The following is a 120,493-nucleotide window of genomic DNA, read 5'->3' as shown; positions in this document are numbered from 1 at the left end:
TCCTTTTTCTAGAAATCCAAGAGATCTCGTAATCGTTTCTATTCATAGTACATCGTGCAGTCAGAAATAAATTTAAATTTTAAAATTTAAATTTAAAATTAAATATAAATAGTACCTAGCAAAAACTGACCGCACGATATATGATGAACAAACACGATTACAGGATCCCCTAAATCCATACGAGGATCCTTTTCCCAATGTATGAATTTAATATTACATGTGTTTTAGCAGTTATATTTAAATTTTATAATTAATAGATTTTTTTATTTATTTTAACTGTTCATTTTTCTTACCTACTATATATTATTGAAAAAAATATATAAAAATGTTCGCGTTTTGATTTTATTAATAAAAAAGTGGGGCTTATGGTACATTATATATTGTCAAAAATGAGAATTGACATTTCCCCATATTTTCGAGCGTTTGATTTCTCAATAGGATGTTAAGTTTTCTCTCATGCGCCTCAAATTTAAAACTCCCATTTCTTAAATTAATGTAATAATTATCAACTTTAATGTAATAAACATGGACATGAGATTCGCATGCTTTGGAGGTAAGCAAACAAATGAACAAGTTTGTGAACTGATAATTGTTTATCGGAAGCATTCCTAAGTTCTCTTAAGTAATAATAATTAAAAAAAATAAAAAAATACCAACCATATTTCTCAATCCCCAACCCCATTTGTTACAAGATAAACATGGACATGAGATTCGCATGCTTTGGAGGTAAGCAAACGAAAACTGATAATTGTTTATGCGCACGCGTTAATTTAATTGTCAATATACACATAAAAGATTATATAATTAACATAAAAATATCACGATTGCAATATATTCGTATTATATAAATTGTCTGTGGATTATTATTGTATTGTATATGCCATATTTAACCACTCCTCAACTACACTAAAGCATCAATTATTTATTGTTTTTGGTTGTTAAACTGTCAACAGAAGGGCAAATCCTTCAGCATTACAATGACATTACGCAATGTGAAAACAAGGCATGGACTTGCGTATGTCTCGTCCAAAAGTGGAGCTGACTGCACACGACCACGTCAATACGGGGGACGGGAAAAGGATTCCTCCAACTATTTTAAGGGAGGGAGGCCCTACTTACTTAACTACCATCAATTGTGACTTCTGACCTTCCGCGAAATAAACATAGTATTTTACTTGTAAAAAATATAATTGAGCGTAATACTTGGTGCGCGGGTAAATTCAGGGTTTTGACAATGAAATTGTGGGAGATGGATTGTCTGCCCTCCTATTTTCATACTCTTCTCATGCTCTCCTATTTATGTGGTCACAATTAAACCACGTCAACAGTTTATATTCCTGTTACTTTTTGTTTTATTATTTCTATAAAAAATTAATATAAAATGTTAACGTGGCTTAACCGTAACCACACATCACAAGAAGGCATGCGGAGAGCATGGAAATGAAAGGGCAAACAATCCACCTCCGACATTGTGGGCGGGAATAAAATAAATACATGGTAAACTATTGTGGAAAAAAAAAAAAAAAAAAAACCACCTCTCAATTAGTTTTATTCTTAATGATATATTATCTGTAACCTCACAATTTAACGTTAATTATCGTACCAATATTATAAAACCAAAAATATAAGATGACAAAAAGTACATAAAAAGTCAGTGAGTCGCCTTAGCTTTTCTCACATTCCACATCCCATTTGACAAATGTGGTCGGAGGAAAAAAACATCGGAAACATGGACCAAGACCCATGAACCGTCACATCTTTAGTCTCCAGATGTTTAGCCAACGATCCGACGGTTATGGATATCGGTCCATGCTATGGGTCAATCCATTCTAGTTGCGAAAGCACATATAGAAAATCAGTGCGTATGATCAAAATCAAGAGCACCCAATAAGGTCAAGTAGGGCATGCATAAAGTGAAGCAAGAATTGCAAACTACCCACTTTCTATTTTTCTTCACTTTCCAGTAAGTCTTCACAACCTATGAATTCAGTTCGCTTACAAGTAATCAATGGCACGCAAGGACCAACGCATAGTTCCATCATATTTGCTTCAAACTAGTTATGGAAAAAATGTGTTTCCTCTCACCGATAAACATCAAGATACCTACTAATCTCGAGGCCAGAAGTACACGAAAATTGCTTGATGATTGCCTAGTGAAGTAATACCTGAAACAAATGAGCAGCCGACTACACCAGACCTCCTCAAATGAATAGTGCATTGTCATTTGGTATTGGAATATCCTGTATATAAACCACACAGCATGTATATAATACCCAACATCTTTCTGAAAAGTCATGCTTCGAACATCTTGAATGGTAAAACTGCATGTCTAGCTCCTCGCTTAAACGATGATCCATGACTAGTCTAAGTTATTAGTATGTCGTGGGGATGGAAATGATAAACGTGATGGAAATGGAAAACATGATAATTAATGGTGTGTTTTCCTAAGTATCCACAACGGAATGGAAGTTATGCCATCAAATAGAACTGAGGACCACCTTCAGATGATTGGTTGAGATAAGTTAACCACTCAAACCTATGTTAAAAAATAATGTAAGCTAGCAAGAAGTCTATATGGGTGGGCATTCCTAATTTCGACATACAACAATTTAATCTGTAGACCAATGCACGACCCACCACCCTACAGATGATAACAATATTTTTGCCCCTAACATTGCATTAACACATATTGCTGAAATATGCATGTCACAAATAGGCTATAAGATGATAACAATTTGAGCCCCTAATATCCAGGCATTAACACATACTGCTGAAAATGCATGTCACAAGTACGTTATAACATGGCCAAATGGTATGTTCATGATGCCACTAAGTGCATTCATTCACATGAGGGGAGATGCTAATGCTGATGACGTGACTATGAAATGGATGCATGCAACAGCTGCAAGATGCATCCTATCATGTGGTTGTGATTGTCTCTAGCATAAGGAACAGAGTACATCCCCTTCAAGCTACTGGTATGTCATAGCCGGTGGAGCTCCATTGGCAGCAGGGACAGCACCAGGGTGGTTTCCATCCTTCCTTTTCCCAAATGGGTTCTTTGAATATGTATTTATAAGTCAAGGAAAAAACATATATTGCCAATCACAAAAGGAACATAGACAAGTCATGAGTAACATATATATCTGTGGTGAGGTGGATCAGAATTCAGAATATATATATATATATATATATATATATAGAAGTTATTTTAAGGAATATTGGAACTAAAATTATTCTGTAAGATAAAAATCTTGCTGCAAATGCCATTTGGTAATCTAAACTTTGGTATCACTATGATATACCAAGCATAAAAGGGTATTCAAACCTTTTATTCATGTAACATTAATCAGTCACACTGACGCACAGAGAAAAGGCACATCAACAGATGACTTTTGCACGTCACTAAATAGGATTTGCTAAACTCCGTATACTAAGTTAAGACAACTTTCGTGATTATGTAGAGCATCGACATACTATACATCTGGAAACCTAGATTAAAAAATAGGGCAAGAACCTGATCGATCTGACTCAGCATTGGATCAAATAACCCACAAAACAAAAATCCATCCTAGAAAACAGAGTTTTGGAAACATGAATGTTACAGGTGACTTGAGAAAGTAGAAACTAGTCACGGTCATACATGTAAAACAGTCCAGCAACCAGGTACATGAGAGCACGAATTTTGACCTATGCTTATTTATACTTGCAGTCCAATTAATATTAAGTTGCATAAACAACAAACAAAATATCAGCCATAAGAAAATTACAAAAGGATATTGTATTCTCATGCCTACAGAACCAGAACTGGGGATAACAGCACCCTGCAAAGCGTGGTGCACATTGGTGGCACTGTTCACATCCTGCATGGGTTATACAGAAAATCTGTTTAGTAAATATAGAAAAGGGCAGGCACTCAGAATATTTATCCTAATATGAAAGCGTCAATGAACAGCGTTTAATTGCTAAATATTACTTACTTCAAACTCAATGAAACAAACAGTATGCCTTTCTTGTCTTAAGATCTTCATTTGCTTAAATCCAGGTTGTCTGCATTACCAAAAATTTATATTTAGCTTGACACCTTTCTTATGAAACAAAGAAATGAAACACATCCTAAGATAAGGGAAGAGACATTCATACGAGCTGAAAAGGCCCCTCAGTTCTTCCTCATTAATTGTCTCTCCCAGATTTCCAATAAATAAGGTATTGCACGGTGGGTTATCTTTAGTGTTCTGCAGGAAACAAGAACCATCATAAAGAAGAACAAATTATATTTATCGGCTTCCTACATCATGGACAGCCAACAGTTATGAAAAAATTGGCCACTACGAAACAACAAAAGCACAGCAAACAGGAAGAAAGAAAGTGGGGAATAACAAACAAAATAAGCTACATAAAGGGAAGAAAATAAATCTTTGAACTGTGAGTTGAACAAGTAAAAATGAATAGCTAATCTGCTTAGTTAGTTTAAATATCATTTTAAGGCTGCACTTCAGTTTTTTTCTTCTTCGATATAATATACATTCATTTATATAAACAAGAGAAGAAGGGGTACAGTGGTTGTTTGACTAAGTGATGGCTAGACAAACTATATCTCTTGATAACTATCAATATCTCAACTCCCCACACACACCCCAATCCAAAGTAAAAAAAAAAAAAAAAGGAAATTTGTGAGGTTCATGCAAACTCATAAATTAGCAAACACAAACTCTTTACCCAACATTTTACACACACAAAGCATAGTGGATTACCAGAACAGGTACATAGCTACTCGGTGCTGGTACAGGAGGAGGAGCATGCATTTGTACTGGAGGAACAGGATAACCACCATATGGATCATACGTAGGAGGTGGTGGAGCCAGATACCTGGGCCACACGAGCAACATTCACATGCGAAAATGTGAAATATCCGGCAAGGAAAACATATGCTCTATTGAGCAGCAGAAACAACTAAATTTTATTTCGAAATTAGATGAGCAATGTTTGATTACCCGTGTGGCCCCCAAACAGGTGGAGGAGGAGGATGAAAAGGAGATGGACTGCTATAGCCAGCCTGTGAGTAGTCACCACCAGTTCGCAAACGTTTACTCTGATCATAAGGGCTTGTATCGCCTACAATTCCTATAGTTTCCAACTCAAATTAGATAGTAACAAAATATTCAACCAAACTCTCTAAGCTAACCAAAAACCATTGTTATTACGATTCGAACCAACATAATGCGGTAATGATAAACATAAGTAATAGAACCGACACTTGCCCATTACCGGAAACAGGAAATTCTCCCCCTATTCCACTAACAAAATTGAACTTTAAACCAAATACATTGATTACTACTCAACGTAGATAAAACTCTATGAACTAGATCCCTAACAAAATACCGAAAACAATAAAACTCTCCAATTCAACTAAAAAAGTAACAAATTAATCACCATCCTCACCTCTTTTAACAAAAAGATTCTTCTTTGCCATCTCCGTGTGCAGCACAGCCTTCGACTCCGAATCGAAAATCATACCCTAAACCCCAAAATCGAACAAAAACTCAAAATTTCAACATAAGCATCAAAATCAAAATTCAACCGTAAGAAATTATTCAAAGCTAACCTGAAGGGCGTCTTTGGCAGCAATGGCTTGATGAGCAGTGGAAAAGAGCGCGAAACTCATAGGCTTCTCGCCCTTGTTGTTGACCTGCGAGGCCTCGTATCCTGGCAACCATCTCAGAAGGTTCTGTATCTCTCTCTCCTTCACATCCTCAGGAAGACCAGTGATGAATATGGTGCGAACCTCATCGGTAAGGGGTCGGTTCGGGTTGTCGACGAGGTGGTGAGGAGGAGGAGGAGCTATAGAGCCGACAGCCGTAGGGGGAGGCGGAGGAGCGGCGGCTGCGGGCTGCCATTGCTGGTGGTACGGGTGGATCCCAGCGCCGGCCATATCCGATTTGTACGCAAAACCCTAGAGAGAGAAAGAGAGAGAGGGAAGGGAGAGAGAGTTGAGATTTTTCGGAGGTAAAAGTTGAGTGTTTGGAATGGGATTTTGCCGCGAGCGATCGGGAATTTGCCGAATAGGGTTACAGAAAACTGCAACTCTACAGGATGCGGACCCTCTGATTCACTTACCCAATAATTCAATCGCGTGATGACACGTGCCAAAGCAAGATCGTGTGGTTTATAACATTTTCGGTATTTTTGAGTTTATTTTATTTCTTCTTCCCTCGGAGAGTTTTTGTGATATTTATCGCACCGATTTATAAATCTATAGATTTTAATAGAATTCGAGAAATTTTAATGAAAATGTTATGGATTTTAATTGATTTTTAAAAATTTAACATAAAATTTTGAGTGAATACCCTCAAAGGAGAGAGGTGAGATTTAAAAATGGTTAAAAATATTATGAAATCTCTCGAATTTCCTCACTTTTTTTTTTTTTGAACCAACGATATTATCTACATTAAGGAGAGGATTAGGCTTAGCTCACAATAGGCTAGCAATAATGTGGTTCAAATTTAAATTCACCTTTGGGGAGAATCGAGCCTAAGACATCTCACTTACAAGTGAAGAATAATACTACTAGAACGTATTATTGAGTGACCTCACTTTTTAAACTCTTTAAATCAGTTTCTAATATAATACCCCTAGAATGCAATAAGCTCATTTAAAATCATGATTTAATATACCAAAACTTTCAGATAATCACTTAAAATCTTAATTGAATATCCTTAAATTTGTAAAAAGATTTAAAATCGCTCAACAAATTGAATACACCTTCTAAATCTACGTATTACAATATAAACAACATTGATTTGTCTTAGACTTTGAGTGTTCCGCACTAAAAAAACTTCTCAACAGCTCATTCGTCATGGTTGGAGTAATAATATAAATATTCAACGCAAGATAATCCTCATGTTAACAACCACATCATTAAGACCGGTCATCATGTTATGCACGATCGACCTCTACCAACTTTTAGGTGGTGAGATTTGAAAGTTGAAACATAATACCAAGAAGGAAATTTAGCAGGGTATAAATATATATTGTAGTAACACCAATTCGTCAAGATTTTGCCTCTACCAAAGCTTGGAAACCCAACCTAATTCAGCATATAGCTTGCTTACCTCCCAAGACATTACCCAATGAATACCAAGCATAAAAGAATTCTGCTGGTGCTTATTACTGAAAAACTTCTAGCATTAATGTCTGCATTTACCAAAAGAAAATTGGAAAACTTCAACAGAATTACCATACAAATAAGTCCACACACTAGCAGAAGAATTACTTCTATTACTACACCAGCACTGACAATAATCGAACAACAACAACAACAACATCGATAAGAATCGCAGAATGCGGATAAAGAACTACCAAAACTAACTAAAACATCAATCCTAATACCACCGGCTTCTGGCTTATCATGTTGGCGCGTAATACATTACCATCTAGACTAAATTCATGGCGCAACCAGGGACACGCAGAGCTGGCCGGCCTCTTTGTTTACTGCTGAAGAAGAAGAAGAACATTACTTAAACCAACTGTGATTTTTTTTTTTTTGCCTGCACCAGAAGCCTTCTCATTAGGTTTTTACTATAGCTTAAGGAACACAAACTCTTCGATATCAGGTACCTTCCCGATCTTATTGAGCAACTCCTCTTTCGGTTCCTCATCCACTCCAATCGCCATTATGGCCTTCTTCTGGACAGTTCTTCCCACACTCATAAAGTTCACATTCACATTCTCGGTCCCAAGTATGTTCCCCACCTGTCCAATCATGCCTGGATGATCCACCTGCCGGCACAGAATGAGATTTCCCTCGAGGCTCACATCCACGCCAAACGTTCCTAACAATGTCAGATGGGGCTTGCCATATTTCACTTTCCCCTCAATGCTTATGTTTCCATTTTCGGAAACACAACTTGCGAATTTGGACTCCACTTTGGAAATGTGTACTTGGATTGAAGCGATAGGGCACTCTGGAGATGCGTCGACAGCTACCCTTTCCTCGCTTATGTGCAGACCTTTATCCTTCGCAATGAAATCTGCATTGACTAGATTGATAAATGAGGCAGATATCGGTTCGATGATGCCTTTGGTGATCATGGCCCTGAGAAGTCTGGTATCCAAGTCATCGGGGTGGCGAGCTGATTGGTAAACCACCCTCACAGATTTAATCCCACTTCCTCCTGCTACTAATTGTACAGCCAACTTTCCCAGCTTCTCGGCTAGCACAACATATGGAGACAACTCAGCCAGAACCTGAGAACATGAAAATTTTGCGAGCTTAGTTAATCTTCCACGAATGTTGCCTATTCCTCTTCTACTAATAAAGCAACATACCTCAGGAGAGACCATGGGAGCGTTGACAGCGGTTGCAGAAAGTTCACCTCTCAATGCTCCAACAACAGCTTCTGCTATTTCAATGGCAACACCTTCCTGAAAATATTATGTTTTGTGCATAATTTGATGAGTTAAAGGATGTAAGATATATCTTTCGAAAAGTTTGATCAGTATCGGAGAAATTAAACGTGCCTGAGCTTCCTTTGTGCTAGCTCCTAGATGAGGTGTGACTGTTACATTCTCATGTTGCACGAGCTTACTATCTTTGGATGGAGGCTCCTCTTCGAACACATCAAGTGCAGCCTGTTACGAAACAATGTAACAAACGTAACTGTATGTTAGCATAGATCAAAACAATACTAAAGTCAGCAGAAAAAAATGGAGAAAATGTGGGTGATGGAATATACAAATGATGTTTCTCCCTCTACAGAAGAGCGAAGAAGAAAAAAATAGGTGTGCGGAAATCACTTTCTTCCTTGAAAACATGCTATTTACAATTGTATCTTCAACACTGTCAACTTTGACATAAATTAGAGAATCATACCTGAACAACAATTCCACTGTCAAGAGCTCTCACTAGTGCATCTTCATCAATGACTCCGCCTCGGGCAACATTAATGATTCGGACTCCCTTCTTCATCATTGCGAATGTTTTATCGTTGAACACCTTTGATGTAGTAGGGGTGAGAGGCATGTGCAGTGATATGAAATCTGCAGTGCCAAGTGCCTGCTCAAAAGAGACCAAATCCACACCAATTGCGCGCGCTCTATCAGCCGGTGCATAAGGATCATGTGAAATAACATGCATTCCCAAGCCTTTCGCACGTCTAGCAACTTCGGATCCAACTTTTCCAAATCCCATAACTGCCAATGTTTTCCCAACTAGAGAGACGCCAATGTACTTGTTTCGTTGCCACTTTCCTGCAAAAGTCCGGCATCAAAGTTAGCATTATGTGCAGGTTAGCAGCAGAACTTCAAAGGAAAATGCAGTCCATCCTTACACATACACAAAGAAATGTGTCAACATGTTCTTCAAGGGATCAAAATTAAAACAATAAGGTGTCAACCAAAATTTTTTACAGTCGATTTAATGAACAAAATTTCGAATTTATTGATCTCGAAAATTATGGAAATTGCAGCCCTTTCATTCACTTAGTAGAACCAACACATGTTTAGTCCAGAAACAATCAAACTCAAAGTTAGGTAGTATTCATTTTTACTTCTGCATTCCTTCCTTTGTTTTTTACTCGTATTTCTCTTTTCAATAGTCAAACATCGGAAAAATTGTGGAGTGTACTGGGAGAAGAGTGGAGTGCAGAAATCATTTCCCGGTTAGAAAACCCTCAGTCAGTCATATTTGTCTTTGATAATCAAAAGGGAAGGACCCTTAATTCCTAGCTATTAGTAGATAAAATATGTCTGACAGAATTCGATTCCTTTTCAACTTGGGAATAAAATTGTTCCTGCATGTCATGCTCACATGCGTGAATGTTCACACGTGCATCCACCTGTGGAATGTGTCGGTTCAACAGCATCCATTCAAATTATATGTACATAAAAGGTTAGGACATGGAGACACAGTTTTTTACACATATTTTGCCACTTATTTGTAGGTCACATTTCGTAATATATTTCAACGATTCAAACTTGTTATATTTTAGCACATCATTTATGATAAAGAAAATGGACAAATACAGTTCTACAAAGAAATACTCAATTTAATCAATAGTCATGTGATTTCGGAATTGAGTATTTTTGGTAGAAATGATTTTTGAAATAAGACATAAAAATAAATAGTTAAATCATTGAAATAAATTATAAAATGAGCTCAGCAAAAAGGTGCATCAAAATATGTGTTTTCGAATTCATAGATCCGTAGACGCTTTCGTTCACTTGTTGCTTGGACAATCATATTTCTACCCAGAAAGCGACAGATCCATATAAATTCAATGCGCACCCACTAAATTCAATGAATTGTAAAGGTACAAAAGCGGAAATCCGACCCCGGCGTACTGTGTACGACTGTCAGTCGCGACATCAAGCTAGACAAAAACTATTTACTTTTGCAATAATTCGATAACAATTGTTTTGCTCGAGAGAGAAAATAAACCCATCAAGTGTATCTTTAGCTTAGGTCTTTGATCCTGCAACGGGATTGCAAGTAAGAGCATTTGCCTTTACATCTAAAATAGCAAATTTGAGTCCTTACCTCTCAATATAGCTTGTATTGCATAGGAAAAAACAGCTTTAATCTTTAATCTCAAGGGCAAATTATTATGACTTTTTAGCTAAAATAGTTCTTAAGATTGACATAACTCCTTACTTTGATCCATAACAATGAACATGTATAGAATTGGTTCCTGAGTTTGTCCACTCTAAATCATTTTGGTCATTTCGTGACAAATCTGTTAATTCCTCGTTAAGTTGTCATGTGAAGACCACGCAACCGTCTTTTGAGAGCATTTTTATCAAACCCCTCCACTTAACGAGGATTTTGAGGGAATAACCAAAACGATTTACAGTGAACAAACTTAGAGACTACTTCTATCAATTTTCATTGCCAGAACCAAAGTGAGGAGTTATGTCACTCTTAGAGACTATTTTGACTAAAAAGTCAATTATTATCAACAACCAAAGTATACTACTAATTTATATTATGTTAATTGAAAGTTAAAACTAGAGATTTTAAAGTTTCATTTTTGCTTAAATTTTTATTTTTTTTAGTACATTGATATTTTTTCTTAAAAAATTTAAACTCAAGTGCTTTTTATACATGTCCATTCTCTCCTTTTAGATCCTTTTCATTTGTCCTTTGATATTAGGTAACGAATGGAGAGAGAGAGAGAGAGATATTGAAGTGCATAAATCACTTCTCAAATTTAATAATAAACCAAAATAGTTGGCCTAACAAATATAAAAAGATGATGTAAACTTAAACATAAGTTTGAAATTTCACATCCGAAAAGGAAAATCTATGCCTACCTAAAACATGTTATTTGCAAATAATTGCACATATTAAAATTTGATTTCATCCGAAACTAGGAAGTGCATGGGTCGTGAGAATTTTCTTAGAAAACTAAAACTACTAATAAAACAACAAATTAAATAAGTGTTAATTACCAGCTTTGATGGAAGCATCAGCTTGCGCAACATTTCGTGACATGGCAGTGAGCAGCGCAATCCCGTGCTCTGCGGCGGCCACGGTGTTTGCCGTGGGCGCATTAACGACCAGACATCCAAATTCTGTGGCCGCCTGCAGATTCACATTGTCTATCCCCACGCCAGCTCTCCCCACCACCTTCAACCTCCCTTTGGCCGCCTCAAACACCTGCCTGGTCACCTTCGTTCCACTCCGAACGATCAAAGCGTCGCATGTCGAGATCTTGGCGCAGAGCTCCACAGGGGAGAGGTCATACGCGCACTCCAAGTTGCCAAAGCCACGTAGGACTTGGAGACCGGCTTCTCCAAGTTTTTCGGAGACCAGGATGGTCGGAGTTGAATCTGAAGACGGTTGCTTGGGAAGCTGGGAGGACTTTGAAACGTAAGTGTCGGATGATGACTCAGCTGTTTTTAGAACGTTGGTTATGAGAAAAGAATGGGAACGCAAATTATGGGAATGGGAGAATTTTAAGGATATGGGGTTGGAGGTGGTGTGGAGGAAGGAAAGGAGGTAGGGTTTGGATGGTGGTAGCGGGACTTGAGACAGTGTCGCTGAGGCGGTGAAGGCGGAGGAGGAGATGACCTTGATGGAGGAGGAAGCCATGGAAGCTAGGAAGCGTTTTGTAATTTTCCTTTTTTCCTGTGTTTTTGGGAATCTGTGTGATTGTGGGCCGGTGTCTTGTTTTTTTAAAGTCGTTGGGATATTAAAGCAGAGTTTGTAATTAAACCAAATTTGGGTTAATTTAAAAAAAAAAAATTTAGCTTTTAATTAGGTATGCATGGTTTGTTGAATAGGAGAGGATGCAACTAAGAATAGACAAAGTTTTGGAGATCGAATTTTTTTTACTTTTGATTACAGCCACTGCAGTGTTTTTCCTCTAAAACCATGGGTTCTAGTTGCACGAGTGAATTTAGAAAGCAACACGTAAAAGTAACCATTTTGGCTTTTTCAACTAAAATGGTCACTGAAATTTGTATAATTTTTTACTTTAGTCTTTGAGATTTAAAATCGATAAACATGGTCCCTCAGTTTGTATTTTTGTCATTTTGATCCTTATTTAACAGAAATTTTTCACGGAATGACCAAAATGATTAACAATGAACGAACTCAGGGACCATTGATTTCAAATCTCAAGAACCCAAATAAAGAGTTATGTCAATCTCAATAACTATTTTAGCTAAAAAGCTTTCTTTTCTTTTATGCTATAGGAATCGTAACATACTCTCATTTATGAGATTCAAAGTGAAAATATCTTCCAACCAAATATAGACATATGTTATTAAACCAAATGGTCATTAGCAAAGAACTTTAAGAACACAAAAAGTCATGGCATACCATATTCATTGATTTTTTGCGAAGAATATGAGATTTTCATGACTTCCACGACTCAATCCCTCGTTGAAAAAGTCCTTGGTTTAAACTTACAAGAGTGTTTTGCGTCCAGGGCATTCAAAAATTAAGATTTGCTCATCTGCTCATCGCATACTTGTTCATTACTAGAGGTTAATTTGCATGGACGCATTTGGCATTCCTTTTAAATCAACGATCCTTCTTCCTAATCACGGTCTCTGTTTCCATATTTTCTGAACTTTTAGGTACAAATTTGACAAATGAATTGCAACCCTAGGCTTTTAGGATCTTTGGTTTTCGTAGAGGCTTCAAGTTTTCCCATATTGTTTAGGCATCGCTTCTCTACTTTAACCAAATCTCTATAACAAATAAGGCTTCATTTCTCTACCTAAAAACGAGTTTGGTCAAATATAGGAGAAAATTTTCAATGTGCCGGAATACGATCCGTTATACCAAGTGTTATAGTATAAGTCATTGAATTATTTTTTTTTTCAAGTATCCAACCACTATTATGACAGTTGTTTGCAGAATCGTGTTTCTGACAAATTGAAAAAAACTATCCAAATATAGATCACATGCATGATTGGTCAGCTAAGATAGACAAGCACCGACTTTTCATTTTTTCCAATCAAGTATAGCCACGAGTCACTACTTCCAAGTTTCACGTAAATAAGAGCTATATGAAAATTAACTTTTGTTTAAGATTGATTGTACATACTACATATTCAAGCAGAATTGATGGTTTGATCAATAACATGGATTTTTCTTCGATGTGAATTCTGATTGCATGCAAACGCAGATTTAGCCGTTAAATTATTGCAAATTATTGCAAACACAGTTGGAATCATTGAATTATTGAGTTCATCATTTCAATAAATTAATCACGAGTCACTATTTATGTTTACCGTCAATGCAATGGAAATTACACTGAGAATATTATAACATGTCAAGTGGGAAATATTATAATTTCAATCCCACTACAAATTTACAATTTATCTCTCAAAAAGGAAGAACACATCATGTCTTGGAACCTCTTTATCTGTGGGGACCCAAGCATTCAACTTTGTCTTTTCATGGGTCCTTCTTATTTCCGAAAGTTTAAGTGCTTCAATTTTTACTTGAAGGTGTGGAATCCCTTTTGCCACAATTTAAAACATGTGGTTAAAGAACAGATAATCATTCATTGATACCATACAATAAGACATTTTAATGAATTTTGAGTCGTAATGAAGTATTTGTTGTAAAAAAAAAGTATTTTTCAGCTTGTTTTCATCATGTAAATGTCACATGAACGAATCATTTTATTGTTTTAGTAGACGGTCAGATGGACAAAAATGTTACAGAATGACTAAATTGAGACACATAATGCATTCGAGGTTTATGTAATTAAAAAAAAAAAGCCAAATTGGATGAATGATCTCTGTGGTCATAAGGTATTCAGAAGCTAGCCCATGTGCTAAAAAAACTCGGATTTAAACCCTTGTGGTGTACTTCGTTAGCAAATTTAATCCAAAAGTGAGTTTTCTGTTAACTATCTATTAATACATGAGTAAAATTGTACTTTGACATGTGCACTCTACCTCGTCTCTCTGCTCTTTCTGTAATTTGAATTTTCACAAAACCAGTTCTGAGAAAGCCGTCATTGAGATCGGCATGAAGCTTCAAGACTCGCCTCTCGTTGCTTTCTACGAACAACAAGAATTGAAAGGCTTGAAAGACTGGCCTCTCGCAGAACATTCTCAATGTTCCAGTCCTCTATAACATTGGAGTTTCATGGCAGACTTTAATGTGTGGTCTGCTTGGAATTCCTCCATCAAATGGAGTCATCCCACAGGCTCCAGGTAATCACACAAAACCTTTTCTTTATCTAACTGTATGGAAATATGCAAAATGCCTATCGACAAATGCAGACGCCTTTGGTTTACCAGGAGGCCTCATCTCGAGTATGACAAGAATATATATTTTGATTTTCAAGTTTTTTGATATATTAAACCTGTGGCCTTGACTTGCAATGGCAAGAAGGTCGTAGTTTAGAACATTTGATGATATTAATTACCAGGTGATCATCGTGCTTTAATTGAAACACTTTTGTATTGCAGGGACTGAATGAATTAAAAGAATCAACCATCCAGGCAGCTTCAAGTATGGGAAATTATATGGATGCACCAATTGATGAGACAATATTTGATATTGAGAAAGAGATTGATGATTTATTGCCGGTCGAGGTGAAGGAGCACCGTCTCGGTAATCTGCTTCAAGCGGTATTGGTGGGGGATGTGTTACAGAGAGAGCAGAGAGACGAGGGAGAGTGCACACGTCAAAGTACAATTTTACCTATGTATTAACAGATAGTTAACGGAAAAATCACTTTTGGACTAAATTTTCTAACGGAATACACCACAGGGGTTTAAATTCGAGTTTTTTTAGCACATGAACTACCTTCCGAATACATTATAACCACAGGGATCATTTATCCGATTTGGCCTAAAAAAAAACTAAGTTAAAATAACCAAAATGAAATACGAGTTTACGTTCAAGAATTCATTCAATATCATTTATGGTGTTCTAAACTTTAGAGAGAGAATGAAGACTCATTGTAATTTCGTTCTTAATTGCATGTAAGCCTTCTTCATATGTTTGAGCGCAGATCGTGCATTTATCTAAGATCCTTAATTAAGGACATGGCTGTAACATTATTCTATTACTTTTGTGTATACTATATTTAAGGAGAATCTGAAATTTTCTTTGCTAGATCAGAGTGCTCCTAGAGAAAATATCGGTCGGGTTTGGGAAACACGATCTATAAATCCTCAGAATTTAACATTAAAAAATGAACATAACACATGCTCGTGGGTTTATTAATTATTACGAGGCTTAAATGTCAAAATGGTCCTTGTGTTATAGCCATATGACCAATTTAGTTCTCGTGTTTTCGATTTGGCTAATTTAGTCCTTGTGTTTATCTATGTTAGCCAATTTAAAGGCATTTCATTCAATCTCTTTTAAAAAATTCATAAGAAAAATTATATGAGATAGAATTACCTTTTTTCTTTACAGAAAAATGAAAATTAATGAGAAATAACACATATAAGATATAAACTTTCAATCTGAAAAATGATCAAGGTTCTGACATAGAAAAGAGAGGGGGTAATGTTAGGGAGGAGGTCGGGGAGTTGGGAGGAGAATAATTTTTCTTTTAATTTTGAATTTTATTTCATTTTTAAATATTTTAAATCAAATAATAATTTTGTAAATTAGTTTATAATAATTTATAAATTTTTTTTATGGAAATTAGATTGAAATGTCCTTAATTGACTAATGGAGAGAAACACAATGACCAAATTGACCAAATTGAAAACACAGAGACTAAATTGACCCAAGGACAAAAACTTAGGGACCATTTTAACATTTAAGCTTTATTACGAAGACTAAAAAGTAGATCCAAATCAAACATTTAACATTCTGCATTTGACAAATGGTCCAAATTTTTTATGCCCCACTACGATAGATCTCAACAATGAGTTTACGAAGGCTTCGAGTAGTGTGGGATAGGTTAATTACTAGACTGCTCTGGAATAGATGAATTGTCAGCAATCATGAGTGAATATGCGTAGAGTTTATAAGTGAAGGGTTACAATCTAAAAAAAACGATTCCACATGAGAACAATTTTCCTCAAGTAATGGGAAATGAAAAGCGGGCTAGTCCTCAGTTATTCAAATAAGTTGTGTTTTTTGTAGTTTTCCCATGTTACAACTATCGTACCAATTTAGGCGTCGATCTTGAATGAAATCAAAATAGGGACGAGCCGAGTACTATGACAACAGGGGGGAAGCAAAGCTTTATAGACATTTTATTATATTATGAATTCAAGCTCAAAGGAACATATATATGAAGGCTATGTCAACTTGTGTACGTCTTGTTGACCATAAGGAAGAAGGTTGTAAAGCAGGCTTCATTATCCATACCTCCGGTCGGATAAATGGAGGACCGATCGACCCGGGTTTTCACGAGCGTTGGCGGGTCCTGGAGTGCCTATCAAGGGCATCCACATACATGAAGAGAAGAAGAAAAGGGGGATTACTTGTTTAGTACCAGCGGAGCTTCCAAATTGAAGATTCTGACCATAGGGTCGATGTGCCGAAGCATGTTCAACAGTAAGAACCCGATCTGGAGCAATTTATCCCATTCAAGATCAAAGAGCATGTTAACCATGTCCTACCGAGGAGTTTAAGCTCTTTTGGCTTACTTTAAGCCATGCTGAGAGGCTAACCACATATGTTCCAAAGTGACGTTCATTTTTTGGTAATTGGTATTTTCAAGAGAAAAGTTTGGAATTCGACCATTCCTTTTCGATGCGCAGTGAGTAAAAAGCTTGACCATCTTTGAGGCAATTCACATTGTGTTCGTATAGGATGCATTTATATTAGGCCTCCAAGAACTAAGGGTAGAACATGGCTTGCTGTTGGAGCAACCGCTCGCCGAGTCGCGGAGATATCGTATTTCTAAATAGTACCTCTTTCCATTCACCACAAGGTAGCGCCCTCAATAGGCGGGTAGCAAATCATCTTGTATAATAAAAAATTATACATTAGGGGAAAAAATGGATCCAATTAGCATCAATTATTTATTTGGGAAAGCTCTAAGAAACTCGGGATTTAATTAAAGATGCAGCAAAACTCTGTCGATTTTTTAGGACAATACATACAATGAGTTTATTGTAAGGATGTTCTGATCTAATAATATAATTTTATGTATAAATTTTTTTTCTGCACGACATTATATTATTAGAATGAGACGTGATATGATAGTAAACATGCTTCATATAAGCTTTTGTCCCACTTTGTGCGATTATAATCTTCATCAATTATTATTGCCCTTATTTTAAAGGGTTTTTCTAAATCTTTGTCCTGAGTAAACACGATGATATATTAATTTAGAAGCTAGATACCTACAGTCTAGTAAAACGATTATGTATCTAAAGTTTTAGAAAGAAGGGAAATGAGAGAGAAGGGAGGTGAGGTTTGGGTCAGGATTAGAATCAAAGGAGGGGTTGGGAGGGCAGAGAGTTTAAGGTCATGGATCTTATGAAGCAGTGATGGGTGATATATGATCAGTTTGTTTGTATTTGATTTGATCTTTGAGACTAGGGTTTTAGAGAAAGAAAAAATGGAAGTAGAAATACTTGTTTACAAGAGATGGGATCTCGTCCCAGAAAGGCACAATAATTGAATTGAAAGAGAGAAGAATTTTTTTTTCTTCAGAGAGACAATGAACGGACAGAAGGAAATGGCATAACAAAATGGGCAATCTGGCACAAAATGACATTTTTGTATTGGTCCTTACATGTCATTTCACAAGAGGGTAAAATTGACATAAAATTTATACTAAAATGTGGGTGGAAAAATAAGACAATAGGATGTGTTTATCAGCACTCTTAAAATAAGATAATAATAATTTTTCTTATTTGGTTTTCCATATTTACCCTTTGATTTAGTCTCACGTGCGTGTAACGTGACTTATTTTTAATTGACGAAAAAGACTATAGCTGCAAGTTTTGCTGAGTTAAAGGACAGATGGTCATGAATTTTTAATTGAGAGACCATTGCTCCAATTAGATTAAAATAAGAGATTATTGCTACAATTTTCTCTATTTTAAAATGGGAAAATTAGAATCCCTTGCACTTTTTTAATACTCTTCGGATCAAACATTGGTTCTATTTTGAAATTTGATTAGGACGCCTAAACAATAGGCATGTCAGCATTTTTATATTTATTTAGATTACATGTCATTATTGTGTTTTTTTAATTTAAAATGTTAATTATTAAATTCCATATATATCCTTTTAGGCTGATATATTTCTGTACGTGGCCTTTTTTGTAGGAAACCGTATGGTTTGCTGGTAGTGTTTCCAGAATTCTTCTCCCACGTTTGAATTCTGTGATGGACTTATCCATTTCAATTAGTGGTTGTTTTCACTATTTTATATTGATATTATGTGAGATAATTAGGCGTATATATTCGGAGGCTTGAGGCTGATACATTCAGAAGGTTTTATCGAGATTCTCAACAACGTCTACCTTGCTATCTGTGGTACATTGTGATAAATACTTATAGCTCATTTATACTGATTGTGATATATTGTTGTTTAGATATAAATGTGCTTAATGGGGTTTCAGATAATTATCATAAAGTTAATGCCTTTTTGTAGTTTTATTGATTTTAGTCTAGGTTTGAAAAGGGATTTGGATTGGTTATTTTGTTGTGGGTTTGCTTAATGCTCATTTATATTGATAAGTTATAACACCAATGCACATTGAAGAAGTTGTGTTGAGTTTTTAAAGATTTGAAAGTTGCCCAACCAATGTTCGATGAAATGCCCCAATGAGCATTGGTGCTGCATGCATTTTGCTTGGGCATGTAAGGCGTATGAAAGTCATGTTTTACACCAATTTTTAACAACATAAACGAGAGAAAAATTAAGCAACTAATAACAATGGAGAGGACACTTCATTTTCTAAATTGTGCAACCAGGTTAGCTCAAGGTTCAATGGTTTGGTAGTTGGTTCATTTAACCTTACATTTGCTATGAATGGATGCGCATGTTATCTTTTGGAATGCGACATGGATGTGAGTGTATTGCACATGTCTGTGACGAAGGAGAACACATATTTTGTTGATATATTGGTGAGCTTAAAAGAATCAAATGAAATTGGCAATGCTAGTCAAGATATTCGTATTGCAGAACCATTTTTGGCTGAAGGTGCAATGCACACCGATGGGAAAGAGTTTTTGGGGAAATTTAAAACACCTAATGCTAAGATGTATTTATCGCATCCTTGGAAAAGCTATATTAGTCATGTTGGTCAGGATTATGAGGGTGGAGCGGATGAGTTCAGGCTTAAACTATGCAAGCATGCTGTTGAGATGGGTTTTGAATTTGAGTATGTCGCAAATGAGCAAAAAGGATGACAGCTTCTTGCATTAAGAAAGATATTGAAGGTTGTTCGTGGCGTGTTCATGCATTTATATGCACTCCTAATGGCCATTTTATTATCCGATTATTAAATAATCAGCACACATACATCGGTCGCATTCGAGAACGTATAAGTGGGATGATGACCTCAAAGATTGTGTGTTCCATACTGGTTGAGCAAATTCGGTCCAATCCACACATTAAACCAATTCAGATGGTTGATGATTTAAAAAAGAATTATGTTTTGGATGTTTCCTATTACAATGCATGGTACGGAAAAGAGATGGCGATGACAATGGTTCACGGTGATGACGTTTTATCTCACCAAAAGTTAGGTTGGTATGTTAAAGAGATCTGCATTGAATAACGTTTTTCTAGATAAATATGAGTCGATGTAACATTAAATAACGTACCAAACGATTAATATTTTGTTTATATTATATCATGAACCAAACAATCAATATGAGTCGGTGTAACATTAAGTAACGTATCAAACTCCTGGTACATTACAAACACACACTATATAATGTTTTTCCTAGACAGATACATTTCAAAAATAAAAAAACTTTACGTACCAAACACCTGGAATGATCTAATTTAATATTATATCATGAACCAAACGATCAATATGAGTCAGTGTAACATTAAGTAACGTACCAAACTCCTGGTACATTACAAACACATTGTATAACGTTTTTCCAGACAGATACGCTTCAAAAAAAAAAAAAAAAAAACTTTACATACCAAACGCATGGAATGATCTAATTTAATAGTATTTCATGAACCAAACAATCAATATGGGTCATTGTAACATTAAGTAACATACCAAACTCCTGGTACATTACAAACACACACTGTATAACATTTTTCCAGACAGATACGTTTCAAAAATAAAAAAACTTTACGTACCAAATGCCTAGAATGATCTAATTTAATATTATTTTATGAACCAAACAATTAATATGAGTAAGTGTAAAATTAAGTAACGTACCAAACTTCTGGTACATCACAAAGACATATTTATAACATTTTTTCAGACGGATGCTTTTCAAAAATAAAAATTTTACGTACCAAACTATCAATATATGTCAACATAACATTAAATGACGTACCAAACTCTTGTTACATTACAAAGTTGCAGTCCAATAATGTACCAAACTAAAAATGTTAACTGGTAGATTTGAGCCAACGCACAAACATAAATAATATGGCACAAAGTCAACTTATATTCTCAGCAGAGCCAAAATTGCATTTTGGCGTGGGAAAATAAAATTATTAATATCCTTAAATTCAAATCCTTCTGATATTCAACAATCAGTATTCTTCTTAAATTAAAATTCACTAGAAAAATAACATTATTAATATTCTTAAATTCAAATCTTTCTAATATTCAACAATCAGTATTCTTCTCGGATTAAAACTCTGAGACATTAGTTAGCAAGAGTCTAGGAACCTTGTGTGCATTTTGGTGTGAAGAAAATGGATACGGGAAACATATATGTTAAAGGCCTTGGCAAATTATGTAATTTAGGTACATTACAATGGGTTAATTAAAATAGACATGGTATCAAAATTGTAGAAAAATATTTAATCAAATTGTTAAAATGAACATATATTTAATTTAAGAAGTCTAAAAATGAGAGATCTATATCAAAACGTTCCTTTTAAAATTCTAACTCATAAAGTCACATCAACCAATTAATAAAGAAGCAGCAGTTTTTCCGTCCATTGAAAAGAACTGTTACACCCACCACAAGTGACATGGACAGATTTATTCACTTCAAAGCATAAGTAATTGTGTTATTCTTATGGAATGAGAATTCTCAAATCATATCCGTTTATCGTATATCGTGCGATCAGTTTTTATCAAGTACTATTCATATTTAATTTTAAATAAAAGTATTTAAAATAATTTATGACCGCATGATGTACAGTGAACAAACATGATTTGAAGATCCGGAGAGGATCCTCATTCATTCTTATGAAAGTTCTGATTTGTATCCTAAATATTTTTTACAAGAAATGTATTCTACCTTCCAACTATAGCCTCTCGTTGGCTTCTTTAAAATATTTATAAACTATATATTAAAGTTCTCAATAATATTACAAAGGAATGAGGGACCAAGCAATAATTAGAAGCTTAATTCCTGCAAAAAAATATTACACTTTAATAACAGCTTTCCTGCAAAAAATAAAACGAATACATCTAATAATTTGGTTTCATCACAAAAATAAAAAGCCCAATGGGACATTCTGGCCCAAATCCTCAAGCCCAACAGACTTCAAGTCTTCAAACACTGAGCTAACAGCAACTAATTAACTTCGTGAAATTTCAAGTACAAGGAAAATCACACACACTGATCATTTTCAAGCAAAAAATTTCGAAACAGAAACTGTACAATTTGCTCTTTCAATTCATAGTTTTATTACGAAAGAATGAACCAACATATCTGCAAAAACAAATTACACCGGAGCTGCTAAACACTGCAAAAACCACTGCAAAAACAAATGCCAACATATCTGCAGGACAGAAGATGAGCAGCACTGAGTATGTCAAAAAGTGATAGATGATCAGTTGATCATCTTGTATTCCTTTCGGTCTTTCATTATTCTCAGCCCGACATATCTGCCAAAATTGGATCAAACAAAGGAGTCAGTTTTCAAGAACATTTCATTGTGCACAATTGCAAATGCAATGACTTTGTTAGCAGTGGTTTGAGGATAAACTTACCTCCCAAGCATCATAAGAGTAGCCTGAGGATTTGTCCCAGGTGATATACCGAATGTTGATCCATCGACAACTCTGAGTGCATCAGTACCAATGACCCGGAAATCACCATCAACCACCTTTCCTATCATGCATCCCCCATGGTAGTGCCATATGGTGCTAACAGTGCGCCGGCAGAAATCTGCCATCAGCTCAAAGTTTGATTGGTCTACAGGCAATGCAGGTCCCACAAACCTAAAGTCTTTGTTCCCAAACCAGCCCTGGAACTTGAAATCCTCCATAGACCTGGTCTTGAGTATATCACCAATCTTGCGCGTCCCATTCACACACCTATGCACATCCACCGGGTTGCTGAAGTAGTTGAATCGAACAATTGGGTTCACGTTGACATCTGTTGAAGCCAACCTCAGAGAACCAGCTGAGGTTGGCCCAATGGTTTTCTCCATGAGGGTTGCCACAGTGAGGTAGAGAGGCGCAGATGGCGTCCGAATGAACACGGACCTTGCAGGAGATGCAAAAGGGATAACATTGGAGGCTGCTTCAATGTAGGTTCCTGATTCAGTAATTCCCACAACCTGTATCAGTGAGTGCTCCAGTGGGATTGGTGGCACAATTGAGATACCATTTCTCGGATTATCGTAGAGATACTGCCCAACATAAGAAAGATGATGAGCCACTGGAATCCCCCATGACGAAAGATACGGCCTCGGGCCAATACCACTCAGCAGAAGCAGCTGTGGACTTCCAATGGCACCAGCTGAGACAATTACCTCACCATGTTCACGTAACACAGCATGGTGATACCTCCCGACGCTGTCACGAAAAACAACCCCCACTGCAGACTGCCTAGACGCTGGAGATGGCCTAGTTGAAGCCAACAGAATCCTCTCCACACTGGCATGAGTCACAACTTTGATGTTCAGTGGTTTTGCATAATTGAGAAGATCTGCAGCACTGTGCCTCCTTCCCAAAGTGTCAAATGTTGAACCACCAATCTTGGTCCCCACCACATGATCCAAATTGAACCCATTGTAGGGATCAACGCCAGCTTCCAATAACCCGTCTCGAACTGCCGATTGCCAAGTCCTCAGCTCTGGCCGAAACACAATTGCCCTTTCAACCCACTCGTACGACTCATTCACCATTCGGAGATCCCAATCGACACTGGTTTTCGCGTAGAAGTCCTGATCTGCACGGCTGTAGAAACCAGCATTTATGGCACTGCTGCCTCCAAGAATGCGGCCTCGGACATTTGCAACTCCTTCTTCAGATGTGAAGGCTTGAGTAGGCGAGTCAAAGGCGTTGACATCCATGAGTGCGGCCAAGAAACCTTCTTTGGTCATCAAGTTTCCATTTCCATAAGCAACCCCACCCCGTTCGAGCAAGAGCACTCGAAATCTAGATGATAATGTCGCAGCCAAGGGGCACCCAGCAGTGCCACCTCCTACAATAATGTAGTCGTAATAATCTTCTGTTGGAAAATCGGTGGCGTTGACAACAAATTTGAGGTAACTTGGCTCTGCAAAAAGAACACAGAAGAATCAGACACTGTCAGGTTCATAGAGGCATCAAAGCAAACGTATACGGTACAGAAATCGCCCTCTGTTTGGTTACCAAGAAAACTCATAGCAAAAACACGAAATTTCAGTAACTTGGCTTTGTGAACAACAGATAAGAAATTATCCTCAGTTTGGTAACCCAGAAAACTCACAGGAAAAAACAGAAAAAAAAAGTCCAAGAAATGAAGGCATGCGACATGGAAATGAAACTTATAGCTATCCACAAAAAAACAGAGGAGAAATTAACCCTTTTTGATTGCCCAGAAAAAATAAAGCAAAAATACGAAATAAAATTAACTTTCTTGAATGAGGTCACTGGATTAGAGGGTTAAGCTTTCTTGCATTTTTATTCAGATACCAAACAGAACCCAATTGAGAACGGGTTTCAGAAACATCAAAAACCCATAAAACCCAGAGAGAAAGAAAAGAAAATCCATATGTGGGCCTAAATCTTTAACCCCAAGAAAGGCTCAGAGTTTCGTTAGATTCACTAAATCAGAATAGAGAAGCTCAATCCACCGTTTGATTTCCAAGAAAAATCAGAAGAAAAATGAAAACTTTGCAGCATTTCAACCACGATTGCATTCCCCATCCCAATTTCTGCATGCATTCAGAAATTTACGCCAAAAAAACGAAGGGATTCTTACGAATCGAAAGAAAAAAAGAGAGAATTTCAGTTACCCTGATGAGAGCGGTGAGAGCTGCGCGTCCGGGCGTCGGCGACAATGGCGTTGAGAAACACGAAGAAGAACGCCAAGTGTCGAAGGTAGAACGAAATGGACCTCGGCATTGTTTGGATTTTCCCAGCGTTTCTTGGAGGAGAGAGAAATTTCCCGGTGTTTCTTGGAGGAGAGAGAGAGGGAGGAAAGGAGCTAGAGAGAGAAGGACTGTTTCTCTGCAGAAGTAGTAGAGAGGAAGAGAGTGCCTTTCTGGTTAAACATTCAGACGGATGATCGTTATTTAGCGGCAAAGAGCGTTAATCCCCTGCGCCCGTGAGCAAGAGACCATCTGAATAACCGGATCACCAGCCGTTCATTATGCGGATCCCACTTCTTAAGAAATCGACGGGTAAAAGTAATTTCGTATCAAGGGTGGGGTCGACGGAATAACTGCCTAATTGGATATCTGCCGTTAAATACGAAAATGCTGTCGTAGTTGCAATTCAACAGATTCTGAGAACCGAAACGACGGCGTATAAAAGCAAAAACAAGTCATCGCACTTTCACTCATTGGCCGATAGACTCATCAGATAAGAGGCCTCTCAGAGCGAGCTAAACACCCAGCGCAGGAATTTCAGGTAATCTTATTATTTTTATTTGGTTAATAAATTCATGCAATTTTCTAAGTTTTGAAGTTTAGCTGATCGATTGCACCTGCAAAAGATTTGAACTTTGAATAACAAATTTAGGGTTTATATGTTTTAGGGGAAAATTTATGAACTTTGAGTAAATTTTGATTTGTTATGGTAATTAGCAGTGTGAAATAAACAATCCAAGGGCGGGAAATAAACAAGGGTATGCGAAAATCACTTCCCTAATTGAAAAATGATGAAGCTTTATCCTTCGTATGATTTCGGTTTCATTTTTTTAAAGAAGATTGTGTGTGAATTCTGATGTGTGTTATTGTGAAGAGAAGATTGTGGTTGTTTTTGTTACTATTTTCTGGTTTTCAGTACAGATGGATCTTAATGATCTCAATAAGGTGTGGGAAATCAAACCACTAAAGAAAATTGGGGAAGAGGATGCAAGGGAAATACTTGAGAAGGTAGCGAAACAAGTGCAGCCGATAATGCGCAAACGTCAATGGAAAGTCAAAGTGCTTTCGGAATTCTGGTAGTGTATGTTTGTTCTTCTCTATTATGTGTGTTGTGTTGTATATTTACCGCTGTCGGTCTGCAACTTTGAAATGCAGTCCTGCCAATCCTGCTCTTCAGGGGCTCAATGTAGGAGGAGGTGTTGAAATTAAGCTCAGACTGCGGAGGCCGAACAGTGATTGGGTTTTCTACCCGTATGAACAGATCCTTGATACAATGCTGCATGAGCTCTGCCACAACGAACATGGTCCTCACAATGCTGACTTTTACAGACTTTTGGATGAGATCAGAAGGGTAATTATCTTAATCCCCCTTTCATGGTGTTTTTCATTGTTTTCTTGTTTTCTTCTAATGTTTTGCTTATGAAAACTAATGGCCCTTGTAAGAGTATCTTCCGTTGAGAACCTTCTGTCGTGTACAGTACTACTTCTATGCCGTTAGATTGTTAAGAACTGCCTTGAATATGGTTTATATATAAATGCAAATCTTACATCTGACTGAAAGTAGCTTCTTATTTTATTTGAAAGCCGTCCTAGCTGATAGATTTCTTTAATTTTCGATTTAAGATACAGATATAGAATTGTCTTATTCAGTTTTCACTTTTATAAGAAAGGTCATCTTAATCTTAAGGATTAGATGCGGTGTTAAGAAATTCTTAATCACTATTGTGACTAACAGCACTTCCTATGAGCACATTTCTGTCTAGAATTCTTTCCTAAATTACTGCAACTCAAAAACAACCACTTTTCGGAATGTCCTATGAAGCCTTGTTGAATGGTCATACTACTTATGCATGTATACAATCACGGGACCTACATACCTGCAGTGCATTTGTATATCAATGCGCGTGCTTCTTGTATAATATAAGGGAAGTCTGGAATATCTTCACTTGAATAAGAATATGCACTTTCATATACTTGACGGTATCTGACTACCTTGTCTTGGACAATTGTGGGTTCTTCTATTGGTCTGATCATATTTGAGGATCTGGGTCTGGAATCGTTTATAGAACTCTGTTTCATCACAGTACATATTTCTGAAATATCATGCATACCCTGTTCCTAGATGGCCTTAATTATTTAAGCTTTAAAAAGCACAAGAAAGCTATTAAATAATATGATCCAATATTGTTTCCCCCTCTAATTTCATTTGTGTTTCATTCTTTAGTTTATTAATTATCATTGTCCTTACCCTCTGTTCTGATCATATGGGGTGACCCACATGAATTCTTGTCTTCCGTCATTTTAAAAAACGTCCAGGTATCTCCTTATAAATATAATATTTAGGTTTAATTATAAGCTCTAAAAGGCTTATGCAAAGCGTTTCAAGATTTTGCGTGATGATTTGTTGCAGATTTATCCCTGGACAAAAAGTTCCCATCAAGTCCTAATACTTTTAAAGGTTTATTTGTTATTGTCTACCTTGTAATTTCTGTTGTTGCTCTGAATTGAAACTTTTTGTAACATGTTGTTCCATAACGTATTGTCTACCTTGTAATTTCTATACTTTATGGACGGTGGTCTATCACTAATTTGGTCCCTGGTTTTCTGCAGGAATGTGAGGAACTGATAGCTAAGGGGATTACGGGCACCGGGCAAGGATTTGATCTTCCTGGAAGACGTTTGGGTGGTTTCTCCCGTCAAGCCCCTCTGTCATCTATTCGCCAGACTGCCTTGGCTGCTGCTGAAACCAGAGCACGCCGTGGAGCGTTGTTACCATCAGGGCCTAAGCGTTTAGGTGGCGATAGCAACATTAAGGCGGCTTTGAGCCCAGTACAAGCTGCTGCTATGGCTGCAGAAAGGAGACTGCATGATGATTTATGGTGTGGGTCCAAGTCTTCGGAGGGTGACATTGAAGTACAGGGGAACGTTGGAACTTCTCAAAGGCCAGAACCGTTCACATTTACTGATGGCGTCTCTACCCAGACTAATTTTAAACCGAAGCCAGGTCAGGAAGAAATGGATGATCAAGCAAAGTGGAAATGCAGTATGTGCACTTTATTAAATAAGGTAATATTATTCTATGCATAGTTTTGTCAGAAATTTGAATACAAAACACCTTCTGTGTGTGTGCGTGCGTGCGTGAGTGCATGCTGTAGAGAATACGCGATCATCAACGTGCATTCTAATGCTTTGAAGTTGTTTCAGCCATTGACATTGAGATGTACAGCCTGCGGGACGCTAAAAGAGGACCTGAAGTATAAGGTTTGGTCTTGCAAATTTTGTACCCTAGACAACAAAGTCGAGCTAGATAGATGCTTAGCTTGCGGAGAATGGAGATACTCGTCCGGCCCTCCTGTCCCTACCCGTGGACCTTACGTTGGTACATGAGAAAGAGTGGATTCTGATCAGCTGGGGACTCTCGACGAGTTATACAGAATGATCTTATGTACACACTTCAACAACTACACATGACAAGAATATGTTTATTATAGTGATCTAATTTGATATGTACAGATTGTGTTTGAGTTATATAATATTAATCCTTTAAGGAGTGTTTGTGAATGTGTTGGACGGAAAAATGGTTGGTTATTCCGCCGGAAAATTGTTTCTCAGTTCGGTGGCCCTGGAATGATAGTTGGTTATGCCGTTTATAACAGTAGTATCTTGTTTTCAGTAAGCATCAGGAAAGGATTTACATTCCTTGCTTTTCACGTAACTGATCAGAAATGGCATTCCGTGCTGTACCTGATTATCGCAGGGGACTTTATCCTTGCCGCGGGCGGGCTGTGGTCGAAGGCGGTCTTAGCTATTGTCCATCTGGGTTGTGAAGAGACGGTTATCGAATTTTCCTTCGACTGCAGTCTGCAGTACCTATACTATATGCTCGCCGGAGATGTTAGAGGAGCATGGACGTGGTTCTGAGTATTTAGTTCATTTGGGGAACTAGGAATTTTATCTGGCCCGGAGTTCCGATGTGATTGTACGCCAATCTCTGTTGATCAAGACGTTCAGAATTTTATCTTCCCTTCCCTTCCCTGTTCATCTATATCTATGAGCTCGTACCAAAATTCTCGAGGCCACACACCCACCACCGCCACCGCCACCGCCACCACTCTTTTCCATGGAAAAACACTTCAGCAAGTCATCTCTCTTAGCTCGAGTTACTCGAATCGAGATGGGCTCAAGCAATGGGAATGAGGCAAAACGAAGGTGGAAATGCATGGATTCAACTTTTGGTTCACCAAGACTTTTTGTCATTTCAAAATCTTCTGAAATGTTTTCTTTTTACGTGTATAGAGACTTACTTGCTAGAGAGACTATCGTTTTAAACCACATGATGTGGTTGTTAATGGTTGGTTTTCTCTTTTAAATGATATTTTTACTTTAAATTACATTAAGACGATGAAGAAAGTTGAGGTATACCATAAAACCAATTAATAATATGAGGAGTAGTCTAACATCTTATGTCCTTACATTCTCACATGCCCTCTCCTATGTAGCGAATTTTTAAGCTTAACACGTGGATTAAACAAACGGAATGATGTGTTAGTCGTTGAGCTTTACACGAATGACAACCTGCTCTAATACCATAAAGAAAATGAGATTCCATCATAACACCAATTAGCAGTAAGCAAATAGCCATATTACAATAGGAACATGCAAGGTCCATCCTCTAATTAATATGAGATTTATTCTCAATAGACGAGTGAAATTTTTTAAACATAACACGCAATGGATTGACAAAGACTACCTTAATCACTAGGACAATCAATTTGATTTTGTTTTTATGAGATTCAAAATCATGAAATCGTATATTGCATTAAACTATTATATTCACTCGTATACATACTTGGTCAACTTAATGTGTAACTGTGGTGATTTTTTTACGCTACTTTACTTTTCATTTTTTTTCAAATTTATTGGTTCTGATTTTATTGTCTTGAGGGTAACGGACATTAGTTTGGAGAGGAACTCAATGTTTTGTTTTTGGTAAAGAAAGGAACTCAACGTTTGATTGGTACAAAAATGTCAAAATTTCATCTTCTACAAATAGACCAACCCAATGTATACGATAGCATGCATTTCATGTCCACATACAGAAACAAATGTACCAATCCAAGCCATGTACTATTCTAATTTCCGTCTTTCGGTTTGAAAATTTTTCTTTCGTGTGACATGAAAACGTCATGTTATCAGTATTATTTTTTAACACATATTTATTAGTATTATCGTTTAGTATGACTGTCTTACTGTTATATTATGTTACTTAACTGCGTTTTATAATATGGTTAAACAACATGAATCGACATTCTTAGTTCGACGACATATCAACTATATCATTCACTCATAATATAACACTTAATTAGAAACATCAGATGACATTACGGTCTTCACATCCAACAATTTTTTCTTTTGTCGACTACATAATATTATTATTATCAAGTGCTACTTAACCTATCCTTATGCATATCTTCTTTTTCCATTAATATAATCTAAATTGGGTTTAGACTTGGTATTACCATTAGGATTTGCCTCTAATTAAAAAGATTAGAATAATAGCCACCAACCATATGAAAAACACACAATTATATACAGCTGTGCTGGAGGCTGGAGGGCTTCTATTTTCTCTTGGCTTGCTTGACGGGTTTGTTTTGTACAAGCAACAGAAACATAAAACAAGAAGATGCTAGGAAATGCAGAAGCTCTGATCTTTCAATGGAACGAAAGCGCCCAGCAAACTACCAAGAAACACCCAAAAATAATGGTAGGCAGGGCACAAGGGCTGACTTGATGGAACTCAAAGGCAAAAGGTGGGGCTTTAAGTTGGAGAAAGCAAAGAAAAATCTGACAAACCCAAAAAAAAAAAAAAAGTCCACTGCTTTTGTCACATACGGACACAAACTTACACGTATAATTGTCAAATGGCTGTCTTGTTCTCTACTTCTCCAAACCATACATACATCTTTTTCTTTACCAACACATTGGTGGGATTTTTCCGTCGTGATTCGAAGTATTCTATGTTCTACAATTTTTGCGTGTTTCAATAAACTTGATGTGAAAGAGAGAAGCAAACCTTGACTTATGTTTTAGATCACAAAGACATCTCAGATAGAAGAGTTAAATTTGAGAACATAAAACGACGTTTGAGCTCTCAATTTGCACTTCATAAAATGGAGAGGTCAAGAGTTGTTTTAGCAACTTGGGTCATATGCTTATTTAGTTGAATCTGATCTACTCAGTAGTCACAAAAAATGTACAAAAAATAATTTATATTATGAATTTATGATGTATGAAATTAGATTCGGATGGACCCGGCCGAGATCATAATTGGGCGGGGCTTTTATACAGGCTTACAAATATACATAACCAATGACGAAATATTGTAAGAAAAAATTATTAAATAATGATTATGCATAATCCTTAATTATTAGCATAAGTAAAGATTCTGATTAGTATCTGTCGACTAGGCATTACTAGTTTCATTCCGACCAATGATGCTGCAGCACCAATAAACTGGGCCCCACGTAATCGCATGTGGGCCCATTTATATCGGTGTGGGCCCCCACCCACTCAAAAGAACGGACCGGTTCCGAACTCGAAACCAAATTAACCTTGCTTTGACCGCTGGCGGGTAACCCAAAGACAATAACAACCTTTTTATTTAATTTTAATTTTTTTCCCTCCTCTACTCTCTGTTCCCGAGTTCATGTGAACTCACGAACCAACTTGCAGAATTGCGCTGTTACGTGTTGTACGCTGCCAGGGCCAAAGGGTAAAATAGGTACAGGGGTACAACAGTGTAAGGCAATAACAAGGGGCCTCAACGCACCCGATTATGCTGTCTAAATCATTTTTCTTAGTATTTTCAGAGAAAATCACCCGTGGACCATTTAAGAGCATCTCTAACAAAAATATGAAAAAATGAATGTCAAATGTTACTGACGTGGTAATATTAGTTTTTCTCCTTCTTCGGCCCATATGTTTTTCTATTGTAAATGTACGACCCATTTTCAAAAAATATTAATTAAAATAATTTTTAAAATTTATAATGGGTGAATTAATAAGACCTACAACATAAAATAATTAAAAGTTGATTGACAGCATTTTTGGACCCTTTTTCTACTTTCACTTTTAATTGCGTTGCATTCCACTTAAAATTAAACATATACTTTAAAGATAAATTTTATTATTATTATTAATTTTTAACAAGCGATTTGTAATGACATAAAATAAAGGCTTAAATGTTACAATGGTTCATGTGTTTTAGTCATTGAGTCAATTTAGTCCCCGTGTTTTCAATTTGGCCAATTTGGTCATTGTGTTTATCTTCGTTAGCCAATTAAGAACATTTCTATCTAATTTATGTAGAAATTTATTATAAACTTATTTATAAAATTATTTAATTCATTTAAAATATTTACAAATGAAATAAAATTAAAAATTAAAAGAAAAATTATTCTTCTCCCAACTCCTCGACCGCCTTCCTAAAATTACCCCCTCTCTTTTCTATGTCACAACCTTAATCATTTTTCGGATTAAATTTTTTATCTCTTATATGTTTTATTTCTCATTGATTTGCATTTGTATGTAAAGAGAAAAAATAATTATATCTCATATAGTTTTTCTTATGAACTTTTTAAAAGAGATTTTTTTTTTTTTGTCAAACGATAAATTTTGTTAGATTATATGTTAGATTAGCCACCAATGTGATTTAAACCTATGGAGTCATGCAATGACTTAACACATTTCTACCACTGTGGTAAATGGCCAATTGCTTTTAAAAGAGATTGAACGAAATGTCATTAATTGGCTAAAAGAGACAAACAAGAGAACTAAATCAGTTAAATCGAAAACACGGAGACTAAATTGATCATATAACTATAACAGGTGGACTATTTTGATATTAAAGCCTAAAATAATAATAAAACTACAAAGCCCAAAAATATTCGACGGTCCCACCACCACAGACACCTGCAATATCTGATTGGTCCTTGTCTCCCACTCTCTCCATCAGCGCGTGGGCCTTAATTCTCGATTCCCTCTTTCTCTGGGCCTCTTTGCTTTTTAATTTACATGTTTTTAATTTATTTTAATTATTGAGAAGAGAAAGCTCCGGTTTGTTCCTTCCTTTTTCATTTTCTCGCTGTTTCCTCCTCTTTTCCTCGCACAAAGAAGTCTCCGATTCTCGGAACAAAAAATCAAATAAAATATTTATAAAATTAAAAAAAAGGAGAAAAACGACATCAATCAATCACTCAACCAATCAACGAAACAAACGATGACTCGTGATCCTCACGACCTCCATCATCGTCGCCCTCCTCATTAACCCAAAAGCCCCTCCCTCCCTCCCTCCAATTCATCGGACCCCCAAAGAAATCGCGATTTCGACTCCGAGCTCGGAAACTGCGTCGTTTCAAACAAGTAGTACAGTCGTTGCTGTCGTCATCCGATCATGAGGCCGATTCAGCCGCCGTCCGGAACGAACCCAGCAGTGGTGGCCCCACCACCGAGGCGGGACAACCAGAGACGACGCCGTCACGACCTAACTCTACCGCTACCTCAGCGGGACACCTCGCTTGCAGTACCGCTCCCTCTCCCTCCGCCCGGTCCGAGCTCGGCCCAGTCGTCCTCGGCCCACAGCGCGGCTCAGCAGCTCATCAACTTCTCCGAGCTCGAGCGCTCTAACCGCATCGGGAGCGGAACCGGAGGCACCGTCTACAAGGCCATACACCGCCCGACGGGCCGGGTCTACGCGCTCAAGGTGATTTACGGCAACCACGATGACGCCGTGCGCCGCCAGATCTGCCGCGAGATCGAAATACTCCGCGACGTCGATAACCCCAACGTCGTCAAGTGCCACGACATGTTCGACCACAACGGCGAGATCCAGGTCCTGCTCGAGTACATGGACGGCGGGTCGCTGGAGGGCCAGCACATCAGGAACGAGAAGGCCCTCTCGGATTTGGCCAGGCAAATCCTCAGCGGCCTCGCCTATCTCCACCGGCGGAAGATCGTCCACCGCGATATCAAACCCTCGAATCTTTTGATCAACGCGAGGAACCAAGTCAAGATCGCCGATTTCGGAGTGAGTCGGATTCTGGCTCAGACCATGGACCCCTGCAATTCTTCCGTCGGGACCATCGCATACATGAGTCCGGAGAGGATCAACACCGATCTCAATCACGGCCAGTACGACGGCTACGCCGGCGATATATGGAGCCTTGGGGTCAGCATATTGGAATTTTACATGGGTCGGTTTCCGTTCTCGGTGGCGCGAGGAGGCGATTGGGCTAGCTTAATGTGGGCTATTTGTATGTCTCATCCGCCTGAAGCTCCGCACAGTGCTTCTAGAGAGTTCAGGAATTTCATTGCTTGTTGCTTGCAGAGAGAGCCGTCTAAGAGATTGTCGGCGGCGCAGTTGTTGCAGCACCCTTTTATCTCCGGCAATGGCGGTGGCCAGCCCCAGCAACCCCATCAGAATCTTCACCATCTGCTGCCTCCACCGAGGCCTCTTTCTTCTTAGCTCAAATAGTGTACTTTCTTCTACCTTTGGTTTCGCTGCCCAATTACTGTCGGCCGTTGGTTTCTTTCTTTCTTTCCTTTTTTATGATAATCATAATGATCATATGATGATTTTGTGTTTTTGCTGTTCGATTTGGAGAAATTGGGGAAATGGGTTGCCTTTGTTTTCTAGTTTTACCTCCTAATTGACTTTAATTTTTGAGTAATTAGACCCCTTTTAGATATTATGTGATTGATTTGTGTGTAATTATGTCTCATTGGGCATTGGATTTTGGCTTCTGCAAATGTTTTTCCATTTTTGGCTAAACTTTTTTGTTGGGTTTTCCTGGGGAAAATCAAATGTTTGTTTTTTTGATAGAGGAAAGCGTTAATCTTTTAGGGTTGGATTAAATTTTGCCCTAGGTAGTTCATATCCGTGCACACAGATCCATATCATCAGTCTCATAGAGGAGAGTTTACATGGAACTGGGAAGCTGCAGCTTTTACCTTTTCTTTTACATCTCCTTCTCTCTTTCTGTCTGGATGGGTTTGTGTGTGTGATCAGGGAGAAGAACTTTTATGCAACAAGGACACCAAGGCGGTGCCCCGAATCAGTCACGCGATGCCATTCGGTAGAAAGTTAAAACTTATGGCATCGCGTGATAGATTTGGGGTATCGTCACCCGGTTGCATGTAAGTTTGAGTGGGTTGCATTTTCCTGAACTGTTAATGAGTATTACACTGGAATTGATAATTAATGAGCCTTTTAGTAGCGTGTTGAGCAGAGAGTAGTTGGTAGGGTTTGAACAAAAAAAGCTTTGGATTTATGAGTTAGATGCTTCTCTTTGTATGGAAGGACATTAATAATGGAGGACACTGGCGTGTGATGAGGATTTATTTGTTCTTTGCCCCCTCCATCATCAAGGCTGTCAATATTTGTTTCTCTTTCTTTATCAGTGAAATCAGTGGTGTAATTCTATTATTTATATATGTATATTTATATATATTTTGAACACAAGTGAATATTCTGCATTAATCTACAGTAAAAGAGAGAGAGTGAGGGAAATATTCGAATCCGGAAATTGTCCGTTTAAGAGAAAGATCATAACTATTAGGGCAATCCACCACTAATGATTTGATTTCTCTTTTTATATTTATTTGCTGCTGTACGATTAGGTACTCGTAACTCATTTGCTTCTGCAGCATTTTGATTAAATTTGCATGCATAAACATTTACTGTTTGGGACAATACTATAGGCCTAATTGGATAAATAGTCTTCGTGATAATACGGTATTCGAAAGATAGTATCTGAGCTAAAAAAAATCAGACGTAAAACTCTTGCAATGAAGTCCATTATGAATTAAGCCACAATCAAAATTTCCGTCAATTTCTCCGTTCAGCTTCCTTTATTTCTAGAGGGGTTAGATTGTGCAACATCTTCAACGAGTTTCTCATCATTGTTGGTTAAGAAACTTACTAGCTGAATCTAAACCAAGAACAAGCTTGAACTCCAACAATCTTATAAGAGCAACAGTGAATCAAAGTCTTGGAGCACTGATCTGATAAATTTGTCTTTTTTTTTTTAGGAAAACTAATGAAAATGGTGTAATTCTATTATTTATATATTTTTATATATATTTTGAACACAAGTGAATATTCTGCACTAATCTACAGTAAAAGAGAGAGAGAGAGAGGGAAATATTCGAATCCGGAAATTGTCGGTTTAAGAGAAAGATCATAACTATTAGGGTAATCCACCATTTTCAATCACGATGATTTGATTTCTTTTTTTATATTTATTTGCTGCTGTTCGATTAGGTACTCGTAACCCATTTGCTTGTGCAGCATTTTGATTAAATTTGCATGTATAAACATTTGCTGTTTGGGACACTATTATAGACCTAATTGGATAAATAGTCTTCGTGATAATAAGGTATTCAAAAGATAGTCTTTGTGCTAAAAAAATCAATCTTAAAACTCTTGCAATGAAGTCCGTTAGAAATTAAGCCAAAATCAAAATTTCCGTCGATTTCTCCATTCAGCTTCCTTTATTTCTAGAGGGGTTAGATAGTGCAACCTCTTCAATGAGTTTGTCATCAATGTTGGTTTAGAAACTTACCAGCTGAATCTAACCAAGAACAAGCTTGAACTCCAACAATCTTATACGAGAGCAACACCGAATCAAAGTCTTTGATAAATTTGTACACAAAACTTGATTTGATAAATAGATGAATTAAATCCATATCTTTTCTTTATCAGATTAGAACCTAAAAAATCTCTTGTTGAAAAATTCACAGGTGCAGCTACAAATATTATATTAAAATAATCTACAATAAATCTGGTTGCTCAGTAAATTCGAAATTTTTTTCTTATATTTTTGATAAATAAAACTTAGAATTTCAGAGCAAAAATACGGTAGAGATGTAGATGACTTTTTCCTTCCCCTCTAGCCATAAGCATCCCAAGTGCAAGACATGGTGATGGAGGCAACAGTTAAGTTGATTCTAAGCTAAGGTTGGCCGCTTCGCAACTGGCAGTGGCCGGGGAGGAAGCTTTGGTTGAGAGTGGAGTCATGGCTTACAGGTTTAACGAAGAATTAACGGAAATTTGTATGTTTGGGCTTAAATCCTGACTGACTTCACTACAAAGGGTTGCGATTCGGTTTTTTTTTTTTTTACCATGAGGCTACCTTCTATCTATCCTATTACCATGAGTACCGTTTATCCAATTAGGTCTAATATTACGCCTGCATTTTAGGGTTCTACTTCAGTGGCTACGAGCTCTGGATTCACAGGACCACATAATCCAAATCGATCCACATCATTTAGCATTCATAACATTTAATGCTACATAGCATGAATTTTTTTGTTTCCACATTTTAATATAGTTTTGGTGCTTTTAATTAAGGAGGCAGATTGTTTGCCCTTCTATTTGGATGCCCTTCTCATCCCTTCCTATTTTGTGCGGTCACGTTTAAGTCACGTTAACATTTTATATTGATTTTTTTTATAGAGATAATATGACAAAAAACAATAGGAATATAAAATGTTGATGTGACTTAATCGTGACTGCACAAATAAAAGATGATGGAAAGGACACCCAAACAGGAGGGCAGACAAAATGCCTCCTTTAATTAAAGTGTAATTTAAACCTTTAATGGTCCATGTGATTATTTTTTAGAAGCCTCCATGAACCAACTTTCCTCAAAAGAGCTTATTTTCCCAATTGGGTTACAATTCCGATTTCTTTTCGTTTGGATGATTGCGATAACGTGTGAATTTGGTGTATGAATGAATCTTAGGCTTTTATGGCAGTGCATAATTTACAATCCAAATGGAAAAAGGCAAAGCCTAAAGTTGCATACCCATGTTTTTATCATATATAGGTTATGATCCAAGACAAACGCTTATAACGTATACTTTGACACACATTTTTATGGGTCTACTTCGTAATATATTTCAACGATCCAATAGTTTATTTTTTATGTCTTATCTCATTGGTTATGTCTACCAAAAATCACCTAAATTCGAAATTATATAACCATTGGATTAAGTTTAGTGTTTTTTGTAGAACCATATTAGTCATTTTCTTCATTACAATTAAATGTCTTAATGATTTTAAATTTGTCTAATTTTTTTGCAAGAATCTATAAATGATGTAATAAAATATAACCGTTGAACAGTTGAATACATTACGAAATGAACTCCATGAAAACCTGTGTCATATACATATGCGTTTCCGTACAGTTTTCTTTGTGTAGCCCCTTTTTTGCAGTCTTGCCTTTGCCGTGTGGAAAGAGAGGAGACCACAGATTCACGTCATGACTAATAGGAGATGATGATCCACACCTATTCTGGGGAATGGATTTAAATGAGCAATGATCGATGAAAGGAATGTACATATATATTTTAATACAAGCGATATTCTGCATTAATTTATGCTAAATGAAGAAGAGAGGGTTTGAACTAGCGACCTAATGAACTAAAAAAAAACTATAATCAACATGACAGTTCACCGTTTGGAGTGTAGAACTACTTCCAAGGCAAAGAGTCAAGTATTATCTTCTAATACCAAATTATTTTCGCCACTCTCCCCCCCAAGACTTGGGTTAATTAACCTCAAGGGTTGAACATTTAGGGTCTTTTCAAACCCTACCAATTACCAAAAGACAGCCATACTAAAACACTGTATTTAACAAAACCTAGCCCAATCACATTATCTTTTATACCTAGACAACAAGGGGTACGTTCCAAACATTGGAAAAACTGCAACCAAATGCAGATATGGCAACATCCCCTCTTCCCACTTGGTTGCTTTTCCAATTGTCATGCCCCTAACCTAACACATATCAGCCTCTAATCTATGTATTCACTTTTGGATTTCCATCCATAGATAGCTCATAGCCCCACCCAAAACCTATCCACTCCAATCCAATCCAATCCAATCCAATCTAATACTGCCTCTCCCACTTTTAGTACCACTTTTGTCCTACAAGGGTTAAAGTAAATAATTTAGTCCCAACTCTTATGGGATGGAACCAAAAGCAGCTCAGCCCTTCATTCTCCTAACAATAAAGAGCCTGGTTAATCAATCCACTTGGATCTCTCAGGGGAGGGCAAAACAAACGCATGAACTTGACTGAAAGGGTAAATGCTTTTAACACTAGAGCTATCTTCCGCTAGCAATGAGTTTAGATCTCTGAGTTGCTTCAAGAGAGAGCAAGATAAAATGTATGTCTATAAGTGACAGCGTATGATCTAATTCAAATGTCTCGTAGCCAAACAAGCTATCAGAGTAATTTGTTCACATGATCTAAAGTCACAGAATTTCATATGGATGATCAATCACATTATGAGTTGTTTGGCTACTAGTTTTATTTTATTCCAACGAAGAAATAGTTTCCATTAATTATAGTATAATGTGTTATGAGAATGCTAAGGAGACTCTAGTAGAGCTCGTTTGGATGTGCTTTTAAAATGACTGAAAGCGCTTTTGGTGAAAATGTTTTTAGAACCAATCCTTAGTAAAAATGCAAGTAAATCCTAAAAAAAAAAAAACACTTAAAATGCTTCCTGTAAGAAGTACATAATTGATGCCTCTTGCAATAAACACTTTAAGTGCTTTTAAAACCCAAAAACATTTTCTCTAAAAGCGTTTTCAGTCATTTCAAAAGTAAATCCAAACGAACCCTTAAAATTTAGGATTCTCCATAAATTTTTGTCATCTCATGTTTTTAACACAATATTTTATAATGTTAACACATAAATTGACGTTAAATTGTGAAGTGACAAAGAAAAGAAACCATAGATAGTCACATTTTGAAAGATTCCCCTTCGCATTTCTCATGTGTTATTTCAAAAGCAAAACGATGAGCATGCTTCATATACGGGAATATATATATATATATATATATATATATATATATATGCATATAATAAAACACGAGAAAACTAAGAAAATGGAAATGAAAATATGAATTATGAGGTCAACGTTCTTTTTATTAGAAAAAGAGCATCACAAACGAAAGACATAAACTGAGAACGAAGCAACATTAAGGTACCGTTTGGTACGTGGGACGGGACGTGACGGAACAGAGTGGGACAAGGCGTTCCGTCCCACGTTTGGTGCGCCTAAAACGGGTGGAACGAACTGTTCCACGGGACGAGTTTTGGGTGAATTTTCGTTCCACCTCACCCCCTGGAACGACTCGTTCCACATCTGTGGAACACAAAATTATAACCTCTCCGTCTTCTTCTTCTTCCTCCTTGTTTCCATCTGAGGGCATCTTTGCTCCCGCTCCGTTCCGTCCCGTCCTGTCCCGTTCCGTCCCGTCCCATTCCGTTTCGTCCCATCCTGTCCCGTTCCGTCCTGTCCCGTTCCGTTTCGTCCCGTCCTGTCTGCATACCAAACGATACCTAAAAGCAAATATAAAATCAATCGACATTTACTCCTCTACAACCAATTAAATTGATCAATTTTCACTTGGGATTCTGCAGGGAAATACGAAATGTTCATTGGATGATATCTATTGGGGTACACCATAAAAAATGTCATTGATATCAATAATCAATTAGATGTTTGGCGAAACGACATCTGACCTTTCACGCCTTAATTCTGAGATACATTAAGAGTTGACGTTGGCGGAAGGACAAAACGATAAAACAAAGACAAAGAGTCCACTGGGAATCATAAGATATATATGATAATCAATGGAATTAGGCATCAAATTAAACTACAATAATAAGAATAACTGAGACCCTACTCCCAAATGCTCCAACCAAATATATATGTAATTCTGCAAAAAGAGACCGCTACACGGCGGAATAATTTCCTGATCGAGTTGTTGCAAACTGGAAGAAACATGTGATGGGCTCAAGGGCGTTTTCAGGAAGTATGGAAATAAAAAGCGCATGAGTTTACGTGATAATCACTATCAGCTGCATATATAGCTGCGAGTGAGGGCGGATTCATGAGAAAGGGCAAGCTCGATAAAAAGGCTATTTCTGACGACGTTAGAGTCAAGACCACAGTGGCTAAACGAAGGGATAAAACACAAAATTCTCTTCACGCCAAAACAAGAAGACACAATCGCACTTGGGATGATTGCACTTGACTAACTATTAACCCTTATTATTTTAGGAACAACGATTTATTTTTTAGGAAAACTAATGAAAAAAACTTGAAAACTTTGAGTTATAATTAAAATGACAAAATAAAGGGTAAAGTGAATAGTATTAGAATTGAAGTTTTAGTGTTAAAATGTGGTTTTTCGTTAAAGTGAACAGTACCGGGAGTTTTTCGTTAAAGTTCCCTTATTTTTTTCAATCGATGGATGGCAGCATGACAAAATGAAGAAAAGTTGGACCATTTACTTCCCCAGGATTACTAGCTAGATGAGATTACAAGATGCATGACAAACTGAAAAAAAGTTGACAAAAATGGGAAAAAGATGAAGTATGATGAAAAAACATGATTATATTTAATGGACCTAAACTGATAAGAATTTGGAACAACCTATGTAGAATATCTAAAACTTCAACTAAGCGGCAAGGTCTAATTGATCTCGCCCTTAGATCACATACGATATACGAGCCTGCTGATTAATTAAAGCTTTTACAGTGGCCCGGCCGGATTATTAAGGTGCAGCTTCCAATTTTTTCTTTACAAATCTTATTCTTGACATAAACACACACACACACACACACACACACATATATATATATATATGTGGTTTCTATATGCATTAAAAATTGTATCAACAATTGTTTCAATTCTGTGTGTTCAAATAGCATCCCATTTTTTCATTTTTCTCCAACGAATAAATTGTTTCTATTGACTTCTTAATATCGAATGCTCTAGTATCCACTTAGGGATGGCAAAATTACCCGTAGGCTTATAAATTAAAAGCGGTTCATTTCCGGTCTATAGTATTACCTATACTACGTAATAGTTTATAGAACATATTGAGGAGGTAGATTAATCAGTGAGGTTAGATGTTGGTTAAAATTACAGTGCCATTGTTCCGAGGGAAGATATATAATTTATGATCCCAAGATTCACGAGACAATCAGTTTGAAATCTCAAATTTTGGTAATGATCATGCACAGTATAGAGCCTCTCAGAGCCAAAGTAAAGCATGCAAATTGTGGATTTGCTTTAGAGTCTTCATATTTAACCCACTAAATTTTGAGTATAATTCCTGTCTCCTCTCCTCGTTGGGGTCGACATGAGAGGGGATCTAAGACTCGTCTCATGACTCCGAGTTCAGGATCGAGGGAAGAATCGACACAGGTTAGTTGAGGTTGTTGATGTCGTTAGTGGTGGATATAGGGTTGAGCCATAGATGGTAGGTAATGAATGTAGAAGAAATTAAGAACATATTATGATTTTATAATGATATGAAATATACAAAATTGATGAGGGGAGTAGTCTGGGGGTCTTGGTGTCGGCGAGGAGCTGGTGATGGTGGAGAGAGTAGTTTTTTCTTAGTTTTTTTTTTAACCTTCAAAAATTAAAATTTTAAAACATTGGCATACTATAATATATTGTTTAATTAGATTTGTATATTTAGCAATGACGTGGCTATTAACGGACTCTAGACTTTCCACATTGTGTGATTTAACAAAACTTTTAACGAATGTGACGAAATGGGAAAATATTAGACACAAAGTTAATTTTTATGAGGTTATTAAAGGAAACATTTTAAGTAACATAGAGTAAAATGAGACTAAATTTAAGTTTCGAAAGGTGTTAATCTATGGTGTAAATCAGCCTTTCTAATATTTACGTTTGTGTCTTATATTATCTTATGATATTATGAATAACATATTGTCCAAATAAAAAACATGGAGAGGTAATGAGCATTACCTGCTTCTTTTTGTCTTTTGCTATTAATTATACAGTAAAACTTTTCTAAAATAATACTCTATAATAGAATAAGAAAGTATAAAAAATTTCGGTCCCAACTTAAGACCGGCTATGCATTGGAATAAGTTTTATATTGTAAGAAGTTATAATTTTTTTTCTCATCTTAAGGAACACTCACATCCACATAGGTATAATTGTCAATGAGTACAAAAATATGTAAGAAATGAAATACTCGACATCCAAGGAATTTTGTTTAGGAAATGCAACATTTGTTAAGGATAATTAAGTCAATGAATAATATTTCATTAGTGTATTAAAATAAACTCCATATTGTAATAGGTTTTCATTTGTCTTGGTCTTATCTTAATGAAATATTTCCAAACGATCTCTTTATTAGACCAACTCCAATGGTGGGCTAAAAGCCAAATAACCACCCAAAATTTCCCCCCAAACCCACTCCAACCCAAGGGGAAATTTTGGGCTAAATGCTAAACCAATGCTAAATTCCCCCCAAAATTTAGCCCAGAAATCGGGGTAGACTCCACCCAATATTTATCGGAATTTAAATTTTTTTAGATTAAAATGTTCATAAAATTAATTTACGATAGTCTACATATTTATTTAAATTTTTTTTTTTAATTTAACAAAAAAATAGCCTAAGTTCATTCTTTAATAATCCCGGGCTAAAATTTTAGGTTAGAACGGTTGGAGCATAAAAGCTGTTTCTGGGCTAAAAACTAAATTTTCCGGGCTAAAAAATTTAGCTTTTAGCCCAACCATTGGAGATGGTCTTAGTTAACAAAATTTACCACTAATGTTATTATGACTGGGTAAAAGCATCAATAGTCACCAAGGAGTATGTAACCAACTATTTAATCGTCAGTGCATTGCGACTAAAGCATATGGTCTTTTATTGGTGACGAAAAGGGCAACAAAACTAAAACAAAAAACTTATGACCAGCTTGATTAACTGGTTGGAAGAAGATTGTCGAAAGAGTTAGAAAGCTTAGGCATGATACGATGGCATGGATTTGGAGAAAGCCACTTGCTTTGCATCTTTTTCATGGATGACTTTGTTAACTGAGTCAAAGAAGATTATCAAAGGAGGTAGATATTAAGGCAGATACTGAAATAGATAAGCAAGCAAAGTAAATATCATTTTACAGAGAGATTTTTCTGATTCTATATGGTATCACGTTGCCAACCGCCTCATGGCTCTCGTTCACCCACCGCCTCGATCCTCTTCCGCTCACTGTCTCGATCGATTTCTTGATTGATTTCTTCTGATTTCTCCCGATTTCTTGATCAATCTCTACCTTTGATCTGTAATTTCTGTCTCGATTCATCATGGCATCCCCCTTTGAACCATCATCTCCGATGGATTCACCATCATTACCAAACCCTAATGTCTCTGGCATTTGTCCCTCTCCAAATTCATATATGTCTCTTACGATTCAGAACATTGGAAGTATGGTACCTATCAAGCTCAAACGCACCAACTATCTCCCATGGCGTGCCTTGTTTGCTCCCATTCTTCGTCGTTACAAGCTCCTCGGTTTTATCGATGGTACTGAGCCCTATCCGGCTTCTCTTCTCCCTGATCAATATGTGAATCCAGTATTTAAGCAGTGGTTTGTGAAAGATCAAAATCTGTTAATCTGGTTGAATTCGACCCTCTCTGAAAATCTCATTCCTTTCATGGTTGGAGTATCTACATCTCGAGAGCTATGGCAGAAGCTTGAACAATGTTTTGGTGGAGTATCTGATGCTCATGTTCATAAACTTCGCTCTCGTCTTCAATCTATTTAGAAAGGTCATCAATCGATCTCAGAATATCTGCAACAAATCAAGGAAATTTCTGATTCTCTCACTGCCGTTGGTGCCCCTATCTCCGATCGAGACCTAATTGCTGCGACACTTCATGGCTTACCAGATGAATTTGAGTCGTTCCTTGACTCAATCATGCTTCGGTTGTCTTCTACTTCTCTTGATGAATTACATGGTCTGCTGCTTACTAAAGAATTATCCATGGCTCATCGTAAGCAAACTGGTTCTTCTTCTGTCACTGAGCCATTTCAGGCATTCTCTGTTCACTCTCAGGCACCATTGTTGCCTACGCCTGCATATTCTTCACCACTTTAATCTTTCTTCCATTACAACTCTAATCGTGGGAGACAGAATTGTACATTCAACAGAGGCAATCGTAATCGCCATACCAATCATGGCTCTTTCAATGGTAATCATCGTGGTTCTCAAAATCATCCTCAAGGCTCCCGATCAAATTATCAAGGCTTTTCATTCTTTTCTGGCACCAAGAATCCATGTCAAATTTGTGGTTCCACTAGCCATGAAGCTATTGACTGTTTTGATAGGATGAATCTTGACATCTTTGGAAGAGTACCACCAGCCAAGCTTGCTGCCTTATGTGCTCATTATTCTTCCAAACCCTCTCCCTTTTGGCTACTGGACTCTGGAGCTACATCACATATTACCAATGATATTGCCAATCTTTCTGTCTCCTCTCCCTACACCGATGAAGACAAAGTCTATATTGGAGATGGTAAAGGTTTGTTTATTAAAAATATTGGTTCCTCATATTTACATACTCCTTATACTGATTTCAAGTTGAGTAATGTACTACATGTTCCACATATGAAGCACAATTTACTATATGCGTATCAATTTCTCAAAAATAATGATTGTTCTGTGACTTTTGACCCTGATGGATCTACTGTAAAGGATCATGTTTCGGGGAAGACGCTTTTGCGGGGCCAAGTTAAAGATGGGTTTTATCCTCTGCAAGGTTTCAATAGCATTGTCATTTCATCCCCATCAGCTTTCATTAGTGTCAAAGCACCTGTGAAGATTTGGCATCGCAGATTGGGTCATCCATCTTCTTCACTGTTTCGAAAGGTTCTATCCAGAAATAATCTTGCTGTACAAGGCAAGACCACTGTTGATTTCTTTTGTTCATATTGTGCTCTTGCTAAAAACCATAAACTTCCATTTGGATGTGCAAGTTCTACTACAAATAACAGTCTTCAACTGCTTCATTGTGATCTTTGGGGTCCTACGTCTGTTCTCTCACCTAGTGGTTTTAAGTACTATATGTTGTTAGTCGATGACTACAGTCACTATAGTTGTTTGTTTCCTTTAAAGGCCAAATCTGATGCCTATTCTACTTTTGTTGTATTCAAAAAGTATGTAGAGACCTTACTTGGCAATAAAATCAAAGTTGTACACTCCGATTCAGGGGGTGAATTCACTAGCACTCTATTTCAGTCTTTTCTTCGTTCTCATGGTATTGTACACCAATTAAGTTGTCCTTATACCCCTGAACAGAATGGTTGCGCAGAAAGGAAGCATCGACATATTGTGGAAACTGCTCGAACTTTACTTGTTGCATCTAATGTACCTCATCTTTATTGGGTAGAGGCCTTCTCCACAGCTGTGTATCTTATCAATAGGTTGCCAATATTTGGACTATCTCAATCTCCTTGGGAACTCCTTTTTTAAAAACCCCCAGATTACTCCAGATTGAAGGTATTTGGCTGCCGTTGTTTCCCATGGCTTAAGCCTTATGTTCATTCCAAGTTGGATCCTAAAAGCAAAGGTTGTATTTTTTTGGGGTATAGTGTACAACAACAAAGGCACCTGACGATTGTGTACACATAATATAATCGTTTTGTTGAATACATGGATAATTTTATTTGGGAGGAGATGTGGGTTAAATCTTCAAGTTTAGCGATTACATCAGTACAAAAGTGGAACTCACTGTTACCATGTCATCACTTAACGGCAAACTCAACAGAAATTTGAGTTTTGTTCAATTCTTTATGTATGACATTGAAATGAAGTAATAGTAAATATATGAGATTGAAATAGTTTAAAGATGTATGAGGTTGCAATTGCACATAAACCTGAATGTGCAAAATGTAATTTACCCTTAATTTTTTTCACATGAGTTATAATTGGAGGGTTACAATCATCTTTTTATGTAATTTTAGTTGACAAAAGGGTTTTCTATTAATTATTATAGACATATGTACAAGATCAAACGTACTAAAATTAAAATAAGCATAGCAATAAACAATGTGTACAAAATTAAATGTAATAAAACTGAAAATAAACATACCATTCAACTATGTGTACAACAACAAAGGCACCCAACGATAGTATACACATAATATGTTTTACTAAATAATACTGTGTCAAAGACTAAGACAAGTTTAAAAATAAAAAAAAATAAAAAAATAAAAAAAAAACTAAAAAAAGAATAATAATTTGACCAAAAAAAAGTTGACCGAAGAAAATTCTATTAAGTGAATAGATTTTATTGTTCTGTTGAATACATGGATAATTTTATGTAGGGTGTAAATCTTCATTCACCAAGTGAAGATACGCACCAGCTTCTTGATGCTCTATAAAAAGAAAGCATTTCTTTCAATAAGAACTCATCTCAACTCAACATTTTCTCCCTTAGCTTGTAACTAATTTCTTTGATCTTAGTTTTTGAGTTTTGAGCTATGGATGCAGTAGCTACTCAAACAACCATGGAGACCACAAAGGTAACAAGCATCAAATCGCTTGCTGAATCCCATGCTTTCAGCTCTCTTCCTTCTGCATATATGTTCAATGGAGACCCCCATAATGAAGCAGATCCTAACGATCCTGAACTCACAATTCCTGTAGTTGATGATATGTCTCTTCTCACATCAGGGTCTCCTGATCAACGGTCCAAAATCATCCATGGCCTCATCAAAATTTGCCAAGAATGGGGATACTTCATTGTAAGCATAAAACCATATATTAATTATTATTTCAGGAGTTACGCTATTAGATACATATAAAACTAACATACTTGCTAATGAAATCACACACTTACTGAGAGAGTGTACCCAACATTTTTGTTTATTTTTGGTACAATGAAATATTAACACTAAGGCGTAGATTGTGGGCTAAGCCACACAACGGTTCGTCCATAATAATTTGAAATCTAACTTGTCATCTACGTGAGTCGAGCGAAAGACTTCTCACTTAAGAGAAATAAAACACCACGAGACCTTAGTGTTAAGTGGCACCCTAAGTTAACCCTAAAGCATTATTGTTACTTCAGTATATGAAGCATTATTGTTATTTACTTGTATGTCCGTAGGTACGTAGTAATTAGTTTTCTATACATAAAACTAATACTTAACTAATCATCATGGTTTGCTGGCCATTAACCACGAAGTGCCACCGAGCTTAATGAAGGCGATGATCGACACATGCCATGGATTTTTCACTCTCCCAGACGAAGAAAGGGAGGAGTTCTAATCTAGTAACGACGTGCTAGAGATGTTCAATTGCGGGACAAGTTATAATCTTGACTTGGATAAATTCCTTATGTGGAGGGATTTTTTAAAGGCCAGAGTACATCCTGAGTTTTATGCCCTAAGCAAACCGGCTGGCTTCAGTGAGGTCTCATTGAAGTTTAGCCTGAAAACAAGACAAGTAGAATTGGAGATAGCAAGAGCAATCGCAGAAAGCTTGGGATTGGATCATACATCATGCCATGAACACGGATCGTGGATTTGAAATCCTCGCCGCAAACTATTATCCGCCTTGCCCGCAGCCAGAAAGCGCAATCGGCCTTCCCCGTCATTCTGATTCTGGCCTGTTCACTCTCCTAATCCAGAACGAGATGAATGGCCTCGAGGTCGAACACAACGGAAAGTGGGTCACTATTGACGTCCCTCCCAACTGTTTGTTTGTTAACCTTGCAGGCCAAATGCACATTCTAACTAACGGCAAGTACAATAGCGTGATCCATCGGGCCACCTAGAACAACAAAGCTACAAGGATCTCTGTTGTCTTTTCGCATGGACCATCTGCGGACACAGTTATAGCACCGGCGCCGGAGTTGCTTGAAAAACACGGCCAAGCTCCCAAATACATTGGAATGAACTATATAGAATACATGACAATTCAACTGAGCTGCAAGAGCTACCAGAAGTCAACCTTAGATCACATACGATACGAGCATGCAGGCTGATTAGTTGAAAAGCTTTTATGGAGAAGAAATAAAAACTAAAAACTTTCGTTTTCGTTTTCGTTTTAGTTTTATGGAGAAGAACTAAAAACTAAAAACCGACACCATGAATTATTAAGATGCAACTTTCGTTTTCGTTTATTACGTAAAATAAAACTAAAAACTAAAAAAACCTAAAATTCTAACAAGTTGTCATGTGTTGAAGAAATAAAATAGGAATCATTTGGTGTTGTGTTTATTTCCTACCTTTAGGAGGAAGTAATATTTAGATTCCCTTGTCCTTGTGGTTTTAGGTTTGCTTGTATAATTATGATTGATTTTATTTCATGTTTTTGAGTTATCCTTGTATCTTAATTTTCTATAATTTTCTTTTTATGGAGAAGAATAAAAATTGCGAGTGTGTGTGAGATTATAAAAAACTTATCAATTTTTTTTTTTTATAAATAATTTACCCACTTTTTAAGATAATTTACCGCTCTTCGATGTTCGCATTTGTGCATCATTGACTTTTTTTTGCGCTTAATCTTATTATTGAAAAAAAAAAAAAATCTTACATATGGATCGGATTTGTGGCAACGTAAGAAAGACGCTAGTTTTAACACGAGTCTTAAACCATTAGATTTATACACTTTGAATTGTTGAGATATAATATGATATTCCACTTTATTTTTAATATTTAAATAAGGGTTAAGTCTAGATAACTACCTAACTTGTTAGGGTTAATTCCGAATTATTCATAACTTTTTAGAACTTTTCAAATAACTACCTAACGCTTTGAAAAGTGGACATTTGTTAAGTTCAGTCGCGTTAAGCGATGATGTGCACAATTATTAAAGCAGGTTTTTACTCTCAAGTCATCTTGGAGTTTTGAATTTCCAAATGAACACATCTTAACTAAGCAAATTTACGGCTTAACTTGACTAAAAAGCTCTAAAGACTACGATTAGTAGGGACCAACTTTAGTATTTGTCCACCTGATCATTTAATGCTAGAAAAATCTTTACTTAATGTTGGTAAAGTCATCACTTAACACTGGTAACCTAACGGATATCTAATTTATAAAACGTTAGGCAGATATTAGAACCTATTAAAAGGTTGAGACTAATTTAAAATCACTCTAAAAAGTTAGGTAGTTATTCGTACTTATCCTTTTGAATAAGTATGCATTAGAAGCAAAACGTTTGAATTAAGATTTGGTATTTTGTTTTTCATTGATTCTCTCTCAATCTCTTTCCTCTCCCCGTAATTTTCGTTTATCTACATATCTTACACTCTAACATTCTTCTTCGTAGCCATGCATGAATTTTTTATTAAGATGGGCTGCGATAAAAGATTATTCATATGTTGCATATCTTCATCCACATTTTGTATGAAGATACGCATGCACCAGCTTCTCACTCAGTGCTCTATAAAAAGGAAGCAATGGATGCAGTGGCCACTCAAACAACGATGGAGACCTCGAAAGTTACAAGCATCAAATCGCTTGCTGAATCCCCCGCTTGCCCAATTCCTTCTGCATATGTGTTCAACAAAGACCCCATTAATGACGAAGCAGATCCTACTACAAAAAAAAAAATCAGGCTTTCAGTCACAACGAAGACTGTGACTACAAGTATAAAATGTTGTGAGTAAAACATTTAGTCACGAAAAACTTTTGTAACTAGGTTGTGATTGAAAACCTCATAACTCATTGAAAACCCCGAATCTTCACTTTTAATCACAATCACTCTTCACGACTAAAAATCTTAGTAACAGCAATCCTTAGTGACTAATAAGCATTTTAGTCACAACCAGTCCACTCTTAGTAACAACCTTCTATAACTGAAGCTCTATTAGTCACGATATCAATTATAACTAAAACGCGGATAATAACAACTAACGATTATGACTGAAAGTTTAAAAGTAACGACTTTATATCATGACTAATATCTCACTCAGACATGTTTTGCATGACCAATATTTAGAAATATCACAGTGAATACCATTAAATAAACAAGGCCAACCTCCCAAATACATTGGAATAACCTATATAGAATATCTGCAACTTCAACTAAGCAGCAAGAGCTACCCGAAGTCACCCATAATTAGATCACTTATATATAAATGAGCCTGATGATTAAATTAATAAAGTAATCCTACCTGAAGTCACCCTTGCAAGAAAATAAAGTAAATAAAATACGAAAGCACAAATTTCGTGTAGGATTGTTGGTTTTGCGTACAAGTTTAATTAAATAGACTTATTACCTTTCTAATATAAAAATCTCCAAATACTAAATTCTTGAAATTAAAAAATTAACCTTATATCATAGCTTAAATGATTATTCACATACTATATATATACAAGCGATATTTTAATTAAACTAAGTAAAATTATGGGAATGCAAATTTAACGTTTTCAGTTGCTTAAAAGTGAGTTCATTCATTTTATTAATGTAGTTTACGTCTACGTTTGCACGATTAATGTCATATTTGTGTGAGTGTGTTATATAAACATTCAGTTCATAAACTTCGTTTTTGGCCACCACCATCTTCACTGTCCATAAAGAAGAACTGAAAGCTTTACCAGCCGAAAATCGGTTAATGAAAAAATCACATGAGCAATAATAAACTCTTTAAAACCCTGTCTAAATTCTTAACCATTTTCTTTGTTAGGAGATTTCTGGATCTTCATTTTTATTTTCCATCTTATTAGTGAATTTGTTTATTTATTTTTATTTTTTCATCTTCTTGTTTTTTTGAATTATTTTTATTATTATTTTAGTGTCCGAGCAATCAAATAAGTGATATCCAATGTTGCCACATGTGCATTTAACGGAAAAATTAACTAAGACTTAACGGATATGACATTTTCAGTAGATTAGGTACTTCTTTGGAAAGTTTAAAAAGGTTGAAACCAATATAAAATTACACTAAAAGGTTATGAGGTTTTAGGTACTTAATCCTAAAATATATGATTAGAGTATAAACTTTTTAAAAAGCTCCTAGCTTTCTACTTTTAGCTAAAAAAGTAGAGAGCGTGATTGAAGATGTTCTTGTATGTCAGTCTGAGCACTCTTGGTAAAAAAGAGTGCAGAATAAAATTTTAGAGTAGATTTCTTGAGATTATTATGTTCTTTGTATGTTTTCAACATTGGATCAACATATTGCACATACTATTTTGGTCCGAACATGTAACGCATAAGAAATAAATATATGAACATAATAATAAACAAGAATATATCTAAATCTAATCAAGCACGAAAATGAGTTTTTGGTGGGAGAGGGACATGAAGAATATTCAAAGATTGGAAAACCATTAAGAAATCAAACCTTGAATCACGAGGACTTCCTATTTCTCAGAACCTTCCTTTTACACAAACGCTTTCTCTCTCTCTCTCTCTCTGAAGGAGGCAAAGACCGAGGAGAAGTTGATCCATTTGCTCAAATCCAATCCATATTTGCTTCTGGGTTTGAGGTAATACAGTTGTTTCTCTCAGAATCTATAAATTTAGTCGTTTTTAATTGATATGTTCTGTTTGTTTTGCTGTATTTGTTAGTAAAAATGATTTCTTTTCAAGTGGTTTGGTGCCATTTGATGATGTGGCTGATCTGTAAGTAGATGGCTTGCACTCCATGCCATCTGTTCTGATTCTTCATTTATTTCAACCTCCAAACACTGCCTAATTAATTTTGCTGAGCTTTATTTGGTATGTGATTGAAGTGAAGAAAACTGGGTTGTTTAAATGTAGTCATTTAGTTACTTTCAGATTGCATCCCATAGCTCTTAAAAGATGAAAAGGTGGAAAATATGAAAATATAATCAGCAGTTTTGGGGAAAACCAATGAAGTTTCTTCGTTTTTGGGATTGTTCTCTAATGGGGTCACCATACATTTACTGTTTTTTTTGCTAATTTTTAACTTGGTGTACATTGTTGTCCTCCAAGTTACTTAACCAAATGGGTAAATGTAGCTTCTATTTGTTTGTGAGTAAAGTTCCCGTGCTTTGGTGTAATCACGTTTCAGTGTCTGCCCTCTTCTTAATTGGTTGGTAATTCGTACTTGCAGATGGTTTCCATAGATGGAAAGACAGACCTTGAGTCTGATGAAGAAATCCCTTTTAGCTCATCAGCAGCCACCAGTAAAGTAGAGGCCTTGGACTTTGAGATGATTCATTTGCGATCACGGGGAGATTTGGCGAACTCATGCGTTTCAAGACATATGTGGATAAGAGTTCCGAGGAGTATTTATATAGTCTTATTTAAAGCAAAGATCAATATGTTGCTACCCTTTGGTCCGTTGGCGATCTTGCTACATTATATTACTGGAAAGCATGTATGTATGCATCTCTAATTCATCTTTTAAAAATCGTTTCATTTAGTTAGGAGAAGAATGTAGTAGAGTTTGGTAAGCAGGGAAGTGCAGAAGAGAATAGTCTTAGCTACCGGCAACTAATCAAGAATTGGCGGTTTCCATGTCTTTATTTTCGTTTGGAAGTTGACATTACAACCTTGTGATGTAGCCTAATCGTATATGGCAAGGTGTTCCAACGTGGTTTCTTTTTCGCACATCCCTTCAATAATTTAAATTGACTTCACTCCTAATCCATTGACAGTTACTTTGTATACATTAGGGATGGGTCTTCTTCTTCAGCTTAGTGGGCATCGTACCTTTAGCAGAGCGTCTAGGATATGCAACTGAGTAAGTGCTAGCTTGTTTTGGATAGTATTAAGTTCTCTTAACTTTGTCTAAGGCTAATTCTTGAGTTTTTCATTGTTGTGGTGCAGGCAACTTGCTTTCTACACAGGACCAACAGGTATAATTTTTACCCTTCCAAGTGATGGTAGCCTGAATTTTTGTATCATTTTCATAAATTTTTGTAGTGATATTTATATTGCTAACTGGATTAGGATTTCAAAGAATTTTGTCCGAATATATATTATTTTGATGAACTAAATTTCCTGAGGTTACCACCATCCTAGTTTAGATTCCTGGCTCTGATGCTGCAACAAAGTACTGTTCTGTTGACACAAAATGTTGCTAGGGCTGTCCATTGGGGCCATACATTTATACGCAATATTATTTGATCAACGGTCATGATCAATAGTATAATTTAGTGGATGATCATATGGGTTTTTTTTAATAGAAGTATATTTTCCCTTGCATCACCTGACAATTGGGAAGTATATTTTAAGATTTTTTAGTTATCCTCAATAAATTAACTTCTTCCCTAGAATAATTTGTGTATCTCATTGATTAGACTCAGACTGTATAGGAACTAACAGCATCAGTCTGCCGACCCCACTGAGTGGGATAAGGCTTTATTGTTGTTGTTTTAACAGCATCAGTTTGCTTCTCTATTCCTACTTGTTTACTAGTTAGTCTCTATGGTCATGTGTCTGGTTGAATGGCTTGTACAAAGTAAACTGTTTTTCTACGGGACTTTGATCATATCAATTAGTCTAATGAAGTTTTTGTGCCATTAATTGATTATATGTCAGCTTACTAAACTGTTTACTGGACATCCTGAAAGATGTTTTAGTTGTTATAAATTGTGATTCAGGTAATCTTAACAAATTATCACAGATTCCCAGTGCCGGTAGCCCGTTCTTTGTAGTGTCACTTGATACACTTCTTTTTGTTGATTATGAAAATGAATAGGTAGTTCCTCTTGTTTTCAGTGTATGAACTTTGGTAACCTTTTGGTAACCTACTTACTGAATCACTGATCCAAAAAATCTTATACCTTTGTGCATCTGTTTTTGGTTTTGTCTCAAGTGAGCTCGTTGTTGGATTGTAGTTGGGGGTCTGTTACATGCCACATTTGGAAATGCAACGGAAATGATTATATCAATATATGCATTAAAGAACAGAATGATAAGGGTTGTTCAGCAGTCTTTATTGGGATCAATCTTGTCCAACATGCTCTTAGTGCTCGGATGTGCCTTCTTCACTGGTGGAATCATTCATTACCAAAAAATTCAGGTTTTCAACAAGGTAGATCTTCAAATTTTGTTGAGCCTTGGACCCTGAAATTTTCTGCTCTGTGGGCTCTTCGACGTTGTTCATCTTGATTCATGACATTTACATCCGAATGTGGTTACTTTTGCAACAGTCTGCCGCCCTTGTGAATTCTGGATTGCTGTTGATGGCTGTCATGGGGTTAATGTTTCCAGCTGTGCTTCATTTTACGCACTCAGAGATCCACTTTGGGAAGTCAGAGTTGTCTCTTTCAAGATTTAGCAGCTGTGTAATGCTAGTGGCATATGCAAGTTACCTCTTCGTTCAACTTAGAAGTCATCGTAATCTTTATAATTCCATTGAGGAGGTCAGTCAAGTTTGCTTAAGTTTTTCAAAAGATCTAGAATGTCATTGTTTTTCTATTTTGAACATTGTGCGTTGCTGTGTTAGTTGCTGAAGTTTATCAAATGATGAATTCTGTGTATTTTTTAAATCTTGAATGAGCTTCGGTTTTTCATATTAAAAAAATTCATGTTTAAGGGAATTATCTTCTTATTAATTTTGTTATGATTTTATTTTCCATAAAGAAGAGCGTTTACTAGTTCCTTCAGTTTTCTATTGAAAATGTAAAGCTAACACATGGATTGGTTCTTGGGACCATTTTCTGACCCAACTCCATTCAGTTGTATAATTTCTCTTTGGAAACTGTTTCGGGAAGGAGTCGGGGGTGAAGATGAATCCGATGAGGAAGAGGCTCCTGAGATAACTCAGTGGGAAGCAATTGGCTGGCTTGCTGTTTTAATTATCTGGGTGTCTGTTTTGTCTGGATACCTTGTTGATGCTATCCAGGTAACACATGCTTCGTATACTAGCCCACTGTGCTCCGGGTGCATAGTTTCTGAGCTGACCTTTTCCACTTCCCTTTTCTGTGTTAGATTGTGAAGCACATTTTTCATTCTTGTTTTAATGGTAATTTGGCCTCCGGTTTGTGTAACTGTTTGATAAGTTAATGTATTTACTGTTTCCCAGGGAGCGTCTGACTCATTCAACATGCCTGTAGCATTTATCAGTGTTATACTACTACCAATTGTAGGAAATGCTGCAGAGCATGCAAGTGCTATAATGTTTGCCATGAAGGACAAGCTTGTGAGTGCTTTGAATTGAAGAGTTGTAAACCTCAATTTATAGATTCCGTTTAGTTTATTGACGGACTTAATCTCTGCAGGATATCACACTTGGAGGTGCAATTGGATCATCTACACAAATATCCATGTTTGTGGTAAGGACTTGAATAGCTCGCTGATGAGTTCTCTCTGCAGAACTTTGGCATATGATAGAATGTCTATGAACCATCGCAAACCTCTGTTGGACTTGCTTGTTATAGTTTCTCTACTGAGTTGATTACATTTCAGAACGGAACATAGGTAATAATTTTTGTGTTCTTGACAATTGTAGATACCCTTCTGTGTTGTCATTGGGTGGATCATGGGACAGCCAATGGACTTGAATTTTCAACTGTTTGAGACTGCCACACTTTTTATTACAGTGTTAGTCGTGGCATTTATGTTGCAGGTTTGTGATCTTTTCCTTGTTTGTCTTCCTTTTAACCTTTCTCTAAGTTTAACTATTAACTTATTTGGTCTCTGTCGAGTCTTCGTGTTACATAATCCGAGATGAATTGTGCTTTCTTACTTTCATGCCGTTTAGCTTGTTTCTTTTCAATTATAGAATATGACAAAGTGTTTCTTGGTTGCTGTTTTTTTTTAATATTCAATGTCGCTCGATGTCAGATTCATTGCCTTTGTATTTGTAGGAAGGGACGTCAAACTACTTTAAAGGCTTGATGCTTATTCTGTGCTATCTCATAGTTGCTGCCAGTTTTTTTGTACACGTCGATCCTTCAGAAGGTGAGTCACAAGAAACTTACTGAGTTATACATTTTCGCAAGTGTTGTTACCCGTGAAAAGTCATCTTCATATTCAAGGGCATTACGGGCCTAAACAAACATAAGGATCTCTTTTCAATTGGTTTAGTTTGTGACATGCCACTAATTTCTGGCACACAGTTGAAGCCACAATTGATGGAAACTTACACATCGTGCACACGATCCATCAAGTTTCGATTGTGTCAAATCAAGCCTTGCACCCTTTTTATCATATTAGTTCTTTCCTGAATATGTAGCGCACACAAGCGATATCAGCCAGTATATGTGAAAGTACACGGTTAAAAGACATGCCGAGTGCTTTTTCTGTTACTGTATCTGCTTTTCCTAGTTGTTGTCAAAACTGAATCACTAACACATCAGTTACATTATTGACTCGATATTCAGTTAACATATTTGTTCTCAAGTATCTGTTTTTGGTATTCGTTGCAGATGGGAATTAAACTAACCATTGGAGTCGTGGCGTAGCATGTAACAATCTACGTAGTATCTTCGATTTTTCGTGCAAAAAGGTGGTAGGAGATATACAGGAAGCTACTCTTCCACGAATCGTCAAGCCATGTGATCCGTTCAATTTGTTTTATTTTTTGTTCTTGATCATGTGATGAAAAATCCATGTGATCTCCCCAGAGCATCAGAAGTTTGGAATTTCATAAAAAATAGGCTTTGTCCCATATAGATAGTGATTAGAGTGATAGATCATGGAGAATGAAATTGGGCTTAATTTTGGGGTTGGGCTTTGGGATGTACTAATTAATTGATAATGAATTATTAAATGGGCCTTGGGTTCTAAAAATTAAATGCTTTAATTAATTATTTTTTATTAATTTCGAATTTAATTATTATTATTATTATTTTTATCAACAGACTCATCTTTTCAGATGAAGTCTGAAGTAATGAAAGAAGCACCCCTCTGAGAAGATGGCTTCCAACAGACGCATCCCATTTTCATACATGTTGCGAACATGCATGATCCTATTATATATACATCCATCTGCATGACATTTAGAACATAGAAAAAATCAAAATCTTCTTCTACAATTCCAAACATTTTTACTGAGAGAACTACATCGAAATTCGCTAGAAGTCAAGTTTTTTGATGCTGGAATTCTGACTTTGATCGTTGAATCATGGTGAAACAGACGTCTGTAGAACTACAAATACTGAGTAGAGACAAAATTTCTATTTCAAGGACATTGCGGTACTCAAGCCTCGATCTTCAAGTTGTCTGTTTAATATTTTTATTTTGTTCATACTCTGTTAATTTATCTATTAGCATTTATTATTTATTAGCATATATAATTATCATTGATTGTTGATATATATCTAACAAAAAATACCAGCAATCGACTCCTCTCCTGCTTGTTCACTTCGAATAATCCAAAAATTCAACAATTCTATGCGAATTCCTTTTATTTTTTCCTTCATGTTTTTACTGGGACAACTTATTTTTTTCCCTAAAAAAACGTTTATTTTTAATAAATGAATGCATCATAAAGAGATGTGCTAGGAAAGATTTCACAGCTTTTCCAATAATAATAAAAAGATTTCACAGCTTTATCGGCAGGTGGTGCAACTCGAACTCAAACAACAGAAAATTTTTATAGGATTGTTTGGCTCGAACAACTCTTTAAATAGAAAAACCACATTTTAACGAAAAGTTTTCGGTACTGTTTATTTTAACGAAAAACCACATTTTTATACTAAAAAGTCAATTATGATATTATTCACTTTACCCTTTATTTTGTCTTTACCGTTAAAACTCAAAGTTTTCAAACATTTTTCATTAGTTGGTGGTGGGAAAGGGACATAAATGAAGAACATTCAATGATTGGAAAACAATTAAGAAATCAAACCTTGAATCATGAGGCCTCTCTATTTTGAATTTTCTCAGAACCTTCCTTTTAAATGTATAATAAGTCTCGTTTTGTCTTAAATTCCGTTGCCGGGTTCTGGCATCCAACGCCATCTCCTCCTCCACCCTTGACTCCATCTCTCTTCTTCTTTTCACAGACCCAAAGTACTGGGCTCCATTTTCACACAAACGTTCTCTCTCTCTCTCTCTGAAGGAGGCAAAGACTGAGGAGAAGTTGATCCATTTGCTCAAATCCAATCCATTTTTGCTTCTGGGTTTGAGGTAATACAGTTGTTTCTCTCAGAATCTATAAATTTAATCGTTTTTAATTGATATGTTCTGTTTGTTTTGCTGTATTTGTTAGTAAAAATGATTTCTTTTCTAGTGGGTTGGTGCCATTTGATGTTCTGGCTGATCTGTAAGTAGATGGCTTGCACTCCATGCCATCGGTTCTGATTCTTCATTTATTTCAACCTCCAAACACTGCCTAATTAATTTTACTGAGCTTTATTTGGTATGTGATTGCAGTGAAGAAAACTGGGTTGTTTAAATGTAGTCATTTAGTTACTTACAGATTGCATCCCATAGCTCTTAAAAGATGAAAAGGTGGAAAATATGAAAATATAATCAGCAGTTTTGGGGAAAACCAATGAAGTTTCTTCCTTTTTGGGATTGTTCTCTAATGGAGTCACCATACATTTACTGTTTTTTTGCTAATTTTTAACTTGGTGTACATTGTTGTCCTCCAAGTTACTTAACCAAATGGGTAAATGTAGCTTCTATTTTTTGTGAGTAAAGTTCCGTGCTTTGGTGTAATCACGTTTCCGTGTTCTGCCCTCTTCTTAATTGGTTGGTAATTCGTACTTGTAGATGGTTTCCATAGATGGAAAGACAGACCTTGAGTCTGATGAAGAAATCCCTTTTAGCTCATCAGTAGCCACCAGTAAAGTAGAGGCCTTGGACTTTGAGATGATTCATTTGCAGTCACGGGCAGATTTGGCGAACTCATGGATTTCAAGACATATGTGGATAAGAGTTCCGAGAAGTATTTATATAGTCCTATTTAAAGCAAAGATCAATGTGTTGCTACCCTTTGGTCCATTGGCAATCTTGCTACATTATATTACTGGAAAGCATGTATGTATACATCTCTAATTCATCTTTAAAATTCGTTTCATTTAGTTAGGAGAAGAATGTAGTAGAGTTTAGTAAGCAGGGAAGTGCAGAAGAGAATAGACTTAGCTACTGGCAACTAATCAAGAATTAGCGGTTTCCATGTCTTTATTTTCTTTTGGAACTTGACATTACAACCTTGTGATGTAGCCTTATCTTATATGGCAAGGTGTTCCAACATGGTTTCTTTTTCGCACATCCTTTCAATAGTTTAAATTGACTTCACTCCTAATCCATTGACAGTTACTTTGTATACGTTAGGGATGGGTCTTCTTCTTCAGCTTAGTGGGCATCGTACCTTTAGCAGAGCGTATAGGATATGCGACTGAGTAAGTGCTAGCTTGTTTTGGATTGCATTAAGTTCCCTTAACTTTGTCTAAGGCTAATTCTTGAGTTTTCCATTGTTGTGGTGCAGGCAACTTGCTTTTTACACAGGACCAACAGGTATAATTTTTAACCTGCCAAGTGATGGTAGCCTGAATTTTTGTATCATTTTCATAAATTTTTTTAGTGATATATTTATATTGCTAACTGGATTAGGATTTCGAAGAATTTTGTCCGAATATATGTTATTTTGATGAACTAAATTTTCTGAGGCTGCCACCATCCTAGTTTAGATTCCTGGCTCTGCTGCTGTAATAAAGTACTGTTCTGTTGACACAAAATGTTGCTAGGGCTGTCAACTGGGGCCATACATTTAGACACAATATTATTTGATCAATGGTCATGATCAATAGTATACTTTAGTGGATGATAATATGGGTTTTTTTAATAGTAGTATATTTTCCCTTGAATCATCTGACAATTGAGAAGTATATTTTAAGATTTTTTAGTCATCCTCAATAAATTAACTACTTCCCTAGAATAATTTGTGCATCTCATTGATTAGATTCAGACTGTATAGGAACTAACAGAGTTGGTTCTTGGTAAACTATGCAAGCTTTCTTTTGCTGGTCATTGGAATTTTGAACATGCATTTCTCTCTGTGTTTAATTTACTAGATCATAACATTATGGGATTTAAATCCCCTAACAGCATCAGTCTGCTGACCCCACTGAGTGGGATAAGGCTTTGTTGTTGTTGTTGTTGTTGTAACAGCATCATTTGCTTCTCTGTTCCTACCTGTTTACTAGTTAGTCTCTATGGTCATGTGTCTGGTTGAATGGCTTGTACGAAGTAAACTGTTTTTCTATGGGACTTTGATCGTATCAATTACTCTAATGAAGTTTCTGTGCCATTAATTGATTATAACGTCAGCTTACTAGAGTGTTTACTGGACATCCTGAAAGATGTTTTAGTTGTTATAAATAGTGATTCAGATAATCTTAATAAATTATCACAGATTCCCAGTGCCGGTAACCTGTTCTTTGTAGTGTCACTTGATACACTTCTTTTCGTTGGTTATGAAAGGGAATAGGTAGTTCCACTTGTTTTCAAAGTAGGAACTTTGGTAACCTACTTACTGAATCACTGATTCAAAAAATCTTATACCTTTGTGCGTCTGTTTTTGGTTTTTTCTCAAGTGAGCTCGTTGTTGGATTGCAGTTGGGGGTCTGTTAAATGCCACATTTGGAAATGCAACGGAAATGATTATATCAATATATGCATTAAAGAACGGAATGATAAGGGTTGTTCAGCAGTCATTATTGGGATCAATCTTGTCCAACATGCTCTTAGTGCTCGGATGTGCCTTCTTCACTGGTGGAATCATTCATTACCAAAAAATTCAGGTTTTCAACAAGGTAGATCTTCAAATTTTGTTGAGCCTTGGACCCTGAAATTTTCTGCTCTGTGAGCTCTTTGACGCTGTTCATCTTGATGTCATGACATTTACATCCGAATGTGGCTACTTTTGCAACAGTCTGCCGCCCTTGTGAATTCTGGATTGCTGTTGATGGCTGTCATGGGGTTAATGTTTCCAGCTGTGCTTCATTTTACGCACTCAGAGATCCACTTTGGGAAGTCAGAGTTGTCTCTTTCAAGATTTAGCAGCTGTGTAATGCTAGTGGCATATGCAAGTTACCTCTTCTTTCAACTTAGAAGTCATCGTAATCTTTATAATCCCATTGAGGAGGTTAGTCAAGTGTGCTTAAGTTTTTCAAAGGATCTAGAGTGTCATTGTTTTTCTATTTTGACCATGGTGCATTGCTCTGTTAGTTGCTGAAGTTTATCAAAATGATGAGTTTTTGGCATTTTTTAAATCTTGAATGAGCTTCGGTATTTTTATGAAAAATTTTCATATTTAAGGGAATTATCTTCTTATCAATTTTATTATGATTTTATTTTCCATAAAGAAGAGCGTTTACTAGTTCCTTCAGTTTTCTATTGAAAATATCCATTCAGTTGTTTAATTTCTCTTTGGAAACTGTTTCAGGAAGGAGTCGGGGATGAAGATGAATCCGATGAGGAAGAGGTTCCCGAGATAACTCATTGGGAAGCAATTGGCTGGCTTGCTGTTTTAACTGTCTGGGTGTCTGTTTTGTCTGGATACCTTGTTGATGCTATCCAGGTAACACTTGCTTCATATACTATTCCACTGTGCTCCGGGTGCATAGTTTCTGAGCTGCTATTGTGCTGACCTTTTGCACTTCCATTTTCTGTGTGTGATTGTGACGCACATTTTTCATTCTTGTTTTACTGGTAATTTGGCCTCGGTTTTGTGTAACTGTTTGATAAGTTAATGTATTTACTGTTTCTCCAGGGAGCATCTGACTCATTCAACATGCCTGTGGCATTTATCAGTGTTATACTACTACCAATTGTAGGAAATGCTGCAGAGCATGCAAGTGCTATCATGTTTGCCATGAAGGACAAGCTTGTGAGTGCTTTGAATCGAAGATTTGTAAGCCTCAATTTATAGATTCCGTTTATTTTATTGATGGAATTAATTTTTCTGCAGGATATCACACTTGGAGTTGCAATTGGATCATCTACACAAATATCCATGTTTGTGGTAAGGACTTGAATAGCTAGCTAATGAGTTCTCTCTACAGAACTTTGTCATATGATAGAATGTCTATGAACCGTCACAAACCTCTGTTGGACTTGCTTGTTATAGTTTCTCTTGAGTTGATTACATTTCAGAACAGAAAATAGGCTAATAATTTTTGTTCTTGACAATTGTAGATACCCTTCTGCGTAGTTGTGGGGTGGATCATGGGACAGCCAATGGACTTGAATTTTCAACTGTTCGAGACTGCCACACTTTTTATTACAGTGTTAGTCGTGGCATTTATGTTGCAGGTTTGTGATCATTTCCTTGTTTGTCTTCCTTTTAACCGTTAAGAGTTTCTCTAAATTTAACCAAGAACTTATTTGGTCCCCATCCAGTCTTCCTATTACATAATCCGAGATGAATTGTGATGCCTTTTATTTTGTTTCTGTTCAACTGTACGATATGACTAAGTGTTTCTTAGTTACTGTTTTTTGTTTACATTCAATTTTGCTCGATGTGAGATTCACTGCCTTTATCTTTGTAGGAAGGGACGTCAAACTATTTTAAAGGCTTGATGCTTATTCTGTGCTATCTCATAGTTGCAGCCAGTTTTTTTGTACACGTCGATCCTTCAGAAGGTGAGTCACAAGAAACTTACTGAGTTATACATTTTCTCAAGCGTTCTTACCCGGGAAAAGTCATCTTTATTCAAGGGCATTATGGGCCTTTTTATTGTATTGTTCTTTCCTGAATACGTAGCACACACAAGCGATATCAGCCAGTATATGTGAAAGTACACGGTTAAAAGACATGCTGAGTGCTTTTTCTGTTATTGTATCTGCTTTTCCTAGTTGTCTTGTAAGATAAATTCCTTGCTGAAATCGAAACTGATTGACTAGCACATCAGTTACATTATTGACTCGATTTTCGATTAACATATTTGTTCTCAAGTATCTGTTTTTGGGATTCGTTGCAGATGGTAGTTAAACTAACCATTGGAGTGGCGGCATAGCATGTAACAGTCTACGTAGTATCTGCGATTCTTCGTGCAAAAAGGCGTTAGGAGATATACAGGAAGCTACCCTTCCACGAATCATCAAGCCATGTGATCCGTTCAATTTTGTTTTATTTTTTGTTCTTGATCATGTAATGGAAAATCCATGTGATCTCCCAGAGCATCAAAAGTTTGGAAACTTGTTCAGCTTTGTATAACAGAGCAGTTTGATTCTCTTCAAAGGCATGAGCATTCAGCTGTAACCCCTTGTTTTTCACTTTTGCTATAGCTTTTCACAAATTTTGTTCCTTGATATTAGGTATTCCTTCTATCCCTATTTGATTTTCTCTCTTTTGTGTCCTCTCTGAATAAGTTTCAGTCTAATCCGTCTTTTTCAAGATAGTTTTGTTATTGACAAAGAGAGATTTAAAACCACTCGAATCTACAAAGAAAAAATTGAATTTGGATGCAAGAAGGCTAGCACGCTGCTCATTAGCAAGTGTCGAATCAACTCTTAAAAAGAAAATTCTAAACTCATAAGAGTATAATTAATAGAGTTGAGAGTTTGAAAACCAAGTTAATTAAAACAATTTATTTTCTCTCACTTAAGTTTGAATTTTCTTTTCAGTAATTCAGATTATATTGTAAATCTCTTAGAACAAAGGAATTTCATAAAAAATACCAGCAATCGACTCCTCTTCTGCTTGATCACTTCGAATAATGCAAAAATTCAACAATTCTATGCGAATTCCTATTTTTTCCTTCATGTTTTAACTGGGACAACTTATTTTTTCCCTTAAAAAAACCATTGTTTTTAATAAATGGATGTATCATAAAGAGTTGTGCTAGGAAAGATTTCACAGCTTTATCGGTAGGTGGTGCAACTCAAACTCAAACTAGGAGAAATTTTTTATAGGATTGATTGACTCGAACAACTCTTTAAATATAATTATTGTGAAATCGGATTCTACTAAAATATGTAAGATCATATTTTTGTGAAAAGTTTCTTACGAACATGTGGCATTGGCAGCTCCACTACGAATGATTGGTTGGACAACTCTCTTCAACATGTGGCATTGGCAGCTCCACTACGAATGATTGGTTGGACAACTCTCTTCAACATGTGGCATTGGCAGCTCCACACTGGAAGGAAACAACCATGAGATATGGAAAAGGATCCTCGCCGGATCCTTTTTCTGGGGATCTTAGGAATTCTGTGATTGTGATCGTGATCGTGTGGTCAGTTTTCGTTAGATACTATTTATATTTAATTTTAAAATTTTAAATTTTGAAATGATTTTTGAACGCACGATGTACGATGAACGGTCACGATCACGGAATCTCTAGGATCCTCAAGAAAATAATCCTTTTCCGTGAGATATGATCTTGCTTTTAGACCATCTCCAAAGGAGATATCAAATTTTGAACCTAAAATTTAAATGTGAAGGCTTACATGGCACTATGACATTTTTTAAACTTTTGTTCTCCAACTGATATGTCAAATTTTAAACATAATATAATAATTCATAAGTATTTTCTTTGCATTGGGAATGAAAAGAAACAAAAGAATAATGCTTTAAACTAATAAAAAAAATTAATAAAAAGCATTTAATAATTAACTAAGAAAATCTGAAGGTTCTGTCAAATTTGGCAGCAAGGGGGAGATACGTCAATCCATGTCATGCCACATCAGATTGGCTTCTCAGTTGGAAAACATTAATGTTGTCTTTTGTTACTGTTATTACTGATTTGGACAATTTAACATCTTATTTGGAGACGCTCTTAGTGGTTTAAATCGTATAACTTTAGCGACATAGCACTTATTTATGTGAATGAGAAATATTAGGGCTTAAATATGCATAAAAGCATATGGTAGGGTAAGCTTTTGTTTGCATGTCATGGAGGTGGGATTTTGTTCAAGATAGAAAGACCTTATATCATGACATGGATCGTCTTGTTGCCTATCAGGAAGCGTTAAAAACTTGGGCACGTTGGATGGACAAATTGTTGATACTGAGAAAACCAAAGTATTCTTCCAAAGTATTTCACTGGGTCATTGGAAGTAATTTAAATCCGTTAAGCATTAGTCCCACATATTGATAACTTTTGAGCTATACAAGGAGAAAACCCACCCTTCTATCAAAAGGGTATTAGTTCCTTTTGTTTATGAGATTAGAATTTAGAATCTCCTTCAAAATTAAACAATAATTGTCGGATCGATATACATGTCCAAAGTAATGCACTACTCACCAATGTTATATTATTCATTGTGCATGAATTATGTGACAGTTTATCATTTATCTAGACTCACTTTTGAACCTTATTTATTAACAACAAATAAAGTGTTAAGAGAATATGATAATTCATCATTTTATGAATAAACTTGGTATGAAAACTTTGTAGCTTGTGTACTTATGTTAATCAGCTTGTTACTAATCAAAATTAATGGTATTAATTTTGTGATTAACATCAGTGCAAGTCATTGGGGGTACCCGGAAGGGAGGAACTGCACATCAGAAAGAGAGCCACTCGTAGAAGAATCCGGATTCTCGTCATATTCTATTTGTGAGGATTTTAGGGATCTGTGAATTATATCAGTTCATCTACATTGTGCGGTCAGAAATCATTTTAAATATTACATAAACGGTTTCACCGCCATCTGACATTTCGATCTCATAATACATTGTCATGCAGAAAAAAACTTACACATGACAATGCATTATTAGAAAAGAGATATCACGTGACAATGAATCTGTTTCATGTAAGTTAGGCAGTATGGATTGAATTATCTAGATTTCAATACAAGTAGATTTTAATATCTGACAAACAAATATCATACCAATCAACTTCCATATACGTTCAAGAATGTAGTTTTCTTTTCTAATCATGTAAAGTTAAACAAATTATTGGAGAGTGGTCTTATATTTTTCTCTATAACGAAGTATTTATAGATGAACGAGATACAAGATTAACTTAAAAACAAGAAATAAAATCAGTTTTAATTAGACAATTAAACCTAAATCCAGAAAAGTAACCTAACCAAGATATTATCTCCTCTCAAAAAACAACAAAAAGAGGAAATGGGCTGCAACTAACCAAACTATAACAAAAAAATGCCAATTAGGCCCATTCTACTCATATTGAATAAATAATATTGACATGCGCAAACAATAAAACTCCCGCGGGTGGCGTGTTGGGCATATCTCTTCTCAGCAACATTTTCGGAGGTCTCGGGTTCGATCTCTGGCAGCGCCTCCTTCTACGGCCTCTCCTTCATTTTTAAAATTTTCAAGTTTCAACCAGGTACGTCTGTTTACCTTTTTAATTTCAGTCAATAAATTCTGATTTTTATATCTAAATTTCTTAAACCTGTAAAATTGAATAATCAATTGGGGATGATTATGTTAAAATTAGGGTTTAATTGTTCCAGTGAAAATTTTCTGATCAAACAATTTCTTAACGATTTTTGAACAATTTTTAAATTATGGCGTTCTGCAATTTTGTTATTTCTCCCAGATTTCGCCCCTCCACCGTTACGATCAAACAACACGATGAAATCCGCCAACGTCAAAACCCTAGATTTCACCAGGCAACCCTTTATCGAACCCGATACGCACCGTACAGTTAAGGAACTGAAATTTATCGTTATGTCCCCGGTAGAGATTATGAAATTGGCAGAAGTTCAAATCTACATTGGCACATATTACAACTTCGGTTGGAAACAACGTCGAGTGCCCGGGGCATTTTGGGTATTTGGCCCTCGCCCTCCCCGTCTACAACGTCGGGTATCTGGGCACGGTTGTGAACGTCCTGAAGTGTATCTGCAAGAATTGTTCTGGGTTTCTACTGAAGGACGAAATGCGGGTGGAGTATTTGAGGAAGATGAGGAATCTAAAGGATCCTATGAAAAAAATGGAACTGATGAAAATTGTGGTGAAGAAATGTACTGCATTGTGTGCCGGTAATCGGCAGACGAAGTGCTGGAAATGCGGGTATGTGAACAAGACGGTGAAGAAGGCGGTTGGGATGATCGGCATTCTTCACGACCGTTCGAAATTTGAAGATGTGATGGATGAGTTGAGAAAAACAATGGCGGGGACTAAAGTCTTTGCAGCGGAGTTAAGCGTGGAAGCTATGTTAGACCCCACAAAAGTCTTCACTTTGTTGAAAGAGATGAGTGATAAGGATTGTGAGGTGCTTTATTTGTCTCCTAGGCCGGAGAATCTCTTGATAACCAACATTCTGGTGCCGCCTACTATGATTCGCCCTTCAGTTTTGGTTGGGGGAGAAGTGAGCAACAAGAATGACATTACGGTGAGGTTGAAGCAGATCATTCAGTCGAATGCGCGCCTTACGTGCGATTTGTTTGATTTGAGGCTGGGGTATGCCCCCAGGGTTAAGCGGAGTTGGGATGAACTTCAGGTTGAGGTTACACAGTATATAAATAGTGAGGTTCGTGTGCCTTTCACGATGCAAGGTGGGAATCCATTGAAAGGTTTTGTGCAGTGGCTCAAGGAGAAGCAAGGGCGTTTTCGCGGGAATTTGTCTGCGAAATGTGTTGAATATATTGGAAGAAGTGTTATATCTCCTGACCCTAATCTAAAAATCAATGAGGTTGGAGTCCCCATTGAAATAGCTCAAATCTTAACGTACCCCGAATGGGTTACATGTCATAATATTGAGAAGCTGGGGAAGTGTGTGTGTAATGGACCTCATAAGTACCCCGGTGCCAGATCTTTGCATCGTGATGGTGAAGAATTCTCCTTGGCGATTACGAGGATCAGTAAAAATCTGGCTGATGGACTCCAATACGGTGACATAGTTGGACGCCATCTAGAAGACGGTGACATTCTTCTTTTCAACAGACAACCAAGCCTGCATAGGATGTCTTTCATGTCTCATCGGGCTAAGGTTATGCCTTGGAGGACGCTGAGGTTTAATGAATCTATTTGCAATCCGTATAATGCTGATTTTGACGGCGATGAGATGAACATTCATGTCCCGCAAACAGAGGAGGCGCGGGCAGAGACTGCTCTGTTCTTGGGGGTGGAAAACAATTTGTGCACACCCAAAAATAGGGAGATCTTGGTTGCTTCAACTCAAGATTTTCTGACATCCTCTTTCCTTATAACGAGGAAGGACACATTTTATGACCGTTCATCATTTTCACTTATGTGTTCATATATGGGGAGTGGCATGGATCCAGTTGATCTTCCAACATCTGCCGTGATTAAGCAGTAGAGCTGTGGACAGGAAAGCAATTGTTTAGTGTTCTCGTACGCCCAAATGTAAACCTGAGAGTCTATCTGAATCTAATTGTCACAGAGAAGTCCTACACCACCACCAAGACCGAAGATGGGAGAGAAATTGAAGCAATGTGCCCGAAAGATGGGTTTGTTTATTTCGTAACAGTGTGCTCATAGCCAGGCAACTTGGGAAGGCTACATTGGGAAATGGCAACAAGAATGGACTTTACTCTGCTCTTCTCAGAGACTATAAACCTCAGGCAGCTGCTGCTTGCATGAATTGCTTAGCTAAGTTAAGCGCGCAATGGATTGGTAACCATGGATTCTCAATTGGGATAAGTGATGTTCAGCCAAGTGGCAATTTGTGCGAAGAGAAAGAGAAGATAATTAAGGAAGGCTACGAAAAATGTTATGGCCAGATAAAGTTGTTCAATGAAGGGCATCTCCAACTTATACCAGGTTCTGATGCAGCATAGTCGCTTACGTCGGGGATAATTAGTGTATTGAACAACATCAGAGATCAAACCGGAAAGTTGTGTATACAAAAGCTACATTGGAGAAATAGTCCCTTGATCATGTCCCAGTGTGGTTCTAAAGGATCTGCCAAAAATATAAGCCAGATGATTGCTTGTGTTGGCCAGCAATCTGTTGGTGGTTGTCGCGCCCCCAATGGGTTCATAGACCGAAGCCTTCCACACTTCCTTAGAGGTGTAAAAACCCCTGCCGCTAAAGGGTTTGTTGCTAGCTCATTTTACAGCGGCTTGAGTCCTACAGAGTTCTTCTTCCATACAATGGGAGGGTGAGAGGGGCTTGTGGATACAGCTGTGAAAACAGCTGACACTAAGTACCTGAGTCGTAGATTGACCAAAGTTATGGAGGATCTATGTGTTTAGTATGATAAAACAGTGAGAAATGCGAGTGGATGTATACTTCAGTTCTATTATGGAGATGATGGTATGGATCCTGCAGTGATGGAAGAAAAAGATGAAGCTCCGTTGGACTTGCCCTGGTTGTTTCTGAAAGCGAAAGCCACATATCCTGCCGATAAAAATGAGTATGTGTCTCCTGATTAAGTGTTTGAAATAGTGAGAAGAAGGCTTTCTGAACCAGATATGACTCCTGAGGCCGGGTGCTCTGCCGGTTTCAAAACTTCTTTGGAAGAATTTTTGGATGAGTATGTAGAATCATTCATTAAAAAACATGAGATATTTATGTTTGATGATGATCAAATCCCTGCTTGGAAGGAGAAGATTGTGCAAAATATTGCGGGTGTTACTTCTAGACAGTTGGAGGTTTTTCTTGATACTTGCATTTCACGTTACCATTCGAAGAAGATTGAGGGTGGAACAGCAATTGGAATAATCGGAGCTCAATGTATTTGCGAGCCTGCGACGCAGATGACATTGAAAACTTTCCACTTTGCTGGAGTTGCAAGCATGAACATTACACTCGGAGTCCCCCGAATCAAGGAAATATTAAATGCGGAAAAACATCCACACGCCAATCATCACTGCGGCGCTCGAATGTGATACTAATGAAAAATCTGCAAGGGTGGTAGCAGGGCGGATTGAGAGCACAAGTCTCGGGCAGATTGCTGAAAGTATACAGATTGTAATGACTGCAAGATCAGTGTCTATAGTGATCACGCTCGATATGTCCATGATTCAAGATGCGTACTTGTCTGTGGATGCTAATATGGTGAAAGAATCGATTTTACAAATTCGGGGAATCAAACTGAAGTCAGAAAATGTTAAGGTTTTGGATATCAGAAAATTGGAAGTTTTTCCTGCAGAGACTAACAGAAGCAAACTTTATTTTCGCCTTCACAGCTTGAAGAACAGGCTCTCATCAATCACACTAAGGGGCATAAACACAGTCAAGCGTGTCATGATTAACAACGAAAAAGAAATGAAAACCAATAACAAGAAGTACAAGTTGTTCGTCGAAGGCAGAGGGCTTCTAGAAGTGATGGGGACTGAATGAGTAAACGGATGCAGAACCACAAGCAATGACGTTCTGAAAGTGCAGAGGACGCTTGGGATCGAAGCGGCACGAGTCTGCATCATTGAGGAGATAAAGAGCACGATGAAACAACATGGGATGAACATAGACTGCCGGCACATGATCTGCGTTGGGGATGTGATGACATACATGGGGGAAGTGCTTGGGTTGACGCGATTCGGAGCAAAGAAAATGGAGAAGAGTGTGATTGCATTGGTGTCATTCGAACAGGTGGCGGATCATCTGTTCAATGGCTGTGTGAATGGGAGAGTTGACACAGTTAGAGGAGTGAGTGAGTGTATAATTATGGGTGTGCCAATTTGGGTTGGGACTGGAATGTTCAACATTAGATAGGGAGGATTTTCTGGTTCTGGAGCTCATGATTCAAATGTAGAACTGCAGTATGGGCTAGGCTAGGTGGTTCCAATTACTTGAGTTGAAGAAAGAATGAAGAAATTATGATTTTGTAGAACATCTCATTTCTGTTTTTGGGTAATTTGAATTTCCTTTCTTTCTTCTTTTTTGGTAGTTTAAGGGTTCGTTTGGTAACTAACTCGTTTTTCTGTTTATAGTTTTCACATTCTTTTTGTTGCAGTCCTATTGGAATAGGAATATGATTGTGTAAATCCTAATAGATATGTGAATGTATCTTATATTCCTATTAGGATTAGATTACCTATTAAATGTTGTAATCCGAAAGGGTAAGGAATTAACCTTTCCTACTACTATAAAGGCATAATGGGGTGGAATAACACACACCCACAATTACACATCTCTCTCTTTCTCTCTACTATTGCCGCACCTTTCTCTCTCTCTATGGCCTCCATAATTGTTCAGTAAATTATGCCTACAACACGTTATCAGCACGTTTTTGACGCTGCGCTAACAGGAGAGTTTGGTATTCAATCAGGGGAGTATTACATTTTAAGCATTCTTATTATGATTAATTTATTATTTTATTGAATTGATCTACATGTTATTGATTCAATTTATTTTTTCTTTGTTGAACGTGATACAACGAATTGAAGATGCAATTCCGGCTTTCCGAGAAGGATCTTCTACAAATTCAAAGGCTTTTGTTGTTTTCTGCCAATCAGGTACGCTTAAAATAAAGTAAGATATTTGAAACAACTATGAAGCATGAAAACATTCCCAATGATGCATGAACCCCCTATGTTTATATTTTCCTTCCAATATATATATATATATATATATATATTGTATATGTTCATATATTTGTCAATATATATATATATATATATATATATTTGTTTCATGCATTGCACAATTAAATTGTTATGTGGAATATGTGCGTCAAAGTATCAAATTAAATTAGAAGCAATTCTAGGGTTTCTTAAACCCTACATATGTCGAAAAAATTTGGGAATGGTATGGCACCACCCCTTGCGGCACAAACTAGGCAGCAGCCCTTAGGGCTTTACTGCACCCACATGGACCTTGACTGCAGCTTTGCTGTGAGCATATACACACCCCAGGCCTTTGGCCTGGTTGGGTTATCTCAGGTCCTTAGTCCCCAATCATCAAGGAAGCATGCATCTTTCCTTTTTGAACCTCCATCTGCTCTCGGCCCATGCCAGCAAGCTGTCATGCTTGCTGGGCTACTGTCCGACGCGCACTAAAGCTTATAGCCTGCTCCAGTATCAGCCCATATACATGGGTTTGGTCCTTGCATGACGCCAGCCCACTGTGGCTGGGCTCCCGTGCATTAACAAGCCAGAAAATCTGCTGGGCTTTGTCCCGTGCCATCCCCAAGGCCCAACCTTGAAACCCAGTTGCGGCTGGGGTTTCTTCCTCACCCCGTGACCTGAAGTTCACACCTGAGGCCATTTTTTGGGCCATGCTTTTTACTCAAGGTACCCCACTCGAGCCCAATTATCTCTTGGGGCAATTTTTTCGACCCACATGCTATTATTTTAGCATTCTAAATAGTATTAACCCGTATGTTAATATTATTTAGCTTTTACAATCGACCCTATTCGGTCCCAATCTATTGAGTTAACTAAAAGTGATATGCAGTCCATTAATCTGATAATGAATCCAAAATTATTGACCTGAAGATCACGTTTGGACATTAACGATTTAATAATTTATTTTTAAAACTTTGAATCGTTGACATATTTTCGTAGTAACGAAGCTCTCACACTTGAGTACCCTAAGAACCTCAAATCCACTACACTTATTTGTATATTGCATTATGTGTTTCTTGTAGGAACCTCTCTTTTATGAACTAAACGTTCATAAACTAAATTGAACCTATAGTTTCAAATTTAGTGCCTTTGAAACCCGAAGTTTTCGTAAAACAATACACCCATGAAAACCCGAATTCTTCATGAAAACCATGTCTTAGAACCCGAATGTTCTAACTTTGATGCTTATGGATGATTTATTCCCATAGCACCAATCACAATCTTGTTCCCTTCAATTCAATGGATTGTCGAACTGTCACAAGTTCGATTTCCCTGATTTGGATGTTTATATTAGAAACCACTTTATGTGGGTACAAGACGTGAATCTCTACTTGACTATCAAGAAGCTGAGAAACCATTATAGCCAACAATGGCAAGGAAGAGCTGAATAAGCCTTCGCCATGATCGTCATTTGAAGACTTGTGCCCGAATCATTACAAATGGAAATACCTCATGAACAAGAATTTCATGACTCTTTGGCTCGCTTCTATGGACCGTTTAATCATGAAAGACATTGCCTGAAGCACACCATGATTATGTCCATGAATGAGTACAATTTTGAAGTTTATAAATCTGATCAAATTTTGACTAGAGAATACTTTTCTCGTCCTTCATGTTTCTAACTCACCCCTGAAGTAGCAGTGTAGAAAGAGGAAGTTTACCAAATTCTCAGATCTGATTACTACCACAAATATAAGAGAAAGGTATGGACCCAATTCGGCTGGAGTCTACCGAATGGCTCGACCCAGTTCGGTTAAAGCCTAATCGAATGGTGATGCACTGCTTTGGCAGGGATACACCAAATGGCATACTCTCTCACAATCCAATTTGGAGTTTATTTTTACAACTTATGGTAGAATCAGGGCCTGCTAAGATGTGGCATCATGCTCGAAGCGTGATCCTTGGCACCTAAAACCTAAAACTTCCAGAATAAGGGATAATATTCCTAAACCTTAACCCTGCAGAATCTACTTCCGTCTTTATGAAATAAATCATTGGTTATGTACTTGTCTGTGCCCCTACCAATGTTGTTAAGGAGTACCATTCTAATAGTCAATATGTGAGACTAATTTTGCTCTACCAAACATAGTTGGAAAAGCAGAATTTTGACATGGATGGCCTTGTTGGCCGAATCCACCTTAGTAACTTTGGTTTACTTTGTGAACATTTTTCCATGTTCTTGGATTCAAGTTTGGTGTATGTTTTACTTATGGATAATCTTATTGATATTGTCCTCGAATATGAGTTAATTGAATCATGTTTCTTAATATATGTGACCAATTCAATTAAACACGTGATTAGGTAGGAATGTGGGAAAGTTAGTTGTCTAGATGAATGTGTACTACGCATACTAACTTTACACCTAAATCACATCTCTAACAACAACTTCAGGTCTATCCAACCTGATTAAGAGTATTAGCACGCTCCTCGTTGTATGAATGGTACTGCATCACCATTTAAGGGACCTTAAATTCTCCCTGACGTTGAGTTTTTAAGGATATTCGAGATGAAAATGATCATAAATGAACACTGAAGAATATAGAGTGAAATATATTTGCACAACCTCTAAAAATGAGCTTGAAGCTTTGATTTGGGGCTAATGGGTTATCTTCCAACTTGGAATACACCACATGTGGCCAACCTGGAGCCTAGTGATTGAGTAGTTTACTTGTTTTGGCACGACCTTTTGGGACACTTAGGTCGAACAATGATGCTACAACACATTTCCTTATCTTAAGTAAGGATAATGTGCCTACAAGCACACTTTGCCAAGCATACTTATTAAGGAAATTGATTTTCTATATCATTCCTCGCAAAGATACGACACGACTCTCTTTTCACAGTGGATTCAAGGGAATATATGTGGACTAATCTATCCAAAATGCGGACCATATAAATACTTATGGTTTTGGTTGATGAATGGACAAACTGGTCACATGTTTGTCCATACACATTACTGCTAAACCTCCCGGCCAATTAAGGGTTCACCACCCTACTTATCCCTTAAAGTCCAGGAGACTGGATAATGCCGAAGAGTTTATATCAACGGTTTTCGATAAAGTATTGCATGTATTTTGGGTTTCTAATTGAACACTGAATTTCCATGTTCACCCCAAATAGCCTCGCCTAGCGATCATAAAGCGCAAATTTAAATGATCGCCCGAATTTTGGTAAAAGTACCAAGTTTTCGATTTCTGCCTAGGGCTATGCAATCCTTATACGCAGTTATGTTGATTCGCCTTGAGGCCCATTGCCACCCAACCTATATGACGTTACAATTGGTTACTGGGTACAAACCTGATGATTTTCGTATTTACGCTTTTGGGTGTGCATTCCATATGCCAAGTTGTGCTGCCGCAACGTACCAACATGGGTCCTCAAAGAAGGATGTGTATCTTTTATCGATCATGATTCTCCTTCACACTAGCTCTCTTAGAACCTTTGCACATGATCTCTTTATCGCTCATTTGCGGATTGTCACTTTAATGGGATAGTCTTCCCGCCATTAGGGGGAGATAAGAACATCAATGTTCCTAGAGAACGGCGCGAATTTGTGTGGACGTTGCCCACTATGTCTCATCTCAATCCCCATGCTGCACCAGTGTGATAAGCAAGTGCGATGAATTCTAGTTTTCATAATGTTGCTTCAGACGCATTTCTCTGATCTAGCTAAAGTGACGAGATCATATACCAACTGCAAACATGCCTACAAGGATAGACGTACACAATAAACGTCGAGTCAACATCCCTGGAGGATGTGCCGCATCTGTTAGACGGTTTAAACACCACTGTTGGACGGTCCGGTACACCGGCGAATAGCCAATCAATTTGTCTTGGCCTGGAGCACAACAAATCATTCGGTTCGTAGGATTCACTTCTCTAGAAGATGAAGACACGGCACAATAATGAATCTAAACTCGATCGCTGTCTCAAATCATTTCCATCTCATGAGATTAATCCGGATTACTCCCGAGACTTAAAGTTCTTGGTCCAGTATACTAGTTTGGATGAGCTAAATGGAATTGAAATGAGATTATCATCGATGATATTTTCACTTATATGGTAACTACCGACATAAATGAAAAGCGACCATATCGAACCGTGTTCCATTGATTAAGTGGCAACGTAGAACTGATTGGACAACTGAAATTACAATTCAAGTCAAATTTCTTACCAAAGTGTGTATTAAACCTGCTGTTCCTACACTACCCAAGGTAACCCTGTTGTGTTACAAGTAGGAAATGAAGCGTTACGAGATGAATGAAATAGTGTGATATGATGCACGCCTTACGGCATAAGGTTTCTCTCAAAACGTCATGTGATTGATAGCAGCATTATGAAATGTGGTTAGTGTTTTCTCCATGGGGATATAGATATGGAGATTTACATGTAAGTTCCCGAAGAATTACATGGATTGGTTCAAATAGTTTTAAAACCACGGAACACCATGTTAACTCGTTTTAAGGCGTTCACTTGCAATCTGATGGATGTGGTATACCCGTCTAGGTGATTATTTGATCAATCAGGGATATGAATTATGCCCTTGCATGTTAAACTATGAAGTCTTATTCTAAATTGCTAGAGTTACAGTTTATGTCGTTAACACGAATCTCACTAAGACTCTGGAAGAGCTTGAGAAAACTACCTTGTACCTGAAGATAGAATTTGCGATGAAGGATCTTAGGAAAACTCGTTTATGCCTTGACCTAAAGTTCAAGCATTGTTCTGACGATACCTTGGTCTACCAGTCGAACTACATCCCGAATGTGTTACTTTTGAGTATACCTTTGATCGTCCATACGTTATATGCAAATGAGACCCTTGAAGAAGTTATGGAATCCGAAATTCCATATCTAAAGTTCAAATTTGCGCTTCATTGTACTTAGTTCATTGTATTTAGACAGGACATCTCCTTTGATGTTGATCTTGGTAAAGATGCAACATCACGCCTACACGCAACCATTGAATTGGTATTAAAGACATACCCTGAAGGTACTACAAGGGCAAATCCCAACGCATCTCGAGTGGATCCAACTCCCTGATCCTTGAAATGATGCTTGCCTTGTTGTTATGCTGACACAGGTTGCTTATCAAACCCGCATAAGGTAAAATTCTCAAATGGTTATGTCTTTATTGTTAGGGATATCGCAATATCTTAGAGGTCCATGATATGACCTTAGTTGCGAAATCTTCGAATTGTTCCAAGACTCACCTCACTTCACTACGCCACAAGTGAGACATGGTTAGGAGTTCTTTTTAAGCATATTCGAAGTACTTGTTGTGTTTTCATCCCTTGTTGAGTCCAGACGACGATCTATGAAGACTATGCCGCATGTATCCACCCAACCAAGTCATGATACATCAACAAAGTCAACACCAAAACATATTGCGTCTACATCTACATCAGCAGAGCATCAGGAGATTGAAGTCATGCAAGCTGATCCCAGACAACCTTGCCGACCTCCACACGACGTCACTGCCGAAGTCAACCTTCCAGAAGCTTGTCCGAGGAATTGGTATGCCGAACTATCATATGCAATGCTTGTAGTTCTCATTTGGAATCAAACTCAGGGGAAGTATCCAGAAGTATACTCACTTGAGCTTAATGTACTCTTTTTTACGATTAGGAGCTTTTTGTCCACTGGGTTTTTGCTACCTAACTAGGTTTTAACGAGGCACCCATCCTGGGTTGATCATACCCTTGAGAGCTTTTCTACTTGTGTTCAAAAGACATATAGTTTTGACTTAATGCAACTTCTCACTTTTCTCCTTAGTCTATGGGTTTTTCTTCCACCTGGGGTTTTACCATAGCAAAGGTTTTGTGAGTTTTATTTTTTATGCATTCTTCCGTTGATTTGAGACTCGCATTCGCTCATTGTGCCAACGATTTCATCAACTATACTTGCTTCATCACTAAAAACCTGATGCGCCATTTACTTGAGTATTTACATACTCAAGGGGGAGTGTTGCAATCCTATTGGAATAGGAATGTGATTGTGTAAATCCTAGTAGATATGGGAATATATCTTATATTCCTATTAGGAGTAGATTACCTATTAAATGTTGTAATCCTAATGAGTAAGGAATTAACCTTCCCTACTACTATAAATAAAGGCACAATGGAGTGGAATAACACACACCCACAATTACACATCTCTCTCTTTCTCTCTACTATTGCCGCACCTTTCTCTCTCTCTCTCTATGACCTTCATAATTATTCAGTAAATTATGCCTACAACACTATAATTGTTTTTTTTAGTTTTTTGAAACACACATTACTGTTAATGCTTGCATTCTCTCTTGGAGATGAGCTTATCAGTTATTCCCCAATTTGTTTATAACATATCGTTACCGTAAATATCACCACTACAAAAAATTATTCAATTCAGCTATTATTTAGTCATCTAAATGTATCTATTAAAGTATCATTATCACAGCAAGCCTTAGTCATCTAAATGTATTTATTAAAGTATCATTATCATAGCAAGCGTCAAGTTCATCGAATGTAATTATTAAGTTATAGTCACATACCATGGACTTGAATTGAACATATCAATTATCAAGTCCTATGAATGTAATTATTAATGTAGTTATTAATGTGATATTGTACTATATAAGTGCGAAAGCACTTATGATTCAATCAAGGAAATATATTTCAACGGTTCATTATAAGGGTGTGTATTGGAAGGATTAGATTGGAAACAACGTTTCTACTTTTTGTTCTGAACTTTCAGAATCGGATCGCAATTTTCAAATTCAAATTTTCGGCATATTCAGAAAATTTAGAGTAATCTCGGAAATTTCGGAACAAAATTTTGAGATTCATTCATTTAGTGAGTTTTTTTATTTTATTTTAATGTCAAAATGTACATTTAGTGAGTTTTTGAATATCCTTTAATTTTTCCATACATGCAATTTATTGTTGTTTCTTAATATTTGGCAAATTTTCAGCATTTTCAAAAAATTTGGAGTAATCTCGGAAATTTCGGAACAAAAATTTGAGATTCAAACATTTAGTGAGTTTTTTTTTTTTTTTTAATGTCGAAATGTACATTTAGTGAGTTTTTGAATATCCTTTAATTTTTCCATACATGCAATTTATTGTTGTTTCTTAATATTTGGCATATGCTTATGTATAAATTCAATTAATTTGGAACTAATATTAACCTACAAGTTGATTACAAAATATATAATTTGAATAAATAACTATAAATAATCAAAATATTTTGGAAGTTTTTTTTATCATAATAAGTTCGCAACACTTCATAAAAATATTAGAATTGGAAATTCAAAGTTTTTGTAAAATACACAGATTAAAAAATTCTATTGTTGGAATCGAAAATATTATTCAACCTTACATCCGTAGTTCATCATAATATGTCACTTAGTACTTACAATGTTGATTTTTTTGATACATTTGAATAACTAAACGATAACCAATTTGATAAATATTTGTATAGATGATCTTCGAATGAAGATTAAAAGAAATTATTCGAATTTTTAAAATTTCATAATAAAAATACGTTATTTGTAAAAAGAGAATGCAAGTATTATCCATTTATACAAGCTCGATTTCAAGTTATTTGGTGTAAGTAAACTTGTCATATTCATTGCCACACAAACTTGCCGACCATATTGATGCGCAGAGACAAATAGCTGCATAGTCTCATAGACTCGTCTCCTTGTAAAGAACTGTAGCAAATTAGTTAAGCGCATTCATTCCGTATTTTAGGTTCTTTATATATGATTCTCTTCTTCGATATCGCTTGTCCTCGCATATGTATATATAATATAACTATATAAGTAGAAGTCAAACTTAAAAATTCTGTAGTCAAATCACAAATCCAGCTGGTAACTAGTGTTGTCATATCACAATTAACATGAACTCTTGGCTTTGTTCTAGACTTGTATATGTATGACCTTTGTGAACCAAAGGAGGAGGAGCCGCCTCCATTGACGTCCCCAAACGGCGGCTACTTTGTCACGATGCACCCTCACAAGTCAGTCGCAATGGAAATGGATTCTTTCTTTTTAATCTATTAAGTTTAGGAATTCAAACCATTAAAATTTGATTAATCGATTACAAAAAGAGGCTCACTTTAAAAGTTATAATAACTTTAACGGTTGAATCAAATTTCAATAACTCGGATTTCCGAACTTGATAGATTAGGAGGAAGAGATCTGGAGCGGATCCCCTTCCAATCACAATATTGGAGGTGTTTGTTCTAAACTTGTATATATATAGTTATACTGCACAAACCCTTGTGAACCGGAGGAGGAGGAGGAGCCGCCTCCATTGACGTCCCCGCACGGCGGCTACTTTGTCACGACGCACCCTCACAACTCGGTCACAATATTGGAGATGCTTATTAGCATCATGCATGCGTGCTTTCAATATGTTGTCTATTACCATACAGACAATGCTCGAATGGGACTTGTGGCCCACGTCGATGGTACCAATATTGGTCGGTCGAACACATGAGCGTGCCGGTGACTCAAGTTATTAGAAGTAAGAGTGGATTTATACCCACAATGAATATTTGATTTATAATTATTTCATGCATGTGTAAACGATATAATGATTAGTGTATAATTTTTTTTTATGTATAAATAACTGATACTAACATAATTCTTCACAAAATACAACGGTTTATATACGAAAGTCGGGTCCTTATATTTTAGACTTTGCGGGTCGTAATCCGAGTGTTTGTTTTATAGGGCTAATGGTGATAGTTAACCTAGCTTAGAGGGCATGTAAAATGCAGTACCCTAGTGACTTCAATAGACATGTCTTGGTGCATGACTCAAACACTCATCCAAAAAATTATTAAGGACAGAAGAACAAGGGTGGTCACCATGGGACGGTGATAGATAAATATTTTAATACAATACATATCAGAGTCGTCTCTGACATTTTGAGCCATGATAAAACTTAATAAAGAGGCCCTCTTTATTTGAAAAAAAAAAGAAAATAGTTTTCTAGACAATATATTCATGCGAAATTCAACAATAAATATTCAAACTTAATTGAAATTAACATCTCATTTTTACTAATTAAATAATCTCCAACTGTCATGAAATTATGATTTATGGTTCATTTATGAAAAAATGGAACACGACTGAAACACAAATATGAAAATACATTTGTATTTGTGGAAGAAAGTAATACACATGTTTGGTTTTTATTGTTAAAGAAAATAATACACAATTTTTTTATTACTAAAGAAATTTTTAAGTATAAGCTTTGCTTAATCAATAGAGATAATATCATAATACGATGATGTTCTTTTAATTAATTTTTTTTTGTTATAAAATCAATATAGATAATATACATGTGATATTGTTGACCCTAAAAATTACAAAGCCTACGTGGCGCGCAAGCTGAGTAACTAATGAGCTAACTACGTCATTCGGTTGATGCGGGGCGTGCCAACTCGTCAGCCGAGCTCGGCCGAGGAGTAAAATTTGTTGATGTTGCGTTGAGCCCACTGCTGACTTCTTGATCTTGCGACTGCGGTCGAGGAAGGAACACGTCTCGGCCTTCGGATTCTCAAGCCTGAAGACAAGGCTGCTAATTCTGCGAAGTTCACGAATCGTCGGCGCTGGATTTGGTCACAGTGATTATATTCGTAAGAGTATAAGCGCGTCGAACTGACTCCAAATTATATGGACACAAGTACTCAAAAGAGATGTATGCCTTGATGGTAAATGTAGTTCGACCATCAGAATGCCGAACTCTGAAACTCACTTGTGAGTATCCAATCATAAAACCACTTGACGTTCGATGTGCTAAATGGGGTAGCTTGTAACACCTTACTTCGCCGAGAAGGCTAATAAGATGACCTCTGCCAATAAGGATTCGAAAACCCTTCTCGACCAAGACTTGGATAGGTAACCAGTCGGCCTCGACGCAGTGCTGTTTATCCAAACTGAAGGTACTCCTTGGTCGGCTGATTTTACGGCAACAGTGTTGTTTATCCAAACTAAAGGTGTTCGCCGGTTGCCTTCACAGTGTTGTTTATCCAAACTAAAGGTATGTTGGCGGAAAAAGAAAATAAAAAATCTCAAGATGTTTGAGAGGTTTGCACAAGGTAATTGTGTGTTGAATTGGAAAGAGTCTGAATGATGCACTCTGCTCTCTATTTATAGCAACAAACCCTCATTACGATCGAGTTGAAACCACACTCGGATTAGGACTCCTTATTCTGATCTGACTCTATCTCGACCAATCCTACTCTTATTAGGACTTTGAACTTAGCCCCCTTTTCAGGTCGTATTCATTGCGCGCCGAGAATCCGTATTGCATTAGGACCCCTTATCGTACTAAAACTTCGACCCATCAATCCTTCTTGCAATAGGACTCGACCACCTTCACTAAACGACCCAGGACCGTCAGGCAGCCTATAGTATAATTGGAAAAGCTTTGGGTCGAATATAAATCTACGCTTGACCCAATAATATTATTTTGGGCCCATACATATATATAGAAAGATCATAATTTTGGCCTCTTTAAAAATTCGAAATCATGTACCGCTGCACCTTGCATCTTTTGCACACTCTCAATTCCCGCTCTAGTACGTTCTAGACTAGTGTTTCTGCAAGTTGTTCCCATCCCATTCCATGCACTGCTTGATTGATTCGAACGCGTAGAATTTAATATAGATGTACATTTTGACATTCTGTCGTCACGTGAAGAATATCATAATCAAGTGGCCACTCCTGTCCTGTTCTGCTCTGCTCGATTTGGATTAGAAGTTAGAACCAATAATATGAATATATATATATATCTCTCTCTCTCTCTCTCTCTCTCTCTCTCTCTCTGTCAATATGTGCTGTGTTCATCGAAGACTTTGACTCAGGAAATGTCATAATTTATACGAAAAGATCGGATTTTTATAATAAAATTTTAAATATAAGCCACATGTATGTAATAATACGCGAAAAGACAGATCAAGCTAATCTGCTCTCTCCCTCCGAGTTAAGCACATCTTTGCGACACAAAATCTTCTGTACTTAAAATAAATACTAGCACATATTTATAAATTTTAATAAGTATTGACTCATATTTATAATTTACTCACAAATTATTCTTCATATGCCTTCAATTATAGAACGATTTTTTTTTTTCTAGAAATATACGAGTCAGTATATCAGGTGTCATAACATAAATAAATTTTTCTTTTTAAGTATTCTTTCACTTATATCATAACCAATGATGTAGAATACCGTATTCTTAGTACCCTAAAACAACACTCACGATCCTGCACCTGATTAGAAAATGATATGGAGAAAAAATCCATCTTTTGGAAGCAGACAAATTAAACATGCCAACTGATTTGCCGACTTCATACTTCATTTTCTATTATTGATAGTAATGATCCTTAGTTCACTTGTCGTGGTGGTGGTGTGGATAATAAATGTTACAATAAACTCTCAACCAATAACCGTATGCATTCTCATTCTATTACATAAGTTAGATGTAAACTTAACATGATTTTCAATTGTTACAATGGATTTTTAGTCCAAACATATCAAACTTTAACATTTATAAATATAAATGAAGAACAGTTACTAAACAATATACAAGAATGATAATGCAGAGACATAAATTAACCACATCCAATAGTAAAATGACACTTGAATTATATGTTCAATATGACGGTTTTACGCTTGGCGTCATAAACTATATCACATGATTACCTTAAGGAAATAAGACGTAAACTGCTCTAAAATAATTGGGCTTTTATGCCATTAACGGACCATAGGCTCTCTAGACACCCCCCCCCCCCCCAAATTGTACGAGTCATGGGCTCTCTGGGTCGCACATGACATACATTATGGACTCAACTACCCATAATTTGTCCTACAATTGGACCATATCCAGTCCAATGATGGCAAGACGCCAACTTTCCAGAGTATTCCCTTGGACGTCCGGCGCACCTTGGCTCCAACCAACAGGGACTGTAAGGAATACTAGTTGGCAGAATTGCTATGACTGACATGCATCATCAAGGATTGCCTAGTATGCTTTACAGCCTCTCCTCCCAACTGCCTACTAGGGTTTCTTCCCTACAAACCAAGTCAATAAGAGGAAGCAGTAATAGCCACTTACTACTCAAAGTTCTCTTTTCACCATACTACTTTTATGACTTAGGCATCGAAGGTTCTTTGGCAGACACCCTTCCCCTTTTTCAAGATGTTCATCAATTAGGATAGCGGTTTTTTGCCCTTTTGTAGGTTAAATTTCGTCAAATCAACCGTGTATGAAATTCGCATTCACAAATTATATGAATGAATATCTTTCAAAAAGGGGAACCGTGTTTTCTTCTCGAAAGCAAACAAACTAAGTCTAACACCCTAGGTCTAAATGGAATAATTTCATTTTGTTTGGCAAAATGGTTTTACGCCATGTTTAGTGGCAAAGATGACCATTACATGAGAATACGATGGAATAAACTTCATTCATGATTAATCCATCTAATTCGTTCAACGTGGACAAAATTTGAAATTCAACCTTCATTTCTTCCCTTAACAACATACTTTAAATTCATTAAGTTTTCCAATCTGATATAATTCTAGGCACGCACCAAACATGAGAGAAGCGGAAAAGCATGGCTTGTAAAGTCACTAGTTGCCAATTGAAAAGAAACAGAAGAGTACTGAATAACTTAATTATTAAGTTAATTATGTGTTCCCTTCCTCCCATCCAAATTCCAACATGGTTTCCCATCTCACTTATACTTTTTTATTTTCACATGCTTAAAAAAGAAAAAGATAAAAAAAAGAAAAATATCTTTCCGGTAATACAAAAGTCCACAATTTCCACACGCAAAGATGTATTTGTATGAAAAGGACAATGGTCACATATCAAACACTTTAATATTATTGTTGATTAACATAATGCACTTCAATCTAAATTCCCACAAACTCTCTCTCTTACCTCTGTCCAGTCTCCTCTTCCACTCTCCACGCTCCTCTCTCTCTCTCTCTCTCTCTCTCTCTCTCTCATTTCTTCATTTCTCTGAGCTTCTTCAGGAGCAGCTGCAACTCAGAGTTCTCTCTCTCTCTCTCTCTCTCTCTCTCATTTCTTCATTTCTCTGAGCTTCTTGCAACTCAGAGTTTGAGCCAAATATGGAAAGCCATCAGCTTTCATTCCCAACGTTGCTTCTTGCATGTCTCATCTGTTCCTCTACAGTTTTGTTCTTTGCAACTTTTGGTCAGTCAGCCACCACCGCCAAGCTTCACACTCAAGACGGTAACCTTAAAAACTTCAATTTTGCAGTCCTATTTTATTTTATAAAGGCGATATTCTAAACTACACTAATTTATTGAAAGTGAATTCAAACTCAGGAATAATAACTGACGACCATTTGGATTGAGTTCATTTCAACTAATCTGAGTTGTTCTGCCAAATAAGCAAATTGGCTATCAACTCAGCTTAGCTAAATTGAGTTCTTGTAGTATTCAAGTTTTCTTCATTGCATTCATTAATTTAATTGGTTGGTCTTTTGGGGAAGAATTAAATTAGTTATAGAGAGAGATTTGGAAGATTAACTAATTATATTTTTTCTCAAATGATTTTTAATTACGAAAGATTGTAACATTAATGTAAAATGATGTGCTAGATATCTGTTAATTTGCTTTTGCTGCAGTGAATGTGTTGAAAGTGATAGGGAAAAAGTTGGGGAAGAAAGACTGGGATTTTGGAAAAGATCCATGTACAGGAGAAGGGAATTGGACGATCCCGATTAGTAGGGGGAAGAAAGGCTTTGACAGTGCTGTCATATGTGATTGCACCTTCAACCACAATTCCTCTTGCCGCGTCATCAGAATGTACGTCTCTCTCTCTCTCTCTCTCTCTCTCTCCCCCTCTCTCTACCTTGACCTGTAAAACGTTGACTGCACACTGTACCCCGATTGCTGTTCTGTTTACGTTGACTGGAGCCCAAGCATTACTACGCAAGCATTCTGATTTTGACTCATCCTCAATTCAGTTCCTCAAATTATCGAAATTACGGATTAGTAAAAATGTCATAAGCCGATCAGTAACTAATTATATGTGAAGCCTTAATGCATGGTCATAACTGCAACTAGAATAATGTTGTCGGTGGGAGTCACTAGTTTGTTAGTTCTTTAATCTCGTAAGAAAAAAGAAAATTACACTGTTGTGTTAATTCCAATGAGGTAAGTTGCAGCTAATCTTCTGACATGCTGCTACCATGATTTTACTTATCAGTGTCACTTGGCTACATTCTTGCTAAATAGGGTTTCGGGTTTTCGTGTGAATTGGCTAGCTTCCTGCTTATTAGGGTTTAGGGTTTCGGTTTTCCGATGGGTTTTATCATTTATGTTGTGAGATTTTTTTTTTCAGAAGTCAATGATCATGTGAATGACACAAAAAAAGTATTGAATGAGGAACTCAGCCTAAAGATTGTGAAATTCTGCATTTTATTTTATGTATTTTTGTGTTGAAATATTTCTTAAGGCATGATATTAGTAGAGAGCTCTTCTGATTCCTCCAGTGAAATATTGCAGATTTCTAAAGGCCCAGAATCTTTCAGGGACCGTGCCACCAGAGTTTTCGAAGCTTCCTTACCTCCAAGAATTGTAAGCAAAATATTTGCTTTGCATTTATTCTGCACTAAACCTTGTTGGTGTGTCTTCACTGATCTTGCAATCCTACTTCTTTTACAGGGACTTGAGTCGAAATGTCCTCAACGGTACTATACCTTCCCAATGGGCTACCATGCGCTTGCACATGCTGTAAGCACCTGATCTCTCATCAGTTACTAGTTATCTAATCAAATTGCAATCGGTCAAGTGCCTAACTTTTCTATTGGATATGCAGGTCTTTTATGGGAAACAGATTGTCAGGACCATTTCCAAAAGTTCTTACCAATATCATCACGCTCAGAAACTTGTATGTTGAATTATTTCCTTAATTCACATATTGATGAGTATGGAGTTTTGATCTCGAATGTATTTATGAGAATGTAAAATGGAAAATTTATTGTGTTTATATCAACAGAAAATTGGAAATATGTATTTATAACGTATAATTGTATCTGGCTTTTGTGGCTGGTGAATCCAGAGAAAATCCGTTCCTGATAGTAGTCGAACTCAGTTAGACTTTGATGTCTCTGTACATTGTCTTAAAGACCAATGGTTCTGTATGATTTTATACTATTTGCAGGAGCATTGAAGGAAACCTTTTCTCAGGACCCATTCCGCGGGAAATTGGAAAGTTGATCAAACTAGAAAAGCTGTAATTTCTAATACCTTCTTCATGCGAAGCCAATTATTTTGTCCAAGATTTTGCATTTTAATTCTCAACTAGCATTGACATTATCACTATTTTCCTTCAGCATTCTGTCTTCAAATGCCTTCACCGGAGAATTGCCATCAACACTGGTAAAGCTGACGAACTTGTCTGATATGTAAGCAAGCTTACCTTTCTTCGGTTCTTCCTAATCTGTGGGTTTTCCAACCTATCTAAATAACCACCAACTTCGTAATTGCATAATATAATGAACCTACTGATGACCTAGTGTAACAAATTTTACTTTTATATTGTGCATATCAATAGTCTGTGTTGTAATATCTTTTGAAATTTGGTGTCCTTGATACTTGTAGGAGGATAAGCGACAATAATTTCTCTGGAAAGATACCTGACTTCATTGGAAATTGGACGCGGGTTTCAAAACTGTAAGCTTTGCGCTTGTAGTTTTATTGCTGCAATCACAGTATAATCTTTTACTGATTTTAAAATTTTCTACTCTTATGTTACAGGCTTATCGAGGGTAGCTCTCTTGAGGGGCCTATACCTTCTACCATATCCGCCTTAACAAGTTTAACTCATCTGTATGTAATTCTATATCATCCTATCTTTTTCTCCTGTCAAACGAGAATGTGAAGCTATAGTTGTACCTTGATTATTTTTTAGGAGGATAACCGACTTAAAAGGAAACAGGTCTCCTTTCCCGCCATTGAGTAATTTGGAATCCTTGAAAATATTGTGAGTTGGAATCCTAACCAGTTTTTTAATCTCCTTTTATTACTTGCTAATTAAGCTCATAGGTAGTCAAGTGTTTTTAATGCAGGATACTGAGGAATTGCTTGATACACGGAGAAATCCCAGATTACATTGGGGATATGGAAAACTTGAAAAACTTGTAAGTATTTCAACGAATGGCTTTGTTCAGTTTTTCACTTTCCATGACTTGTATAAGTTTCGGTGAGAAACTAATCTGCATTTTTCTGAATATTTCCTCAATGCAGAGACCTCAGCTACAATGAGTTGACGGGTGAAATACCTGCATCTTTTGTCCAACTGGAAAAAATTGAAATTATGTAAGCGGATTTCTAGATGACATTTTCATCTTCGGATAATTCACAATAAGAGACTATTGTTTAATTTGTTCTGCTTTAGGTATTTGACAGGAAACCAGCTCACTGGAACCATACCGGGATGGATCCCGTCAAGTAACAATATTGTGTATGTAATACAAAACTACAGCAATAATCTTGTATGGCTCCGATGATTAATTTTTGGTTTTGATCAGTTGAAATTTCGGTATACAGGGATATTTCTTACAACAACTTCACTTGGGAAGGTTCAAGTCCTAATGAATGCTCTAGGGGAAGTGTGTGAGTCTGATATACACCATACAACTTCTCTTTAATTTCTTAACTAGTTACTTTGTAGACTGATGAAACAATGTTTTTGTTCTTCATTCCAGCAACTTAGTGGAGAGCTACTCCTCGTCAGCTGATAAATTGTATGATTCCTCGTCTGTTTGATATGAATTTGAACTACAAGAGAAATTTGTCACTTCCTCGGGGTTATGATTAAAGCTGCATCCTTCTTATCACGTTTAGCTTCATGATATAAGCTCACATTTCTTCTCCATCGCAGAAAAATACAACAGTGCATGAAAAGAAATTTTCCTTGTCATGCTCCGAAAGATCGGCGTAAGACTCTCAATTGGCCTCAAAATTGATCTGGGGCTTGATGATTTATTGATTAGTTAATCTAATTGTAAGTCAATATGAATTCACGTCTTAATTTTTTTTTGCCTTTCCTGATGGAAAACAGGTAAACATTCACTGTATATTAACTGTGGCGGAAAGGAAGTAATAATCGGTGGCAAGAAGTATGAAGCTGATAGAGAACCAAAGGGTGCATCAATGTATTACATGGGTCAGAACTGGGCTTTCAGCAGCACAGGAAACTTCATGGACAACGATGCTGATTCAGATACCTACATTGACACCAATACATCTGCACTTTCAAAAAATGTCTCTGCGCTTGATTCAGAACTGTACACAACAGCGCGGGCATCTCCCATCTCGCTCACATACTATGGTCTCTGTCTCTTAAAAGGAAACTACACCGTGCGTCTCCACTTTGCTGAAATTGTTTTTACTAATGACAGAACATTTTACAGCCTTGGCAAGCGTGTATTTGATGTCTACATCCAGGTAAGTAATCCGCACCATATAAACAATGAAAAGCCATGTTAACTATTACCAATAAGTACTTATTCTGCAGTATATTTTGCATGCAGGATAAGCTGGTCCTGAAAGATTTCGATATAGCAAGTGAAGCTGGGGATGCTGGCAAGCCGATTGTTAAAGCGTTCACTTCAGTTGTTTCAAGTCAAACATTAAAGATCCATTTTTACTGGGCTGGAAAAGGGACGACGGGCATCCCGGACAGAGGATTTTATGGTCCTCTCATATCGGCTATATCAGTAGATGCTAGTAAGTTGTTTAAAATGCACTCCAACCTCCTTGCATTGTCCTAATTAAATGGCCTAAGCATTAGAATTCAACCGCGGGGTTACGTCTGGTTCTGACCAACTAGTATTGAGAAATCCGCACGATCTGTTAAACTGGAGACTAACTATATTTAAGTATGCTCAAGGGAACTTAAGCAGTTTTTAATTAACTAACTGATAAAGCCTTTATTGATTGCATTTCGATCACATTGTTAAAATGTGAAGTTGTATCTGTTGTGGTTTAAGTTTTTCTATAACAAAATCAGGATTAAATTTCTAACAGGATACGTGACATAAATCAATATAAATTTGTTGCAGATTTTAAACTTGTTGATGGCCACAAGAATCATCTCGTTAAAGTAGTTGGGGGAGTGGCCGGAGCACTAGTACTTCTTCTGCTACTGGTCTTAGGCATCATGAGGAGAAAGGGCTGGTTGGGAGGAAAGATCGCTGCAGATAAAGGTGTGGTTTCTAATTTATTGTCTCTCTATATTCTCCAGAACTACATAGTTTTCTTTTTTCAACTTATGAATGAATGCTGGTGTACGGTTTTACTGTTGTATCTATTTTAGAAAATTAGAAGTAACAATTTTCAATATCTTCTCTTGACCAAGCAGAATTCAAAGATTTAGATCTTCAAACAGGATTATATACTTTAAGACAGATAAAGGCTGCGACAAAAAACTTTGATGCAGCAAACAAACTCGGGGAGGGCGGATTTGGTGTGGTCTACAAGGTAACTTTTGGTTTCTTTGTATTCGTCTCTCTTTTTCCTGGTTTATTCTAACTGTTCCATGACTGGGAATCTGCCTTCTGAATAGGGTGAATTATCAGACGGCACAGTAATTGCGGTGAAGCAGCTGTCCTCAAAATCAAAGCAAGGAAACCGTGAATTTGTGAATGAAATCGGCATGATTTCTGCCCTGCAACATCCAAACCTTGTGAAGCTTTATGGGTGCTGTGTTGAAGGGAACCAGATGCTGTTAATTTACGAGTACATGGAAAATAACTGTGTGTCACGTGCTCTTTTCGGTGAGAATAGGAACTAAAATGTTAAGGATTCACATATTTAAACGGAAGGCAGTTTGGACTTTTAGTATGAAAGAGATTGACTATAATTCTGATCAATACAGGAAGTGACCCGACTTGCAGACTGGAACTCGACTGGCCTACAAGGAAGAAGATTTGCATTGGTATTGCTAGAGGCTTGGCCTATCTCCACGAAGAATCAAGACTAAGAATCGTGCATCGTGATATCAAGACAAGCAATGTGTTGCTTGATAAGGACTTCAATGCTAAAATTTCAGATTTTGGCTTGGCAAAGCTTAATGAAGACGACAAAACCCACATCAGCACGCGGGTTGCTGGAACTATGTAAGTTTTCTGCAGAATAAACAATCTACACAGCCACCTTTTTTTCTCTTACTAAATTAAGTTGGAACATGAACTTATATGTTGTTGTGCAATTTCTCGTTACAAGATTGATTGAAACTGTACTTTTTTCAGTAATTTGTTTTGGCCTTCAACTCTGCAGTGGCTATATGGCTCCCGAGTATGCAATGCGTGGTTACTTGACTGACAAGGCAGATGTTTATAGCTTTGGAGTTGTTGCACTTGAAATCGTTAGTGGAAAGAGCAACACAAACTACAGGCCAAAGGAGGAATTCGTCTACCTTCTTGACTGGGTAACTAAATTAAAAACTTCAAAAACACTCGTTTCCTTTACTTCTCTTCGATATCTGCAAGCATCACGCACAATCCCATACCTTTCAAACTTAGGGATTGTAATCTGTGTCTAGCTCTTCAATTTTCGCCGGTTTCACCATGCGATTACGCTTCCTCCATCTTAAATTTTTGCTTTTTCTTCAGGCCTATGTGCTGCAAGAGAGAGGGAGTCTATTGGAGTTGGTTGATCCAGCCTTGGGTTCAGAGTACTCGTCAGAAGAGACCATGGTGGTGCTGAATGTTGCTCTCTTGTGCACCAATGCATCTCCCACCCTTAGGCCTACAATGACCCAAGTAGTAAGCATGCTCGAAGGACGAACGGCGGTTCAAGACCTGCTTTCGGATCCCGGGTTTTCAGCCATCAATTCCAAGTTCAGGGCCATCAGAAATCACTTCTGGCAACAGCCAAGTTGTACTCAGAGCATGTCAACCAACGGTCCAAAAACTGATACTTCCGGCTTGTACATTGAAACAGAAGAGAGTGCTGATCTCTTGAGAGTTGAATCATTGACTTCAGTTAAATCTAATGAGTAAAACTGTATCAGAATGTAAAGGATTAGTAGTTAAAAGTGTCTAATTATAATTAAATATAAGATGTAAAATATGTATTTACAGTCCAAATATAAGGCTGCATATTCCATATTTTCTGGTGATTTTATTTCTAACTTTGAAGTTCTTACTGCTTCGTTACATATGGAAGCATTCACGACATGCGTGCCGGAAACCGATTTTTTTTTTTTTTTTTTTTAATATGGCGTAACATGTTATGTTGTCAACTTGTTAACGTAAATTGCAAATACAAATAAACATTCGTCAATCCCTGTGGAAGTACCTATTTAAATTGTTAGCTGTCTAAACATGATAATGTGTTGCACCAAGAAAATATCATGATTTATCAAATCCATCATCACTTGGTTAACATCTTTCATTATAAGCAAAGCAATCATGGTCATAACTCATAAGGAATTATTTTGTTCATTTTCGGAGAAACTTTTTTACACTTGGACTTGGAGAGTAACTGTCGTAGTTCCTTAAGTAAATAATTCAATGTCACGTGATAAAATAAAAATACCTAACAATAAGTTATTAAGTTAAGGTACTAATATAGTAACATTCCAAATATAAGTATGTCTCTACTTTCTAGAGGTCCTCCTTAAATAATTTTTACACCTTATCCACATTCTGGTTTAACTTCTCACTTTTCCTTATGCAATTGTACTCAACTAGCACTCGAAACTATAATTTTAATTATATTAGAATCCCGTTATTATTTTTTCCTTTATTAGTGTAATTAAAATTTTAGTGTCACGTCCCGCCCCAGGGGGGACCACTGCCCGGGCCCGATGTCCTCCACCGTAGCACGATATTGTCCGCTTTGGGCTTACCATTCTCTCACGGTTTTGTTTTTGGGAACTCACGAGCAACTTCCCAGTGGGTCATCCATCATGGGATTGCTCTAGCCCCCTTCTCGCTTAACTTCGGAGTTCCTACGGAACCCGAAGCCAGTGAGCTCCCAAAAGGCCTTGTGCTAGGTAAGGATGAGAATATACATATAAGGATCACTCCCCTGGGCGATGTGAGATGTTACATTTAGTTTGTTAACTAAAAAGTAATTAAATTTTTGATTTTATGTACTAGTGGAATATATGTGACATGAATAGAATTGAAAATATTAAAATAAAAAGCTAAGTGAGAAGGTTGTTGGCAAAATTTCCCTTGCTAATAAAGAGATCGTTTGGAAATACGTTTAAAATCATTGAAAACATTTTAGATGGTAATTAATTATAAGTTTTAAAAGCACTTAAAGTACTTTTTAGAAGAAGCACTAGATGTATATTTCTTGCAAGAAACATTTAAGTTCTTTTTCAATACCTATTTGAATTTTTACTACAAATTAGTATTAAAAATATTTTCATTAATTTTAAAAGCACCGACAAACACAACTAAAATATGATATTAAAAAGGAAATTTTAATGAAAAGTTTTCGGTATTGTTCAATTTAACGAAAAATCACATTTTTACACTAAAAAATCAATCATGTACTATTCATTTTATTCTTTATTTTATCCATGTTGTTATAACTCTAATTTTCAAACTATTTTTATTAATTCTCCTTATTAAAAAAAGCAAAAAACAGAAACAAAATATTTTCCCTATCTGCGTGAGAATTTGAGCTCAATTAATTTCTCAAACACGTGCCTGTTATCTCCATCTCCAATGCCAAACAGAACAAGAGTGAGAAAGAAGGGAGGAATAAAGCTCTGCATCTGATTTCAAAGCTTTCAGATCTCCACCCAAATTCACACTCAAACAATCACATTCCTCTTTGATTCCGTGCAAATCCCAGCTCTTCGAACAAAATTGATAGGAACCCAGATTGAAATTTCCGCTGCAGATTTGGGAAAAAAAAAAGCTTCGGTTTTCCTCTCCGCCGCTGAAGATTGAAACAAAGAAATGGCGGCGGTGGAAGTTCACAAGTTCGCTCAGTGCATCACTTGCCACGCTTGGAGCCGTGATCGCTCCAGTAATGTTTCCCACCCTTTCTAATCATTTTTCTTATTCTGTTTGGTTGCTCGGAAAATATGGGATAACCGATAGGAAAACAAGCATTTAGTCTCTCGTTATTTTTTTTTTAAAGTTACATATTTTAATGCTTTTATGTTTGTGGGTCCGTGATGGAAAATTGGAAAGCTCAGAGCTTGGAGCGATTATAGTTCATGAACTAATGTGAAGATTTTGGGTTGAATATTTTGATTCCATTTTTCTATTTGCACTTTCTGGGAAGCCAAACAGAGGATTGGGGTTAATTATTGTGCTGTGAAGCTTCTATCTTTTTCTGCTTGTGCTATATCTTTACACACACACACACACACAGCTTGCTGCTGAAAAATGTAATGTTTTAAAGAACTTTGGTAGTCAATGGCCCAATGGGTAATTTTGTCTAGTTTCTGAAAAATGGGAAATCTTGATGTTGCTCCAGACTATGATGGTTGTGAGCCCAGGTTTTAGCTGTGATTAATGTGCGGTCATGAAATCGTAGGATAATGTGTGCGAACCCCAGGTTTTAGCTGTGATTAATGTGCGGTCATGAAATCGTAGGATAATGTGTGTGTGTGTGTGTGTGTACATTTTTGTAGTTGCACTGTTGTAATTTGATAATTCCGATTTTCTGGCAGTGATCGCATTTTGTCCGAACAACAATGAAGTTCACATCTATGCTCTGTTGCAAGGAAAGTGGGAGAAGTTGCATGTTCTTCAGAAGGTACTTGGTTCAGACTCATCGTATAGAAATATTAATTGCCTAAATCAAATTGTACTATAATATTTCACTGCAACTATGATGTGAATTTGAGGAAATAGATTTTTTTCAGAAAGTAGAAACTTGCAACTTTTGAGGCGCGAAGTTTTCTGAGTTTTACTCAAGACAACTATAAGTACTTTAAGTAGTAATGGAAGTAAAGGTAGAAAAGTACTAGAGGTATTACTTGGATATATCGAGCTGTTTGAAAACCTCCCTGTAATGTGATAAATGTGAACTGAAACTTGAGCTCTCCTTGGAAGGTCCTGCATTCCAACATGTGTGAAGCATTTGGTTTGAGGGATTTGTTATAATCTTTTTTTTTCTTTAAATTTGGATTTGTGGCCTGTTCTGTTTGTCCAAGATTATGTTTGTAAGGACATGGCTCCAGGCAGAGGATGTTATTTGGGTCCTCAATGGAAGCATTGTGCGTAATTGCTGAATTTTTTCGTATTGTTATTTTCATTGATGTTTGCTTTCTTAGCTTTGTTGGAAGGGATTACGATCTGCTAACTGCCATTGAGTTTGCTTTCTTAGTATTGATATATTTTTCCGTCATTGATTTTGAATCACGCAGCTAATTCAACGGTTTTTTTTATTTTTTTGTTGAACAAATGATATCATCTACACTAAAGGGGGAGGGGGTGGGCTTAGCCTCACAATGGGCTAGCAATAATGTGGTTCAAATGCCTTTGGCAAGAATCGAACCTAAGACCTCTCACTTACAAGTGAAGAGGAATACTACTAGACCGTAGTACTAAGTGGCGCTAATTCAGTGATTCTTGATTCATTTTATTATTATTTATTCACGTCTGGATGGTTGTATATTTTCTAAGATAATCTGGTGTTACTTAGCTTCTGTCAAGAAAATGCAATGCAATTAAGCTTTATTATTTTTCATCATGTGGCAGCATGACCAAATTGTATCTGGGATAGACTGGAGCGCGAGGGCAAACAAAATAGTTACTGCATCTCATGATCGGAATTCGTGAGTACCTATGTGGTTTGAGATATTATTTTGTTATGTAATTTATATGGGAACTTTATCCATGAGTTTTGTTATGTCTTTCTCTCTCTCTCACACATGCGCACACTATGTTTCTTTCTTTCACTTATTGACGGATTAGTTCTGTTTCCCGAACTATCAAATCTACCTAGTTATGTCTGGAATCTAGAAGGATCAGAGTGGGTACCAACCCTTGTTATCCTTCGGCTAAATCGCGCTGCACTTTGTGTTAAGTGGAATCCAAGAGGTATTGATGTGCCTTTTTTTTTTTTTTTTTTTTTTTTTTTTTCTGAATGCAAATGTAAAAATAGTATATCTTTCAGTGTGAAAATGCTATGCCAATCTAATGTGTGCCTTTCTTTGTACTAGAAAACAAGTTTGCTGTTGGAAGTGGGGCAAAAACTGTTTGTATATGCTACTACGAGCAAGAGAATAACTGGTAATTAGCCTGTTACTTGCAGTTGTCTGTTTGTGGTTTGTCCAAACTGTTGTGCTTGACTAAATCTGTTCGATAACAGTGTAATGATTGGAATTACATTTGAATTCAAGTTGCTGTCTTGCTGGTTAATGGTAAAAATTTGAATCTTTTTCCAGGTGGGTCAGTAAACTTATCAGAAAAAGGCACGACTCTTCTGTGACAAGTGTTGCTTGGCATCCCAATAATGTACGTATTTTCCCAGTATCACATTTTGTTTCTGATTTTGGCACGCATTCAAAGCAATTGCATGCATGACATGTATTTAGGTTTGACACAGGCCACCTTGTTCTCCATGATAGTTATTAATAAGTACTGTGGCCCAGTGCTTGTGAGTTTGGGGCATCTGTGTGCACCTGGGGTCACCCTACACCTCCCAAAGGTGGGAGATCACAGTTTCATAACTTCCAATAAGTTATTTTAAGGATGTTAGTCCTTTATTTATTCTTGGATATTTTCTGAAGTTGAATGTCTTCTCCTGAGCTAGGGAGTCAGGCTTGCAATACATAACTGTGTTTTGAGAATTGCCACCACTTTAATTATATTTATTTCATATCGATGTATTTAATGTGATTTGTATGCGTAATCAATTTATCTAACTTATTTTTATATTCTGTGATTACTTTACCTTTACATCTGCTTTCGCTGAACTGTTGCAATTCATTATCATGTTCAAGGGTTAGTTTTGATGCTAGGTAATTAGCCATTTACCTTCGGTAAGTGTTAACATTGTGCTCGTTGCTACAGATTCTTCTAGCAACAGCATCTACAGATGGAAAATGCCGTATATTTTCCACTTTTATTAAGGTCGTCGATGCAAAGTATGTTTAAAACCGTCATTCTTCATATTTAGTCTAATTCTTATGTTATATGTCCTATTATAATCTTAATTGCTCATGAAAATTATCCAGGGAATCAAGAACAGGCCCATTTGCTGATTCAAAATTTGGAGAGGTGAAAAATCTTCTTTGTAGGAACAAAATTTTTTTAATGCGTCTATTTACATTTGAATATATAATATATAACAAAAATCTCTTTCCAGTTAATGGACGCTGCTTGATTTGTTTACCTTGTATATAGTTGTTCATAATAGTTACACGTAGAAACGAAGCACTGTTCTAAATCTAGAATAAAAAATTAACCACTGACCTATATATGGTATTATATCTTTCTTGGCTTACCTTCAGTTTCATTTCCCTTTAAACATTGTAACAGTGTTCTAAAAGTTAAGATATATGTAAAACTGTAGCTCGTCATTTCTAGCAAAGAAGAATAAGCAATGTCAGCCATTGTTAAGATAATAGTAAGTGTAGGAAAGTTTAGTAGTAATATGCTTATCTAATTTTTGTTTGTACTGATTTAAACTTGTGGCCTTCTAACGTTAAAGCAAAACCACATAGTGAAAATTTGAGTATCATTTTCTGTCTCAAAACCCATAAGTAGAGACCCTGGTTTGGAGGGGTTACAGAGCAGTATCATTTTGTTTTTATCCATTCACAGATTTCCCTTTTTCTTTTCCCCTTTCAGTGGGAGCAAACCTTACATGGTTTTCTTTCTGGTGAAACAGCAAATTCTTCAGCTTGATCTATCATTTTCTTGGTCATTTGGCGTGAGGTGGTCACCAAGTGGCAATACCTTAGCATATGTAGGTCAGACAAATTTCCCTTCTGTGCGTTCTTTACAAAGATAAGAAGTTTTTGGCATAGTATATGCTGCTAGCTGATAGGCAGTATTTCAAATTGCCAGGTTGGCGGCTGGCTTGGGTAGTTTTTTGTTTTTTTTTCCTCTGTTATCATTCTCCACTAATTGGTTTCCGGATTGTGGAATTATACAGGCCATAGTTCTATGATTTACTTTGTTGATGATGTTGGACCTTCTCCTCTGGCTCAAAATGTTGCATTCCGTGATTTGCCTCTCCGTGATGTGGGTCAGCATCCACTCTTGTTAACTTTTTGAGACTCTAAATATCTACTCTACATCTAATCAACTAAAATATTTCTATCTGGATATTGTAAATCAATATGCGGCACTTTTCAGGTGTTATTTCTTTCTGAAAGATTACTTATAGGCGTGGGGTTTGATTGCAATCCAATGGTGTTTGCGGCAGATTTACATGGAATATGGTAAATTCCTTTCTTGATGGCTTTATTCTTTGAAGGACTGGCAAAGTAATAGTTTTGTTCTTTTCTCTGTAGGCATTTTATCAAATTTCTTGGGGAAAGAAAGACAACATCTCCAGGTCCGAGATATGGTTCACAGGTAAATACCTGGTTTTCTATGTGCTATGTATGTGTTTATGAACATTCCAGTGCTGTCATCCCATGGTGGTAAACGTGCTGAATAGGATGACAATGGATCTTGCATTTAAGAGTTGCTCCATGTCAGCTGAAATGGATTTTTCATTACTTCTTTTTTCACCTCTACAGTTTTCTGAAGCATTCGGAAAGCTATATGGCCAACAAAAACATGGATTGAACAATGATGCAAATGAACATTCAAGATCACGAGGAGGCGTCCATGAGAACTGCATCAAGTAAGTCACTGTTGCTTATCATATGTCATTCCTTGTCTAGTAGCCCCAGTTCCATTTCAAACATTACATATCCACCCTAACAGAGAGCGGTTTTGGGGCTGCTTTTATATGTTTGGAGTTGAGTTCATGACAATATTTCCTGATTACTGTAGTTGTATCGTGCCGCTTGGAGAACCAGGGAGTTCTAAAGTAACGCGCTTCAGCACATCAGGTTTAGCAAGTCAATGTTAAATTTCGTTTTCAATCACTTGTGTTGTAAAACCTCCTATTTCCCACCATAATCCACTATCTTAATCTCTTAACACCTTAACATTACAGGATTGGATGGAAAAGTAGTTGTGTGGGATATGGAGAACCAAGCAGATTTGTCGGAGTATTTGTAGTCTGTCACCAATCACCATAGGCATAAAGAATATCGTTGTGTAATCAGAATGTTCATTGTATATTTCATGTGACAGCAATTGGTAATATTTCTGTAGAAGCCTAGAAGAAAATAAACTGCAAATCGTGGCGATTTTAGCTTTGTATACCGCTTGGCTCGTGTACCGCTTCATGTAATTTATTTGTCCTCCGCAATTTTCTCGTGTACTCGCTGGTCCGAAAAGGAAACTTCTTCCGCCTTTGATGTGATCAAGCAAAAAGTTTGTTTTATCATTACTACTACTATTATGTTGAAGATTTGATTTGCGTCTGCAATCCTATAAGAAGAGTTATTGAAGTTCCTTAGCGTGTGCCGCCATTTCAATATTTCTCCGCTCCGCTTATGAGAAATTTCATCTTTAATTTTCTAATATTCACGTTTGGATTGATAGATTATTCTGTACTATTTTATGATACTTTGTTATTGTGTATAATTGATCTATTGTCCCCCACACCGTCACCATTGCCACCGCCACTTCCCATCTCCTCCACACCCCTCCAACCACCACCACCACCATCAACACCGCCTCTGCCACTTCCCCACCGCCCTCTCCTTTGCCATCGTCCCCCCATTATGCCACCACCGAGTTGAAATCTTCTGCACCCAAAATCCTCTATGATCCCTCTTATGTGCTATCTATTTGAGTGAGACGTAGAGATTTGAACTCGCCGCCACCTGCCCGACAAAATTCTTTACAATATACCAGATTAGCCATACGAAATTCTTCATAGAATCCAGATTTCCAAAAATGGTAACAAAAATTTTTACTGTACTTTATATTTGGGTAAAAAAGGGAGGGCCAATCAAAAGCTCAAACAAAGAAACTAACAGATAAAACAGTTGATCATTTCACTTCATCATCATCGCTTGTCCATCAATTTCTCTTTCAACCCTTCATTCCACATATCACAGTTGCAGAAAAAAATCCATTCCCAAAAAACGATGCTATCGACACTCCAACCGCCGCGCTCGCTTTCCCACTTCCGCACAAACCCCACCCTCCTCCTCCGCTACACCTCCCTTAAACCCCTCTCCTCCTTATCCTCACAGCCCGTCACCCACTCCACCCTAACAGACCAACCCCGCTCCCCAAACCTACTTCCCCACTCCCAAATCCTCTCCACCCGCCACTCCCTCCTCTCCCGCCACCTCACCGCCGCCCAACTCGCCGACTCCTTCCTCGCCCGCCTCCGCCTCACCGAGCCCCACCTCCGCTCCTTCCTCCACGTCTCCGACTCGGTCCTCGCTCAAGCCCGCGAGCTCGACGAGAAGATTCAGAGGAATGAGGAGTTGGGTCCCCTGGCTGGGGTCCTTGTCGCCGTCAAGGACAATATCTGCACGGCTGAGATGCCGTCAACCGCTGGGTCTCGTGTTCTGGAGGGCTATACGCCGCCGTACGACGCCACTGCCGTCAGGAAGATTAAAGAGCTGGGTGGGATTGTGGTTGGAAAGACCAATTTGGATGAGTTTGGCATGGGTAGCACCACTGAAGGCTCTGCATTTCAGGTTTTGCTCCTGGGTTTTGGTTCTTTTATCAATTTGCTTTCTGGGTTCTTTGCATTTTTTTCGTCCTTGTTATTTAATTTTGTGTAAATGCACAAAAAGTTAGTCACTTTTAATGAAAAATCGAAAACTTGATGGGAATGGAATTTTAGTTGGATATTAAGGAAGTTCATTTTAGTGTTTCATGGAACTTTTAGAAAGTGAGTTAAATTTTTCTTGTGGGTAGTGAAACAGCTTGGTTCTTAGTATTACTACTAATAAGAGACAAAGAGTCAAAGGGAGTGAGGTTGTGTAAGTTCGTTTCTTTATGTTTCGCACTCGTAACTGGGGTTGGTTTACTCAGGTGGTGCATCTGTTCATTCATTAGGTGACTGCGAACCCGTGGGACGTTTCTCGGGTGCCAGGAGGGTCATCGGGAGGCTCCGCTGCAGCTGTGTCTGCTAGGCAGTGCATGGTATCCTTGGGAAGTGATACTGGCGGAAGTGTGAGGCAGCCCGCATCTTTTTGTGGTGTTGTTGGATTGAAGCCCACGTATGGGCGTGTCTCAAGATTCGGACTTATGGCATATGCGTCGTCGCTTGATGTTATTGGCTGCTTTGGTACGTCTGTTGCTGATGCTGGTATTCTTCTTCAGACAATTTCTGGTCATGATAGACTTGATGCAACCAGCAGCAAGCGTGTAAGAAAATTTTTTACGTCTTGATTTTATAAAACCACCTTATCTTCTCATTACGTATCCTGAATGTGAACTCTGAGTTTTTTTAACAACTTTTGGTCCTTTTATGTGAAGACTAGTAAGGACTAATATCACAAATTATTTGCTTGACGCATACATTTTAAATTCTCCTTTCAGGAGGTTCCCGACCTTGCAGCTGAATTTGTTTCCATAAGTTCACCAAATTCTAAACCTCTTAAAGGATTGAGAATTGGTCTGATCCGGGAAACTCTGGATGGTGGGGTTGATACTGGAGTAACTTCTGCAGTTCGTAATGCTGCTTTGCATCTTGAAGAATTAGGATGTTCCGTAACCGAGGTCTTTCTATCAATAATTGTTCCTTTAATTGCTCGTATCTGTTCCTTACTCCAAAATGTCATGTGTACCCTTCTTATGTCTTGATTCATATATTCTTGAAACATTAACTTGCAGGTCTCATTACCATCTTTCTCACTTGGGTTGCCAGCCTATTACATTCTTGCTTCTTCTGAGTCGTCTTCAAACTTATCACGTTATGATGGTGTCAGGTAATTCACCCAGAAGTTTGTTCTGATATATAAATAAGTTTTTTCATTTGTATATTTAAATGGGAGAAGAGAAAATGTGTGAGGAGAAGCTTGTTTAGATCCACTGTGAATAAAGATAACAAGTTATTAAATGTATTCATAAAACTCGAGATGGTATATCAGAATGATGAATATGCTTACATTCGTTGTTATTTGTTTTTCCTCCATATCCAGGTATGGAAACCATGTTGCTGCTGATGAGTTGAACTCACAATATAAGGATTCCCGAGCCAAGGGTTTTGGTTCTGAGGTACACTATGTCTAGGTGGCTGGTTGAAACTTACAACTGTTATGAAGTTTCTATTAGTTGGAACATTGCTGCAGTGCGCTTGATCTAGTTTTTTTTTATTTCTTCTTAATTTTGTTTTACAGACTTATACCAGTTGGTGAGTTGATTTAATGCTTTTGTTGTTTTCAGGTTAAAAGGAGAATTCTAACGGGAACATATGCCCTTTCAGCTGGTTATTATGATGCATATTATAAGCGCGCCCAGCAGGTACCATGATGTTGGTGTTAATTTAAAAGGGACTTTTGGTGGCAGGAGTTGATCCTATTATCTATATTTTTGTTTGCATTCTAGTAATTCATTCTTGGTTACTTCACTATGTTATGTTCTGAGATGCTTAATCCTATCAATTAGGGTGTTCAAGATGGCATTAATGATTCTTATAGTGTTTTAGGTGAGGACTATAATTCGGAAAAGCTTCAAGGCAGCACTAGATGAACATGACATCTTAATTTCACCTGCGGCTCCATCTGCTGCTTATAAGATTGGTATGCCGGTTTCCATGGGTATGTATGCTTTTCATATGTTATATGATTTTTCAGTAACTCACCCGTTTAATTGTATATATTCAGGTGAAAAGAAAAACGATCCTTTAGCAATGTATGCAGGTGACATAATGACTGTAAGAACCTTCTCACTTTCTCTGAGTGCCCAGATTTCTTAATTTCTGTTCATTATCTGCATGCATGGGTTGTGTCTATGTGTGTACTAGGAGTTGATAATTGAGCCATGATGTGAATATGCATTCATCAATGTAATGTTATGTACCATGTCGTAATCTGCGGGAAAATTGTTCAGATTTTGTTTCAGAAAAAAAAAAAAAAAAAATGCTGCGGTCATATTAGGGCGTGGCAGAGTATAAGGCCTTTATTTCTGTAGTTAATACTCACACTTTTGACACATGCACTTCAACCTGTCGTGCAGTTCCATTTTGTGCTCGCAATTTTGTTGTCTTTCAAAAGAGTCGATGGTTAAATGTCACACCCTTGTTTTTGGAGTTTGTAGTGAGAAGTTTAAGGTGGTCTGAGATCTCACTTTGGGGGCATTCGGTTGGTTCTTGTTTCTTGAGCTCTACGTTGCATAAGTGCTTGTCCTCCTTTAAAACTTTTATTGCCTGTCATGTAGTTTCTACCCATAAGATGACTAAATGACTCTAACCTGTTCCGCTTGATTCTGTATGCAGGTCAATGTTAACTTGGCAGGTCTACCTGCACTGGTTTTGCCATGTGGATTTGTTGAGGGGGGTTCTGCAGGCCTTCCTGTTGGTCTTCAAATGATCGGTGCAGCATTTGACGAGGTACTGCCTTTCTACCTACCTACTACATTGCGACATGTTGATTTCTATCAGGAATTAGTATTCAGCTTTTCTAGGGTTTACATACTGAAAATGAGTAAAAGTTGCTGCATTTACAGATTAGACTAAACACGGAATGGAGAGTCACCGAATTAATGAAAAGTACGGGATTGTAGAGTTGAGTATCTGATTGTTGATTTTAAGATTTTTCTGGTCGATTTTGCAGGGAAAGTTGCTTAAGGTGGGTCATATATTTGAGCAGACTCTGCAGAATTGCAATTTTGTTCCTCCATTGATAGCAGATGAGCTCACATCCTAGCTACTCCCGGGATCGATGTCCATGTGCTCAACTGAAAGTGGTTTTGGAAATGTAATCGATTAGTTAGAATTGATCAGAACCTGACTGGTTTGGTTTAATTTAGACCGTAATTGTTAATTAAACCGGTCGTATTAGTAATGATTTTTGGTGATCTATTTACAATATAAATGAGGAAAGTTATGAGTTTGCAACAACACACAGATTACTTGCTTTTTTCGTGCAATCATGATTTAATCTTAGTGATGTTACTGTGAATAAATATCTGTCACACTCACATGTACTGTGTGCAAAAATTGCGTTGCTTGTTTAATAAACGATTGTTAAGCTTCAAAAACCAAGGGTCAAAGAGCATTTTACACCCCCGAGATTCGGGGTGTTGATCGAAGTAGGCCACGACCTTTTGTTTTTATCAATTTACATCCTAAAGTTTTTAAATTTCATCACTTTAAACCTATGTCAGTTTGACTGTTATGTGTGCCGTTAAGTTGTTATTGGAGGACCCATTTTGTGCTAACATGTTAAAGAAGACCCAAGCCTTGGATTCCCTCGTCATCTTCTCCGGATTTGGATCCCATCTGAGTCTAAATTATGGAAGTTGTAGGAATCCTCACACCTTCGCATTTATCGTATATAGTGCGATTATAAATTATTTGATTTTTTTATGTAAAATTAAATATAAACAGTTAGGTCAGAATTTTTTTTTTTTTTTTATGTAAAATTAAATATAAACAATACCAATGAAAATTAATTTACGTTAAACCGGTAGGATGTAAAGATCCTGAACAAAAAATGTCGAGTTCCGGCAGCTAAACTTGGCACGCGCGGCACCAGTTAGCGCAAGTTGCCTTTCATTACAAAGGATCACCAAAAGGGAACGCGAATCTCTTACTCCATATTAATTAATTAATATCTTTATTCAGTTACATTTAAACCTGTAATTCACCTTCGTCAATCGGCCTCCTCCCGTATCCGATCACTCGGTGAGTCCCTCTGAAACCAATTTATTTGTCAATTCATATATTTTCTTATTATTTCGAAATTGCGATTGGGTATTTTCGGATTGAGCTGTGGATTTCCGTTGATGAATTTGAGTTAGGTGGTTTTTTTTTTTTTTTTTAAATTTTATTTTCCAATTTAATCAGATTAATAGCTAAAGGTTTGATCTTGTACTGATTCTGTTTTGTTTCTGTAATTCATTGGATAATTTTTATTTTTTTATGATGGATTGTTGAGAAAACTGTGAGGGATTTATGGATTCAGCTGAATCCAACTAGTGGTCAAAGTTGAATGAGTTAAAAGTTGACCATCTGGGATGATGATGATGATAAAGTTCTAATCTTTTTTATTGAATTTGTATATTTGGTGATGATACATGATAAATCCTATAATCTGCCATAAGAAAAAATGGGTCTAACTTTATAAATTTCCAGGATTTCGAGCAACACCCTTTTCGGGTTTGCTCGAAATCCTGGAAATTCAGTGTAGATGAGTTCTATTTGTTCAATGCAGAATCCTAACTACTTCAAATAAGTATTTACGATGATGTAAAATTTAATTTGCTGCTTAATGTATTGATCTTAGGGACACTACCGGGTTAGAAAGTGACCAGGCAATATGGATGAGGATTATTCAAGTGATGAAGGGCAAGCAATAGCGCCATCTTTGGTTGATCTGTGCATTAACACAACAATAGATAATTTAAGGCGCCTTGGGGATGTTGGTGAAACCGATTCTCATCTTCTCAAGAGAATTCTACCACATTGTACGGTGGACCAGTTGATGCATATAGAGAAGTGTACCAAAGTAAGTTGATCCAGATTGTTCTTATTTGAATGATTTTTGTGATCCTTAAGTGCAAGTTCTGAAATGTTTTTAAATTAATTCTTGTAGAGTAGAGATTTGACTCCAATTACTGATAAGTTGTGGAAGAAATTCTATGAAAAGGAATTTGGGACTAAGAGGGTGAATGAGGTGATTGAAAGGATGAAGCAAAAAAAAGTCGCGTTCAGATGGATACAATTGTATGAGGTGCGTTTGCCACTCTCCTCAAGCTGTCTGACCAAATTTGTTTTCTTTTAGTTTCCGTAGTCAAATCCCATTAATTTTGGGTACTTGATGTAGTATTTCTGGATCTGATTTATGCTTGTTTCTTTTAACTTGTAAGGGAAAAAGGATAAAGAATTAACTGTATCACTTGCAGGCAAAGTTAAAGGAAGTTGATATGGCTGAAAATTTAATGGCGGACAAGTTGAAGAGTCGATATCAAGAGGCAAATGCTCGTAAGTTCACCTCCGCAGCATGTTATAGCAAACTGAACAACAGCATACTCATTTATACGTGATTAACCTTACTAACCATTCAAATTTTGTAGGAAAACAAAGTCGGCAAGTTCAAATTTGCACGAAGGTTCCACCATCAAGCAATAAAAGAAGCTGGGGTAATTATTTCTGTTCTCATTTTAGATTATCTAAGACTAATATATTATTAAATAGGATGAACAATTAACCGTTTCATTTCCGATAATTCTTTGTAGGCAATGGGCCTGGCTACAATGTTACTGGAAAGAGCAACTTGATGAAGAAAGCGAAACTAGATTTTCTGAAAAGGTAATTATGTATTTTAGAATGATGCCTGGTATGGCATGTCGCGGGCACCTTGGGCTTGTGAACTGAAATTATACCCTTGAGTTTTCCTTTTACTTTATTGTTTTAATTTTCTTATACTGTATTTAGTGAATCATTAAATGGTTTGATACTTATCTCAGAAGCCTATGCTCGAAGATGTTGGGTACTTGATTAGTCTTGTTGAGGTAAGACTTTCAAGATATTAACCTTTCTCCCCTGTCCTTTTCCTTTGAGCAGTAATGAGGTGAAAAATCTTGCAGCAATGAAGAGAAATGCACTCCAGAAGAGTTACAGGTAAAATTTCGGATAAACTGGATGTTCTATTCCTGTAGTTAACAAAACTACGTATAAACTCACCTCCCGCCCTGATCATATCTACCCTGTACATACAGTGCTCCTCCCGTGAAGAGGCCAGATGCGTTTTCTGGGAAAGCTTCAGCTTCAAGTTCTAAACCAATCAAGCCCCCAAAGCGCCTCCCTTTCTGAATATTGCCATCTGTGAAGACGAGGGTGTCAGATGGAATACTCTTTGAGCTCTGCAACTCATGTCTATTGAAGTGTGGCTCAATTTCTAAGAAATCATGGTGGCTTCAATCTTCTTAGCTTAGGCGTTTCAGTGGTCCTCATTTCAATTGTGTCAATCGGTAAGAATTGTTTTCGTTTTTTATTTCTTTGTTTGTCTTCAACCATCTTCCATCGTAGTAATATTTCACATCAGTGACGAAAGATACCCCATCATGTTATTGTGCCTTCATTTTCCCTTGAAGATGTGTATTTTCCTGCAATTCTTTTCATCTCCAACTCTCATATCTGTAGCAGCTCAAACACCACCAGCCGGTCTAAAATTGGGGTTGAGTCGGATTGGCCACCACCCCTTTATGAAACTCTCTCGGCATTAGCAATTCATTTCGAACTAGTGATATTCCTCTTCACTTGCAAACGAGAAGTTTTGATTCAACTCACGTGGATGTAAGGGACATATATTACTTGTGTTGAGTTCGATAACTAGTTATGATGTCATTGTGTGACTTAGTCCAATCCCTCCTCTCGAATATCGTTCGTCCAATCTCCCCTCCCGAATAAATGGTGCAGGGATTAATTACAACAAACCAGAGATCTTATAATCAACAAATATTTCAAAACATTGAACTGAAGTAAGTTTTGGTACAAATAATTCACAATAAATAGGAACACACATGAACAGAATGGAGCTTTTATTCAGAATATAAGACCGTCCGGCTAAATATTAATAGAAATCCTCTGCAGAAGGAAGTAAGCACAAGCATATAAAACTAGAATCCGAATCAGAAAATGATGTCGTCGTCCTTCTCCGCAGACAACAAGTTCTGAGCTGAATTTAGGGAAATGCCCTTCTTCAGCGATAACTTTTCCGCAACCTGCTCGTTGGCAAAGTTCCTGGCTGCTGCCATTTGTCTCTCAATTTCTCGCTTCTTATAACCCTGTATCTTTTTCAGCCTGAAGAAGTCCTCTCTTTCGAGCTCATCCAACTCCCCCTTGATATAGCTTATTGTATTCTCCAACCTAGGCTTCACAACGTTCTCCAGAGCATTGACACGACGGTTTGTGGTCTTGATTGCTTCGTCAAGTGTTAAAAATGATGTTTGAAGTGAAGCAAGCTCCACGAGAACCTCGATTGCTTTCACATAAGCAGCACGGCAGAGCTGGACCTGTTGTCCACCTCTTGCCAATCCAGTGAGGTCGTTCTTGGCCTCACCTTCGGTAAAATAGTCGAACTTTGGGAGCTTTACACCAGCAACATTCTCTTGCCTTGATCGAACTTTAATAGTGGCATTGTGGACATTCTCGAGAACGATGTGCTTGATGTTCTCGCCAGCAACGTACTTGGCTTCAGTAAGGGCAAAGGAGGAGTTTTTCATGACGTCTCCCATGGATTCTTTGGTCGACACAATATTTTTAAGAATCTGACGAAACTGCACTGTTAAAGCATCGCTCTTCTTCTTGAGGAGAGCATGACCTCTTGTTGCACCAACAAGGCGAGCTTTCATAACTCCAAGCATAGTGACGGTAGGAACTACATTCAAGCGTTGGCTTTGGCCAGACATGATTACCAAGATCTAAGCCAAGAAGAATATACATAATCAGGGTTCGCGGATATCATTTAAAATAAATAAATAAATAAATACAACCAATTAGTACATAGCAAAATGCAAGTAAACACATCATGCATATAATCAAAACCTCCTCGTTCAAGAGGATGGAATTAATAACAGAAATACACGCAAATCTCTTCAAATTTAATTTGAAGGGAAAACATACAGCACACACAGCCTCCCTAGTAACCTTACACCCATAACACGATAGGTATGCCTAAAAAAACTTCACTGCTTCTAGACCCTAAAATGTCCAACCGTCCCCAATCCATTAAACATAAAAACACTAGGAGTGAATTTCTTTTTCCGGTAAGAAATATATTTACACAATCGCGACATGGCATAACCTCTGTAAACAGAAGTAGACAAAACAATGCCGAGTATGGAAAACTAGTATCTTCCCTTTGTCAAATGCCTACAGCATCAGAGATCGAAACAGAAACAGTAACACAATTACAATCCTGAGAAGTAAATCTTCAATACATCTACAGAATCTAACCCGACAGCAAAACCAAACTAGAACAATCTTCAGTGAACCCACAATAACAAACGCTAACAGGAGGCATTACAGATAAACAAATCGGGCGAAAAAGTTTGAAACCCGTACATTCAACTGTTAACTGAAACTGTGTGTGCTAGGATATCGCCGAGGAGTGACTAGGGAATGAATACAACAACAACAACAACAATAACAACAAAGCGATTTCCCACTAAGTGGGGCCGGCTATATGAATCCGAGAAGCGAATAGGGAGTGAATGACAGAAAAAAATGAGAGACAAGAGAAGGGCTGGAAGAGAATGAAAGATTCTGAGGCGCTGGAACTGAAATTCCAGGTGAAATTGCACCCTCTGAAGCTAACCTATGATCAATCAAACCCAATACAACTATATGGGTCAGTCCATGTCAAAATTTCTTCATGATTTGATCACAATCCCCTGATTCTGTGTGCACCCAGATGCTAAAAATCGAGATCACATTCAAATTTATGATTTTGCAAAACAACAATAACTAAATTCCAAGTCTTTCAATTTGGGTTTTAACATATTTTCCAAGGAAACAAACAAAATCCAAAGCAAATAAGCATCGTAGATCCAAATCAGAGTGAAACAACAATCAAAGGAGAACAGAAGTGCAATATAAAGATGAGAAATCGGACCTGGTGTTACCGGCTTCAGCTAATGGCGGGAAGAGGTATCGCCGGACCGAAAAATGGCCGCCGGTGAGTGGAAGAAAGAGAGGTCAGGTGTATGGAGCGATCAGTTCAAATGTAAATAAAAATAAAAATGATTGATGGAGTTGTTCGGGTATTGTCAGTGTATGCGTCAGCGGGCGAAACTTGTCTTCTCTTATATTAATGGATTTCGGATCTTCCGTATTTGGGTTAATAATGGAGTCCGCTCAAAGTGGTTTCCCGCTTTAATTAGGCACGGGAGAATAAGAGAAAAAAACATGAACTATATGCTAAGTACAACGATTTAATAGTTTTTTTTTTTTTTTTTTTTAATATATATATAGCTGACATATGGTGTGCTTTAGCTCAAATTTCTCTCTTTAATGTAAACATAATGATGGAATTAAAAAAAAAATACACACACACACATATATATCATATTATCTCGGGTTGTAGGTTAACTTAGTTGGTCATAGTAGTATGCTTATTTAATTGTTCTCAAATTATCTCATTGTCCAAACAAAAAACATATATCATATTTGGTTAGTCATATTCTAGAGGTGCTCTAGGGTATCTTTTTTTTCTTTAAAAATGAGGACAATTGATAGTAAGTCACGGTTATCCATCACTTTCGAGGGCTGGGAAGACTCACAGCGAGATATCAGCATCTCCCTGGCCACAGTCAAGCAAACTCACGCGAAACCTCCTTGTTTTTTTTTTTGTATTTTAGAAATCGAAATCTGCACCCTTACCACTGGGCCACTTGCTGTGGTTGGTGTTCTAGTATCTCAAGGCTTAAACTATTGAAATTATCGATGTCAAATGGGCTAATCAAAATTATATGTGCCATATTTGAAAGAAGGTTGAAGGGGATATTATTTGTCTATTTCTTTTAATAGAATGAATTCAAATTTCGGTGTGACTTGAAATCTGGATGCTTCGGTTAAAAAATGCTACATGAGATAGCGACTTAGGATAAAACAGATAGAGGAAGACTTAGAAAGAAACTTTGAAAAAAGACATGGAGTACTTGGGGCTAACGAAAGATTTAGCATAAAACCGAGTACAGCAGCATTCTAGGACTCATACACCAACGCCTTTTAAGATAGATTGATGCCTAATTCGCATGGGATGCATGGTAAAAGTGCAATTGGAATTGGTTTAAACCCCTCTTGATGAATAAATTTTTTTTTTATAAATTAGTGGTTCAAAAACTGTTTTACTTTTATTTCTGTCAAAAGAAGTGAGTTTGACTGCCTACTTAGTGTCATTCTCCAGGTTCGGATGAGTACTAACAAATAGAAGGGCAATACCAAGTTAACAACTCTTAGTTTTGCGATGGTCAAAAGGATCGTCTATCATATGCAGCCTTACAGTTAGAAAACTCATTTGGTTGCAGGATTCTGCAATGTTTTCTCCTTCCACGTTTTTAGAGGTAGAGGACTGTTATAAGAAAACACAAACACCAATGGTGCGCATCATTCAATATTACAGCTATTTTAGCCGTTAGATTTGATTTGCAAATTTGTTTAGATCTTCCATTTTTAATCTCAGCCATTCATTCCGTATCATCCAATGATGCGTAGTATTGATGGAAAATCCAAAAATATATAAGAACTACATATCCATTTGAGGACTACTGAGCTAAAAATCGTAAATAACATTAAACCAGATGACTGACTGGAAATTTCAGAATTCAACACCACCAAAGTGTTGTTATTTTCGCTATATAACAACACTTCTGCTTTCACTTAAGGCATAATTTAATGCAGAAAGATGAAAAGATACTTCTTTCTCCCCTAGGTATATTGTGAAATTTATTTTTATTTCTGTGAAGTTTCACACAATTCCGACTGAGTGCCTAAACACCAGTTCCAGACAGACGACGCCTAGAGGCATTTGATACAGAAACCTGAGAGAGCTTGTCTACATCACCTGGTACTAAGCGTTCTCTTGGCGGTATGTAGTGGCGCAGCCAGTTTCCAGTATACACCTGAATAATCACAAAGATTGGCAAAATAAGAGATGGGATGAACACAGACGTATCGGCAATTTTAATAGAAACACCAAAATTGCACATGAACAAGCAAACTCTTAAGTATGAGCAAGGAACTAACCTGTTGGGGTCTCATGATCTTAGTATCAGGATCATCAAGGGATTCTCGCCAGTGTGCCAACCACCCAGCCATTCGAGGGATCGCGAACAAAACCGGGAAGAATTCCGTTGGAAATCCCATTGCCCTGATTAATGGAAGTTAATACATCTTCACAGTTACAAGCTCGGCAAGGTAAACTTAATCTTACATAGAATGAAAAGTAATGAGAAGTACCTGTAGATTAATCCAGAATAGAAATCAACATTTGGATACAGCTTTCTCTTAACAAAATACTCATCTGAAAGTGCAGCCTTCTCCAAAGCAACAGCTACCTGCAAATGACATAGGAATCAGGATAGACGCACTCAAAACTTAAGAATTCCATCAAATTTAAGTTGTGCTTATTCATTAAGCTTTGTCTCCTGCGTTTCCTAACTTTTAGGTGTATTAGAAATGCACCTCAATCAGAGGATCCCTTCCAACAATGGAAAATACTTCCTCAGCCAACTTCCTTATGACCTTTGCTCTAGGATCATAGTTTTTGTACACGCGATGCCCAAAACCTGACATCTTTCGCTTCCTGAAGGGAGAACCAAAAGCTCAGTTTGATTCATAAATCTTTCACCATGAATCCTGTTCCCCAGACTGTGAACTACCAAGATATAGGAAATTAGATACCTGTTCTTCACACCCTCTATGAAATCTGGAATGTTCTCAACAGTTCCAATCTCATTTAACATCTTAAGCACAGCCTGCAATAATCCAGGCAGCAACAAAAAAGAAACTTTAGTTGCAATTAAACACGAGAAGATTAATGAATAGAAAGTCTCAAGTATATTATTTCAAATTAAAAGTGTTCTTCCAGTTGTTTGCATGAGAAATGCGTGAGGAAAATGCTTAAATAAATGAGAACATGGACTATTGAAAATACCTCATTTGCTCCGCCATGAAGAGGGCCATAGAGAGCTCCTGTAGCTCCTGCAAGAGCAGTGTAAACATCTACACCACTGCACATAAAGGGCCAGACATGTTATAAAACGGAATCGAATCATTTCAATCAGGTTCTACGATGCCTACCTTGATGCCAGATGCCGGGCAGCAGCTGTGGAGCAATTCATCTCATGTTCTGCATGCAATATGAAGAGAACATCTAACACTCGAGCCAGTCGAGGATTCGGTTTGTAAGATCTATTGCCTCTGTAGATTTGCAAATAAAAATCCTTAATCAGGTAAGAGGGAAACCAAATTTCATATTTCCACAATGAATGTGCATATACTTTATAGAACAGTAAAAGCAACGTCAGTGAAGAGGGCAAAAAGATTGCCAAAGACGATTTGGAAAGTTATGCAGTAAAATGCCTTGATGGAGTAAAGTATAACATACAAGGAATCTAGCATGTATAAAAAGTTCTCTGAATAAGAAAGGTTGTTAGCAGGGAGAACTGGAGGTCTTCCGGCCAATCTCAAATAAGCTGCTGCTGCAATTGTTGGTGCCTGGAAATAAAATAACAATTTAATATCACCTTAATCATTCCAAATAAGTGATAGAGACCTAAAAGACAGAAAGTAGCCATAGGCTGTGGAGGTGGAGGTGGTGGCAAACGCCTCTTTGGTACTTTAAGGGAAGTATCCCAATTAATTATATAGGCCTGTCAATTCCTGAACAATGGGTTCTTGGAGAGGCGTGGTAGGAGAAGGTAACGGCTATCACCTCCTGATAGAGGCAGAAGCCGGCGTCAAGGGGGCTATTTGTTTGGAGTGTATTGGTTAAGATTTGAAAGAGGAGGGAATAAAACTCAACATAAAGAATGGCATCATATATAACACTCACACCATATTTTCTAAGGCTGAAAGTCCAAGTAAAGAACAAAAATAAACATACCTTCCCAAGGATTCGTGCTATTTGCTTGTCTCTCACTTGTTTCGATTTGTAAATTTCTTGCCCCTGTGTTAACATAATATATATGATCAGATATGTTATGATGCCTCAAACAATGGATCCCTTTAAAAGCTTAGAATGACAAAATTCATGTTCTGCAAAAAGCCAATAAGAATAAACTTACTCTCAGAGCCGGATTAGCATCAGGATGGAAAACGGAAAGAGCACTCATCGCACTGACAAGTACGCCCATTGGATGTGCATCATGAGGTATTGCCTGGATAATGTCCTACAATACAAAAGACACCATTGTGTATAAGGCTCAAATTAACAATAAAATCATAATTATTAAATTTTACTCGTGCATTTTTGCAAGGCAAAAAAGCCTCCATGAGTCCAGAGGACCAGAGAATACATATTTGTAGCATGATTGTTAGAAGATACATTAAAAATCTCTATTATATGAAGAAAAAGGTGATATGTAGTTAATCACATGTAAAATTCCAATATTGTGATCCAAGGGATAATCATTGGATTTCTATAAGAATACCAAAAAGAAAATGTACCAAAATTCCCTGCGGTACAGCTGAATGCTGAGAAACGGCAAATTCCCAATCCGCATATTGACTTTCGGAAGGCAAATTCCCATACACTGGAGAAGAAAAGGGGCAAAAACAAAGCAAAGTAGTTCAAAATGAGAAACTGAAATGGAAGATATGACAACGACATGGAGAGACTACCTAATAATAAATCATTCTTGATAATTCAATATTACGGTTCGGGAATCAGATTATTTGTGTAGTACTTAATTATAACCACAAACAATTTTTAGTTGTATAAATTCTTCACATGGTTGTCAAAGTAATGGTATATCTTCCTGTTGAAGATGAAAACTTTCACTTCAAATAGGCCACTACCAAGTGAGGCTACTTACTCAAGAGATAGGCCACTTCCAAAAAGGTACTGCTCTCAGCCAATTCCTCAATTGGGTAGCCTCTATATCTAAGAATCCCCTCGTCACCATCGATATAACAAATCGAGGATCGAACAGGGGCGGTATTAAGATATCCTGGATCATACAGCTTCAGCCCCTTGTCATTTTTCCCTGTTGTGATCTGCATAACAACAAGAACCAATTTTTCTCCCATTAACTTAATCGAATTCAAAACACAGAAAACCCATCACAAAAAATTTCACTTTCCTTCCACTTATTGCAATTTTCCGAGCAACCAAACAGAAAATGCACCAGCAAAGAAGAATTAAAAAAAAAAAATCGAATACCCAGATAAGAAAATTGAAAAACTGACATAACCCAGATTAGCAAATTGAGCGATAATTCTAAAAAATGATACCTTCTTGAGATCAGTGGCTTTGACGGTTCCTTCATCAGAGACCTGGACCTGATACCTCTTACCGGTCCTCTCGTCGACGATGGTCAAAGGTCCCCGGAGGTTCCCGGGCGGTGGTACGATGTTCTGAGCGGACACGCATTGCGGCTCGAGAGCGGGTCCGAACTCATAGGGCTCGATGGTCGCAGCTGCCAGGTGCGCTGATAGCACAGCTAAGCGGGCGCGAGCTGTCACCGGCAATTCCATCACCCTCGACATTTCAGTACCTTCAATTTTCAAACTTCTGTGACAAATTTCAGATTTTGATCGATGATTTTCTAGAGAGAGAGATTTGAGGAAAAATGGTAGAAGAGAGCTGATAGAAGTTGTAGACGGCTTAATAAAGAGAGACGTCTCTTCTTCTTCCTGCCCTTTTTTATTTTTTAATAAATCTTAAAGGAATTGTTATTAATACTCTAAAAATTTCATTTGGCATTCCTCACAAGTGTATTTTTATTTCTAATTATAGAAAGTTTGGAGTGCCAAATGAGATTTTTAAAGTGCTAATAACAATTTCCTAAATCTTATTATTTAAAAAATAGTTAATAATTTTGACTGGGTGAATAGGATCCGGCTTCTCTGTGTTCCCACTTCTCATACACTCATATTCCCTCATATTTTGCGCGCCATCACGATTAAGCCACGTTAACATTTTATATTGATTTTCTTATAGAAAAAATAAAACAAAAAATAATATTAATATAGTTTAATCGTAATTGTACAAATAAAAAAGGATAGGAGGAGGGCAGAGAAGCCAGGTTAGCAAGCAAATTAGGAACTCAAATGATTGGTAAAAGCAGGGCGACTTATGCGGCGTGCAAATAGTTAATCTGAAATCAACGGCAGTGATTGACTCGAGGTTTCATGTTAACGGGTTGGAACGGTTGATTTGGGAAGTGAATGCGATGGCGCGAAGGATGATAAGTGGGTCCCTCGGTCTGTTTTAATCCGTCTCGGGAAGCTCAATGCGTTCTGAAAATTAGATGGTGGGAACACTGGACCTGGATAATATACGACGACGTATTGATTATGTATACGATGACGTATTGACTATGTTGATGCTTTCGGTTTCCAAGAGAATTTGATCGGCTTTAGGTCGTGTTTGGTCGGAAAAGTTTGGAGTAAGTATAAATGTGGAAATGGAATGAAATTAATGAATTTCATGCCTTCGTTTAAAATAAATTGACCGTATCACCATTGAATCATGAGTTATTACTATTTTGACTATTGAGGTGACATCTTTCGAGGTCTTTCCTACTCCCGAAGACGTTATTATAGCATCCCATACCATTTCATGGGCTACTTTGACATCCCCATTTCATGTACTTTTGTGCACGACCTTGAGAACGTCTGACAATGCTTGTGTGTATGACGGAATTTCCTTCCTCATAGATGCAGATCAAAAAGAAATTAGAAACATTGGAGAGTAGGAAGAAGAACAAAATTTTCATTCAAGCAAGAAGGGGGGGGGGGAGAGTAGGAAGAAGAACAAAATTTTCATTCAAGCAAGAAGGGGGGGGAGCATGGAAATTACTTTTTTCTTAACATTATAAATTGGATGTTATTGTTTTAGTACCATAAGCAATAAAATTTACACTAACATCGTCGGATAAAGACCATCTACCTGACAAAGGGTTGTACTCGAACCCAGCCATCTCTTGGACCTGCACAAAACCAACCAAACAGAAAACAAGCGTTGGCGACAAGTGCATGGGTAAAAATAGCAGAAGTTCCTAGGGCGGAAAAAGTTGTTACGGCTTACTGAAATAGAAGCACGCTCCAGGATCAGGGCTAGTTCTTCGGGAGTGAGAAAACTGGACCATTGATGTGTACCTTTAGGAAGCTGTAAAACAATCGATTTGGTTCAAGTCAAAATGTTATCAACAGATGATGAATAGACTTGAGAAAACATGACTTGATCAAACTATTTTCAAAGAAAAAAGCTGAAGAATAGAGAAATCCTTCCACCTCCATAGCGAATTATTTTAGAGGTACCAATTGAATTGAATAAGAGTTAATTCCTTTAGAATTGTAACAATTGCAATCACAACGATATAATATGGAATTTTAGTATAGCTTCAGGATATGTTTCCAGAAATCTTAGTGCACTTGAACATACTTTAGATTTTGAAACCCAGCATCGTTTCATTGACAACAATTTCTAAAGTTTCTATGCAATATCATATAGCGATATCAGTTGGATAGTTCTAATAAAACAGGAATCATATCACTCGCATATAAACCAATCAGGTCTGCTAGAATTTCAAACAAGAATGCAACAAAAACAACCAAGTTAAAGAAAGAAGGCAAAATTTACAGCAAAGCAACAGATGTTGCATGGTAGATCAAAAACACATAATCAACTGCAGGAGGTAATAACGAATTATACCCATTGGAGGATATACTCTGCTGCAAAAATGGCAGTAGCATACGCTCTCATAGAACGGTTAATAGTTGAAATAACAGTAGCTCCACCGGTGACAGTTAAGGCTGACAGGGATTTGCAGAATTCAGCAGGGTCTGCTACATGCTCAATTACCTTGAGTAAAATCATCAATTTACAACCAAATTAGTTATGAACACTGAAGAAAGCGAGAATCATACAGGCATTTTTTTACCTCTAAAGCAAAAACAGCATCAAAATTCTTCTGTTCCTCAACTAGCTTTTCTGTGTATATTATAATTGGAAGAAAACAATTAAGAAAAGAACGATTACTTGAGATTAAAGAAAAATACAAACGATCTTCAACACTGAAATAATAGCACTTTCTAAATAAAAAAACTCACAACAACACAATTTGCTAGTACAGGTCAAATGTTTTAGAAGATCACCAACATTTACTGATACCACCGCAAAAACGTAAATTGCATGGGACAAAGATTCCAAATAGGATACTGAAATAATCAAAGGGAAGTGTTATTGGCACTCCAAAAATCTCATTCTACACTCCTCACAAGTGTATTTTTCTTTCCAAATATAGAAAGTTTGGAGTGTAGAATGAGATTTTTGGAGTGCCAATAACAATTCTCTAATCAAAATACCATTTATATCATGCAGGAATGTCTCAGAAAGAAAAAACATTTTAAGTGGCTATCAGCTGGGTATCATTTATCGTATTTAACAGCTTTTGAATGCAGTGGATGCAACCAAGTATAGTTTTCCTAACTTACGCCATCAATGATCATAGTGAGCCATTTAATGTGTTCATTAAGGGTGGAAAACCATGCATTCTAAAGAGATGCATGAAAGATTAAATACTAATTGAATCCATTACCACAAACTTGACTACACAGAATAAGAACAAATTTAGCGCATACCAGCTGTAGTGTATTGGTATTCAATTCTCGAGGTCACTGGATCCAAATCCTGTGTGAATAAGTAACGTTTAGAAGCATGTTAAGACACTTTAGGAAACAAAGTACTTGCACATGCACAAATACTTAATAAATAAAAAAATTAAATAAACTGCCATTGTTCAAGAGAGTGGTCATACAGCGTGAACACGCGCTATCTTGATATTTTTCTCAACTGCATCAACTCCCGTCACAGTAGCTCCCATTCTAGCTAAGGGCTGAAAAAAGGCTAAAGATTATCACATTATCATGGCCCCTTAACCAGAAACAATTGCTAGGTAAAGCTATCAGTTAAATTAAACATTACTGAAAGAGGATTCAAAATGTTGTGTGAGTACAATGCAGAACATATTAATAGCGAATCAGCACACCACAGGTAGGAGGTAAAATTATATAAACACGGTGTTCATGTGCAGTGAAGAGGAGTGAATGCACCTGGGAATCAGCATACCACAGGTAGGAGGAACAATTATATAAACACGGTGTTCATGTGCAGTGAAGAGGAGTGAATGCACCTGGGAAGGTGCACGATAACATACCTCAGAGACAATTCCACCACCGCAGCCAACATCGATAAACTTGAGACCTTCGAATGGCCTAGGAGATAACGGATCCCTCCTGAACGAAACACAAAACATAATACTCGGAATCATCATTTAGCTTTTGAATAATGTTAGCAAAGTATCGTTCCTTTTACGAATTTCACTTCTGCAGACAATGCCAGGCACCAAAGCAATCTACTTTCTTAATTACTCGGCAGCTAAGAATTTGGCAACATTAATAATCCCTAAAACTACACCAAGAAAACCTATTTACCCGAAATGTCGGCAAAGCGTGGAGCGAATGAAAGCAAGCCTTGTAGAATTCAGCAGATGCAATGGTTTGAACGGCCCTTCAGAATCCCACCTGAAAAGTCCAATACAAGTAAATTTCTTTCTCATTGGTCATGAATTCACAATCATACCACAGCTAAATCAAATTCAAGTGCAAAAATTGAACCTTGTATGCTAAAAGGGAGAAGCTCTCACCAGGTTTCGGCAATGGAGGCGAACTTGGCAAGCTCGTACTGGTTCAGAGACGACGGCGATGGAGAATGAGGGTTTAGCGGAGGTGAAGCCGGAAGGGGCTCGGTTAGAAGAGGAGCGTCTGAGAAGACTCTGGTTACACTGCGAATGCTCGAGAGCCGTGGGCTGAGATTGCGGTGGAGGATTGTGGAGGTGGTCTGCGGTGGTCGGAGTTGCTTCAGGAGCTTCAAAGCCACAGCCATGGCGATTTTGCTGAGAGTAAGAGAGTGAAATTGAACGAAGAAGAAAGGTAGGGAGTCTGCAAATAGAGTCCGTCCGGCAAAGGAGAATCCTTTGGGTTGGGTTTATGGGTGGGATTGGGTTAATGCTTTTGGGTGGGATGGTGAAGGCCCAAAATTTGGCCCATACTTAAAGCCTGGATCTACTTGTGATTTGCTTCTAGAATGATTGAAATCGTTTTTTATTACCTTAACTGAAAAAATGGTAAGCTAATTGTTTGGAATTGATTTTAAAACAACTGAAATCGGTTTTTTGTGAAAATATTTCAAAGTTTCAAAAACCTTTGAAATGCATTTTGGAAGAAGCACAATTATGTATTTTTTGCAGATAGCACTTCAAGTGTTTTTCCAATGTTCACTTGTATTTTTATTAAAAATTAATTTCATAAATACTTCCAAGTTCCAAACAAGCATAAAAAGCACATGTCAAATTATTTTCGAGAACCATTCGTCAAATATTTTTTCATGAAGCACTTTCGGTTGTTTGTTCATAAAGCAAACACTTAGAATTTTAATTAAAATTTTAACGTGTTTCTAATAAAAGCACTTCTGCACATAAACACTTATGAACATAATT

General features: G+C 37.1%; 14 protein-coding genes and 2 pseudogenes across 20 annotated transcripts; 10 read left to right on the top strand and 6 right to left on the bottom strand.

Moving 5' to 3' along the window:
* Window positions 1–1,925: 1,925 nt before the first annotated feature.
* On the bottom strand, window positions 1,926–6,095 carry LOC137739498 (uncharacterized). 2 transcript variants are annotated; one of them, XM_068479084.2, is made up of 8 exons: window positions 5,606–6,095; window positions 5,443–5,518; window positions 4,995–5,124; window positions 4,755–4,869; window positions 4,144–4,235; window positions 3,981–4,050; window positions 3,781–3,863; window positions 1,926–3,069 (listed from the first exon to the last, which is right to left on the bottom strand). In XM_068479084.2, the coding sequence occupies exons 1-8, from the start codon at window positions 5,930–5,932 to the stop codon at window positions 2,973–2,975; spliced, it is 990 nt and encodes a 329-aa protein (XP_068335185.2). In that variant the 5' UTR covers window positions 5,933–6,095; the 3' UTR covers window positions 1,926–2,972. The 2 variants fall into 2 exon arrangements, with proteins under 2 accessions (XP_068335185.2, XP_088555736.1); XM_088699610.1 differs by lacking the exon at window positions 1,926–3,069 and having other exon boundaries at window positions 3,502–3,863; window positions 5,606–6,081.
* Window positions 6,096–7,144: 1,049 nt separating this feature from the next.
* On the bottom strand, window positions 7,145–12,273 carry LOC137739565 (D-3-phosphoglycerate dehydrogenase 3, chloroplastic). 2 transcript variants are annotated; one of them, XM_068479180.2, is made up of 5 exons: window positions 11,449–12,273; window positions 8,873–9,249; window positions 8,521–8,631; window positions 8,329–8,424; window positions 7,145–8,247 (listed from the first exon to the last, which is right to left on the bottom strand). In XM_068479180.2, the coding sequence occupies exons 1-5, from the start codon at window positions 12,089–12,091 to the stop codon at window positions 7,579–7,581; spliced, it is 1,896 nt and encodes a 631-aa protein (XP_068335281.2). In that variant the 5' UTR covers window positions 12,092–12,273; the 3' UTR covers window positions 7,145–7,578. The 2 variants fall into 2 exon arrangements, with proteins under 2 accessions (XP_068335281.2, XP_088556454.1); XM_088700328.1 differs by having other exon boundaries at window positions 8,329–8,420; window positions 8,517–8,631; window positions 11,449–12,179.
* A 9,659-nt stretch (window positions 12,274–21,932) lies between these two features.
* Window positions 21,933–25,056, bottom strand: LOC137738885 ((R)-mandelonitrile lyase-like). 2 transcript variants are annotated; one of them, XR_015966874.1, is made up of 4 exons: window positions 24,782–25,029; window positions 22,545–24,060; window positions 22,330–22,439; window positions 21,933–22,287 (listed from the first exon to the last, which is right to left on the bottom strand). XR_015966874.1 is itself a non-coding variant. In XM_068478357.2 (3 exons), the coding sequence occupies exons 1-3, from the start codon at window positions 24,888–24,890 to the stop codon at window positions 22,385–22,387; spliced, it is 1,680 nt and encodes a 559-aa protein (XP_068334458.2). In that variant the 5' UTR covers window positions 24,891–25,056; the 3' UTR covers window positions 22,013–22,384. The 2 variants fall into 2 exon arrangements, 1 of the variants encoding a protein (XP_068334458.2); XM_068478357.2 differs by having other exon boundaries at window positions 22,013–22,439; window positions 24,782–25,056.
* A 207-nt stretch (window positions 25,057–25,263) lies between these two features.
* LOC137739949 (DNA-dependent metalloprotease WSS1) lies at window positions 25,264–28,417 on the top strand. The gene is made up of 5 exons (XM_068479704.2): window positions 25,264–25,397; window positions 25,773–25,932; window positions 26,012–26,207; window positions 27,467–27,922; window positions 28,061–28,417. The coding sequence occupies exons 2-5, from the start codon at window positions 25,778–25,780 to the stop codon at window positions 28,241–28,243; spliced, it is 990 nt and encodes a 329-aa protein (XP_068335805.2). The 5' UTR covers window positions 25,264–25,397; window positions 25,773–25,777; the 3' UTR covers window positions 28,244–28,417.
* Window positions 28,418–32,932: 4,515 nt separating this feature from the next.
* Window positions 32,933–34,549, top strand: LOC137739473 (mitogen-activated protein kinase kinase 5). The gene has a single exon (XM_068479047.2). It carries the CDS (start codon window positions 33,309–33,311, stop codon window positions 34,377–34,379), a length of 1,071 nt encoding a protein of 356 aa, XP_068335148.2. The 5' UTR covers window positions 32,933–33,308; the 3' UTR covers window positions 34,380–34,549.
* A 12,668-nt stretch (window positions 34,550–47,217) lies between these two features.
* LOC137740519 (2-oxoglutarate-dependent dioxygenase 19 pseudogene) lies at window positions 47,218–48,759 on the top strand (annotated as a pseudogene).
* A 3,158-nt stretch (window positions 48,760–51,917) lies between these two features.
* LOC148694199 (vacuolar cation/proton exchanger 2-like) lies at window positions 51,918–57,301 on the top strand. Of its 2 annotated transcripts, none has more exons than XM_088699409.1 (12): window positions 51,918–52,210; window positions 52,801–53,067; window positions 53,366–53,433; window positions 53,520–53,548; window positions 54,533–54,729; window positions 54,848–55,061; window positions 55,409–55,542; window positions 55,723–55,839; window positions 55,919–55,972; window positions 56,149–56,265; window positions 56,507–56,600; window positions 57,068–57,301. In XM_088699409.1, exons 2-12 carry the CDS (start codon window positions 52,801–52,803, stop codon window positions 57,076–57,078), a joined length of 1,302 nt encoding a protein of 433 aa, XP_088555535.1. In that variant the 5' UTR covers window positions 51,918–52,210; the 3' UTR covers window positions 57,079–57,301. The 2 variants fall into 2 exon arrangements, with proteins under 2 accessions (XP_088555535.1, XP_088555534.1); XM_088699408.1 differs by having other exon boundaries at window positions 51,919–52,210; window positions 54,848–55,064; window positions 55,412–55,542.
* Window positions 57,302–58,473: 1,172 nt separating this feature from the next.
* LOC137739448 (vacuolar cation/proton exchanger 2) lies at window positions 58,474–63,943 on the top strand. The gene is made up of 12 exons (XM_088700524.1): window positions 58,474–58,772; window positions 59,361–59,627; window positions 59,925–59,992; window positions 60,079–60,107; window positions 61,209–61,405; window positions 61,525–61,737; window positions 62,038–62,172; window positions 62,365–62,481; window positions 62,563–62,616; window positions 62,790–62,906; window positions 63,143–63,236; window positions 63,575–63,943. Exons 2-12 carry the CDS (start codon window positions 59,361–59,363, stop codon window positions 63,583–63,585), a joined length of 1,302 nt encoding a protein of 433 aa, XP_088556650.1. The 5' UTR covers window positions 58,474–58,772; the 3' UTR covers window positions 63,586–63,943.
* Window positions 63,944–67,143: 3,200 nt separating this feature from the next.
* On the top strand, window positions 67,144–71,193 carry LOC137740518 (DNA-directed RNA polymerase III subunit 1 pseudogene; annotated as a pseudogene).
* A 13,748-nt stretch (window positions 71,194–84,941) lies between these two features.
* Window positions 84,942–92,194, top strand: LOC137739142 (Leucine-rich repeat transmembrane protein kinase). Of its 2 annotated transcripts, XM_088699852.1 has the most exons (25): window positions 84,942–85,100; window positions 85,165–85,302; window positions 85,700–85,880; window positions 86,583–86,654; window positions 86,742–86,810; window positions 86,896–86,967; window positions 87,241–87,312; window positions 87,413–87,484; window positions 87,681–87,752; window positions 87,837–87,908; window positions 87,991–88,062; window positions 88,148–88,219; window positions 88,326–88,397; window positions 88,477–88,542; window positions 88,629–88,694; window positions 88,787–88,825; window positions 88,963–89,018; window positions 89,143–89,528; window positions 89,615–89,810; window positions 90,146–90,289; window positions 90,445–90,563; window positions 90,649–90,859; window positions 90,961–91,201; window positions 91,362–91,512; window positions 91,697–92,194. In XM_088699852.1, exons 2-25 carry the CDS (start codon window positions 85,179–85,181, stop codon window positions 92,084–92,086), a joined length of 3,087 nt encoding a protein of 1,028 aa, XP_088555978.1. In that variant the 5' UTR covers window positions 84,942–85,100; window positions 85,165–85,178; the 3' UTR covers window positions 92,087–92,194. The 2 variants fall into 2 exon arrangements, with proteins under 2 accessions (XP_088555978.1, XP_088555979.1); XM_088699853.1 differs by lacking the exons at window positions 84,942–85,100; window positions 85,165–85,302; window positions 85,700–85,880 and adding an exon at window positions 85,967–86,231.
* A 1,529-nt stretch (window positions 92,195–93,723) lies between these two features.
* LOC137739955 (actin-related protein 2/3 complex subunit 1B) lies at window positions 93,724–99,586 on the top strand. Its single transcript, XM_068479711.2, has 15 exons — window positions 93,724–94,076; window positions 94,729–94,814; window positions 95,762–95,838; window positions 96,009–96,103; window positions 96,226–96,295; window positions 96,451–96,520; window positions 97,079–97,152; window positions 97,243–97,285; window positions 97,899–97,980; window positions 98,166–98,254; window positions 98,369–98,454; window positions 98,527–98,590; window positions 98,758–98,864; window positions 99,017–99,075; window positions 99,183–99,586. The coding sequence occupies exons 1-15, from the start codon at window positions 94,007–94,009 to the stop codon at window positions 99,245–99,247; spliced, it is 1,137 nt and encodes a 378-aa protein (XP_068335812.2). The 5' UTR covers window positions 93,724–94,006; the 3' UTR covers window positions 99,248–99,586.
* Window positions 99,587–100,116: 530 nt separating this feature from the next.
* Window positions 100,117–104,162, top strand: LOC137739960 (glutamyl-tRNA(Gln) amidotransferase subunit A, chloroplastic/mitochondrial). The gene is made up of 10 exons (XM_068479718.2): window positions 100,117–100,791; window positions 101,156–101,467; window positions 101,642–101,821; window positions 101,936–102,030; window positions 102,244–102,319; window positions 102,488–102,565; window positions 102,750–102,843; window positions 102,928–102,977; window positions 103,539–103,652; window positions 103,876–104,162. The coding sequence occupies exons 1-10, from the start codon at window positions 100,228–100,230 to the stop codon at window positions 103,966–103,968; spliced, it is 1,656 nt and encodes a 551-aa protein (XP_068335819.1). The 5' UTR covers window positions 100,117–100,227; the 3' UTR covers window positions 103,969–104,162.
* Window positions 104,163–104,704: 542 nt separating this feature from the next.
* Window positions 104,705–107,358, top strand: LOC137739959 (elongin-A). Of its 2 annotated transcripts, XM_068479717.2 has the most exons (8): window positions 104,705–104,948; window positions 105,550–105,771; window positions 105,859–105,996; window positions 106,169–106,247; window positions 106,340–106,405; window positions 106,502–106,574; window positions 106,830–106,886; window positions 106,985–107,358. In XM_068479717.2, exons 2-8 carry the CDS (start codon window positions 105,583–105,585, stop codon window positions 107,076–107,078), a joined length of 696 nt encoding a protein of 231 aa, XP_068335818.2. In that variant the 5' UTR covers window positions 104,705–104,948; window positions 105,550–105,582; the 3' UTR covers window positions 107,079–107,358. The 2 variants fall into 2 exon arrangements, with proteins under 2 accessions (XP_068335818.2, XP_088556528.1); XM_088700402.1 differs by lacking the exons at window positions 106,830–106,886; window positions 106,985–107,358 and adding an exon at window positions 106,733–106,778 and having other exon boundaries at window positions 104,808–104,948.
* Window positions 107,359–107,708: 350 nt separating this feature from the next.
* LOC137739958 (V-type proton ATPase subunit D) lies at window positions 107,709–110,049 on the bottom strand. Its single transcript, XM_068479716.2, has 2 exons — window positions 109,882–110,049; window positions 107,709–108,688 (listed from the first exon to the last, which is right to left on the bottom strand). The coding sequence occupies exon 2, from the start codon at window positions 108,674–108,676 to the stop codon at window positions 107,897–107,899; it is 780 nt and encodes a 259-aa protein (XP_068335817.1). The 5' UTR covers window positions 108,677–108,688; window positions 109,882–110,049; the 3' UTR covers window positions 107,709–107,896.
* Window positions 110,050–111,536: 1,487 nt separating this feature from the next.
* Window positions 111,537–115,636, bottom strand: LOC137739957 (citrate synthase, glyoxysomal). Its single transcript, XM_068479715.2, has 13 exons — window positions 115,224–115,636; window positions 114,806–114,986; window positions 114,438–114,523; window positions 114,056–114,160; window positions 113,875–113,937; window positions 113,377–113,486; window positions 113,070–113,189; window positions 112,924–112,999; window positions 112,671–112,744; window positions 112,452–112,572; window positions 112,227–112,324; window positions 112,014–112,137; window positions 111,537–111,889 (listed from the first exon to the last, which is right to left on the bottom strand). The coding sequence occupies exons 1-13, from the start codon at window positions 115,476–115,478 to the stop codon at window positions 111,758–111,760; spliced, it is 1,545 nt and encodes a 514-aa protein (XP_068335816.2). The 5' UTR covers window positions 115,479–115,636; the 3' UTR covers window positions 111,537–111,757.
* A 1,100-nt stretch (window positions 115,637–116,736) lies between these two features.
* LOC137740845 (ubiquinone biosynthesis O-methyltransferase, mitochondrial) lies at window positions 116,737–119,963 on the bottom strand. Its single transcript, XM_068480650.2, has 9 exons — window positions 119,642–119,963; window positions 119,430–119,519; window positions 119,153–119,231; window positions 118,754–118,831; window positions 118,578–118,626; window positions 117,878–117,927; window positions 117,649–117,798; window positions 117,022–117,102; window positions 116,737–116,923 (listed from the first exon to the last, which is right to left on the bottom strand). Exons 1-9 carry the CDS (start codon window positions 119,878–119,880, stop codon window positions 116,807–116,809), a joined length of 933 nt encoding a protein of 310 aa, XP_068336751.2. The 5' UTR covers window positions 119,881–119,963; the 3' UTR covers window positions 116,737–116,806.
* Window positions 119,964–120,493: the final 530 nt, after the last annotated feature.

The sequence above is a fragment of the Pyrus communis genome, chromosome 9, assembly GCF_041283825.1.
Source record: "Pyrus communis isolate YQ-2024b chromosome 9, ASM4128382v1, whole genome shotgun sequence".
Taxonomy (NCBI): Eukaryota; Viridiplantae; Streptophyta; class Magnoliopsida; order Rosales; family Rosaceae; genus Pyrus; species Pyrus communis.
Note: the sequence above shows the minus strand (reverse complement) of the source record. Positions and strands in the feature narration are given on the sequence as shown.

Bases quoted from the DNA above. Each gene is read 5' to 3' on its own strand.
- LOC137739142 (XM_088699852.1), top strand. From the start codon at position 85,179: ATGGAAAGCCATCAGCTTTCATTCCCAACGTTGCTTCTTGCATGTCTC. The intron at 89,019-89,142 runs GTAAGACTCTCA...GATGGAAAACAG, and splicing joins TCATGCTCCGAAAGATCGGC to GTAAACATTCACTGTATATT. The intron at 90,564-90,648 runs GTAACTTTTGGT...CCTTCTGAATAG, and splicing joins GATTTGGTGTGGTCTACAAG to GGTGAATTATCAGACGGCAC.
- LOC137739955 (XM_068479711.2), top strand. From the start codon at position 94,007: ATGGCGGCGGTGGAAGTTCACAAGTTCGCTCAGTGCATCACTTGCCAC. The intron at 96,521-97,078 runs GTACGTATTTTC...TCGTTGCTACAG, and splicing joins TTGCTTGGCATCCCAATAAT to ATTCTTCTAGCAACAGCATC. The intron at 98,455-98,526 runs GTAAATTCCTTT...TTTTCTCTGTAG, and splicing joins GCAGATTTACATGGAATATG to GCATTTTATCAAATTTCTTG.
- LOC137739448 (XM_088700524.1), top strand. From the start codon at position 59,361: ATGGTTTCCATAGATGGAAAGACAGACCTTGAGTCTGATGAAGAAATC. The intron at 60,108-61,208 runs GTATAATTTTTA...GTTGGATTGCAG, and splicing joins TTTTTACACAGGACCAACAG to TTGGGGGTCTGTTAAATGCC. The intron at 62,173-62,364 runs GTAACACTTGCT...CTGTTTCTCCAG, and splicing joins ACCTTGTTGATGCTATCCAG to GGAGCATCTGACTCATTCAA.
- LOC137739958 (XM_068479716.2), bottom strand. From the start codon at position 108,676: ATGTCTGGCCAAAGCCAACGCTTGAATGTAGTTCCTACCGTCACTATG.
- LOC137738885 (XM_068478357.2), bottom strand. From the start codon at position 24,890: ATGCCGAGGTCCATTTCGTTCTACCTTCGACACTTGGCGTTCTTCTTC. The intron at 24,061-24,781 runs GTAACTGAAATT...TTCTTTTTGCAG, and splicing joins CTCTCACCGCTCTCATCAGG to AGCCAAGTTACCTCAAATTT. The intron at 22,440-22,544 runs GTAAGTTTATCC...CAATTTTGGCAG, and splicing joins ACTCTTATGATGCTTGGGAG to ATATGTCGGGCTGAGAATAA.
- LOC137739960 (XM_068479718.2), top strand. From the start codon at position 100,228: ATGCTATCGACACTCCAACCGCCGCGCTCGCTTTCCCACTTCCGCACA. The intron at 101,468-101,641 runs GTAAGAAAATTT...TTCTCCTTTCAG, and splicing joins ATGCAACCAGCAGCAAGCGT to GAGGTTCCCGACCTTGCAGC. The intron at 103,653-103,875 runs GTACTGCCTTTC...TCGATTTTGCAG, and splicing joins TCGGTGCAGCATTTGACGAG to GGAAAGTTGCTTAAGGTGGG.
- LOC137739498 (XM_088699610.1), bottom strand. From the start codon at position 5,932: ATGGCCGGCGCTGGGATCCACCCGTACCACCAGCAATGGCAGCCCGCA. The intron at 5,125-5,442 runs GTGAGGATGGTG...TGGAAACTATAG, and splicing joins GAATCTTTTTGTTAAAAGAG to GAATTGTAGGCGATACAAGC. The intron at 3,864-3,980 runs GTAAGTAATATT...TAACCCATGCAG, and splicing joins TTTGTTTCATTGAGTTTGAA to GATGTGAACAGTGCCACCAA.
- LOC137739949 (XM_068479704.2), top strand. From the start codon at position 25,778: ATGGATCTTAATGATCTCAATAAGGTGTGGGAAATCAAACCACTAAAG. The intron at 25,933-26,011 runs GTAGTGTATGTT...TTTGAAATGCAG, and splicing joins AAAGTGCTTTCGGAATTCTG to TCCTGCCAATCCTGCTCTTC. The intron at 26,208-27,466 runs GTAATTATCTTA...GGTTTTCTGCAG, and splicing joins TTTTGGATGAGATCAGAAGG to GAATGTGAGGAACTGATAGC.
- LOC148694199 (XM_088699409.1), top strand. From the start codon at position 52,801: ATGGTTTCCATAGATGGAAAGACAGACCTTGAGTCTGATGAAGAAATC. The intron at 53,549-54,532 runs GTATAATTTTTA...GTTGGATTGTAG, and splicing joins TTTCTACACAGGACCAACAG to TTGGGGGTCTGTTACATGCC. The intron at 55,543-55,722 runs GTAACACATGCT...ACTGTTTCCCAG, and splicing joins ACCTTGTTGATGCTATCCAG to GGAGCGTCTGACTCATTCAA.
- LOC137739565 (XM_068479180.2), bottom strand. From the start codon at position 12,091: ATGGCTTCCTCCTCCATCAAGGTCATCTCCTCCTCCGCCTTCACCGCC. The intron at 9,250-11,448 runs GTAATTAACACT...GGACTTTTGCAG, and splicing joins TGATGCTTCCATCAAAGCTG to GAAAGTGGCAACGAAACAAG. The intron at 8,632-8,872 runs GTATGATTCTCT...GTTTCGTAACAG, and splicing joins ACAGTGGAATTGTTGTTCAG to GCTGCACTTGATGTGTTCGA.
- LOC137739959 (XM_068479717.2), top strand. From the start codon at position 105,583: ATGGATGAGGATTATTCAAGTGATGAAGGGCAAGCAATAGCGCCATCT. The intron at 105,997-106,168 runs GTGCGTTTGCCA...TATCACTTGCAG, and splicing joins GATGGATACAATTGTATGAG to GCAAAGTTAAAGGAAGTTGA. The intron at 106,248-106,339 runs GTAAGTTCACCT...CAAATTTTGTAG, and splicing joins ATATCAAGAGGCAAATGCTC to GAAAACAAAGTCGGCAAGTT.
- LOC137740845 (XM_068480650.2), bottom strand. From the start codon at position 119,880: ATGGCTGTGGCTTTGAAGCTCCTGAAGCAACTCCGACCACCGCAGACC. The intron at 119,520-119,641 runs GTGAGAGCTTCT...TGGACTTTTCAG, and splicing joins GCCTCCATTGCCGAAACCTG to GTGGGATTCTGAAGGGCCGT. The intron at 117,799-117,877 runs GTAAAAAAATGC...ATTTTACTCAAG, and splicing joins ATGCTGTTTTTGCTTTAGAG to GTAATTGAGCATGTAGCAGA.
- LOC137739473 (XM_068479047.2), top strand. From the start codon at position 33,309: ATGAGGCCGATTCAGCCGCCGTCCGGAACGAACCCAGCAGTGGTGGCC.
- LOC137739957 (XM_068479715.2), bottom strand. From the start codon at position 115,478: ATGTCGAGGGTGATGGAATTGCCGGTGACAGCTCGCGCCCGCTTAGCT. The intron at 113,000-113,069 runs GTAGGCATCGTA...CTTTATGTGCAG, and splicing joins GCCCGGCATCTGGCATCAAG to TGGTGTAGATGTTTACACTG. The intron at 112,138-112,226 runs GTACTTCTCATT...TCCATTAATCAG, and splicing joins TATTCTGGATTAATCTACAG to GGCAATGGGATTTCCAACGG.